Source organism: Haemaphysalis longicornis, unplaced genomic scaffold, assembly GCF_048455015.1.
Source record: "Haemaphysalis longicornis isolate Haplotype H1 unplaced genomic scaffold, Haemaphysalis longicornis Haplotype H1 scaffold_1, whole genome shotgun sequence".
Taxonomy (NCBI): domain Eukaryota; kingdom Metazoa; phylum Arthropoda; class Arachnida; order Ixodida; family Ixodidae; genus Haemaphysalis; species Haemaphysalis longicornis.
In genome coordinates this window covers 239,575,396-239,719,574 of record NW_027526203.1, presented here as the reverse complement: position 1 = coordinate 239,719,574, position 144,179 = coordinate 239,575,396, and the positions used below count along the sequence as shown (strand labels likewise).

The window sequence follows — 144,179 nt, the reverse complement described above, 5'->3', positions numbered from 1 at the left end:
GTTGAGTTCATGCCGCCTTGGCAACTACGCCCTGTCACCTGTGACATGTCGTTCAAGGAAATTTACAAAAAACATTCACCCGCACAACTCATCCGACAACACTTCCTGCACTTGCAAAACAAATTCCCGTACACTGCCTTTTACACAGATGCCTCCAAAACTGCCACTGCTGTGGCATGTGCTGCACACGGTCCCAACTTTGCCAGCACAAGGACACTAAACAGAAACACAAGTATATTTACGGCTGAGGCACATGCTATATTAATTACGCTAGAACACATAATACAAACAAAGACACAACAATCCATTATATACACAGACTCATTGAGTGTTGTGACAGCACTGCATTATGGAAAACCAAGTAGGAACATTGTGCTGAACAGGTTAGTTAAAGAGATAATGGCAGCCTACGCTTTAAAACAGGTCATAGTCGTGTGTTGGGTGCCTGGACACAGTGGCATTCCTGGTAATGAACTCGCAGACCAGAGCGCCGCTGCGGCAGCACTTTGCTGCAGCGTCGACGTTCAGCAGCTTCCCTATCTTGACTGGAAACCATTCATTCGAAAGGCAATCCGACAACGCTGGCAGCAACACTGGGACACTCAGACAGATAACAAACTCCACACTATAAAACCCCAATTAGGCAGCTACTACACAGAAAAACACAACAGAACAACGGAAGTATACATGTGCAGATTACGAATAGGTCATACATACGCTACTCACTCGCACCTTCTGCAGGGCAAACCACCGCCACAATACGACAGGTGCGGACATCGCCTATCCGTCAGCCATGTCTTAGTTGAGTGTGGGTACTTCCACAAGGCAAGGAAAAAGCACTTCCGGGAACTCTACACTCACATGATTCCTCTTCATCCCTCGATGTTTTTAGCTGATCAACCCTTAATTCCAAGTAAACGCCTTTTTGCTTACCTGGGAGACATTGGCTTTTTAAACCGCATATCATACCATGTGTAACCTCGGGGCCCCTCAGAGTGGGAGGACGCTATGAGTGTCTATTTATTTTTTACATTCTTACCCTGCCATTCCCATTTCCCCAATTTTATTGCTGTTTTAAATGAGGGGCTGTATACACCCCCCACACTAACCTCTCTTAAAATCGTCACATTTACAGCACCATTTTATTAAAACATCATTCAAAATGATCAACCATTGCATTGGCGCTCTTTGGCCATCGTTGCCCTTGCGCCATAAAACAAACAGATACTACTACTGAGATCTCTATGCTCCTAGTGGCGTCGCTACTATTTCTACCCGTTCTTTGTCATGGGGAAACAAGTTACTGTGGGGACTAAGATCAGGGAGCTAGCACTGTGTGCTCCTAGTGGCGTCGCGACTGTTTCTACCCGTTCTTTGTCATGGGGAAACAAGTTACTGTGGGGTCTAGGATCAGGGAGCTAGCACTCTATGCTCCTAGTGGCGTCGCGACTGTTTCTACCCGTTCTTTGTCATGGGGAAAAAGTTACTGTGGGGACTAAGACCAGGGAGCTAGCACTCTATGCTCCTAGTGGCGTCGCGACTGTTTCTACCCGTTCTTTGTCATGGGGAAACAAGTTACTGTGAGGTCTAGGATCAGGGAGCTAACACTCTATGCTCCTAGTGGCGTCGCGACTGTTTCTACCCGTTCTTTGTCATGGGGAAAAAGTTACTGTGGGGACTAAGACCAGGGAGCTAGCACTCTATGCTCCTAGTGGCGTCGCAACTGTTTCTACCCGTTCTTTGTCATGGGGAAACAAGTTACTGTGGGGACTAAGATCAGGGAGCTAGCACTCTGTGCTCCTAGTGGCGTCGCGACTGTTTCTACCCGTTCTTTGTCATGGGGAAACAAGTTACTGTGGGGTCTAGGATCAGGGAGCTAGCACTCTATGCTCCTAGTGGCGTCGCGACTGTTTCTACCCGTTCTTTGTCATGGGGAAAAAGTTACTGTGGGGACTAAGACCAGGGAGCTAGCACTCTATGCTCCTAGTGGCGTCGCGACTGTTTCTACCCGTTCTTTGTCATGGGGAAACAAGTTACTGTGAGGTCTAGGATCAGGGAGCTAACACTCTATGCTCCTAGTGGCGTCGCGACTGTTTCTACCCGTTCTTTGTCATGGGGAAAAAGTTACTGTGGGGACTAAGACCAGGGAGCTAGCACTCTATGCTCCTAGTGGCGTCGCAACTGTTTCTACCCGTTCTTTGTCATGGGGAAACAAGTTACTGTGGGGACTAAGATCAGGGAGCTAGCACTCTATGCTCCTAGTGGCGTCGCTACTATTTCTACCCGTTCTTTGTCATGGGGAAACAAGTTACTGTGGGGAATAAGATCAGGGAGCTAGCATTCTATGCTCCTAGTGGCGTCGCGACTGTTTCTACTCGTTCTTTGTTATGGGGAAACAAGTTACTGTGGGGACTAAGATCAGGGAGCTAACACTCTATGCTCCTAGTGGCGTCGCGACTGTTTCTACCCGTTCTTTGTCATGGGGAAACAAGTTACTGTGGGGAATAAGATCAGGGAGCTAGCATTTTATGCTCCTAGTGGCGTCGCGACTGTTTCTACTCGTTCTTTGTCATGGGGAAACAAGTTACTGTGGGGACTAAGATCAGGGAGCTAACACTCTATGCTCCTAGTGGCGTCGCGACTGTTTCTACCCGTTCTTTGTCATGGGGAAACAAGTTACTGTGGGGAATAAGATCAGGGAGCTAGCATTTTATGCTCCTAGTGGCGTCGCGACTGTTTCTACTCGTTCTTTGTCATGGGGAAACAAGTTACTGTGGGGACTAAGATCAGGGAGCTAACACTCTATGCTCCTAGTGGCGTCGCGACTGTTTCTACCCGTTCTTTGTCATGGGGAAACAAGTTACTGTGGGGACTAAGACCAGGGAGCTAGCACTCTATGCTCCTAGTGGCGTCGCGACTGTTTCTACCCGTTCTTTGTCATGGGGAAACAAGTTACTGTGGGGACTAAGATCAGGGAGCTAGCACTCTATGCTCCTAGTGGCGTCGCTACTATTTCTACCCGTTCTTTGTCATGGGGAAACAAGTTACTGTGGGGAATAAGATCAGGGAGCAAGCATTCTATGCTCCTAGTGGCGTCGCGACTGTTTCTACTCGTTCTTTGTCATGGGGAAACAAGTTACTGTGGGGACTAAGATCAGGGAGCTAACACTCTATGCTCCTAGTGGCGTCGCGACTGTTTCTACCCGTTCTTTGTCATGGGGAAACAAGTTACTGTGGGGACTAAGATCAGGGAGCTAACACTCTATGTTCCTAGTGGCGTCGCGACTGTTTCTACCCGTTCTTTGTCATGGGGAAACAAGGGACTGTGGGGACTAAGATCAGGGAGCTAGCACTCTATGCTCCTAGTGGCGTCGCGACTGTTTCTACCCGTTCTTCGTCATGGGGAAGCAAGTTACTGTGGAGACTAGGATCAGGGAGCTAGCACTCTATGCTCCCAGTGGCGTCGCGACTATTTCTACCCGTTCTTTGTCATGGGGAAACAAGTTACTGTGGGGACTAAGATCAAGGAGCTAGCACTCTATGCTCCTAGTGGTGTCGCGACTGTTTCTACCCGTTCTTTGTCATGGGGAAACAAGTTCTGTGGGGAATAAGATCAGGGAGCTAGCAGCTCACGAGACAGAATTCTTTGCTCAATCCTGCGCTTCATGTGCGTAGTAGCATAATAAAGTTGTTCCGCATGTGTATCGAATAGCGCCCAGCGAGCATAGTTGACACTAGGTCAGGTCGGCCGACAGCTGCGGCACTTCGCCTTCGGTAGGTTCGTGAAGCGATCGCATGTTCCGAGGCGTGTTAGTGGCTGCGCTTGCGTTTTGTGTGCCATATGTGGTTGGAAGTAACGATGGACGAGTGATCCTGTAAGCCAGCGTCAATGGAAGAATGCTGAGGCTATGCGACGAAGACGTGCAACTGAAACTGCAGAAAAGAGAGCGGTCGTTGGGCGATTGCTTGCACAGAGTTCCGTTTTAAACCCTTGTGTTTCCGGTCGATCATATCGCGGAAGAGGGGAGAACGGCGGAAAACAAGTATTAACCCATCATTGTGCAGGAATCCCGTTAATCCCTCTCCGAAATTGTCTATCCTGGGCTGAAGCTCAATTTCTTTTGAATCGTTTTTTTTCTAATCTATTGTTTTGTTAATGCTGTCTGCACAGAACTGGTGCTGCCTGCACCAACGTCTTGCTGTGTGGGCTCCGCCCTCTGCGGGACATTCCTGAATCTCCCTCCTCCCTTTCCACAGGACGGGCTGGCGGACTTCTTCTTCCCGCGCTCCTTCTCCTGGTCGTGCAACTCCTTCAGCCACTCCATCTGGTTCTCCTCCTCCTTCTACAAGCAGAAGCCACCTTCACTAACGTGACGCGCGCCAGCGGGGTGTGCACGCGAGGATGGACGCCGGATTACAGTGTATACATTCCAGGTTCCGGTACTGTTCCGGAACGTTGTACATATGTAGCATACTTTTGAGGTTTTGCGTTAATGACAATTTTAATAAATAAAATTGGCTTTGTTGAGAGTTTTAAGTACTCTAGTACACAGCCGCGTTTATAGGAATTGTGTACCTGTGCAAGTATTTTTGGAGCTGCTTTACACATGCTGCAACATTCGAATAAAGCGTTTATTTCTTTTTTCTAGTATTTGTACTCCTAGCGGTGCTTACCGGAATCGTCACGCTGCAGTGAAGTTTGCAGCGCCGGGGCAGCAGCGCCATTTACACGTCATCATGGGGGTGTGGTGTGAGCGTAATTTTTTTCAGGAGAGATCGCGTGCTGGTCGCTGCCCCTGTTCATCTCATTCAATCTACTTAAGCGCAACCACGCTGATCGAGTGTTTAACCACCCCCCTTTTATGACGCGTCAAACCACCGACCCCAACAGCGTCCAGGGTAATAAAAGCAGCGGGAAAATAATGGTTGAAGTGAAGATCACAAGACACCTGTGGCGGGTTTGGCGACCAACAGATAAGGTGGTAGATAAGGAAAAAGGGAAGCGCCGATGCGCCCTTTACAATTATTTTTCTCCTCCTCTTGTCCTATGACACGACACGTTTGTGCGGCCTGCCAAACGTTGGCGCGGTGAGTCGGGTACATAACTGGTCAGGAAATGGTAGCCTATAGCACGCGCAGTAGTCGGACTAATTAGGAAAAGTAGTGTGCTGCCTCCGTAGGCTCAGCTCGGGGTGCCTATTGACTCGGGGTGCCTATTGACCACGGAGCTGAAAGTGGACAGTTTATTGGAGAGGAGTTGTGCTAGATTAACGACGGGACAATATCGGCAGCAAAACGAAGCGATGTGCATGCAGTCCGCCATACAGTCCATGAATCGAATGTCGCGGCGCTTGGACAGACGCCTTTTATCAAATTTAGATGCTATGTTTTCTATACAGACTGTTAAACAGCGGTTTCGGTTGACGATAATGTCGATCACTCGAGTGTCTTCTGTGCGAGTGGCGTGGAAATCTGCATGCTGGCTTCAAACAAGAGGTAACCATGCACAGCATGTAGCCGGTGCAAAACAAAACATGCTTTCGTGAAAATATCTTCATTAATTAAAAAAAAACTACCTGGAATTAGATGTCGCAGCACAATGGTGGAAACTATACCCAAGAGTGAATGCGTCGCAGGTTAGCACGAGAGAGAGAGAGAGAGAGAGAAAGAAATACTTTCTCTCTTCAAAGAATCTCTTTTCTCTTACTTTCTCTCTTACTTTCTCTCTCTCTTTCTCTTACTTTCTCTCAACAATCTCTTACTTTCTCTCTTCAAACTGGCACGCAGCTCGAGCTGCTTGCCAGTGGTGGATCAGGGGTGGGGGCCAATGTACGTACGTTCTGAGCCAGCACTGCTCAGTCCTATAGTGCGGGCCACCACCGTCCACCTTTCCAGGCAATATATCGCCATTACGGGGCTAGTAGACAACGGGGTTAGTTGGTAATGGAGCTTTAACATCTTGAAGTAGCACTCTCTCGACACGGACAAAAGAAGGAAAAAGACAAACCACGGCGCTGTGGCTTGTCTTTTTCCTTCTTTCGCCTTCCCAGCAAGCAGCCCTGCTTAACTTGAACTTAACTACACAACTTGTATATCAAACGGTTACTCATAAGAACATTAGCGCAAATTTCATGATAATCAGGTCACAAAATGGTCCAGTCCATGTTGCACCAAAGGGAAGCACGGCCCTACCAAAATTCAGAAATGGTTAACATGACCGTTAGAATGCAGCTTCGGTATGAAATCATTCCTCATCTATAGGGGCTAACGTAATCGTATGGTCATCGCGACAGAAAATGCGTCCCTTACTACTTTGGTATTCTCAGGTGAGGTTTGGTTTTGGGGCTTTCCGTCTTCGAACCTTGGCGTAATCAAATGCGGCTTATTTATTATATATTGAAATCCCTCACAGGCTCAGAGAGATCATTGAGTAGGCGGGCTACAAGGAAGGAACGAATAAAGGTAAAGAAAAGGCACGAATTTCAACCAGGCTGTGGCCTAGTTTGTTATCCTACACGTGGAGAAGGGGAACAATAAGAAAAAAGACGAAAACAGTAAATGAAGTGAAAGGTAAGGACAGAGCGTAAAGAGGTGTGGCCAGCGTTACGACACTATAGACGATAGAGTTCATTGACTTCATAGAAAGTAGTCTTTTGTGCTACAGTCTTCTGTGCAAGTTAGTTGTTTTTAGGAAGCACAGGAGCGCTTGTGTCGCCTTGTGCGTAGATGATGGAGAAGGCCAGTGGCCCAGGATTTTCTCCTCGGAGAACGGCCGCCGAGAATCGAGCGTCCGTAAAGTGGACGAGAGTTGCCTTCTTGCCGATGAAAAACGCGGACATCCGCATAGAAGATGGCGTATGGTCTCCGGTGTGTCGCAGACTTCACACGACTCACTGTCTGCCATTCCAATTAAATGGGAGTAAGCATTTGTGAAGGCGACTCCAAGCCAGAGACGGCAAAGGACGGTTGCATCAGTCCGTGGGTGGCCTAATGGGAGATGACGCTGAAGATGCGGGTCCAGGGCATGAATACGAAAGCTCGTAAACTCTTGGGTAGTCCATTTGGCTATCGTGTTCTCCCGGCAAGTTTGCGGAGAGTCCTAGCGGCGTCCGTCCTGGATATGGAATAGATATGGTCTCCATTTTTTGCTGTGCCAAGCGGGCGGCAACGTCCGCATTTTCATTGCCGACAATGCCGCAGTGACTGGGAAGCCACTGGAAGGCAATGTCATGACCCGCTTGAGCAGCATGGTCATACAAGTCTTAGCTCGGCCAGCAGTTGTCCATGAGGTCCACGGCGTAGGGCTGACTGGAGCGGTTGGAGCGCAGGCTTGTAGTCACAGAAGATCGCCCATCTTCGGCATGAGGCTTGCTCAGTGGTGTGAAGGGCGCAACGGGTGGCGGTAAGTTCTGTAGCCGTGGAAGTGGAGGGATGGGCTATCTTGAATTCTGCAGTGTGGTCATCGACAATCGTGGTATAACCATGGCGCCGGCAGAACCAGAAGTTGTTATTGAGCCATCGGTGTAAATATGGGTGCGGTTACTGTATCGCTCGTGCAGATAAATGAGAGTTAGCTGCAGTAGTGCTAGCGTTGGACAATCTCATTTCTTCGTTAAGCCTGGAATAGTAAGGCATGTTCGTGGCTGCATCGCACACCAAAGTGGGAGCAGCGGCCTCGTCGCAGGCGTATAGTTGGATGGCATGCACGTGATGTTGGCAGCTACAACCTTTGCGAAAGATGCATGGGGGCGTTCCGATGGCATACCCGCAAGGTGATGATCAGGCAGTCTCGTTAAGTGCCTAAAATGCGCACTGAGTGTATCAATTGTCACGTAGGTGGACAAAGAGTGATCACGGGCCGCAGCAATGGTTGCAGCTGTTGACGTGCACCGTGGTAGGCCAAGGAAAGTTCGGAGGGCCTGCGCTTGTATTCCTTGCAGTTGCTGAATATTTGTGCAGCATGTACCTGAGAGTACAAGCAGGCTGTACCGTAAGGAGCCCAAGAATAGTGCTTTATATAGCTGCAACATTGATTTCATGGGCGTTCCCCATGTCTTGCCGGCAACGAACTGAATAATATGGGTCACTGCAGACAGCCGCTTCTTCATACAACGTACGTCGGGGCTCCAAGAAAGGTGTCTATCGATAATCACGCCGAGAAACTTGTGACATTTCACACAAGAGACCCTTTCGCTATTAATTGACAAAGGGTATGCATGCATGGGCTTCCGTGGAAACGCAACCACTGCGCATTTGCTGGTAGAAGCTTCCAACCCCTTTGTGTGCAGATAGGAAGTGGTCAAGTCTGCAGCCTTTTGCAGGACCGCGCACGTGCAGTCGTGTCACTCATCTGCCCATACGCAAATATCATCCACGTGAATCGATAGATGAACCGTTCTTGGAAGCGAAGTTGCCAGGCCGATGAGTGTTAGGTTAAACAACGTGGGGCTCAAGACTCCTCCTTGGGGGACACCTCGGCGGGTATAGTGTACTGACGTAGGGCCATCTTGAGTCATTACAAAGAATGACCTCCCCGAGAGGTAACTACGCACCCACTGGTAGACACAGCCGCCAAGCCCCACTGCCTGTAGTGCTTTAAGAATGGCATCGTGCTCCACGTTGTCATATGTTCCTTTAACGTCCAGGAAATTCAATTAATAACAGGGTGGTCATCATCAACAAGAAAAAACATTGAAAGTAATATAAATGACAACGGAAATAGAAGCGAGAAAACAGGTTTAGCAACTTTAACTCAGAACAAATGGAATAACGAAAATGCTCGCTGATATGCACAAAAACTGAATAGAAAAAAAAAACAAGGTACATCGAGACGAAAAAAAGAAGAATCCAAAGGCCTAGGTGTACAACATACGCACGAATACACTAAAAACCTATCATCAGGTATACAAAGGCTAATGCCAATTTCTTCCGGAAGAAATGAAAGTGCTAAACAAAAATAACACAGCTTGCCGTATACAGCAATTGTGAGTTCGGCAGTCTCTACTGCTTCACATGTCATCTCACTCTTCCCAGTGAGGCTCTGCTTTCTTCGCATCCGGGTTGATGCCAAGTGATTTAAGAGCCCACACCTACTCTGAGTACATTTTTGCCCGCAGCAACCCGACCTAGAGATGGGTGGGCACATGACTCCATGACGCGTGTGGTTCAAAACTTCCTTCCAATCTGTGAAGAATGATGACTAGCGCAGACAAAGCGCACGAAACAGACACGTCGTAGAAACTCGATGTCATGGTAGAGTCGTCCTAGCGTGTAATTTCAGTATTTTTTCAAGATTTGTATTAAATGAGATTAGATTGAGATGCACAGAGCATTTACCAGAAAGCTGGCTTTGCCGCAAGCTTCAATTTTGTCAAAGCGACTTCCGTCGATGCGACTCAATTTTCACGCTTGGCTTCGGCTTTCCGCTCTCGAAACTCGGGATTTGCGCGTCGTCGGCGCTGCCGTTCTCCGGCGATCTCGCGCCGTGCGGAGTGCACTGTGCATGGGGCGAAAGGACGCGCACCAGCGATATATTCTCTCCTGCCCCGGTGCGCGCTCTGGATGGTCCGGGCGCTTCTCGGGAAGGCACGTGCTGACGCGTTCCACTTTGGGAAAGCTTCGCATGCGCTCCGTCATTTTTCACTGATTTCACTGGTTAATTGACCCGCAGCTTTATGAAAGGGCATCGACTAGATGTATGAAGTTGCATGGAGCACCGGAAACCCGAATTCCGAGGTAGGGGGACCATTTTTTCGGAAATTTGAGGACTTTTTTGTGGCCGCGAGCCGCTAGGCCTAACGACAACTTCGGCCCCGGCCGAGGGAAGCGGTAGGCCTAGGCCGAGCACCGGCGACGCCGAAAGCCGATCACCGATTCATCGGTTGCTACGCAAGCGCGCAACGACCCAAGATGTCTACCGCTATGCGAGTAGAAGTGGATGGCGTAGAAATTTCGCCGGATCAGTTCACTAGAGCGCAGGGGTGGAAAACCGCTGGCGAAAAAGTGAAGCAAGGCGGCGTAGGATTGCTAAGCCTAACGCCCGTACTCCAAGTGAGCCAAGATGGCGCCAAGGCCCCGACTGACGTCAACGGTCGGGGCAACGACCTCGGTGGCGCCACCGGCAACGATCTACGTCAGCAGTGGACGAAGAAACGAATAAACAAGGGCAAGCTGCTGAAGGGCGCGCGCATGCCAGACCTGCCGCGCGCAGATATGAAGATTGTCATGCGGCCACGAGGCGGGCTCCGCGTAAGCGAGGTGGCCCGCGTGGAAATAAGCCGAGCTGTAACGGCGGCGGCGCAAGTCGACGCAATTGCTGCTAGAGAAGATGTGATATGCCTAAACCACCAACAGAACATCATAGTCGTGAGTACCTCGAAGAGGGACCACGCCGACAGATACGCCATGGTGGAGCGAATCGACATTTGAGGAACGTCCCACGGAGTCAGCGCGTACGAGTCGGCCCCTTACGGAGCAGTGAAAGGAGTAATACGGGGCATCCCACTGGAGGACACCGCCCAAGAAATACAAGATTTAGTCGTGCACAAGCACAATCCCACGGCGTTGCAGGCGAACCGCATCGGCAAGACCAGGTCGGTGGTGATCGCCTTCGAGGGACACAAAGTGCCCAACTACGTCCGGTATGGGAACCTGCTAATTGAGTGCACCCTGCACAGGAAGCAGATTGACGTGTGCTACGCATGCGGCCGAGTGGGGCACAGGATGGACGTGTGCCCAAATCCTCAAGACAAGATTTGCCGGGGCTGCGGTGTCGCCAACCCCGGAGAAGACCACAAGTGCGTACCCAAGTGTGGCCTGCGCGGGGGGAAACATCTCACCGCCGACAAGGCTTGCAAGGAAAGATTCAAAACGCCTTACGTCGTCCGTCGACGGCGCTGGGAACGGCGCCGGGCGGAAGAAGACAACGAGGACAAAAAGCAAGGCAAAAGAGGTCCTACAGGGCGACCCCAACGTAGCGCCTCTTCGCAACGGGGCCGGTCCCAGACGCCGGTCCGCAACAGCAACGGCGGCGGCCGCCAGAGCCGCTCTCGATCGAAGTCACGATCCGGGGGCGGCGGCGGCGGCGGCAACCGCCGCCGGGAAACGGCGGGTCGAGGTTCGAGCGGAAGATCCAGGTCTCGGAACAAGTCCCGTTCGAGATCCAGGGCCGGTTCGAGATCCAGGGCCGGATCGAGACTCCGGGCCGAGTCTACCGGACGACGAGGGACAACCGCCGAGAAAAAGGTGGGCTGGACCGGCAGGTCTTCTGTTGCTCGGGTTAGCGAAACCGAATTCCCGCCCCTCACCCCCTCCCAACCCCTTAACCTAAGAGCTAGCCCGCAACGGGATTGCAATGAAGTAAAAGAGCTCAAGAAAATCATAGAGCGGCAGAACGCTCAGATACAAGAGCAGAACGCCCAAATTAGGGCCTTAATGGGCAAAATCGATGCGCTAGCTAGCGGCAGCTCAGCAAACGCGAGACCCCAGGGCGATAACAACACGGTGGAGAACGCCGGAGGAATGCGCAAGGCGCCGCGGAGGGACCCCCCGTCGCCCCGCTTAGGGCGGGATGCGGGGGTGGCACGGCCGGCGCAACAAGCGCCGAGCAACCAAGAAGCAATGGACTCCGAAGAAAGCACCGTCAACCGCGAGACGGCGACAGCGGCGGAGCAGATTCCAAAGGGAGGAGAGCTTGCAGCGATCCTAACGGCCATCACCCAAATCAACGAGAAACCGAGCGCGATAGACGCCAGATTCGAGGCCCTCGAAGGCAAAGTGCGGACGCTGTCGATCAAACACGAACGGCTAGCGACCAAAGTAGCAACCCTTGCCGCAAGGAACCGCTTCGCGTCCCTGAAGAAAGAACGGGCGGAAAAAATCAAGGCATCGATCGCGTGTAGGCGCGGCCGCCTAGAAACATCCGAAGAAGATGAAGCAGGGACCAAATAAGAAAAAGAAGACCGACGGGGGGGACGTTACAGTAATTTATCAATGGAACTGCCGGGGGATCCGCAACAAGGAGGCGGAACTGTTACTCCACATTGACGGGCTCGAACACAAGCCCGATGTAATAGCACTACAAGAAACGAACAGCAAGCCCAGACTCCCGGGATACGTGACGTACACGGACCCGACGGAGGAAGGGACAGCGGTGCTCGTCCGCAGCAACGTGGCGGCTACTCAACACGTCACGGCGCAGGGCGGATGCGAGCACACGCTCGTCGAGATTCACGCAAGAACAATTGGCAACACGGGAAATCTATACGTCATGAGCGCGTACTGCCGCCCGTCACAGAGGCAGTACGACTTTGATCGAGTAGTGAGCCAGGCGAAAAGGTTGGCGGGGAGCAGGCCGCTCCTGATCCTCGGCGACTTCAACGCCCCTCACACAACGTGGGGGTACAAGTACCAATCGAAGAGGGGAAAAGCTCTAGCTCTAGCCAACACCATGGATGACCATGAGATGGCCCTGTTAAACGAGCCAGACGTGGCCACCAGAAGGGGCAACAGTGCCAATAGGGACACAACTCCGGATCTGTCATGGCTATCGGGGGCACTGGACGTGTCCTGGAGAAACGAAGACGTGGACCTGGGCTCCGACCACAGCGTAATCGGCATTACCATCAAAGGACCCCAATACCGCGCCATGCTGGGGACGGCACGCGTAACGGACTGGGACAAGATGCGGAAATACACTCACGAAATCGAAGAGGCTTCGGAGAACGATAAAAAAGGCGACCGAAAGCAAACGTACGCCGAATGGGCGAGGGATCAGAAAAAGGCCCTCGAGAAATTCACGTAAGAAATAACGACGACGGCGCAGACACCTTTCGTGGACGCCAGGCTGGCTCACATGTGGGCTGCCCGGCACTCGCTAACGCGAAGGTGGAAGCGCCAGCGTCACAACAAGAAGCTGGTCAAACGTATCGCGGTCCTTAACAAACAGATCGCCGAATACGCAGCCAAGCTATGCCAAGAGAACTGGCTGAGCACTTGCGATGGCTTGCAGGGTAAGCTATCGGCACGGAAGACGTGGTGCTTACTCAGGCACCTAATCGACCCGATGAGCAGCAAGACCGCAACCAACCGCAACCTCACCAAGATCCTCAACACGTACAAGGGAGACGGCCGCAGGCTACTGGAAGACCTGAAGGCAAAATACCTCAAGACCGAGCGAGGCCAGTACCCGACGCCCGAGAGGTACGGAGGCCCTGAAAACGAAGAGATGGACAGACCGTTCACCATGACGGAACTCTGGTCGGCCATTGACGACAGCAACAGAAAGAGCGCCCCCGGCAGGGACGCGATCACGTACAAGTTGCTTGGAAACATGAGTGAAGCGGCGGCCCGCGGCCTCCTGGGGCACATCAACGAAACCTGGCAGAGCTCGCAGCTGCCGAAAGAATGGAAAGAGGCAGAGGTTCGATTCATCCCGAAACCCGGAAAAGCGCTGACGATTGACAACATGCGGCCCATCTCCCTTACGTCGTGCGTGGGGAAGGTGATGGAACGTATGGTCCTTCGCAGACTTCAAAAACACTTGGAAGAAACAAACCAAATGCCCGAGACCATGTATGGGTTCAGACAACACCTGGGCACCCAGGACGTCCTGATCCAACTGCAAGAACTCGTCGTCAAGAAGGCGACGGGGAACGCGGCGCGGGGGATACTCGCCCTAGACCTAAAAGGGGCCTTCGACAACGTGTCTCACGCGAGCGTGCTCCAAAATCTCAACGAAACGGGATGCGGTCGGAAGACCTTCGGCTACATCAAGGACTTCTTAACGAGAAGAACCGCGACCATCAGGATAGGGGAAGAGAAGTCGGAACCCGTCGAGCTCGGCGAGATAGGCACCCCTCAGGGGTCAGTCTTGTCGCCCCTGCTCTTTAATCTGGCCCTCCTGCCCCTGCCCAGTCTACTCAAACAAATCGAAGGCGTGGACCACGCGCTGTACGCCGACGATATTACGGTGTGGACGAACCGATCCGGGTCCGATGCCTGGGCGGAGGAAGTCTTGCAGAGGGCGGCAACTACCGTGCACGAATATGCAAAGACCTGCGGGCTGAGCTGCGCTTTCCAGAAATCGGAGCTGCTCATGGTTCAGCCGGGACGACCCAAGAAGGAACTGCCGCCGAACGTGACCATCACCATTGACGGCACAGCCATTAAACCGGCGCAACAGATCAGAATCCTGGGTCTGCTGCTGCAAAGCGACGGACGAGCGTCCGCGGCCGTCACAAAGATCAAGACCACCTCGGAGCAGATATTAAGCATGATCCGAAGGGTCTCTAACCGTAACAGAGGCCTGAAGGAAGACGATGCAATGCGCCTAGTGCGGGCATTCGTCGTTTCGAGGGTGACCTACTCTGCCCCGTACCTCCAGCTAACGAAGGCAGAGACACCCTGAACACGATGCTGCGTAAAGCAACCAAGCAGGCAATGGGCCTGCCGATCTACTCGTCCACGCAGAAACTATTGGACATGGGGGCCCACAACACGGTGGAGGAGCTGATCGAGGCTCACCTGTCCAACCAAAGGGTACGGCTAAGCCAAACGGAGCACGGCCAGGTCGTCCTGCGGAAAATAGGATGGCAGATAGAACCACTGCCAACCAAGGCAGCCCTTCGCGAGCAGTGGAAAGAGGCCATTCAAACCAAGCCACTCCCCAGGAACATGCAACCGGGGAAGAACGAAGGGAGGCGGACCGCGCGAGCCAAGGCCCTGGCTCGACAGCTGGAGGAGAACCCTAGGGTACTCTACGCGGACGCCTCGCTCAGAAAACACGACGACCGAGCAACGGCGGTAGCCACGTCCATCGACAAGCTGATCGTCAGCGCGTCGCTGAGGACGACAGACCCAGCCGTTGCGGAAGAAGCAGCCGTGGCACTCGCACTCGTGCAACCGAGCGTGGACACCGTGGTCACAGATTCAAAGTCAGCCTACGGAAGCTTCCGAAGGGGAGTGATCTCTACCACGGCGCGAGCCATTCTCTCCAAGCACAAGCCTCCGGGACGAGCCATCGAGCTCGTGTGGGTACCGGCTCACTCGAAGGTGGAAGGCAACGCCCTCGCCGACCACCACGCCCGAGAACTGTCCATCCGGGCCGAGGACGAGCCGGCTGAGCTACCGCATCCCGTGACCAGCTTTAAAGAGATTACTCAGATGTATAGAAACGCGAGGTGCAAACTTCCCGAACCGCACCCACAGTTAATCAGGCAACAGCAAACGATCCTGCGGCGCATGCAGGCGGGATCGCTAGCGCATCCCGTTCTGTTACATCACCACACCACCAGCAGCACCACACAGCACCACACACTCTGCCCTTTCTGCAAAACGGAAAGAGGCACTCTGGCACACATCATAGCCGAGTGCAAAGACCTCAAGAACCCCCCACCGCCCTTTCCCCCCAACACCCCCAATCCCCAACCCTTCGAGCGATGGGAGACCTTGTTGTCCAGCCCCGCCCTGCCAACTCAGCTAGCACTGACGGCCAGGGGCCAGGAGTTGCTGGATACATATGGGTCCCGTGAATAGGGAACCACCCCGTCTGGTGCCTGCGCGCACCATCGAATTTTCGAGCTCAGTAAAGTTGATTCTCTCTCTCTCTCTCTCTGGATGGTCCGCTTTCATCCTTGTGGGCCTTAATCCTAGTGAGACTGGGTCGCCCTCTAGCGGTGGTTTCGGGAACGTGCCCCTGCGGGACACCGCCGGACAGACGGCAAGGCTCGACTTAGAACAGCTCTGCTGTTAAAAGACGCGAGTACGCCTCCCGTTCCTGTGAGCACTTTTCCTGCTGAGCAGAAAACACCCACCGCACCTTGGAGTCCTACGCGGTCGTGGGTTCGGATCCCACCCGGCGGGCATTTTTTCTCCACTTTCTTTCTTTCTTTCCAAATTCTTTATCTGTTTCAATGACCTTTCACATCCTCCCCTTCGCTTTCCGAGGTTTTCTTGACTGTCAATCCTTATTTCTGTATTATTTCAACGATCCCCCTCATTTCCCATTCTTATTCGCCACATGCATAGCGAAGGTCTCTGTTATGGCAGTCTTGGTGCCATAGGTAGCTTAAGAGGGTTCAACGCTGGTCGACCACTCTCGACATGTCGTAGACGCTCGAGTCACGGCCCGGGGGTACAAAAGAAGGTCCCCTTCACACCGAGTAGTCCGAGTGGCGCTGGCTACCACCCCAAAGCGCAGGAAACAAAATACCTTCACATAAATACCCCAGAAAGTGGAGGGGAAAAACAGCCCCGCCGGTAGCGTAGTGGTCATCGCACCACACGCGTATTCTGCAGGTCGTGGGTTCGGATCCCACCCGGCGGGCATTTTTTCTCCACTTTCTTTATTTCTTCCAAAAATTCTTTATCTGTTTCAATGACCTACCGCATCTCCCCTTTGCTTTCCTAGGCATTCTTGACTGTCAATCCTTGTTTCTGTATATATATATATATATATATATATATATATATATATATATATATATATATATATATATATATATATATATATATATATATATATATATATATATATATATGTGTGTGTGTGCGTGTGTGTGTGTGTGTGTGTGTGTGTGGTAACTAGAGACAGACACACGAGAAGAACATTTAAAAAATAAAAGTTTACCGACGTTTCAAGAAGAGGACTTCCTAAGGGAAGCGGAGCATTTTACGCAATAATATTGCATTATATGCTCCCCTTCCCTTATGTCATGCTTATATGTTAAATAGGCTTGATACGCACTCAAGGGGAAAACAGGAATTTTGCCTAAAGTTTCGGTCTCTAGTTATGACTACCCGCGAAGCGTTAGCAGCATTTGATGCGCTGCTCTTGTCACTCCCTGACCTCGCGCCGCAGGACGCCATGAACCTTGAAAGCATCACGTCGACTATGGCCGCGGATTTAGTACGTCATAAAAATGTTGACGTTTTTTTCGCCTATTGCAGTTTAAACCTAATTATTGTTTACCTTGCTTACCTGCTTTATAGGGGGTCAGTGAAGTGCCTGACGCTATAACGATGTGACGTGTATAATTCGTGTATTCGGGCATATAACGAAGTTACGTGTATTTCGGATAACTGCGCGGTACTTACTAAATAGTTTGTAATTAACGACCGACCTTTCCCGCACACTGTGCACATATAGCAACACACACCTCTGTAAATTATTGCTTGAAGCAGGAAACATCATAAGTCAAACCACGTTACTTTTTTCAACTACATAAAAGGAATCGCCATTCATGATAACTTCAGTAAATCATGATATCTGTGTAAATGATACTTGAAGTAATTAATTCCTTCTGTATTTTATCTTTTGCATGCTGAAGGAACGCCTTTGGAGTCAGCTTCAAACGGAATCCCTCCCCTGTTTGGCCATACCTCGCTGCATTCACACCTCACTGTATCCCACAACACTGCCAGCACTGCAGAAAAGCGGCCAAGGTACATCATTACATGTGGGCCTGCAAATCCGCAGTGAAGGGCTCCGGATTAATATTGACCACCTGGGGATCTTTAACGTGCGCCGAAATCTCGTACACACGGGCGTTTTTGCTTTTCGCCTCCATCGGAAAAGCGGCCGCCGCTGCCGGGAATCGATCCCGCGACCTCGTGCTCAGCAGCACAACGCCTTAGCCACTGAGCCACCGCGGCGAGTAAGCTGCACTACTAATCCTTTGTTGAATAAAGTTATCTCTCTCTCTCTCTCTCTCTCTCTCTCTCTCTCTCTCTCTCTCTCTCTCTCTCTCTCTCTCTCTCTCTCTCTCTCTCAGCGAGATCAATGACCGCTTTGCAGAGATCTTTTAAGATGGCATCTGCATCGCAAGAAGTGTCCTGCATCCTCGGCAGAAGCTGCGCGGTTTCCACCCGTCTGTTGCTCCAAGCAAGACATGCACGTACGCGTCACCAGGAACGAGTTACTTTTACCTAGTTACTATTGTCAGTAACGAGTAACGCATTTAGTTACTTTTAGATGCGACGCTCAGAGCATCTCTTGTCGGCGGCCCTGTCCTTCCTGCGTGCGTCCGTTGTTGTCCGCGTGCGTCCGTTGTTGTCCGCAGCCACTCTCCCCCTCTCCTCTCCGATAGCGAACACTCTCTCGCGAGGGGCATTGGATTCGATTGGCTTGGCTTGGCTTGGCTTGGATTGGATTTGGATTGGATTAAAGTTGTGACGGTCACACATCGCCACTGACTGCCGCGTACAACCCATGCGCACGCAGAAACGTGTTCCCAGGTAGAAGCGGGCGGCAGACACTTCGCGTGGCACGAAGAAAGGCCAAGCACGCGCGGAATGTGCGGAAGCACGCGCGGAAGAATGTTAATCCCCGAGGGCTTGCGGGGTGACGCGCCCACGCGCAGAGCGATGACCGGCCGGTTCTCCAACGAGCTCGTCCTTACCCCCCCTGTGCGTAACCCAAGGAGGGTATAGGAAGGCTAGCGAACGAGGCCGGAGGGCTCTTTTCCCGACTGGACATCATCTTGCCGGGCCGAACGAGGAAGCCGCCCGTAGGAGTAATCCGATCGCGCGCTCCCCCCACTTCAACCCGGGACCAGCCAGCCAGCGGTCACATCTCGGGTCCGCGTCCACGATCTGCCAGGAGCACGGACCGCCTACGCCGACCGACACGAGAATTCCGGCACCCCCCCGAACGGCCCTGCTCGAGCACGTGCACACTGCAGCGCCGCGCCCGAACGACTTCTCGGCTCCACGACCCAGCGCCAGCCGCCCTACAGGGTCCCAGCCTCTCAACGGGTGAGCGCACCGGCACCAGCGCTAACTATTGTTAATTAAATTGTACCTTTGAGCCTGCGTTGTCTCTTTTCCCCTCAACTCTGCGTGGACCCACCTAGTTGGTAGAGTGACGCCATCTCCCCTCCGGGGAGCGTCACAAGTGGTGGCAGCGGTGGGATTCACTTAACTTAAATCGCAGAGTATAGGCGTGGGACTCCACCCCCACGCCTGAGGGGAAACGAGGCACCATGAACGAGGCCACTATGACCCAAGCGAATGTGTTAGGCGCGAGTGTCATGGCGTTAGGGGGGATGGTTCCATCATTTACAGGGGATGGTAACGGGATAACCATCCAGGACTTCCTACGTGTTCTCGAACAGGTGGGGGGTCTTGGTGGCTGGACAGAGGCGCAGATGACAGGTATTGCACGCTGCAAAATGGTCGGTGCGGCCTATGACTTTGCGTGGCACGAGGAGGCTGTTGCTGCAGCGGCGACTTTCGCCGAGTTTAAAGCTCTAGCCACGAAAAGGTTCGATACAGAGCCAGAGTACGTGAAGCTCCAAAGGTTTTTGTCCGCCGGACAAAAGGACGGGGAAGACGTCCAGTCGTTCGCGACTAGGCTCCGCGCGTTGGGCAACGCGGCCGTTGGAACGCAGGACGGCACCGAGACTGAAGTAAAGCGCGAGCTCCGCAAAGAGCTTCTGAATGAGCAGCTTCGCACTCAGTTCTTGAATGGGCTGCGAGACCCGGTCCGCAGGTTCACACTTTCTCGTGACCCCAAGAATTTCCAAGAGGCCATCGACGCGGCTGTGAGGGAGGAGAGAAATGAGCGAACAATAAATGGCGGTCGCACGCCGGTCAGAAGCGTGCAGGAAGGCGAGAGGGAAGCTGAAGAGCTCCACGCACGGCTCGAAAGGGTCGAACGCTTGTTGGAATCTAGCATCGCGCTACAAAATGAACAAATGCAGCAAAAAGACAGGCGTCGCGGCAACAAGACGGGACGGCCGACTTGCTATTCGTGCGGCGAGCGTGGACACTTTGCTAGGAACTGTAGGCAGCGCGCGCCCCCCCAGGGCCAACCGCGAGGGGACAACCAGATAAGCGCGGATAATCCCACGGGAAATTCCGCTTCTCGGTCGAACCAGGGAAACTAGTCGAGCCCCCTTTGGACACACGCGCGCTGGAGGGAAGCAAAGGGGGCATTCAAGAGTTCACAGTGAACATTTGCGGAGAGGCTAGCCCGATAATAGAGTGTGAAGTAGGGGGAGCAGCTATGAAATGCCTGATTGACACGGGATCAAAAGTAAGCCTCCTCAAAGAGAGCGCTCTAAACGACGTTTTGCCCGACTGGCGAACGAGATTCCGGTCGCTAGAACAGAGAACAAGCCTAGTGGGCATCACGGGCGACCGTTTGGAAATCGTAACATGCTGTGAAGTGCCCTTGAAATTAGGGGAACGCATTGTTACGGCGACGTTCTTCGTCTGCACAGAGAGAGCCAGGCTGCCGGTGGCTGGTCTAATCGGACAGAACATCCTTTCGGAAGAAAAGGTAGACTTGCTCCTAAGCAGAGGCGCCATCAACCTAGCAGGCATCGACATTCCCATTCTAAACTGGGCGGGGGGAAACAAGAAGGCAGGCGGACGCGACGACTGGCATTCTTGCGACGGCGCACCTATCCGCCTCACCAAGGAAAGCTTACTGCCCCCATTGAGCGAGTGCGTGCTGGTGGGGGAGGTAACTTGCGAGCTGGCTAGGGGACAGTTGGGTGTAGCGGAGAGCAGCCCCCTTGAGGTGTCTGGAGTTGCCGGCGCTTACGGTTTAGTTAGAGCTACCGAGACTGGCAAGGTCCCAGTGCGCGTCGTGAACACCACGCGTCAGGAGATTAAGTTGCCTCGCAACAAACTCATCGGTGTCCTCAGGCCAGCGGTGGTAGCCGAGAGGCCAGCAGAAGAGACTGTTTGCCGGCGTGTAGAAGAGGTCGACCTCTTTAGCCGTTTTGATCTCTCACACGTGGCCGAACCAGATAAATCTAGACTTCGGGAATTAATCTCCGAGTTCGGCCCCGCTTTTTCTACCAGCGGCACAGATATCGGCCACTGTGAGGTGATCAAACACAGAGTTTCGACTGGTGATGCGGCTCCGGTCTACCGCCGTGCGTATCGGATCCCCTACTCCAAAAGAGACGAGATGGAACGGCAGGTTAACGAGCTGCTCGACGCAGAGATAATCGAACACTCTACTTCTCCATGGGGTGCCCCGGCGCTATTGGTCGAAAAGCCAGATGGATCGTACCGCTTCGTCGTTGATTACCGCGACTTGAACCGTGTGACTCGCATCGACCCTTACCCACTCCCGAACATTTTGGAGACATTGTCAGAGCTCGGTTCTGCGAGATTTTTCACGGTAGTGGACATGGCCTCCGGGTATTGGCAGATTGAGATGCATGAGCACGACAAAGAAAAGACGGCGTTCAACACGCCTTCAGGGCATTACCAGTGGCGACGCATGCCTATGGGCCTCGTAAACAGCGCGGCGGTATGGCAGCGTACGGCAGACGTAATCCTCGCCGGTCTTTTGGGGAAAGTGTGCCATGTATATCTGGACGACATAATCGTGTACAGCAGCTCATTCGAGGACCATCTAAACGACCTGCGTAACGTTTTTCAGAGAGTGCGTGCAGCCGGTCTCAAACTGAAACCATCCAAATGTCAATTCCTGCGCCCCGAAGTTAGGTACCTAGGACACATCGTATCAGCGGAGGGAGTACGACCTGACCCGTCCAAAATACAATGCGTTCAGGAGTTTCCAGAGCCCAGAACAAAGACACAAGTCAGGCAATTTCTGGGTCTTCTGTCCTATTAACGGCGACACATTCCCCAGTTTGCTGAACAGGCGCGCCCTTTAACTCAGCTCACAACCAAGAAACCATTCAGCTGGGGTGAGGAGGAGCAAGCAGCTTTCTCGGCCATGAAGCGCAAGCTGACCGAGGCTCCCTTGCTGAAGTTTCCGGATTTCAGCAGGCCGTTCACACTTGCGACAGATGCCTCCAAGGTGGCGGTAGGGGCGGTGTTATCACAGGAGTTCGATGGGAAGGAACACCCCGTGGCGTACGCGAGTCGGCAGCTGAACCCCGCGGAGCAGAAATATGGTGCTACCGAGCAGGAGTGCCTTGCCGTAGTTTGGTCCGTGCGCCACTTCCGGTGTTTCCTATACGGACGGCACTTTAAAATTGTCACCGACTGCCAGCCGCTCAAGTGGCTCATGAACGCTCGTGACCCCAGCTCGAGGCTGGCAAGGTGGAACCTCCTTCTACAGGAGTACGACTATGAAGTCATCCACAGGGCGGGTAAAACGAATCAGAACGCTGACACTCTGAGCAGGATGCCAGTCCGGGCACTCGACATTTTCGTGCCATCGGTAGAGGAGGCCCGCATGAAACGGGAGCAGTTCGACGACCCCGGCGTTCAGAAAATTGTCAAATCACTTAAAGCAGGCGACGGTGAGGGACAATATTATGTGGACGACGGGGGTCTGCTGAGGTTCAGGGAAAAGGCGGGGGGAGGTACGGGGCGTTTAGTAGTGCCTGCCTCAATGAAAGGCGAGCTCCTACGTGTACATCACGATGCTCCGTACGCTGGCCACTCAGGGGCACGTAAAACCCGCCAGAGGATAGGCATGACGTACTTCTGGCCGGGGATGCGGAGGGACGTGCTGGATTATTGTCGGAAGTGCCCCTCTTGCGCTCTTCATAAAACGCCTAAGAACCGAAAGCGTGCTCCTTTGCAGGTGTTCGAGGAACTTAGCGCGCCTTTCCAGCGCACCGCGATGGATATAGTAGGGCCCCTACCAACTACGACTGCCGGAAACAAGTACATACTTGTTTTTGTAGACCATCTGAGCCGTTACGCCGAAGCCTTCCCGCTGGCTGACCAGAAGGCGGAAACCGTAGCACGCGTTTTCGTCGAAGGAGTGGTACTGAGACACGGCGTACCCGAGCAACTTCTAACCGATCAAGGCACTAACTTCGTCTCTCGGGTGATGAAAGAGGTGTACGACCTCTTGGGGATAAAGAAATTACAAACGACCGCGTATCACCCGGAGTGTAACGGTGCAGTAGAAAGGCTGAATCAAACCCTGGTGACCATGTTATCCCATTACGTAGCACACGACCAACGAGATTGGGATAGGTGGCTACCTTTCGCTGTGCATGCCTACAACACCGCAGTCCACGAGGGCACAAACGAAACCCCTTTCTTCCTCCTTCACGGACGCGATGCGGCAATCCCGGGCATTGTCGGTGAGACCCCCAGAATGCACTATAACACCATGGAGGACTACCGCGCGGAGCTGGCTCAACGCCTTTCAGTCTCGCACAAGCTAGCGTATGAAGCACTGAACAAAGCGGCGGAGAAGAGAAAGTCGCGTCTTGATAAAAGGAGCCAGGACGCCGGCTTTCAGATAGGCGACAGGGTCTACGTCAAAGTCGAAAGCCAGGCCCGCGGCCTGGCTAAAAAGCTCGCGCCGAAGTGGAAAGGTCCTTTCCGAGTTGTCGAAAAACTGTCCGACGTCACGTGCCGAATCAGAGGGATTCGAATGAAAGACGAGAAGATTGTAAACGTCAACAAGCTGAAAATTGCTTTGGGTGAGGTAGAGGACGAGCTGAGACTCCCCAGGGTGAGTGTTGGTACAGGCAGGCCCTGTCCTTCGTCCCCGGAACGTAGTAGCCAAGCTCCGAGCCCATTCACGGACGCTTTACATGGAGCCATGCTCGATGAAATCATTCAGAATTCCCAACCCCCCGCGGTGAACAGCCTCCCTCAGCCGACACACAGCTATGCACTGCGAAGTCGTGGGGCAGCACCGTATCATATTTGACGGGCGTTCGTCCTGTGTATCTGAGGGGCAAAATTCCCAATTTCAGTGTTCATGTTTTGCACCCGTAAACCTGTATGTTGACATTCGCTTGGCTCATGTATATAGAAATTGATAGGATGTTTATGACTCATGTTTACTGGTGCCGACGCGTCTCGCTTGTGTGACCTTGCTGACTGCATTCAGTGTGGTGTCGTGATAAGACGGTGCGGTGTGTTTTGCATCGAGCCTTGTGGCCCCACCATAAACCTTTTGTGCTTTTGTGAACAAGACTTTTGCAGTGACAAAAGTCTCCTCTGTGGATGGGCGGGTGTGACGGTCACACATCGCCACTGACTGCCGCGTACAACCAACACCACCTAGATCTAGGTGGTGTTGGTGCGGCCCAGCGCGCTTTCAGGCGCTGCGCGCGGTGCTGCGCATGTGCAGTACTCTCTCTCCGCGGTCTCCTGTCCTTCGGGCGCGCTGCGCATATAACCGGTGTGCCGCTCTCCGGCGGCCTTTCGGTCGCCGGTTGCTCTCCGCTTGCGCTTGAACCCCCCTCAGCGTCGCATCACCCCAGGGTTCCCGCGAGGGGAGGTGGGCGTAATTTTTTTGAAAAAGGAACGGGTAAAGTATTTAGTTACTTTTAAGGCCAAGTAACGAGTAACGGAATCTCGTTACTTCTGAGGGCTAAGGCTATACGTTCAGACTACCGACGCAAAAGCCATAGCGTGATCTATGGACGTAAAAAAACGGCGTGTCACGCAGCTCGGTTGGCTGAGACGTGAAATGACGCCATTCTTGAAAGTTATTACGACAGTTGCGGCAACAGTCTGAACCCGGCCTATAACGTTTTATTCTAACCTGTGCATGCGTCTATAGGCACGTCGCGCTGACGATTGCCTCGAGAGGAGCAGCACCGTGTTCCACGTTCTGGTGGTTCGGGGTGTCATCTCAATTGTGAATGATGTCACGCTTTTCACGGCATCTTGTCGTAGCATTCAATCTACGCAAGTGTCGGCGCACTGCCCGAGATACCAACAGCCGGGATTATTCTGGCGGCAACTATCATCCCATAAGCTATCGTGCATCGCAGATAGCTTACGACACTCCAAAAATAGAAGCATGGGGAAGGACGAACTCTCAAAGTTTCAAGGAAGCAAGGATCGGACCACGCTCACAGAGAAACCTGATCTAGCGGGCAACTTCTTTAGTCTTCCGCTGTCAACGACCCTCGATGACCCGGAGGAACGTTCTCGGTTTCTCCGTCCTTGTGTCGAATGGGTACCCGCTGACCTCAATGAATGCGCAGTTCCCGATTATTCGCCAGCTCTTCCTGAATCACAACACTGCCGCTCCTTCGAGCGTCTGGGTAGAACGACTCTTCAGCGTCGCCGGAGATGTATTTTCGAGGAAGCGGGGAAGCATAACCAATGAAAACTTCGAGAGGCCTTAAGTGCAACTACTACAAAAAGAAAACAATGAACCATGAAACAGAACAGTATGCGTTTGGTCAACAAAGTAACGTGAAAAGTAACTCTACTTTTTGGGTAACTTGCACGTTCCTTTTGGGAATCGGTAACGAGTAATGTATTTAGTTACTTTTGGAGCGAGTAACGGTATTTAGTTACTTTTTCTAGGTAACGTGTACATGTCTGCTGAGGAAGTCCTCAACGCCGTCAAAAGGCTGAAAGAGGTGTGGCCTTCTCCTCGACGCCGCCGGCTTGCGCGCGCGGAAGCTTTTCACGACAGTTGTCCACGTGCTGTGTAACAATAGACCTTGCGAGATAAAGAACAAACTGGTTTTCACCTTATTCTACAGAAATTATATTCGCAACATGACTTAGCTTACGGATGGGGAACACTCGTGCAGCGGGTTAAGGCTCCCCTCCCGGTGGGTATACTTTTGCCAAAGTCCGCCGGGGATGCGCGTGCGAAGGTGTTCAACCTACATTCTATCCTTTCTTTTCTCCCTCAAGGTATACCTGTACATTAAACCTTTTGCTCCCTCAAGGTAGGTCATTTAGGCGTGAACACTGTGGTGCAGCAGTCGTTCACGCTTCGTATACCGTCATGTCATCAAGTTCAGTCGTCGTATGCAGTCTAAAATACGCGACTGTAACGATCAGGATGATAATGAAGTTTTTTTGGGGGAAAAACTCATTTCGCCATCGGTTATTACAGGACTATTTTGTATTCCTCGGGTTGCATGAAGTGATCCGCAGTATAGCAGGGCCGGATTAACACTGCTGAGGGCCCGGTTCAAAAAACCACGAGAAGCCATATACCCCTCACCCACTCCCACCCCCTTCTTGCCTTATACTCTGTCATTCTTGAGACTTGACGATTTTTAGGATTCGCTACAAAGAACACGTGCCGTATTTACTCCAACAATCCCTGGAGTGTTTATGAACATTGCCTGGGCGTCTGCTTTCTCGCAGAGCACGTAAAGCGATTGTCATCGGCATTGAACTATATAGACAACATTAAGATTTTTCCGGTTAGTTGGTTTATACTGCAAGAAAGGTAAACTGCGCGATAAGTTAATAATAAAGGAAGAAACACATACGCCACTTGAAGTGCATTCCATTTGTCTTATCCTTTAGCGCAGTTTACTCTTGTTTCAATAGACATCTTCCCTCGAAAACCAGGAATTCGCGTATTCGTGAAAAATGGCTTCCTCTATCTGCTTCACTAATTCGGCAGTGCACGCTTTGGTTGCTTGCTTAAGAGCGCTGCCGAAGTAGACAGGTGGGCCTTTCCAGAAACTGTTCGCACATTCCTACAGTAGGCTAGAAATCGTCTTGCTATTTTGAGATTTCATTCAGCGACAGAAATTCAAGCCCTCCTAAGGCAGCGTTTCCATACAAACAGTGATGTATATTGTATATGCCGACTGAGCACAACAAATTACTTAAATGGCTTTCTGAAAAATTGTACCGTGCGGGAAGCTCAACATTTTATAATAGCTAGGTGGCGTTTATATAAAACGAGATCGATACCGAACTTTCCCAAAAATGTTTTTACTAACCCTCTGGAATAAACAAACATACATATTTTCATTTATTCACAGACTGTTCACTATTAAACAGGTAATATAACATGGTTTTTTAAGGCAATATCCACTTTTATAAGAACAGGAAACACATTCCTGTTGCAGACGCGTTTCCTGGTAAAATTGCGGAATAAATGTACATTTTTACAAAAATTTTCTACTTCAACGCAGTGTGGAAAATAGGTTATGCGTTTCGCAGAAACCCAACCTTGAAATTGGGCACCTGTATACGTATTACCATGTTTTCTCTTTTTATTCAGCTTTTCAGAAAAGAAACAATGGTATGTACGTTTCTACAAGCATTTTCGCTCGTTTTAACGAGACAGTTTATTTAAGAGATCTCTTTCTTAAACATTGACCCTTCAGAAAATCGCGCTCCGGCTGCTCTCTGTGTCGACCCGCTGAGTCAGTTCCGTTGCTCTACGTACGCGATGCAGAGTTTTGGACTAGTGCGACGTTTTTACCTCAGACTAAAGAAATGTGAGCTGGCTTCGGGATTATGCCCGTTATGCAACGAACAGCTGTTTCGAATCATTCATCATTGAAATAGATGATCTGTTTCAATCAGGCAAAATCAACAGGAGGCTTAAACTTTTTCGAACAAGAACCATGAACACTTTTTCCAGCCCTCGGTGCCCCTAAACTCCGAGGGCCCGGGCCCATTGAACCATGGATAATCCGCCCCTGCGCAGTAGGGAGAGCCACAGCCCGGTTTGGGCGAACTTCGACATGACGTGACCCCAAGATATATCCTACCTAGCGCGCCCAAGGCTTATGCCCTTTTGCAAAAGTCTGTGCCAGCCCACAGCTGCCCGCCGACTCACCTCAGCTTAAAAGTTACTTGGACGTTCCTCCAGTTACTTGGAAAAACCTTCCTTAATTCTTCTCGTTCTTTTCTCTACGGTATCCGATACTCCCCCGTACGCCTCAATTGTCCCGAACCCTACTCTGGATCTGGCCCAATAGATTTTCGACACTTAACAAAGTTTTTTTTTTTTTTTTTTTTTATTCTCCTTGGTGTATCAAGTACCCGAACCCTACTCTGGATCTGGCCCAATAGATTTTCGACTTAACAAAAGGTTTTTCTTTTTTTTATTCTCCTTGGTGTATCAAGTAAAGAGAAACGAAAGTATAAAAACAAGTCACCCACATCGGTAGATTACAGTGCCGTGAACATAACTATACCACTCGCGACAGCAGCAACGCAGAAAATGGCAAAAGAGTAACAACAAGAGTTTTCGTTGCCCCAGGCATTTTCCCGCACTACGGTTTGTGATGTGTCACAAATCCTGAATAGCGAAATGTGATTGGTGAAGCTTCTTCAACTCTTTCGCTACCGCGCCCAGTAGTATTAACTCTATGACCGCGCCTATCAAAATCGATCAATTTGATCGATACTTTTGGGAGCGCGTTTTCACAGCGTTCCAGGCATTGCTCGAACAAGTAAAGCTGTTTGGAGTTAGATAAGAAAATGGCCTTTCAAAATCAGTTTGTTTTCATTTTTGCAACGAAAACGTGATTTCTGACACGCGTTTGAATCACCTGGGTGTGGAAAAGGGGCGTGGTCATCGCGCGTCAGCAAACGATTTTGAATCGTCAGGTTCGCACTCTGACAGTAATAATCCCAGAAATCAGCTGAAAATGTCCAGCAGTGCCTGGTTGCTAAGCTACTTTATGATTTTAGGCAGTTTTATTGCCTTTGCGCACGTTGTTCTAAGTTCTGTGGTAGTTCTATTTACCCCAGGACCATTCGCGAACAGTTTCAACAGTTTCGGTTTCGTTTCTCCATCGCGAAATTTCTTATTTAGCACTACAATGCAGTTACCCAACTTCAAGGCTACCTGCCATGGCGCCTGGAGCGTCCGCGACTGATCCTCGAACAAAGCACGCCGCTCCTGATTTCCCCCCAACCTAACCCTATTTCTGCGATAATAACTTCAGATGCAAGTCAAAAGATCACACCCAGTCGCCAGATATCTGTTCCGCCGAGGACAGCGCTTCAAACCGGCCTTACACTGCCAGCTGTTCGCCTTCCAGTTTCGTTTTCATGCGAGGGTATATCCGGGTGTCTAATGTTGCTGCTTAGTTGAACTGTCTATTCAGACGGAGTCTCCGATAAGTTTTTGTACTGTTTCATTTGAAAACTGTTAGGTGACGCTGCAATAGAGAAGGCTCGTTGTGCTGATCTGCAACTGCTACTCGGCCAAAGATCGCAGGGCACGATTCTAGCTCATCGTACCTCATTTTTGCGAGCAAGGCTACAATTGCGAGTAAGAAGATGATAATAAAGTTCAGCTTTATGTTTTGAGAGATAACTGACCGTGAACGACAATAAGCATCAGCTACGGCGTTCAGTTTCCAACTTCATGCGTGTTTTTTTCCGCATCGCGTGCTTGTCCCAAATATTGTGCTCGCTGTAAATGCAAAGTCGGCCATTGACAAGATGTTCTTATGTTATGTGGGGGCAAATTGGTGCCTCTGATAATGAGAAACCGCCAGATTTATTCCAGGAAACCACCCGAAATTGCACATTTTGAATTGGAGGTTGGGCTTCACCGCATGACACGAGCACCGTGCATGCTAACATTTTTTTTTTTATATCTGACAAACTGTTCCGCGCAAGTCGACATTTTTTCTATGGCGTGTTTCTGAAATGTTTTCTTACAAAATGTATTTTCTAATTTTTTTCTACTACCGGTGGTTTGATATACACAACTCCTTCTTTATCATTTTTTTCGACAACTTGACAAAAATTTTGATATTGATATTTTTTTTACAACTATGATATATAAAAACCTTAAAAAAACTGGTGTTATTGGAAAGGCCGTTAAATAATCTGCATTTTGTGTTCGTGGAATTAGTGCCTAACCATTTTTTTAGCAGGAAAAAAAATGTTTTCTTGGACCCCTAACATTAGTCAATTTTCCGGCGGTAGCGAAAGAGCTAAGCATTTTTAGGAATAAAATACAGTATAACGGGTACTAACTCTGAAACATATCGTGCAAGAAATGGGCTTCAGAAAAGTTAAAATTTTAGAAACCGAAAAAAAAAGAAAAATTCTCCGCAGTCGACAGGATTCGAACCTGTGCGGGGAGACCCCAATGGATTTCTAGTCCATCGCCTTAACCACTCGGCCACGACTGCCACACAGTTCCGGACCTCTACGCGAGTGAATACCCACTGCGCATGACCAAAGCCATCGTTTCTTGTACAGGGTGTTGCAACGATAACTGGAACACTTTCAAAATTTTTCCTGAGCGATCCGCCGCTCTGTTCGCGCTCAAACTTCACACAAAGGTCGCATTTTGTGGTCTATTTTGTTTGACACCGGGAACAACAACGGTACTTACCTGTTTATTCTGAAAATAAATAAAAACGATTTTCGCCTATGGGAAAACGGCCGCTGATTTGGACGTGCGAGCCAGCGCAAGTTGATGTTGGAACGACGGAACCACCTGCAGAGTGAAACGCACGTTTGGGATTCACGTACGGAGCCAAATGGTGCAGCAGACGATCAGAAAATGCACCTAGAAATGAGCTAACAGACGATCAGAAAACCCGGTTTTCGGGCTCGCACGTCCAAATCGCCGCCATTTTCCCATAGGCGAAAATCGTTTTTATTTATTTTCAGAATAAACAGGTAAGCACCGTTGTTGTTCCCGGTGTCAAACAAAATAGACCACAAAATGCGACCTTTGTGTGAAGTTTGAGCGTGAACAGAGCGGCGGATCGCTCAGGAAAAATTTTGAAAGTGTTCCAGTTATTGTTGCAACACACTGTATTTACAATGCCAAACGCATCAGCCAGGACCTGCCAACCAAGCCCTCTCCTTCTACTCCGGCCACTCCCCCAACTCTATGGGCCGTATTCTGAGTCCCTCCCCCACTCCATTTGCTCCCTCCACTCGGCTGAGGGGAGGATTCCGCAATGCTAATGCATGGGGAAATCGAGTTCAAGGAGCTCCTCCACTGGAGGCTCGAGTGGAGGAAGGACTCGGAATACCAGGGATACTCCCCCACTCGCTAGCCTTCCCAGCGCTTTAATCACGTGGACGGTTAGTCTTGTGGCGACGCATGGTGGGAAGCGGCAACGTTGGCAAAACGTGCTCCGCCACGGGCTGATCTTTCTAACGCTGGCGAGAGCACTGTTATTTTAACAATCTCAAACATAGGTTGCCTTGGCAACCAGGCACAAGCGGCTCTCGAATTCAGCTACGGTTGGGTGATCCCGGTTAGGCTTTGGGCCCCTCCTTACGACGTGTGGGCACTCCAGGCGTACCACAGCGGACGATGCGTTTGGCCTGGTTTGGCATTGTAAAATAGAGGAGGCGATGACCAAAGCAACGTGTTGACCAGAGTTTTGGTATGAAATTTTATGGGTTCAACTGCTCACATTGAGTTCGCATACATAGCCATCGCCTCCTTTACTCACGCACACCACTTTTACGCATGGAAGACGGGAGGAAAGATCACATTCTTTAAACTAGGCTATAAGTTTCTCGTGACAAGAAAAGAATCCTTTTATGTCGGGTTGATAGAAGCTTTGTTCACTGGTCTCCACTACTCGCGCCTCGACGAAGGGAAATCTACGGCATTGCGACAGGGAGAGACAGTAAAAAGGTGCCCTTTGCGCATGAAGGAAACAGGCGCAGTGCGATTTGCATGAACTCTATGCCGGTGTGTGCTTCTGTCACGGCCATGTAAACAAGGCCATAGTCTCGATTTTTTAGCTAACCTTCAGCCAACGCCGCCTGTATAAACATTGCCTAACGCGTGAGCGAAAAATGGCCAAACAGCCACTCTCCTTGCTCTCTCCTACCCTTCCCCGCTCCGTAGCCTTCCAGCGTGCTTTCGTGTCCGCCAGCCAGCGCCGCTTCTCGGAAACTATGCAAAATAGTGGAAAGTTTGTTTAGCGTTCCCGAGGCGGCGCTCCTACGCCTTGTTTTTCACCATGCCTGTCTGTCTTGGTCAAGTCACTGATAAAACTTCCTTTGTCACGATGGAAAATCCCTTGCGCTGCCGCAGGCTGATGCCGGCTTTGCGCGCTTATCTACTCGGATCACAGGCCCTGAAATTTTCTGAGTGGGGCATCCCTCCTCTATCCCCTCCGCATTTAGGTATTGTTTTGACCCCGCTGTTCGCACTCCGCATCGGTACGCACTTCTAAAATTGAGGACTATACTGTAGAAGCGCCTGGACAGCGTGGCAAGATCCCAGCTGCTTATCCTTTTGTTTCCTATAATTTTCTGAAGTTTACAAGCACGTGATATTATTGGAAAGTAATCGTAGAAGTGAGCACCTGAACAAAAAACGTGCACGCAGTTTTTTCTTCTCTAAATACTCCAGAAAGAAAAATATCAGCAAAATAATGGCTGCCCCATCCGAAAATATCGTTTTTCTGTTAGCTATATGTCTACCCAACAATCAGTATGTTCTTACACTATTTCAGTCCGCCTCCGTCTTTATCTTTGGAAAAATGCAGCAAGTATGAAGCGAGAACGAGATCCCCAGTGCGCCACAGAACTAGCGCCCCGTCGCGGCTAAGATGTAAGCGAAACGGCCCTTGAAGCCCAACAGGCAAGCTGACAGACACACGTCGTAGAAGTGGGTGCAGCGTTCGCGACTCGCGAGCAGTGACGTAAGGCGAAATGTCCGCCGGCACGCGCCACATAGCGGATCAGCGCCTGAACTAAGCGTCCCTACCCTTCCCATTGAAAAGCGTGCGACGCGTCAGGCAATGTTAATACAGGCGGCGTTGCTTCAGCGCTTAGAGAGCGTGAATGGTGTGCACCAGCCATGGAGGAAAGAAAATTTTTCTTCCTCCATGGCACCAGCTCTTCAAAAACTCCCCCCCCAAAGACGGGCTACCGTCTCACGTGTTGTAGCATAGGCTCAAAGTAAGTGATTTCTTTGGAAACAAGAATAGAAGGTTACATCAACTTTTGTGTACCGTCCTTCCCCGTGTTTAATTAACAAAACTTGCCTAGGAAACAGAGTCGTAAAGGAGGCACAGTTCGAGAAGGTGCCGCCATCTATCACACAAACATCAAACCATGATCATTTTCAGCATTACAAATGAGCAGGGGAAAATAGGAAAATAAAATGGAGGAGATGGTTGCCGCCATGGAGGATTGCCTGCTTTCCTTTTCCTCCGTTCCCCTCACTGCTTTTCTCTCTGCTAAAACCCATCTGGAGCCAGCCCCACTCATTGCAGTCCCACTTACTGCACAAAAAGGCAACCACGTTATGTCCTGAGAATGTCTACAGGGCCATAAAAAAAGGGAGAAATACCAGAAAACAGATGTGGTACTTTGGAGGGATCGCGAGTCCTGACGGGCTGTTTTGTTGTTTCCGCCACACTGTCACCCTCACCCATAGCTGTTGTCCAAAGGTCCCTTCGATTTGGCCTGCACTTTCTGCATGGGTTCATTGGTTCAGCACAGGTGCCACCCCTGCAGAACCGGTCCTGCACTTCTGTTGTGTGCTTCTGAACCTCTCTCTGGGAAGGGCAGGGAAAGCTTTGAAGTCATCCTGCACTGTCGGCAAATCGAAGAGAAAAGTGCAGGCGCCTTGTGCTGCACTCAAAGATCAAAGAAGTGAGTGCTGCACTACTTGAATGAGTTCAGCGAGTGTGGCCAAACTGAAGACACCTCTAGTCTGTCACTCTCTGCAACACTGTAGAAAATTTGGAAAGACGTAGCAGTCCCAATGTCAACATCAAAAAACACATAGGGCAAATTAAAAGCAAGCCACTTGTTTGTGTTACTTCCCGTAAGAAGCTGAAACTACTGTACTACAAAGTTACAATCAGCAACGTTCATCGATTTAATAGCGCACTGAAACTAAATTCAATGGCATCCCATTCAGGAGTTGGCAGAAGTGCGCCGATGGTGCACGACATGACTGAGCTGTGTGGCGCAACTTTCTTATGTTCTGTCCTATGTGTCATGTAGTGGAAATGTTAATCTCCTCGACCTAAGACTTCTGATTTCCAAGTCTTGCGGGCTCCGTAACAATTTCTTTAACGTTGCTCGGCTCCTATAACTCTCGACTTCCCAGTCACAATGTGTGAAACCTGCAGTTTAAACCCAATTTCATGGCCATAGTTACGTGTGGATTGAGTAGTCAGAGTACTTGACAAGGGCAGTCTGTAAATATCTTGCGCTGTTCTCCCATGATTGTGCTAGCTGGTGGGTGACCATCAGTGCTTTGGCTTCGTAATGGGAGACTTCTCAACTAACAGGAAAGTCAAGATACCTTCAAAGGTCATAGTTTCCACTGCTATGTTTGTAAGGTATACGGTACAGTTGGAGCGTTCCCTGATTTAATTTGTCCATTTCCAAGCAAATTTACAATAATCAAGCTAAGATCGCTCTAACATTCGCATACAACAAACAGAAGCAGTTTTTCTGGTGAGATGAAAAACGAGAATGACCTTGTGTCGGCAGTTATGATGAAAAGGACATCTTAGGTGGTTTAAATAGGTTTCAAGCCCTCCACTACAACCCGGCTTTATGCAAGGTTTACGTTCGATGCGTAATGCCCCAAGTTCAGAAATTAATTTAGGAGCAAAATTCTCAGAACAGCAGAGCATTTGGTTTAGTTCGTGTGACCATAATATGTCGCCGGGATTCATGTGACGTAATGAGAGTACTGCCGACCAAAGTATCAAGAAACGTTGTTTCTGACAGCCCTATGCCAGGCACTATGGGAAGCTCTCTTTGTGTGTGCTGCAATACTAAAACCAATTTTTCTATTCTTCGTCTTTTTATTTTTTGCTTTGAGTACTGTTAATTTACTTTTAAAATATACCGAGTCTAATTGGTCTAAAATATTAAACGGGCATCATTTTAGTTTGCCAATTTTTACAAAAAATAATGACCTTCCTTGAATAGTTTCCCTTCAAAAAGTGCCCCCCCACCGACCCCCTCGAAAAATATTCCTTGCTACAGGCCTGATTGGGTTTCATTACTGCGGTGAACACGTTGAGGCAAGAAGTACTTGAAATCACAATCATAATTCAAAAACTTGCGCAGATCTTCAGGATTCCATTGAAATTGTCTGCAATGTACTTATAGGCTGTTGTAACCCAGTGACATTACATTGGTGCTCTTGCATGTACAGACGAGTAAAATGTTTATGACCGAGATGTAAAACACTACACACAGCATTTACACAGTCACAATTTTATTTCAGGAAAATTTATTCAACGCTTTGTGGAGGCAGTTCACATTTTACATAGAAAATTCGTATACATATGCACTGACTAGTGCGCATTAACTAATATAGGAAGGGGCTGAGGGGAGAAGCGTTTCAGCACCTGCACCATTGACAGTATAAACCCTTACCAGGTAGAGCATTCCAAGATTGCTCTTGTTAGCAGTCCATAAAATAATACGCCACCAGGCTTTCGCATCACTATGTGATAATTAGACTGATGTCATTGCTGTTTTCATGATGCTATCGACCCCGCAAAGCCTGTTGAGGTTTGTATTTCCAGCTAGCTTAGTTCCAATGAAAAATTTGTTTATTATGTATGTACGTCATGGAATCCCTCCATCACAACCTTATCCTGCTTGCTGTGCCCTCCACGGTGGTCAAAAAGCATCTCAGTTTGTTTATAGGAGATATGCCGCGTCAAAGCTCCTCATGAAAGTTGCTTATACTTGTTCTTGAGGAGGAGGACTTCATCAAGGCACATGATGTACGCCTTGCTGTAAGGAATGACCTCCCCACACCTATGAACCCAAGTCACATTGCATTGTCCCTGTTACCATCACGAGTGGCTCTCACTAGCACGAGAACATGGAATCACGATTGGGCTCAAGGTCCGGCTCATAACAGGCTTAATCAGGGTTAAAAGTGTGAAAAACAACACTGACAGAGACGACCCCTTCTCCAACTTGCACAAGTTCCATCATCGACTCATAAAAGGAAGTAGTGGCCCATCCCGCAGGAAAGCAGTGTCTAGAGGCGGATGACTATAGAACAATGACACAGCAGTGTCCCAAGCAGGATCGTGATTCTGCTCCTCACTCCCTCCTCACTCCTCTCCCTCTTCAGGAGAGCCACTCCTTGAATTTCCACTCCTCAGTTCACTCCTCGCGTTAGTGAGGAGAAGTCTGTTTTTGTCTGAATCTTGCTTCTGCCTCTACTACGCAGGTTTTTGAGGAACAGAACTTCATTGTGAAACATCATGCGTGCCTGCTGGCTCTGAAGGAAACGTTGTCCGTACAGGCATCACAATGCACTGCCACCTTCACCCCTATGAACTCCACATCCACAAAATGTGAGGGTGTGGATTGATAAGCGGGATCCTGGGAAGCAGTGGCGGGTCGTTTCTGCTCCTTTGAAAGAGAAACTAATCCTGAATTTATTTTGGCACGCACAAAAGGAACTGTTGTTTAATGCAACATTATCACAGGGGCTTGTCGCAGTGGTTTGAATGGCTATCACAGTTGCTCCCACAAGGTTGTTATCTGATGGGCGAAACTACCAAAAAAACACGATCTAACGCCAAAGGACAAGAGCTGTGGGCATCGTGGCCCATGTCAAAGCCACATGCCTGAACACTTGGCACGGTGAAATCAGCCCATCAGAAGTTTTTTTTGCAGCTGAATTGCTGGGGAAAATGATTGCCGGGGGAAACGATTACCGCAAATCACGTACAGTTTCATGCTGAACAGGGCAACAATGCTTTAAATACTAGATGCCTACGAAATGTTAGTGTAGCCCCAGAATTACATCAGATCGAGACAAGGATGGATCCATCAAACGCAGTGGGTGAGGTGTTGCAGTGCTCAGCACGAGGTTCCAGGTTTAATTCTTGACTGAGGTGGCAAAAAACAAAAATGGCTGAGTGTACAAGACTTTGGCTCCCATTAAAGGAGCCATGAAGACAAAATGCTAGTTTGGCTCACTAGGAAGGTTGCTTTGACCCCCCAAAAAATGCTACTAATTTTATTCCAAACTTCGAAGAAAAGATCGAGGTATTATTAAAGAAATAATATGAAGCAGTGGCGCCTCCCCGGTCACTTTCTGGCGATTTTTCTACGTCAAAGAATCTTGTTTGTGCAATTGGCAGCCGCTGGCCCAAACCACCATCGAAAAACCTGACTGGGCAATTGTAGTGGGGCCTCTAGTTTCGGTTGATCGTTTCACTTGAATGCTAACGTGCAGTTACACGCTGATAAAAATGTGCGCCCATGTTGCATCACTTTAGCACAAAATATGGAACTTCCTTCTTGTTTCTTGTGTTTTTTCAGTTAAAAAAACGTCCATCGTGATGGAGCCAAATCAGTTACCAAAGGCTAGTTCTCTCAAACTGAACAAAGTTGTTTTCTGTCTTCACGGCCCCTTTAACGGTGTCTAGGTGATGCAAACTAACACGTTCACTGTATTGTGGGTCACCGGTGGGTCACGGCCTGTGCTCCTCCTATGCGGCAGCGAAGTTACGAGCATGCATCTGCTTGCGGATGTGATAACTTCACCACGCTTGAACGTAGCGATAGCATTCTTGTTGCATGAGGTTTTAAATAGCCAGAAGAATACTTTTATGGTGTTAAACGCCATGAGCCACCGGTGACCCACGATGCACTCAATAAGAACGTTTTCATGCTGCGTGCAGTGTGACTCACCGGTGACCCACGCTCAAGAACGCTCCGTAATGTGCTGCCACCCGAGTTCGAAAATGCAAATGATGTATAATTGTATATTTATTGCATTGAACGTGGGGCAGCGCTATTGTTTGCAAGGAGCAGAGTGGCGGCCTATTTTTCTATTCTGTTGCTCGCCAACATTTTGCCACAGTTCTTGAAATACGCTTCACTCACATTTCCTGCTGCTCGCAAACATTTTAGCATTTTCAAATAAACGCGCCAAACTCCGGCAAGAAAGATTGCAGCACCATCTCTTTTGAAGCAAATGAAATAGGCATAGGCATGTGACACACCGGTGGGTCACTCCGCACCTGGAAGATATGCCGAATGGCCTGCTGGTGGGTCACTCCGCACGTAAAACAACCCCTCAAAAAGACATGCCACAGCAAACGTATTAATCCGCAGCCCTTCACTATGTAAGTGCAAAAGACCAGTTTGAGAGAGAGAAACAGAGAGATAAACGTTTATTCGAGCAAATGGTGGTGATATAGCCACCACTCGGTGGGGTGGGTTCGCCTCAGTCCAGGTACCCTTGGACCTTGGCTGCAGCCGTGGCATGGGTGACCAGAAGGATCTGGTCAACGTGATGGGAGCTGGTCATCAGGCCCTCCCACTGCTCTGGGGAAGGGTTGGGATTGGGAGAGAGCAATGGGGTGCTTTGTCAAGTTTGCACCATGTGGTAGGTAGCGTTAAGAGAGGGGAAGAAGTAACAGGTGAGGGGTATTGGGTAGGAGAAATAGCGTGGAGGATGGGTGCGCTGTAATAGGTGTTTGTCGATGATGCCAGCTGAATGGGTTCAGCTTTTTTTTTTACAGGCAGATGCATTTAAGGTACAGAGCGATCATCAGTGGAGGATTGCAGGTGAAACGAGTCCTTGCAGGAAAGATAAATGACGTTTAATTCTATGTATGGCGGGAAAGATATAACAAGGTCTGTAGAACGAGAATTATACTGCAGAAAAGGATCAGCAGAGGTTTATAAAGGAAACTATGCAAAGTGAGATCATAATTTCTCAAGACTGAAAGTACTGAGCACATTCATGAGGTTACAGGCTACTGCAGGGTGGATAAACGTTTTAAGACAAGGCGAAATTCCCTGTGAGCCAGTATCAGAAATGACAATGGTGATGCTGGTAGTGGCAAAAAAATATTTGATTACCATCAGGGTACCAATGCTTTGGGATTCTGAAAATGATCTGATTGGAGATTTAACGCAGAGAAGAAAAATTTAGATTATAAGCATGGAGTATTAAAGGGCTCCAGGTTATTTTGTCTGTGTAGGTTTACTTAAAGGGTAACCGCATGGAGTGATTTTTGTGAGCGACGCGACAAGCGGAACTCAAGTTTGCCGTGGACTAGTGGTGCCGGCGACAGCTGGTTTCTGTCGCCGACACTACAAAATACACTGCCACCGGGCCACCCTGTTGCTGTCACTTGTGTCTGGCTGTCCAGAAGCAGCCCACAAGCAAGCAACAGCGACGGAGTGGCCGAGTGGCAGTGTATTTTGTAGTGTCGGCGACAGCAACCAGCTGTCGCCGGCACCACTAGTCCACGGCAAACTTGAGTTCCGCTTGTCGCGTCGCTCACAAAAATCACTCCATGCGGTTACCTTTTTATGCACTACTAGCGGCCTGATGTAACTGGGGTGCAGCGTCAAGCGGGCTTACTGCAGTGTGCGGGAAGTTGATAGACGTTCATTTGAAAGGAATTTTCTGAAAGTGCAGCTGAGCTATGATTTTGTGGTGAAAATTGTAGGTGAATCATAAAAAGTAGAACAAGACCGAATTTGCAGTTTGCCTCAACATGACATGAGCTTTTAATCGTAGTCCAGACAGCCACATTGCAGGAAAAGCCACTTTGTGGTAACTGTCCAAACAACGTAGTACTTTTACCCACATTTCATTGCGAGCAGTATATGTTTGTTAGAAAATGTGTGAAAGTTTATTTATATATTTCTTTTAAGTAGCTTAGGTGAAAGCTTGCTAAACAAGCACTTGTTATTTTACATAGACCTGGAATCCTTCAACACATTCTTCATTGGTCTCCTGGCATAGCATTGCTTCAGTACGGCCATGCTTAACGTAAAGTATGTTACAAGCAAAAAGCAGGCATTCATTAATCACAGCTAACGCAGTAGTACAAAGTACAGTGGTAGTTTTTCTTTTTTCTGTCTACATAATTACATGCCAAGTTGAAGGCTGCAGAGGTGCAGAAAGACACAAAGTAGAAACTTGCAGTCTTATACCATGCAAAGCATGGCAGAGGGCCCGTCCTGGCAGAAGAAACAAGGTACATTCTAACTCAGCATGTAAATAGGGTTTCTCATTTTCGGGTTTTATATTTTTTAAAATCGGGGTGTAAAAATCAGTGGCTATTTTTCACTCATAATCGGGGATAAATCGGGGTTTTTGCAACACCACTCCGAAATTCAGGTTTTTTCGGCAGAAATCTACAGATGTAATAAGTAATGCACTCTATTTATTTTATCAGAAAGGACTACGAGCTTCTTAACTCTAACACGCTAAAATTGGTCTTGTTTCAAGTCGGAAATCGGGTGGACAGTGCCGGGGTCTTAAGCGACCAGGATGGTCGCCCAGGGTGCCAGTGAAAAGGGGGCGCCGACCTTCACTGAATGCCCGCACCACGTCCCCGCCCTCTCTCTTCTGCCCACCCAGCTCCGCCTTCCATCCATCAAAAGAAGAGACTACAGCGGTGCACTTTGAAGTGAGGGAGAAAACGCCTGTGTCCAAATAATCCCAAATTATCAGGATTATACCGAGAAAAATGGACACACGATTTCACAGCCAAAACGAGGGTGCGAAGGTGCAATTGGCCTTCTGAGAAACTGCCTGAACAGGCTTCAGGAGACCGCATTCACAAAACTAACTCAAGTGTAGCTTTTGCCTTCCGACACTTACGCTTAAACAAAATTTTGAAACAAGAACAAAACTTGTGCTGAAAGGGCGCCTTGTCACAAAGTTAACGGCCCGAAAAGAACGCTATACTTAAGCCAGAAAAAAAGTGACGCACAAAATTGAATTGACCTTATTTTTCAGTAAATAACGATTTTTGTTACTACGATTGTTACTGTGTGCATGGATATGGGAAAAAAATTCGTGCAATGGTTTGGCTACTTTGGAAAGAGAGGCTACATTTCCAGGTTCTGGCATTATTTTAAAGCCTGGGTTGGTTTTGTTTCACGAGAGAGAAAGAGAACAAACATTTATTGATCGAGCAGAGGCTGATGTTGTGGGCTTTGCCCCGTGGAAGGCATCCCTGAGATTCTTTGGATTCAATTGAAATCTCCGCCCTCCCGTGTTGCAAACAAACTGAAGAAAAACTGTATTACGGCAACCCATGGCTGCAGCTGTCTTCTCTTATGAACATTTCTAAGCAGGGATGTTTGTCAAAGAAAAGAAAGACAGAAATGCTAAAATTGCTGGCGTGTGCTGAACGTTTTAGAGTGAAGCAGAAGAGAATGAAGAATGCCCTTTAAGTACAAGAAAGCCTAATTTTGGTATTAGGCTAACTAACCTGATCTATCCTATAGCTGACAAACCTTGCACTGTGTACAACATTTCTTGAGGAGGTTGTCCTCATACTGACAACAATCATCTGGCCCCAAATTTTGCCCATGTGTGAGAGGAAAAGTGCTGCGCAAACCCCAGACCGCAGCCAAGGCACTTTTATACACCACTGAATAAATTCACGATTATCAAAATAATATATGTGCATTTTCTATGCCAAAGCCAAAACTCCCTCCACTGTCACCAAGTTTAACGCTGAAACTTTGTCCTTCTGTCAATATGTTACCTGAGCTGTTTAACTGGAGCTAGCGCACCCGCTGTTTTAGTTCTTTAGTACTAAGACCCCCGCTTCCGCATTTCGCTGATATTAGAGGTGTGCATGGGCTTGGGCTTTTTCGATGCTTTTTCGGTACTGCAAACAAACACTGTGTGGAGCAGGCGCCCGAAACCTCCGCCGGAAGCCGCGTTCCCATGCCGCACAGACATAATGTTTTCCCCCTTTAGAAGAGCGTTTGGTGGAGGTCAGGGTGCTGTCGCTGCCACATGAAACCCCATTTTTCGGGCGCTTCAGGGGCCAAAGCAGATGGGAGATGGTTATCGGCATGTGCAGCTGGAGGCGTCGCTTTCCCCGTCGGTGCTGGGGCAGTGCTTTGTGTTGTGAGATGCCAGGCTCTGTTGAAGGGTGGTGGTGATGCTTCGGAGTAGCCTGGTTTGTTTGAAGATAGCTTCAGCTGGTGGAGCTGCTGTCGGCCAGTTGTCCTGACAATTTCGACAGACCACGACCGCAGTCTGATTCGTTTTTTTCGCGGGCGTTGCAGGGCCCATTCTGGCTTTTGTTAAATCCAGCGGGGGAGAACGCCTTTTCCCTTTTGTATCCACTGACTGCATCCAGTGCCGCCTTTGAAGTGTGCTTTGGGAGAACAGCCGTGGGCTGTGTTCCATAGTGCACCCAAAAACATTAGCTTCGCTGGGGTCTGGTCTATGGTATTTTGCATGGTTCAGTTCTGCTTGAAAAGAAAGCAGGCTTTGCGTCGCGAAAGGGCATGCCTTCTCACAGGGACACTGATTGGCACAGTGTCCGGAAGGCCCCTTTGGAAGCCGCGTCCCTCCCAACATATCTCAGAAGGCCGGCTTTTTTTTTTTTTGTCATAGCCCGTCAGCAGTACGTTGCAGCCACAGGGATCTTTCCGTTAGCTCGTCTTTGTCGCTTTTAGATGCAGAATTTGCATATCTTGATGAGAGCGGTACATGAGAACGTGTGCCTGCGCAGTTGCTTTTAATGGGTTCATGTGTCAAGTTTTTATCTGTTTTATACCTTCAATGACTTTCTGTTTGTGTCTCTTCAATAAAAAATTTTAGTTTTGATTCACCGCTTGTCCAGTGTTATCCTCCCCTTTGTCCCATTATTTGTGCGCTGCGAAGATGAATACTATTGCACTCCATGATGGATGCACGATTGTATTATCCAGAACCGTTCCTTTTTCGCGATTTTAAACTGGCCGTTTTGACTGAATAGGAGCCCAGTTTCACGAATGTAGAGTGGGCCTGTAATTGGTTTCGGGATACTTTTGGTAACAAGAGTTAGAGCCCTTTTCTGTAATCACACTCCCTCCGTAGGTGGCCATGCTTCACTGCAGGACAGGCGATGTGGGGAAGCCAGCTTACAATGACCAAGCTTACACCATGATGATGATAATGATTCCTATTGGTTTCCCCTTTGAAGCGGGGTGATGACATGTCATCTTACCAAAAAGGACTAATATAACCATGTTTTACACTCTTGGTTTAATTCTAGCGCTGCTTATGGCAGGCCCTAAAGCTTATTAGGCCCGAAATACTTTCTTTTCCCTGTTACAGGTCGTAACTGTCCTAGGCAATATTCCCCTCTCTGCTTTTCGTCCACCAGCATTCTAATCTTCTTTTCATCCCCTCGACAGCCTTGAAGTTAACTTCCTCTCTGATACCCTTAAATCCTAGGGCTTCTGAAAGCCCAATATTCCCTTCATGTAGATTTGTATGGATACCCTCACATTCTAACACTATGTGCCGCATAGTTTCTGTTTCTTTTCCGCAGACCACACATACCCCATCATTTTGTGAATACTTCCCCACAAAACTCTTAGTTCGCAGGCAACCTGCTCTAGCCTCAAAAAGCAAAGCACTGCCCTGGGAATTATCGTAGAAATTTTCCTTTCTGATGTTCATCTTCTCAGCCCTGTACATCTCTAACGACGTTTTAGCTTCCATTTTTTCCCTCCATTTATTCGTTTCAATCTGCCTTGCCTCTTTTTTGGTTGCCTTGGCTGTTTTGGATTCCCCACTGTTCTTTCCGTATTTCATCGTTAGCCGTCTAGTCTTCCTTAACCACTGCGTGTCCACGCTTTTCAAGTATAGGTACCTAAAAACCTTAGCTGCCCACCTTCGTTGATCCATTGCCCTCAACCTCATCTCAAAGCATATTTTACTTTGAGCTTCTCTAACTTCAAACGACGCCCAGCCCATATCTCCCTGAACTGCTTCGTTAGTTGTTTTTCCATGCGCGCCTAAGGCCAAACGTCCTACCGTTCTCTGGTTTACTTCAAGGCCTGATAGAACGTCTGATTTTAAGCAGAGTACAGCATTCGCAAACGTGAGGCCCGGAACCATTACTACTTTCCACATTCCTCTTACTACTTCATATTTGTTATACCCCCACAGAGCTCTATGCTTCATTATAGCTGTATTTCGCTTTCCCTTAACCTTAAGTTGCCCCTCGTGAGTACTTAAGTAGTTATCCCCTTCGTTTATCCACACTCCCAAATATTTATATTCCTTCCCTCTAGGTAATTCGCCTTGCTGGATAGACATTACGTCGGTCTGATACCGATACATTGGAAGTCGGTTTCACCTGTAAACACAAAGGCATTGCTAGGAGGAGCAATTTAAGTGTCTTGTATCAAGATATGAAGGCCCTACGACCATTTCCTCATATTTTTATTAGGGCTTTTCGGTCGGCCAACCAGTCAATGGGGAAACGCATTAGTTTTTTTGCAGGACGCCATCGGTACCGCTAAGAAAGTTTTCGCTTTAAAAGAAATTCAGTGTCCTTCCGCTCTGTGAAGACGGATGGCCAGCGAAGCTGTGGTGCCGAGTCTCAACGTGAGCGACAATATGCTTTTACTGGGGCGCAGTCTAAGGAGTGCACAAAACAAAACGCGTTTGTTTGAAATTTGCGATTGGGCATACTTTTTGGTTAATTACATGAATGAAACTTGGACGGACTATAGTTTTATTCACCCGGACAAACATGGGCTGCCCATTTCCCTCCCATAATGAGCCCATGTATTGACAGCAGATGGAAATTCAACTTCATTGTGAAGTATATATGTAATTTTGAAACGTAAATAAAATTCCGCGTAACGGCAGAGCCCTCTTAGAAGCTAACTGTCATATAATTTGGGATAGTTTCATCGATTTTGGGATAGTTTCAATGAAAAAGGAGTTATAGCCGTTTTCTGTAGTCATACCCTCTCTGCAGACGGACATGCTTCACTGTGCAACACACAATGTGGAAAAGCGAGCTTACAATTAAATGCAAATAAAGTCGTCTTCACCTCTAAGCACAAATTTCTTGCTGAGAAGACATCTCTTCAGGGGCAATATAAGCTGTGTTACACCATAATATGAAGGCCCTGGGACGTCTTTATTATTTTTTTATTTTTTCCTTACGCGGAATGCAACGGCAACAGTTTTACGATTACACGGATTTGAGTGGGCACCAGAAAATGGCGCTATGCTTGCGTGGCATTATTATTGTCGACATCGCTCTGTAGTCGGAGACGGTCTGCTGGATTCTAGCCATAGACAGGTTTGCTGTAAAAATAGGTTTGACGAACAGGAGGGCGGGGGGGTCGCTTTGGAAGCATTTCGTCCAGGGCATCAAATGAGATGAGGGCCGGCCCAGCACATCAGGCTCTTCTAGCAAATGCTCACCGAAATTTGGCATTTTTCGGAAATTAATCAGCAGTGATGACAGTAACACGCATTGATAACCTCCAAGAAACAAAACACGTTTCTCACGAAAAGCTGGTCATCAATTTTTTACGCATATATCATTGTTTACATACATTATCATCTGCATGCGCAACATGTGGGTCTCCATTCAAGATCTGTACGATTGTTGAACATTTCGCAGCCAGGGAAATGTTCTCTCGACGTCACAGCTTCCATTAGCTAGGCACAACAGTATCAGTGCTACATGTTCCCGCCTGGGCTAGCGAGCGGTAGAGCCATGCCAATACTCAACAAGTTCGACAGCCATATTTGTGGGGCTTGCTTTCAGCAAGTACTGTTTGAGAACAGCGGACCATCAGCGCACAGTTGTACAGGTCGCTACTTTGAAAAGATTAATTCGGGGAGAAATCGGGCTTAACCCGATTCGTCTGAAGCACGTTCGACGTGTGAAAATAGGGTAAAATCGAGTTTTACCCGAAAACGAGCAACCCTACATGTTAAGTGCTCTTCAACTTTGTAATTCCATCTGTAGTTGGAGTTTCAGGTTTTGAAACTAACACAGGTACCATTAGACTACTGCATTCTAAAACTAGCTGTATGCTGGTTGAGGACAGGAGAGTGAACATGCTGTTGAAAGACAATTCTTGTTAATCTCCTGCGCATCATTTTCAGTGAGGCTGGCAACAGAAAGACAACACTGGAGTATACGAGAACAGTGAAAGGGACCAATGTAGTGTACGCTAGAATGTAGACTGTGGCTAGGACACTCACAGCAGTGTTTAAGGAGGTAGCTCTGCCTGTTCAAAAGAGAAAAGCCTTCAATCCATATCTCGTGGTTGGCCCTAAAAATTTGGTTACGTTCAATAGGACCGCAGGATGGGCATCACTCCCCAGCTGCTCCCCAATTCTGCCTTTGTGACATCCGTTAGTAATACCCCTGCCAAACGTGCCTATTTAAATGCACTTACGCCGAGTGCACTCGGGCTTCTCAAGTGACACTTCGGCTGCGCGCTGCTAAGCGACGAAATAAAGTGCTTTTCGCCGTGATGCCAGTGACGATAGCCGGCGTAAATATTACGCAAAATTACTTGAAATTTATCACGTGATAAATATTGTAAACATTTCGTTATGTTTGCACTGTTCGAAATCGCAATCCGTGCCTCGCACAAGTCCACAAAAAAAGGAGTCGGGACGGCGACTGAACACCGGCGCTGATATCTTTCCTGTTATACACTGCGCAGCGAATAACAGCAGTATTATCGTTTGGGGGAAATTATCTGAAAGCCTGGAATATAACAGAGGAGGCTGAAGCGGGATTACAATCACAGGGTCACAAGAAACCACCTACGAGAACCACTGCCATGGAGAAAAATCCCACCAGGCGGGGCTGGCACAGTGTTGAGAGAGAGGTTATTTTCTTGTTTTTCGTCGCTGCTTCTCTTTTTGTAAAAGTAAATAAGCAATATATCTATAATTAACCTTTCACGTTACTTATTATCATCCAAACGCTCGCGGTTTTAGGTTATTTTTCCGTTCGGACTTCTGCTCACGAGATTACTCACTCGGCGAGCTGGCCTCGGTAACGTGTTTTTGGGGAACACACTCAGCTTAAAGTGCGTTCCCTGTAAAGTGTCATTCGCGTTTAGCTGCTCCCGAATGACATTTTAGCCAAGTGCACTCTGGAAGTGCACTTAATAGGCCCGTTTGACAGGGGTATAAGAAAAGGCACCATGTCCATGAAGCCACAAGCCAGAACGACACAACACAAATATGGCGAGTGTTGTTTTTCAAGACCTGAACGTGTGATGCAATTGTTTCATCACACCATCCAACAGCGCGTCAACGTACGAGGCATCATTTAGATCGGGTCGGCAGCCAGACTCCAGAGTGAGCTCGTAGCCCGGTCCGTACATCATAAGGAAGTGGTGCTCCGGGATATCTTCATCCAGCTCCTGGCCCAACAACGCCGCGGTGACCGCAGTCCAGCAGCGCGCCGCGTTAGCAGACGAGTAGCCGCCACCACCGAGCAGGAGCAGCGGGAGTCCCCAGCTTTTGACAAGGCGGACGCACTGCACGAACGCGACTGGGGTCAGATTCCACGCACCGAGGGGATCGCCAGACAGGCCGTCCGCACCGCACTGGCACACAATGGCGTCCGGCCGGTACAGCACCCTGATTTCGCTTATTACAGACGACACCACGCGCACGAAAGTGGAGTCATTCGCGCCACTCCGAAGTGGCAAGTTGACCGAGTAACCACGACCTAATCCAAACCCGATGTCACTGGCAGCCCCCGTACCAGGGTAGAACCCGGGTTCGTACTGGTGAACCGACACGGTCATCACCTTGTCGGTGCCGGCGAACGCTCCCTGCACGCCGTCACCGTGATGAACGTCAAGGTCGATGTACAGGACCCGACCGAACTTTTTACGAAGCCGCAGTATCCCGAGGACGACGTCATTCACGTAGCAGAAGCCAGCAGCCTCGCTTCTGTGAGCGTGGTGCCAGCCGCCTTCCCAGTGGATGGCAACACCACAGGTGCGCTTCACTAGAGCACGCGCAGCCGCTAACGTACCACCAGCAATGTGTTTCACTAGCGTGAGCAGCCGCTGCGGTGGAGCGCAATCATCCACCAGGTTGTACTCCTTAGCTTGACTTGCGATGTCTTCCGAGTCTAAATCCGGCGCTGCTTCGCAAGTTTCGAGAAAATCGACGTAGTCTTCAGAATGGAAGGTGCACAGATCCTCGCGACTGGCCGGGCACGGCTGAATAGGCTGCATCAAGTTGACGAGGTTATACGCCTTTAGGAGTCCATGAACGAGAAGACATCGACGTCGAACTCGGGGAAGCTTGTCACATTCTAACAGATGAGCTGGACTATGCACATAGCCGATCCGACAGGTCGCATTGTTCGAGCTAACTTCAGTAATCGGCGAGGTTAGCACAGATGACGCATTACGCAAGACACTTGCCTCACTGGTTTGCGATTCGTCGCAACCGATATTGAAGGGGATGGAATACGTACTTTTATACATTTTGAAGGTGGAGGTCGCTCGCATAAATCTGTGAGCTACGTACAGTTTCTCATTCCCCCCGCGCGCCAAAACAAACTTTACTACGGCTGGCTTGGCTAGTGACTTATCTCGTCTTTGTTTCTTGTCTATGCTAGTTTCGGTTTTTGTTTTCCCTCTGCATACAGTCAAACCCGGCTATAACGAACCCGGGTAGAGCGAATTATGCTATATATCGAACAAAAATAATTCAGTTACGGAAATACATGGGAAACATATTCCTTATAACGAAGTTCACATCCGATATATCGAACTCTGCGCGCCTAGAATGGCCACCGAAATGCATGGTCTCGGGGCGGCGATTGAGATGTGGATTGCCCGCGATCACGGAGCAAGAGCCGCGACTGAGGCATTGCGCCTTGCACGGAGCGACGTGACGCCCGACACTTCCCGTAACTGTTTCCAACGCGCGGGACTCACGACGGAATCCGCCCACTCAACGAATCCGGACCAAAACACTACCATCGGTGAACTGTGGGGAAAAAAAGAGAAAAAAAGTAATGTTCTGGGAAGAACTCGCCAACGTTCCCGATGATGTCGCGAGTGAAAGCCGTCCGACGCTTATAATGAAGCGCTTTCGGCAGTCGATGTGCTCCGCCAATGCTTCTTGGACTTTGGAGGACGCGGACTCGAACTGGTGCAAACAATGTTTCGTGTAGAGAATGTTATGCTAGTTGAAGGCGCCAAAAAAAAAGTGATGATGATGATGATGGTTGGATGTTTATGGCGCAAGGCCAACTGGGGCAAAGAGCGCCAAAACAAAAAAAAGAAAGTGAAAACAAAAATCACCGCTTTTTTTTGCAAAGTAGTCAGTTAAGGCGGAAAGCAGCTTTATTACATGCAACAAATGGATGATGTTGGGTATGGTAATGGCTACTTTACTGTGTTCGTTTCTGCAGGCGGAGATGGCGGAGTTGAGGTGGGGGGAGTGGGGGGGCTCCCGCGGATCGCGAGCTCGTAACAATAGGCGGGTTCGGCTATATCGAACTATTGGATATATCGAACTTATCGCGGTGCATATTGCAGTTCGCTATAAACGGGTTTGACTGTACACCTTCCTGAGCACCGAATTCACGCGTAATTTTAAAGGCACTCAGCAACGCTTCCACTCTGTCCTTCGAGTCCGGAAGCACTGTGAAATCTATAGTTATCGCCAGCACGGAGCGTGATTTGCTCGTCGCAACAGATACGCCTTCCATTTAGGCTTTGCTTTTGTGACTTTTTTTTGCTTTTTTTGTGACTTTTTTTGCTTTTGTGACCGTCGTCTCAGGTAGTCGCGGTACTAAAACACCGGGACACTCGTTTACACCTTGCGCTAGAACGTAACGCGTACTAAAAAAAAATAAAAACACCGGGACACTGGTTTACGACTCACTTTGCGCTTCAAAGAAACGAGACTTTTACAGCAACGCTGTACACCTCTACCCCCAATGGTTTCATCTCCGTTGGCAAAAACGCCAAGGCGCTATGAATACGCTCATATACTGCATGCTTCAGCCCTCCCCAGCTTTCACGTTAGTGGAGATTGCCCGGGATTTTTTCATTGCTGCAACTGAAGGAAATCCGGCCAATAGCCGCTACACCGCTGTAATGACGTAGTTACAGTGGTCGAAGAGCGCCAACACCGGGAAAGAGCGAAAAAAAAATTCCGGGCCATCTCCACTAATTCGTGAAACCTGAGGGGGGGGGGGGGGGGCGAAGCATTCAGCGTATGAGTGTATTCTTGGTGCCTTGGCGTTTTTGCCCACGGAGATGAAACCGTTGGTGGCAGAGGTATAAAGCTTTGCTGTAAAAGTCTCGTGTCTTTGAAGCCCGAAGCGTTCTAGCGTAAGGCGCTGGAAAACGAGTTCGGACTTCTGTTCACGAAAAATGTGTCCCGTACCGTGTCACTGCATGAAATGACGCACGACAGCTGAGACGTCGACAGCCTGAGCCTATCAGGGGCTTCGCCCCTAAAAATCGTGCACCCCTCCGTTTAACGACGACGATGACTGAACGCGGAGCTTGCTCGGGGCGGATTCTTTGGTTGTCGTCTGAGTTTGGACTGAATTTCGACCATGCATGCATCGAAATGGAGCAATCGGATGAACGCGGGGTTCATAATGAGAAGGGCCCAAGTTCGATTCCGGCCACTGAGAGCTTCACTTTACCCACGATCATTCATTCTCGTCAGAGAAAGTTGGCTTTCCTGCAGGTCGTTCTCGAGTTACAGACGCCATCGGTGAGAACACTAAAGCTTCACTTTAAAATATTTTGAGCAAGTTTCTAAGTTATCTGATGGGCATAGAGAAGTGATTTTCGGCTTAGGTACTGTGCTGGTTGACTATACGTTCTGCAAGCATTGAAGAGACCGAAAAAAGTTGCAAGAAGTGTTGCAGGGCCCCTTTAAAGCTTAACGAAGTAGCTGTTTTAATTAATACAATGCACTTTTATAGGAAGTGATAAACCAATCTGAACACAATTAGGGTGTACAGGACACGGGAAATGCGTGAACGCACGCAGCAGGTACAGCTTAGAGGGTTGAAACAGGAATGACATATGAACGCACTAGTGTCCATGGTTTACAAGGCAAGGAAGAAAGTCAATTAGGGTTCAAGGTACCGCATAGCCTGCAAGATAAACGAGCAAAACATCGTAATCCGAGAATGCTGTATGTACATAGAATACGTTGTTATCTCGGCTGATAACCAGAAATATATACAACTAACTGCTCACAATATTTATGGCCAACAGCCGCAAACATTGGGTTAAAGTTTAGCACAGAGAAGGCTGGAGTAATGGTATTTAAGGACAGCAGCGTGGAAGAAACTGGCGCAAACGTTGATGGACGCAGTGACGAAATACCCAGAGTCGAGGAATTCAACTATTTGGGAGCGTGGATAAATGACAGCAACTACCTAACAATTAACGAAGAACAACTTAAATTTAAAGGAAAACAAAACACGGCCCTAAAGGAACGTTAACACTTGGCGTGTAACAAATACGAAGCAATGTGATGAATTTGGAATGAAGCATTGGTTCCGGGGCACACTTTTGCGAACGCAGTGCTGAGCTTGAGGTCCGGCACTCTACCAGGTGTCTACAAGCGCACCAAAAAACGGTGTGCGCCGTATGGCTTTATGTGCACATAGTGGGGATATATGAGCTGGGCATTGATTGAAGTTTTAAAAGCTAAAAGTAAAACATCCTTGGAGGAGGGGTTCATAAGTACGAATCCATGTAAGTTGGCAGCGGTTTAGGTACCTCTACACGAACAGCGCAGTGGCGAAAAAAAAATTAATAACGGTAGTTAGAAGCGACAGCCAAGATGACAAAATAAAACGAGGCGAAGCAGGCAGGAACAAATAAACGGAACGAGAAACGAAAACGTCATTACAGATGCACAGCTAGGGCAGGGAAGTGTGGTATAAGAAATGAATATCTCAACGATAAGGAAGCAAGTAGTGTTTTGAGAACGCGGGCTGCTTGAGAGCGAATAGCATTGTATGGGAGCATACATAAAATAACGGGGCATGTCTGTTACGTAGATAGGGAAGAAATAGATGTAAGACATTTTTTGGAATGCCACGGTATCCATTCAAGTACACGTAAAATATTCGCCTTCCCGTAGCGGAAGTATTCAAAGGAAATGAAGAGGAAGTAACCTGCAGGGCTGCGAAGGTGACTAGAAGACTGGAATTGTGGTGGAGGAAAAGCAGACGTGAGAATATAGCATTGAATAGCTACCACCTGTGGCGAATAAAATCCGCTAATAGCAGCGCTAAATTAGCTTCTAGGGTGAGATGACACGTTTCATCAACCCCATACAGAGGGAATGCCGCAATCAATCAATCAATCAATCAATCAATCAATCAATCAATCAATCAATCAATCAATCAATCAATCAATCAATCAATCAATCAATCAATCAATCAATCAATCAATCAATAAATAAATAAATAAATAAATCAATCAATCAAAATTTATGACTTTTATTGAGAACACGAGTGAGGAGCCTCAAGTCAACGTTTTTAGATGGCGCCAGGGCCCAGTTTGATGCAAAAAGCTTCTACTCTGCATCCCGTTAATTCGCCCAGTTTGGTTATGGACCACTGCTTTTTCTTATATGCAATCCACAACGTACCACGCTCATATGTACGAGTTCACGATATTTACTTGAGCTTGCTGATAGATCGATCGGTACTGTACTTTTATCACCATCGTTGTTGTCCACCCCCCCCCACCCCCTTTTTTTTTTAATTTTTTTACAGTGGGGCTTTTCTTTCGCGGCCCTCTTACCTTCCAGGGTGTGCAACGTCTTTAATAGTCCCCGAGCAACAGACGCGTACGCTTGTTTGAACGAATTCAAGGTGGCGGGGATGAGACCGCCAGGACGGGTAGAGAATATATCAGAAGCAGCCTTCGAAAATTTAGATAAGTTGAAGAGTTTCCGAAATCAAGATCGCTATTGAGGATCTTCAATCATTTCGAGATTTTTTTTTTTTTCTTTTTTCCCGATCCGTGGAATCCGAATAGTTCGATGCCGAAGATGCTAACCACGATATTCCGAACGTCGCACGAGCACACGCTCCCTTTTGGTTGCCCTTCACTGGACAACGTGATAGAGCAAGATAATCATTTCCTTCAGTCGAGTATCGTATGTCTCGCAGCTTTCGTCGTTCGTTTTATGTTTCTGCTTCGTTCACCGGCCGCCCTCCGCCTACACCCGCCGATTGCCATCTGCCGCAGCGCCGCCCCGGCTGAACCACCCGTGCTAAGTTTCACTCGGAGCTGCGATAACCCAATAGAGAGAGGCAGAGGGTCAGGAGCGTTACTTGGGAGCCCGAAGGGAATGAAGATCAGAGGGACGAAGGAGGGGATCAAAGAAGAGATGCTGAGCCGCCGTGTCTGGCAACGTCAGCGGTCCGGTCCGCACTTCAACCAATGAGAGAGCAGGGTGTCTCCTGAGATGCGGTCCGCCCCGTTTGCCCCACTCTTTCAACTGCCGGAGCAGGATCTCGGCTTCACTTCGTTTCGTTGGCTTGGTGCGGGAAGTTCGCCGAAGCCTCCGGCATCAGTGTCCGGTAAGTTCATCCAGCACATCACGCATAAGCTACCTTTTCATTTCCTTGGCCAAACTATCGAGTGACATAGTACGAAGTATGTAGAGTAATTTCATACGGCAGACCAGAGTGTGAACAAGTCTGGCAGTGCTGTTAACAATGCTCTTTTGTGACGGCTAGGTTAGTTCGGTGAACTCCACTCGAAGTTGCAGTTTTAGAGCTGGCTGTATAGAAGCGTATGATAGATAGATCTGTGACGCTGCTTGGACGCGCGAAATTTCTTCGAAATGGACTTGGGTGGGTGAACTGTCGTTTGTATTGCATACTCCTTCGGAACTACCACGCTCTGGTTTGTGGCTCTTTTAATGCGTGACAGCCAGTTGTTGCGGATCGTCCAATTTTGAGCGTTCGGGAGGTGTATAAGTATGGCTCATTTGCGTTTTTAGTTCGAATGAATACATACAATGTACGCAATCAAGCACTGCGACCTCAATTTGAAACATTCGCTGATCGGGAGCGTTCAGGGTTCGCGCTAAAAGTTTTACGGAAGTTGTTTCGAGAGAGGGCGCCAAAATTCAAGCTCACAGTCTCGCAGTTCACGCGCCGCTACATCCAGCTGCGGAAAATTAAACACCACGCATAACAACACATTGGCAGTACCCGCACCGTCTGATTGTATTGTTTTTTTTTTTTTTTGCAATAACTTTCTCCTGCTCGTATTGTGCGCAAGCTGTGCACATTCCTGCTTGTCCGCAGCTTGTGCATATAAAAAGGCCGATCCACACGACGGACCGAGCGCCCGGAGACGAGCACCATGCTCTGAGAAAGCTGCGCGCTGTTTTCTCGCCGCCTGTCTGGCTTCCATCAAAACCATCAGAAACGCCGTGGCAAGGGAGTGCGCGGGCCCGCCCGGAAGGAGCCCCACCGCCAGGCCAAATAATGGGCGACGAAAGACTGCCGCCTGGCCATGCGCGCCTTTCAGGCACCGAAGCCAGCGGCGTGCTTGGAGGAATTTTTTTTTTTTTTTCTAGAGTCGACATGCTTCTGGATGATTTTTTCCTTTTCTACCTAGATACTTCAACAGAACGTAAACACGATAACTCGGGGTGGGTTCAAGAACAAACTGGACTCGCATATCGGGAATAACAAATTGCGCATATTTAATCAAAAGCATGGCTCTGAATTTGAGTGGTAGCACCGACCAACTAACTTACTGGGGAAAAGATTACAGGAGGGTGGCTGGCGTTCACCACACTGCCGCAGGGCGCGGAGTCTTTCTTGTGTGACCGCTCTTTGAGACATCCGCTCTTGTTTTGCGCCCCAGAAAAGAGATAAAAACGGCAGTCATAAAGACAAATGAACAGCGTTGCTTCTGAAGCACAAGTTGGAGAGAAAAAGAAGTGGACAGTTACGCTCTATATATTCGGCGCGCTTCGTCTGTCGCTTTTGCCACGCCCGGCTCGCAATTACGCCAGTCAGAGAGAAGGCGACGATGAATGACTACAATACGTCCCGCCCTTTAAAAGACATCGCGATTGTGTGCACTTTTATTTTTTGATCGGCATGGCTGAGCGTGCGTACGCGCTTTCCTAAAGTATACGGGAAGTCAGGCACGTACGCAGGATTTTTTTTCGGGGGGGCGGGGGGGAGGGGGAGGCATCCAACGTAACTTCTCTATGCAAATTAGGGCGGGGGGCGAGGGTACCGACCGTTACTAGTACAAATACGATGAACACCCAGCGTTCGCCATAAAGGCGCGTAAGACTGCAAAGAGAAATGAAATTAGGTGTATCCGCTCTTGCGATGGGGGCGAGAACGCCGGTGTGTTCGAGATTTCGGCGCACGTTAAAGATCCCCAGGTGGTCAAATTAATCAGGAGCCCTCCACGACGGCGCGCCTCATCGCGCGAGTAGCGTCGACCCGTAAAACCCCACAATCAATCAATCAAATTAAGTGTATCTAAAAGATACGCCTGTAAGATACACCTACCCTTGCTTGGCAAACAATGAACCAGATCGAATAGACTCGCCACAGGAAGAAACGCAGGAACGACACTGCCGAAAAAAAGTTAGCCTCAAGTGAAAATGTAAAATAAAGATATCTATTAGCGGTTTGTTGAAGTAGTTCTGGAAGAGTTTAGTTCTGTAAAGAAAGAAAGAAGTTTTTTCCCCCCACCAAAGCATATGCGACGCGAGCCGCTGAAACCGCCACCCTGGCGAAACAAGAGAAAAGTTGCTCCTGTCCCAGATGACCCAAGCAGCGAAGTGGCAGGCCGGCAGCAGAGCACAAAGCCACCGTACAGCGGTATTGGCTTGCGTGTAAATGGAGCAAATAAACCTCGCGTGTATTTTTTAAAAATCCAACGTTGACCGCCAAATGAGGCGTTTTCTTTTTCGAAATGAGCTAAAATCCGGAAACCAAAACTGAGGCAGATCAAACTGCACTGCCAAAAAAATCCCGGCAACTTTCCCCTAGCAAAAATATGGCAAGAAAATATTTGAGATAATGCCCTGCAAACGTGCACGCAGATCGCAGTTCGTATTGAAAATAAGCCAGATCCTGTTGTGGCACGGATGAAAATGAACCAAATTCATTTGACCAATTGGATTTCGCTCTTGGCGTGACTGTTCCGGCTGTTTTGTGGGTGTTTCATAAGATTTTTTTTTCGCTTTTGGGAGCTGGCTTATTATGAGTTCAGGCAGCAATTAAGAGATCGGCGAAATATCTGCCGCCAGACGTCCACGACAAAGTGAACCGAAGTGAACGAAATGAAACAGATGTGAAACTATGATTTCCTCTCGTCTCTCTCGTTCTTACGGAGTAAATCTGGTTATTGTAATTATTATTACTCCCATAATTACCATTTAGGTACCTAACAAATTAGCCGCCGCTTACAAGCCATGGCGAATCCCCCCTCTCTGTGGGTACGAGCCACTTCTTTAAGGTGAAGAAGACGATATGAGCAGGCTTCTTGTGAACCGTTTTAGAAATTTATGGCAAGGCAATGAAGAGCTTCGTGAGTGTCTTCAGGCGTGCCCAAAAAAGTGCCCTACAGGACAATTCGAAAAAAGCTGCTAATGCTGCCAAGAGAACTCACCGGTTCTTCATGTATACCTAGTTTACTGTTCTTGAAGCCCTGTTGCATATGTTTATCGCCTTTTATGCTTAAAACTCCGTCGTACCATTCTTGGAAGTCCATTGCAATAAAGTTTTTATGAGAATGCCACACCAACTTGACTGTTTCAGTTCAGTACGAGCCAAATCCGAACTTATCCTAATATTGCTCAAATTCTCCGCATAATTCTTAATTTCTTGTCGCCATAAATTTCCCTAGATGACATGTAAAACATGTCATTTAATAGTTTTGACAGCACTGCATTTAGGTCCGGTACCGAACTTTCGTTTTTTTTTTTTTTTTTCTAAAATTCTCCTTAGGTGGATTTGGCTCATATCGAAAAAAACGCTTCAAATGGCTATCAAGCCCACGATTGATATGGCGGTGCTTTAGAATGTGTGCGAGGATAGAAGAGAGGTGGCGCGGGGAAGGGGGGGCTATGATGCAAAAAATTTCGGGAAGGGGGAGGGGGGGGGGCCCGGGCCACGCCCCTGGGTACGTCCCTGCGGGAAGTGCTCTCACTGTCTGTCTGTCTCACTGAAGGGCACGTGGCGTTGGAAAATAAATATGCAGGTTTTCAAGGCACCGGCATGCATCAGCGGTAGCACCAAGAAAGCGCTTTGCTAGCCAAAGCCATTCTGTCGGAGTGTGACGCCTCTCAATCAAGGTCATAGAGGGGGAAAGAGTGGCGCGCGAGCAACAAAACGCGTTGCTAGGCAACACCCAGGATGGTCGGTGTGGGGCGGTGCAGGCGAGATGCTTTCGAAGCGCGTCGTCTGCTACCAAGCTCGAGCTCTACACCACTCGTATGAACCTTAGTGAAATGATTTCCAGTTTTACGTGTTAGGGTGTAAGCCCCAACAAGGAAGGTTCGTGTCGCGGGGGTTTGAAGCTCGGCAGTGAAAGTTGGCACAGCGCAAAGAATAAGGTCAGCGGCGCAGCTTTTACGGCGGAATGAGGTTTCCGTAATGCTGTCTTGAAGGGGGCTAAAATATTAAGATAAATAGCTCGACAAACATTTAGCTGAGCAATAAGAGAATAATTAGACAGTGCCAGAAGAAATGAAAGTACGCATCCCTCGTGAAATAAGGACTATCCCTTCGTGGAGCGACCCCCTGCTTTTTGTTGACAGTTAAGTTACAACACTCTTTTTTGTTTTGTTTATGGAGCCCAATCATCCCATCCCGTCTTTTCCTGCGCTTACCTGCCTCTGCGGCCGTCAAAAGACAAAAAATTCCCACGGCAATTTGCACAATAAATCGTGTTTCACTAACGTAGTAAAAGAACTACTTTTGCACACTAGTAGCAATAAAACAATGCAGCCCCTTTCAAAAATATACCAAGGCCGTATAGGTCGCTCTGAAAGTGGAAAGTTAGTTCTACATACTTCCAACAAGACCGCGTAAAAATCTGAGCCCACTGGTCACAGAAACACGAAATGGAACGCCTCGAGCACGCCCGCCACACCCACCCATGCGGCTACGTATACCAGCCTAAGGAACGGCGATTGTAGCTTCGAAGAGGGATAGCACGGAAGAAAAAAAAAATAGAGCGAAACGTTATCAAATTCCTGTTGGAGTGTGGGTGGCGCAGCGCTCGTCCCAGCGTCCAGAATTCCCAGAATTCCCGGAGCCAATGGAGGAAACCCTTGGAATGGTCACCAGTCACCACTCTTTCAGTTAGCGAGACCCCGTTACACGTAGCCTAGTGTACTCGCTTATGAAAGCTTTTTGAGTACAAAAATGCCAAACAAAAAGAAGCATAGAAGTGCGCACCCAGAAAAATTACGCCCATCTTCCCGCGAGGGAACCCTGGTGTGATGCGACGCATCGGGGGGTTCAATTGGTGTTTCCGTTGGGTTGATTCTCTAAAACGCGTGAAACGTGTTGTGAACGCGTATGATGCATTTCCATCACATGCGGGTGTTCCTATACGCGGGACGATGGGCGTAATTGTTGTGTCACACCACTCACTCAAGGGACCGTCGCTTCCATCACGTCTTCATCGGAAGAATCAAGTCAAGCACGAAGAAGTCAAGCAAAGTCACGTCAAGTGCGAGAGCGAGCGCTTGACTGAACCGCCGCAGCGCGATACCCGCTTTATATTCACAGCGCTTGAAGGAGAGGAGACAATGGAGGAGAGTCGCGCATGCGCGCACTTGCGCGCGCCGGAGCAGTTGTTAATGCAGCGTTACGCAGCGAAGCGCGCCCAAACAAGCGCGCCAGCTGTGGTATGCTAATGAGCCGGAGTGAGAGTTGCACACAGCTGTGGGAGAGAAGAACGGAGGAGGGATGCGGACGGACGCCGCGACGCCGACGACGCAGGAGGGACATGCCTCACAGCAAGAGATGCGTCGCATCTAAAAAAAAGTTAGCTGTGACCTGTGACCTAACGAAGATTTCCCACAATGTATTGCTTTTATATTTACGAGTATTGATTTAAGTATCCGAATTTCTTCAGCGCTCAAGTTCTCATACATCTTTCTAAAGCACAGTGGTGCTATTCTCAAAAATAACGAAAACGTCTTGTCGGGTGTCTGGCGGCGCATCGCAGCTAATCATGGAATATCCTTTTATTGTTTTTAAAATATGCAAAATCCCGACTTTAGGTAATGCCGAGAATAACGGCGCAGGCAGATTGTCACAAACGGGCAACGAGACCGAGATCGATCGGAAGCAGGTAAATTGAATCAGTCCGGGACATCCTGTGGTCGCTCCCATCGTGCACGGTTTCGAGACATGCAGAGGGCTGCGTATACGTATACGCCGTGTACGTGGTAGGCCAGAGCGCAGCGACATACGGGTATAGCTACTTTGGAATATACACGATTACGTGGGCTTGCGTTGAGAAACTGTGTGTACAGCCTCCTAACATGCAGTAAACGTGCCGGGACCGGGCAGACAGTTTACTGTATGTCAGGAGTCTCGCTGTACCCGCCAGAAAATCTGGAACGATGCCTCCCGGTGCGCCAGTCTGACTTGAGTGAGCCCACCACTGGTGTACACTGATAACGGTTGTGACTACGATAGTAACAGCGTAAGCGGGATTTTACATTTCAGCTTAACACAGAGGGCTGTGCTAGACACCGCAGTGGAGCATTTTCAGTGAATTTAACCTGCATTTAGGATCAGTCGATACCATCGATACTAAACAATTCTATCAACCGAGAGAACAAGCTTGGTTAAAGGTCACCCGACGACAGATCACATCCATGTCACTAATAGAAAAATCCGCGGGCTAGAACAAAGCTCTTTACAAGGCGTATATATATATATATATATATATATATATATATATATATATATATATATGGTAGAACAGAGACGTACGGGACGAGGGATTCCGTAAGGACACATATCAAAGTTGCAGTCCTTATTGCCAGTGCTGTTTGGCGTTTTAACAGTGTTTTATAGTGCCGAATGAGGTATGATTGCCTTTTTTATGCAGGAATAAATAATAGAAAATTCAAGTCGAGAAAAAATGCGCCGTTTTTTCCGGAAGCGGGAATCGAACCCACAACCTCCGCATAACGCGTGCGGTGCTCTACCATTGAGCTAGTTCCGCGGCGACTCCCCTCTCGACTATACCACGGGGTTTTGTATTTACGACTGCTCAGAGCCCGGTCAACTAGCGCCGCCCCTCGACCACCGCGGGAAGACGTAGAACGTCTTTTCCCGTAAGACGTGGTCGGAAGTCGGGGATTATTTATTCCTGCATAAAAAAAAGGCAATCATACCTCATTCGGCACTATAAAACACTGTTAAAACGCCAAACAGCACTGGCAATAAGGACTGCAACTTTGATATATATATATATATATATCAGGGTGTCGAACCGGAACCGAACCGAACCGAAAACCGGAACCGAACCGGTATTTTTTCCGGAACTGAACCCGCACCTGAACCGTTATTTTTTGAGCACGCTGAACCCGAACCGGAACTGAACCGGAAAAAGAAATAACGGTTACCGGTTCATGCCGAAACGGTTCGACCCTCTGTTGTTGATATTGCACAGTCAATGCAATTCAGGCCTTTTTTTCTTTCCCGTACCATCAACTTCGTACTTGCTCGCGCACTTTCCCCTCCAGACAATTGAACACTATCACGCTTATGTAACAACAGGGGAAATGAATGAGCACCAATGTAGCATTGGTCTGTTGCTGCTGGAGGCGCGAGCGTAGTGCAAGCTGACCAAACGAAATGTCATTCTCGGCAGCTTGCAGGTGATATAAAACGACTTTGCCCTTCCCTAGCTGCGACTTCATTGGAGAAATCAGGCTGCAGGAGTGCTCCACTGCGCAACAGCGAAAGCTCACACCCGATGTGTGCAAACTTTTTGCATTTCATAATTTGTTGAAAAGGTCCGACACCTGCAAATTATTAATACTTGACAAGTGTGACCGCAGGAGCTGCTCAGTGGCTAAGCTGTTTGCTAAGCCGTTTGCCCAACTCGCTACATTGCTTCTACTGCTACTCGTTCCGGAGGGGAGTACTGCTGTGGACGAATTAAAGAGCGTCTACCCAAAAAGTCCCATCTCATGCTCCACGTGTCAAATTTCCCTTTCATTTTGTAACCGCATTACCTGTTATAAGATTCCGCAATGTAGCACACGGAACGATGGTAGGGGTTCAGGCGGTACGATGACATACTGATTGTAATGCACACTTTCGGTATCGCAAAAGGAATTGCAGTGGTCAGAGCAATAATGCAGTGACTGAGCGTAACTAAAGCTTACTTTTAACAAAAGTGTGGCTAACACATTCGATAAGGTGACAGCTAACAAATTATTCAGGGTTACCAAATAATATAATTCATTGGTAGTATTTATGTGCCTGTTGTAGAATTTTTCTGTTTTGTTACAAATATAAAAAATGTGCGCCATTGTTATTAAGCGCTGGTATTTGAACACGCCCGTACGCAGGACTAAATTTAAGGCCTCAAGGTTAGCGTGATGGGCGATTGCATAGCGACAATTGCGATTTCAACAAAAAAGGAAAGGACAGAAAATATATCCCACCATCATATCTCTTGGCGTTGGCTTTATGAATAGTTGCTAGGACAACAGAAAGTCTGAGCGATAAAGAAGGTGGTAAATCGTCGCCACTTCATGTGTTTTTCTAATATCTCCTAATTGTTTAAAGTTTCCTTTGCAATTGCGCCACTGCCCTTGGGGAGCAGCACCATTTTGAATGTCAGTTTGTGTTTTGATTTGACGGTCGTTTTAAACTAGTAAATGTTTTTTTTCTAATTTTAGTGATAATTCAACTAATCGAACCGGTTCGCGAACCGGTTCAAGCTCCCGAACCGGTTCGCGAACCGGTTCGGTACGTGATTTTGTCGAACCGGAACTGAACCGGAACGAAATTATTTCACCCGAACCCGAACCGTAACCGAACCGGTATTTTTTTCGGTTCGACACCCTGATATATATGTATATATATATATATATATATATATATATATATATATATATATATATATATATATATATATATATATATATATATCATCATCACCAGCCTATCTACGCCCACTGCAGGGCAAAGGCCTCTCCCATTATTCTCCAATTATCTTGGTCCTGTGCCAACTGTGACCAATTTATCCCCGCAAACTTCTTGATCTCATCTGCCCATCTAACTTTCTGCCGCCCCCTGCAACGCTTGCCTTCTCTAGGGATCCACTCTGTTACCCTTAATGACCAGCGGTTATCTTGCCTTCGCATTACATGCCCTGCCCACGTCCATTTCTTTTTCTTAATTTCTACTAATATGTCTTTAACACCAGTTTGCTCCCTGACCCACTCCGCTCTCTTCTTGTCCCTTAATGTTACACCTATCATTTTCCGCTCCATTGCCCGCTGAGTCGTTCTCAATTATATATATATATATATATATATATAAAACAGAATAAGGGTTGGCAGTCAAGAAAACCTCGGAAAGCAAACGGGGAAAAATGCGTTAGGTCATAGAAACAGATGAACTTTTTGAGTCAGAAAATTCTTCATCTGTTTCTATGACCTATATATATATATATATATATATATATATATATATATATATATATATATAGTAACGAAATGAGGGGCTCGTTGTTGAAATACAGAAAGATAGGTCGGCAGTCTACTACGCCAAAGGAGGCATACCACCCTCAAGCGTCAGATACACTCCTAGTAAATATAAATAGTCCAGAAAGTGAAGGAGAACACAGTCGCCCAGATAGCCGAATTGGTAAGGCATTCGAGATCTAATCGAAAGGCGTGGGTTCGGTCCCCACTCTGGGCGCGTGTTTTCTTTCTTTCTTTCTTTCTTTCTTTCTTTCTTTCTTTCTTTCTTTCTTCCGTATATTTAAAAAAAATGTTAACTTCATTAACCGTAGTAAAAAAAAAAAAAAAACAGCCTAACCACACCCCTATGACTCCTTTGGCGTTGTAGACTGCCGACCTATATTTCTGTGTATATATATATGAAAACGCGTTTCGCTTAGTTGAAGTTGCAACCGCCACAGTGACGGAAGAACTGTGCGGCTAGGAATTCGAGAAAAAACATGCACTTTCACAAGAAGGGTTGAAATTCCCTGCTTACAGCCTGCCTAGGAGCCTTCATGAGGAGTCAGGTGTACGGGTAAAGGGGAAAATTTGAGCCACTTGTGATTTGCGGTCGACAGTGTGTTGTTAAGCGAGCCCGGAGACGGTTCGGGAACAATGGTTGACGAACTGTATTCAGAAAGCTCTGTTTAAAGATGAATATGAATGAACGAAACGTCAAACGGCCGACCAATGAACCTGCCCTGTAGCTTAGGTGATGAAGTGCTGGAAGAGGTTGATTAATGTCATTATCTTATGCAAGTTGTCAGTGCAGTTAGAAATGGCGAGAAAGAAATGGGGCCTCTGGGGTGCACTCGCGACGCACTCTCAAGTAATTAACGGTATAGGCTACCTGTGCCCCTAACTAAAGAACGCTATTTACGGTGCTAGCTCATGAAGTACGAACTGGGTATCTTACTAAGCATCTTGAAAGAAAACTTGGCGAGGTTCACAGAACTGTGATAGTGTTGGGAAACGAGCGTCGTGGACTGGTGAACAAGCTAGTGTCTAGAAAAGCAAACTTCCTTCTTTATAGGCGATGGTTCGCTACAAGCGGAGATAATGTGCCCCAAGTGCGGTGCTGCAGGGGGAATCGTGAAACACTTCGAATAATGCGGCTTCCTTATAGCGAGGCTTTTCTGAAATTGAATGAAATTCGGGACTTGGTTTCGGATGACGCACGTAGGATATAAGTCTACGCACAGGAGAGGCCTCCGTCCTGCAGCGGGCATACACCGGTTGATAATGATGATTTTGACGATGGTGAATGTAAACACGTCGTCTGTTTTTCAGAATTTTTGAGGGTTGCGGCTCATCGCGTTGTCTGAAAAAAAAAAAAAAAAACTTACCCCCATTGATTGTTCTGTCAGCCCTGAAGAAAAATAAGAAAAAATCCCCCTCAGGGCTCCTCAAGGGATTCACAGACTGAGTAGCGCGAGAATTTCTCCCGAGTGATCGTTTCTTTGTCACGTTTTGAGTAAAGGTAGTCTGTGTGTATGACTGGTTTGTTACCGCGCACCCTTCCTTGTGATCTTGCCGTGCTTAATTAAGAAGAACACTATCCGCGCATACCACGCAGTTAATTGTTCAGGAGAACAATGTTCTTTGGACTGCGACTAAAATATTTTTTTTACGCGTCCAGCCTAATGAAATGTAGATTAAATAGAGGGCTCAAACGCGACGTAATTTTTTCAGAGTATAGGTTTATTGGAACGAGAGTTCGGGCTCTTTTCCACAACTGTGACACATTCCGGAAGGTGGTGAGGAACGCCGCTTTCGGACTGCGCTTTCAACATTTTCACCAAACACAACTAACTGAAAAGATATTTTGTGGGGCTAGAAATTGTTCTGCGGCCAAGCGTAACGCTATTTTTTTTTTACTATACGTGCATTAAAACAACATTTAACGGCTGTTACCCTCAACCATACGCTCGTTATAGCGAAATTGGCTGAAACGAAGTTAACGTTGTAGCACAGTAATCGTGAGTGATAACGGCTATAACGAAGTAAGGGTTGTTATAACGAAGTAATCGTTATAACGGTGTTAAGCTAATTAGAAAGCTCATGTGCGTCCGCATTGCGGTACGAGACGAATGCCGTTTAGAAACGGCGCTTATGGGCTCAACGAAATTTGAACGATTATAGAATAGTTTTGACGGTCAAACCCGCTGTATTTTGTTTCCAAGTATACGGCTCTGTTATGCATCTATGCGCGGACGTATTTAGTGAATCGTTTGAAAATGGGATCGCTTTTCTGTAACGTAATTAGAGTAACGAAACCTCAATAAAAAGTACCGTATAAACCGGATTATAGGTCGACCCGGTATATAGGTCGACCCCCTACCTTGAGGTGGGAAAAGTTGACAAAAAAAATAATTTGGCAGAGAAGCGCACTCACAATGTCTATATTTATTTTCGACGCCCGTCTGTCACTGCCACTCACTATGCCTGCCGAAGTCACTCGTCCGAGCTCTCAAAGTCGTCCGAAGATGACTGCTTCGCACTGTCATCTTCCGTGCCATCAGGCGCGTTGCTGATGGAGCACTTCCTGAATGCTCGTGTAACCATGTCGTCGGGCAGCGACTGCCCAGAGAAGGACACCCAGCTTGACACGGTCGCAACCGGCCCGTATAGGTCTTTTTGTTGTCGCCGGCTATCCACACATTGTACAGTTCGCGGAGCCGGTCCGCGCATGGCCTCCGGAGCCATCGTGAGCGAAGTTCCCGGACGAAGTCCGCCACTTTGTTCTCCAACTCGGGGTGCACCGCTTGACGTCCACAGAACGATCGGTTTCGGGGGTTGCACGCTCACAGCTTAGCTTTCTGGCTCCGCCAGTACCGCACACTTTTCTCTGAAACGCCTAACTGGCGTTACGCCGCCATATTCCCATTCTGCTCGGTGACCCAATCGCCGTCAGCTTAAACGCCGCGGTGAACTGGCGTCGACTGCCGCCACGCATCTCGGAACAGAGACGTACAGAAATGTACACACGCACGCGTAATAAACGAGTAAAAGACGAAAAACTAGAGAAAAGCGAAATCAAATAAAGGCCTGATAGAGCGAGAGAGCAGTCCGACACGAATGGCGATTGGCGACGGACTACGCTTGCACATTGTTGCCAGACAACGATTTACATTCTGCCAATGACCGCTATATAAGACGAGGGGTGACTTTTGTGCGGATTTTTTTGGAAAAAAACTCGACCTATATTCCGGTTTATACGGTATTGCTCGGCGAGTTATTCATGACTATAGATGAAGGTTTAACGCAGCGGCGACAAGGACAGGGGCAAGCGGGACGGACGGACGTCTCGACTGTTTTCCCGTTGCACTCAACCTTCATTTGGAGTCACATTGAAACTGCGTGGTTACAGATTCGTCCCCAGCCAGCAAAGGGGGTCCGATTCGTGTGTTGGCCTGCAATGGAGCGAGAGCGGCTTTCGGCCCCCACATACGCGCACGCACGAGCGTAATAGGGCTTCACAAACGGACGCCAAAATTGAATTAAAAACACACACACACACACCCTGCTGTGTTCGCCAGTATATATTCCTCGCGAATAGAATTAAAGGCGCGTCCTTGCGTCTCGCCTTCGCCGAAACTGGGCCACAGGGGATTGATTCCTCGACCCCGGGCCGAGCCGTGCGGACTGCCTCGTCGGCAACTGCTGCGACGGCGGCCGTGATGGGTGTGGGGGCTCCAGATATGGGCAGCGTGCGTACACGTACAAAAGGCGCCCCAGGGGCGGCGAGGCCCACGCGTTGGCGCGCGGAGCCTTGGGGGCCACGGCTGCCGCCGCGCAAGGCTGTCCCATCTGGCGCGCTCCCAGAGAGCTTCCGCACCCGGAAGTGCGCGGCCCGAAATTGGGGCCCTCGCGGCCCGGCGCGCCCACAAGGCGCTCCGGCACCCGATCATAGCCGCGCGAAGAGAGGGGGCCTCGGCTCTCGCGAAATGGCCCTCTCGCGCGCCAATTCTGCAGCTTCGAAAGCTTCCAATCTGACCGGGCTTCTTATAAACACCAATTGTATTGGTCTTCATAAGCCCTGTCAGATTTGCTCAGCGGATACGGCGCCCTACGCACGAGGAAAGGGTGTATGTACCACTGTACCCCCAGCCCTCTTGGATGGATGGCTTGGTGCCGGTCCATCACACGTGGGGCTTCGCAGTAGGGCACTTCAGGGGTGGCTGGCTGACCTGCATGCCGACCCCGAGCCTCTGAGGACCAGCAACAGCCGTATGCGAGAATTCCGTTGCCGTGACAGCGCGCTTGCGTCTTTACGACGCTCCTGATGATCCGCATCGATGCATGTATATAAAGCTGATGAATGAACCACGTCGCGTGAGCCTTGCAAGCGTCGCGCGTGCCAGTGCCCAGCGGAAACAATGGCTCCGGAGAAACCGGTCTTTCTCCGCTGCGGACGTACGCGGCGACATTTCGGCTGCTACCGGGGGTGCCTCCCTCCGAATTCCAAGTCCTTCGGGCCCAGGCCTCCCCGGAAGGAAACGCGTCGAGCTCTGCGTTTCTTCTTTTTTCTGTAGCATTGGTAGAATTTACGGGCTTGTGTCAGTCCGTTCGCTACTGCAGAGGGCACCAAGTGAGAATTTAGCAAGGAGCCGAATTTTTTCAGCAGGGCCCTTCGTCTCTCCTCTGCACACCGCGGGTGCTCTCACATGTCCCTTTTACGAATGTCGTATGTGGCAGCCAGTTTTTCTGCCCTGCATATTGTTTTCACCATTTAGGCGCGCGGTGCATGGTTACCCGCCCACGCTACTCACAGCGCTCCAAGCAGAAAGAAAAAAAAGGAAGGAAATAAAAATAGATAGGATTTTTGTCTTTTAAACTCCGAAGTCGTTTTACGTTCGAGTGCATTTGTGGGCACAGGGAAAGGTGCGTGTACAGGTCTTAGACGAGAGCTCCCACTTTATAGTCTGGCTTCAAAAGTACACATGGCACACAAGCGCCCCGGATAGGGTCCAAACCCACAACTTTCGAATAGCGCACACGGTGCTCTTACTAATTGAGCTACGGGGGCGGCTGTACACCCGTACGTTTTCTCGCGCATTCGTTCAAGTGTAGTGAGCTTAGGCTGGTACCCAGTGCCTCACCGAGTCACCGCCGCGTCAAGTACAAAGAACGTCCCCGTCACCCCAGTTGTCGGAGCGGCGCTGGCTTCCACCCTTAGAAGCGAGATACATTTCGTAATCATCGTCATCAAAGACAGGAGCACTGATCACTCGTCTTTGACATTTATTTTAGGGGTTTTGCGTGTGGTAAAGATACACTCACATGCATATGCGTACGCCAGAAATTGTTTGGGAGTGCAATTGGCCTCCTAGCTCAATTGGTAGAGTATTCGACACGTTATCCAAAACTTTGTGGGTTCGGATGCCACTCGAAGGTCATCTTCCCCTGTTTTCTTCCTTTTTTACCTTTTAGAAAATCCCATTTTCGCCCCCACCAGAAAGGCAAACTACCTGCCCTGTGCCTTCCTTGGCGTTCTTGAGGGATGGCTTTCCTTCCAGCGTTCATTGGAACGACCCCTGATTCCAGCAAGCTATGTCCGCGTATCCGTATAATTAAATGGGAGGGGTAACGTCAGCGTCTGATTAAACGCCAGCGTCTAGTTTCTGATTAAAAGCTTCATATTTTGGACATACATAAATAGTGAACGAAGTAGGGTAACCAAATGAACGACGTTTCAATAAAAAAAGACACGAGAAACGCAATCTTTAATGGAATCAAGAAACAGTATTCGGGTGTATCAAGTCCATTTGGCTTTTACTATAGACTGCTCAACGATGCAAGATCAAAACAGGAACCCGCTGGGGTAACACAGGATATTGCGTCACGACATAGCAGTTCCGCTCGCCTGCGTGTTAAGGAGGTACAATTGTCATGAGACGATGTTCCTGTAGTGAATCTCGTGCGAAGACGCTCAAGTCGTCCGACGGAAGCTCATACTTTATCGAAAGGCTTCTTGGTTAATTATAAAGGCATACCACATTTATGGCGCCAAAAGCTGCTCCCTGCAGGTGTCCGGAGGGCGTGACTAGTCTCCAAAAACCGCGGTCCCAGACTGGCACGGCCGATTTTTAAAATTATTATAGCATCACAGACTTGCCTTCATCATTCGGCTAATTAGGTGTTCTGTGTCGCTGTAATTTTTGGCACAGCGAACTCCGGGCTCGTTTTCGATCCCTTCCGTGGTCATGACCATCGGCTTTATGTCTGCTGAGAACAAGTTGATAGCACTGCGAGGCGTCAACTTTCTTCGGAGTGTATACCTGAATTGCACCCTTTTTGCTGAAAACGAGCATCCAGGAATGAAAGCAAAGCTGACGTCCGGTCCGCGATATGACTCGGACCGTGTTCAGCTTCCCGGGAGCCTGAGGGCCGTATTCCAAGTCCCTTTTCCACTCCATTTGCTCCCTCCTCTCGGCTGAAGGGGAGGATTCCGCAATGCTTTTGCACGGGGAAAGGATTTCAAGGATGTCCTCCACTGGAGATTTGAGTGGAGGAAGGATTCAGAATACCAGGGTGAGCTTTCAGGCTCACCTTCGTCCTTTGCGCACGAAGTCGGAGGCAGCGTGACAACGTCATTTCTCGAAGAAAAAGAAAATAAAAGGGGATGCTTCAGCGAACGCGTGCTTCAGGTTGAGATGCTTGGCTTTGGTGCGAGACAGACGACCTCTGTGGTGCAGTGCTACGTCTCGCAGCTACCCCAAGCCACGTGACCAGACCCAAAGCGTAGATGTCATTCAAGCTGTCCGTACACAATGCATGCGCAGAGGCGCTGCTGGCGTGCGGCCAGTCTTGAAGGGGTTTAGTGCGCGGCGTCATGAATTATGGTCGCGGATGACAGGCGACTCGCGGAGCAGGAACTGTTTGTGACAACGACCGTCCGCTCGGCTCGGGTGTGGCAGCCGTCCGTCCGGCGGTCGGCGCATCTGGTCCCCATCCGACCGTACGGCCTCCCTCGCCTGGCGGTGGACACGGTGGCTGGCGAGAGCGCACCCGGCCGCTGCCCGGGCGGCTGTTGCTGCGGGCGGGCGCGCTGTACATATCTTACCGTTTTATTGCTCTTCGATTGCCCGCGGCCGTCGGCTGATAGTGGGGTCGAAGCAGTGCCAGCGCGCCAGTTGCAGCCGGGCACTTGCGCGCCACCCTCGGAAGGGTTGTATTTCACGTATCTTGTAACGTGACACTAACGAAATGATATTTGTTGGTTCGCCGCTTGCTCTCCAACGCTGCCCGAGAGACTCGGTACTTTCCAACGCCGCCCGGAACGAGAGATCCTGGTATACGACCGCATCCGTGCGCAGTGCCGCTACGTAGGTGTGGGAGCTCCGATGCGATATGAGGATGAGCCGACGTTGATCGAGCCCTGCGAAGAAGGACGCGATCGGCGTTGCAAATTACACTTGATCAACGATCAACAACCGGATGCGCAGTGCGTTGGACAGTGCGCATCTCAACTGGATGACGCATATGCGAGAAAGAACTCCTCATTAGAAAAAAAAAATCTTCAATTACGGTGAGATCCGAACCAGTAATTCGCAAGTTATGCTTTCGGGTTCTGCCGAGGGCATGTATGTTTTTGTTTTCTGTTTTAGTGACGTTTCTAAACATGATTTCACGTAAAATACAAAACATCGAAAAAATATGCGCGCCAATCCACCCTGTGAAGGTGGTTGGAAAGCGAAGCTGTAAAGGACACCCACAACGATTACCCATCGACGTCACTTGAATTCACACACGTGGCTCTACAAAGAGTGAAACCAGATACAAGTGAACTGCACTTCACCACACCCTTTATTACTTCACGGAGATATTCTTTGCTAAGGTTAAATCAATGCACAATTCATGAATGATGGTTGGTTTAGTTGTATTGCGAAGCACATGAGTGGAAACTTTTTTTATATAAAATTAAAGGAAGCTCATGTTTGACGGTCTCACTTCTCCTCGGTCTCTGCCGCCGCCGACGGAGGCGACGAGATCGGCGGCGGATACGGAGAAGTGAGATGCCATGCGTTGGAGTGATTTTCCTTCAATTTTTACTAACCCCTAGCGCGTGCGCAAGGCGCGCACAGTGGCGCAAGAGGTACCGTGACGCTATCATGTGGCATTCAGCGAGAACGCAGGGGGTAGACCCGCAGATGTGCTCGGTGAGTGCACCGTCTGTCTCCCCCATCTCCGCGTGGGCTCGTAGCTCAGGCGGTAAGACAACGGGCTCTCGCTCCGTTTCTCTTCGTTCCAGGTTCGATTCCTGGAGATGCCAGTAACTTCCTTTATTTGTTCGCGGGAGTTTTCTGTTGACACCAACGGTTCTGATAGAACCCTTGGGGGGGGGGGTAGAGGTACAAAGATTCGCTTTAAAATTGTTTTCGGCAACCGAGTGTCACCATAACCACGCGGCGTTCGCGACAGCGCCAGCAGATGGCTATACCGCTAATCGATGCTGCTCAGACAGCTGCCGAACTTCGGCCCGTCACGGGTGGACGAGTCCGGAAACCGTCCAGTGGCTCTCATTTAAAGTCGCCGCACGGTAACAGAGCGGGTCGGGTTCGCGTGGTGTAGCAAGATGGTCCGGGGCGGGGCTCACGTTCACGGGGCGTTGGAGCGTTACGTTGGTGCGGGCGTCGCGGAATCGCGAGGGCTGCTCTCTATTTCATAACATGCAGCGGAACACCGCTATGGTAATCGATGGAAGGTTCGCGAGGAACAGACGCGGACCGACTCCAATAGCGTATGTGCGGGCGACAAAAAGAAAAAGAGAACAATTTCGTAGGGATATTGGGTTAAAAAGGATGCGAAAGCCATTTTTGGGTGCGAAACTCTCTTTTCAGGACCGGGATGGAGCCGTCATTAGGCTGACGATGCGTCATACGTGACATATGGGCGTGCGCACGGAAAACTTTAGTTGGAGTCAATTCTTCCCATTCTTATTCCATGCCCTCCCTAACCTCCAAGAAATAAATAAACTGGGGAACAACACCCGCTCCAGCGAAGCTATGGAAGGTTTAAAGCCGATTAATGATAAACAGGGGCATTAGCGCTTCCGGTATTTTTTTCTGGGGGGAGGGGGGGTTTGAAATTTTCACAACAAATATAAAATATAATAATATATAAATAGAAATTATAAAAGAATTAATATAAACGTAAAGAAGTATTAAAAATAAATATAAAGAATAAAATATATAAATAATATAAAAGAGTAGTCAATATTTTTTTTATTTTTAACACAAAACAAAATTAAGTGTCATAGCATCCGATATAACATAAAATTCGCCTGCAGGATGAATACAATAGTGGGAACACCTTTATATAACAAAAAAAAAAAAGGAGTACACGGGAAGCCTTTTTGCCATTGCCCGAAGACTGGACCCGAGGTTGGAAGTAGAATGGGAAGGAAGGGATGATGGGGGGTCAGGGTGGTAAGGAAATACAACTAAAGCATTCCTTAATGCCTCCTTTTCTGATGAAGTCAAGCAAAGCGTAAAGCACGTGTAGACTCCTCGTGACCCTCATTTTTGCGAAAATGCTGAAAAAAAAAAAGCAGTTTAGTTTACTATTATTCGCCGCTATACCAGCTTTAAAAAAAATAAGAAGGTCTACGAACTGTAAAATATGGTCTGCACGGCGAAGTAGCTGACGGCGCTCGCAATCCAGTTCCGAAGAACAAAGATAGAGCCGAAACTTGAAATACGTCTGGATGCGAAAGTTTACTCAAATTCGACCTACCTGCAAGTGAACGAAATCTGTTGTATACGTTGGCACAATTTGCGTTTAGTAGTCACATTAACCGATATTTCTGGAAGCCTTTTCAATAAACACGACATCACTGTTATCCGTGTTCACTGGTTTTCCTTACTGCGCACGAAACGTTGCCGCTCTCCTCACTAGGACGTTATAAACTCAAACGCAGTAGCGGTCCCAGAGATTGTTTTTTTTTTTTTGGGGTGGGGGTGTTTGAGGGGGGGGGGGGGGCGAATAAAGAACCGCTCCACTCCTTGCACCAGTTCTGCGTAGGTGATAACCACACCGGCGTGTGCGTGTATGCGGTGTAATTCTCTTGCGTACAAATCACTTAGCGACACATCATTGGTTTTGGTGCAACGGCTGGCTCGAGCCCGCATTTCTGACGGTCGCAACACGTTTGCGACCTCGCACAAGTGGGATGCTTAAAAAACAACAACAAAAGAAGCTGCGGACCTCTTTGGGGGGGAGGGGGGGGGGGGCGATCGCACCCTTCGCTCCCCCCCCCCCCCCCCCACCGCCACTACTCAGACGGTATATATGACGAAAAAAAAAACGGGAAAGGAAGGGTTATTTCAGCTCGTACAGTGCTTAGCATTAAAAAAAAAAAAACTTCTTGCTTTCAAATAATACTGAAAAAATTCTATCTGGTTTTATCAAATTTAATTTGAGGTCAGAAGGCAAGCCCGACAGTACCGAGTCCCAATCTTTCTGTTTTTTTTTTTTTTAAAGTCGACGAATGATTCAAATCTCGTGACTGCAGTTGCTCACAAATGTTCGATCGATCTCGATTGTAGGGTTTAACGCGCCGACGCAACGCAGGTGATGAGGCGCGCCGTAGTGGAGGTCTCCGGATTGATTTTGACCACCTGGGGATCTTCAACGTGCGCCGAAATCTCGTGCACACGGGCGTTTTCGCTTTTCGCTTCCATAAGAAAAGCGGCCGCCGCGGCCGGGATTCGAACCCGCGTCCTCGTGCTCACCAGCACAACGTCTTAGCCACTGAGCCACCGCGGCGGGTGCTCACAAATGTTCATAAAGTGGTATAATGTGGCCCTAAAAAATTGTAATTGCAGTTTAACGTGGGCTTTGAGGCGCATTGTAGTGGGGGGGGGGGGGGGGTGCGCTACGGGTTAATTTCACCGCCCCAAAGATTCTTACGCATTCAGAAATTTTCTACCCAGAGACACTTTTTCTGTCACTAAGAAATGTTCTCGTTCTTTTTTTTAACGTCGTCTCGGTTGGTGTCGCCTCTACTTCAAGACCAGGGCGACAAGCCGTCTGCAGGCACTATCAATAAAGTTGTCGTACCGTACCGTACCGTTCTTTTTCTTAAACTACTTCAAGTGATATGCAAGTTGGTCCGCACATGGTCTTAGAAGCACATCGTCTTAAAAGCTTGTGCTCTTCTTTCTTTGTCTTATTTTTAATACCAGTAAAACAATTTTCTTTTTCGAGATTTAGCTACGAATGTCCAACAATAGAAGCTTCCGAAACTATAAACTTCGCTCGGTCAACTTAGGTTTTCGTTTCGGTGGTAGAGGTGGGAGGGGGTTGGGTCGACGGACCTCGGAGGGGGGGGGGGGGGATTCCCCAACCCCCCTCCCCGTAGGTGCGCCACTGAACAGGGATAAACGACCAAACTGTAGTTTTTTTGAAAGCCAGTCAGTAAATTACAATAAAATAACACGGAATACCACGGTCTTGGGCCGCACTCTCACAGAGCATGAAGGCCCACAACTATTTTAGGAAAGGAGAATGAAAAAAAGAAGAGAAGAAAGCGCCTCAAGCATGGCGGACACAGAGAGAGAGGAGGGAGGGAGGGAGGGAGGGAGGGAGGGAGGGAGGGAGCTTATTCCATCCGAAGAGGACATTTTGAATCCTTAGTTGAAGTGAATTTGTGAGACTGTAGTTTGCGGCCTCAGTTTCTGCGTTGTTCAACTCGTGTAATTTCGCTTGTGGTTGCCTGCTACTTCGTCCACGTTTTTCGCGCTGTTTTCCAAGCAGTAATGAGTAATGTGTACCCAACTAGCCCAACGCCAAGCGCATTATATTTCTAGTACACAGCGCTTGTGGTTGTCTGCTGCTTATAGTCCAATTTTTTCCCGCTGTTTTTCAAGCAGTTTCGTATTCCACTATTTAGCCCGAGTATAGAGCCTTTCCTAAGGTTTCAATGGAGGGGTGAACTCAGGAAATTCGGGGTGCAACGCGGACTCGGCAGACTCGTGATACGGGCGGCTGGGAGAGGCCTTCGTCCCGCACTGGAAGCAAGCAGACTGGTGGTGGTGACGACAGAGCCTTAGTTCGCTCGTAATGCTCGAGTGGGGTGAAAACGCCACGTCCCCTTTCGGTGGCCACATGCGCGTCCTCAGAGGGAAAGGGACGTCGGGGGAAACTGGTTGCTCGCACTGGATGTGAGGTAGACAGTTCACACCGTACGCAGCAGTGGTTCCCGAATGGTGTCCGTGAGGGCACTTGAGGGGGTAAGCGGACCCCTGTGCGACACGCCACTTTTTCTAGTTTTCGCCAGACCCTGCTGCTGACGCAAAATGGATGGCTTTGCTGCAAGGCACGTGTACTTCTGACTTCTGGGCGTAGCGCGTGTTTTAAAGTCGGCTTTGTGAACAACACTGCAGTTGTGCGCGGAAGCCAAACGCACGAAATACCGGGCGTTGAAATGGGTGCATGGGCGACTTAGCTGCAAAAGTAAAATATTTGTCAGTACAATAGGTATCAACATATACCATCGTGGGGACTTCCATCACCTTTTCGAGAAAGCCCGCAAGGGCTCATGACACGCTCATGGGTGAGAACCACTGGTGTAGAGGATAAACTATTTTTTTTTGTTCCTGCTGTTTATAAATGGCTTAAAGTTCTGCGGAATCTCTTTCTCACTGTCTTTTGCACTTTTCAACTCGCCCTCCTCCTCCCTTTTTTTTTTTTTTTTCAGAATTACCACGGATGCCCGTGGTCGGCCATCATTCTTGCTATAAAAGATGAATGGGGGTTTTCCCGAAAGGTTTAAGCGAGAAAGGCCATTCCCCCAGTACCCTCGGCGTGTATAGGAATTAGTGGGTGCAAATAGGGGAGGAGTGATCAACGAACTGGAATTGTGAGTGGTCCAAAATGTCTGTAGCGCTTCCCTTCCAAGATATGGCAAAAAATCTAACAGTAAACTGTTTGATACTTTTGCAAATAAAAATTAACTGATAAGAATGCGTGAGCACAGCGTCCACCTCCCCCGTGAACTCAAGGCTGGGCCCGTTGCGCACGCCTTGCTCGGGCTTCATGTTTCGCCCGCCCTGTCCAGAGGCATTCAGGGCACCGCGCGGCGCGCTTCGACTTGGCGTCTCCTTGGCAACGTCGGTCCCGGCGCGAAGGCAGTTCTCTCCTTTCTCGAAGGCAGCTGCTACCTCGGCTCGCTCCTTCCACTCCCTCGTCCTGTGTTCTCTTCTATCGTCCGCTCTGTTGACAGATCGACGCGGCTCTGCGGAGCGACGCGAAAATTTTGCCGACATCCTGCGTCTCTCGCTCACATATCAACATATTCTTGGTTAGTTCATGAACGGACCGACAAAGACCATTGGCGGATGCAGCGTGCATACATCAAGGCCGATACGCACATTCTGAAAGGGAGTAACGACGTGGCAGTACTACACAGTTCTCCGAGTTATAACCAACCCAGTAGGGAAGGACCTTGAAAAGTGAAAAAGCTACCAGCGCGATTAAAGCCAGCGACGCGCGGCAAATTCCGCGCAAGGCCGCTCGTGGTACTGTCCAAGCTGACGGCTGAGAAACGATGTCAGCGCGAAAGCATCGCGCTGCACTGGCGTGGGCGTTTTGTGCTGACGAGAGAAAAGACGAGCGGGCCACTTCAAGGACTCGACGTCGCGCCTCTCGGTTCCGCGTGTCCTTGGGCAGTCGTTAAGAGGGGTGGCGAATATGAGGCCCGGTTACATCACCAGTGCGGGACGACGAATCTGCCGGGGAGATTGCGAAAGACCTCACACCCTCGGCGACGGCCGCCTGCTCCGTTTTCCGGCCGGCACACGTCAACGGACTATACACATATATATCTGCGTGGTGAGGTTTACGATTTCTGCTTGGTTGCGTGGTGACGCTGCCTCAAATGATAAAGCGAAGAGAATGTGGGGCACGCACCGACTAGATACCATGTCCTGATGCGTGAACAGGCGAGCTCAAAAAGGATAACAAAATCATGAGGGATACTTAGAAGTGTCGAAGAATGTGAAGGCGAACTGTTGTTCTGCTCTCAAGGCGGTTTGTATTGCACGTGCGGCAGCGGCCGGCACTGCTGTTGTCCTTTCCCAGCGCGCGCTTCGTCACCCTTCTTCGTCAACTTACGGCATTGCCGCTTCCATTTCTCGGCGCGCGTTCTATTTTAACGCCTCTCTTCCGAACTTTCGCGACATTTTTCGGCAATGATATGGGCAGCTCCGCGACGCTGTGGGGCATATGCGAAAATTCGGCGTTCTCATTGCCCGCACCGCCAGTGCTCCACCTTTGATTCGAGCGTCGCCGTAAACCATCGGTCGGCCGTGGACTTTGGTGTACGATTGCTGCAGACAGTGACGAAGCCAGAAATATTTCTGAAGGGGGGGGGGGGGGGGTGTTATACGCCGAAGGTGAAAACTAAAAAGCCTGCGGCCAAACCATTATCTTATAGTCCTTTTTATGCTTTAATCAAACCGAATGTGCACTGTAATATGCATACATAAAATGCGAGTCCACACAGGACTGCACAGTTGATTTGTAAAGAGCATACATATATGTTTTCACAAAAAACACTCGTGCGAAAAATAACTATCTGGTTTTCAGCAGGGGTCTCCAATGGAGTCCTGGACTGAGGACCCCACCTCACAGAACGATGCTCGTAATAAAATTTATTCTGTCTCTCTCTACAGAAAAAATTATCTTAGCCGAAATACGTCAGTCTTATTATTTATGTTCAACATGGTATAAGCCATCGTAGTGTTCTGATGGTGATGATCGTTGTGGCCAGAAACCCTTTGTATCGGGCAACAACCGAAATGTCCAAACCAGGTGAAAAGTTAACAAAAGACGTATAAAAAAAGAAAAAAGAAACGAAAAAAGAAGAGAAAAAAAAACGAAAAAAAAAAAAAAAAACGGCTGAATGCCTAAAGTCATTGCACCGTCCCCACCAGCGAGAAAACTAAAGGTAGCAGTTTTCCTGCAGTCTTGTGCATATGGTACACTGCATGCGTATGTACGTCCACTGCACTGTCACCATTCACTGCAGTTCACTCGTGCGTTCACTGCACCGTCACCAGAGCCGCACCCAGCCGAACCGATCGCTGCCAGAGTTGCAGTCGTTCTTTCGTCGTGTGTACGTCCATGGCATTGTCGACGCCGTCCTCGAACCCTAGCGCCTGTTGTACAGTGGCGTTGACTCTGGCGGGTGGGCGCAGCTTGTGGCAGTGCAGCACCAGGTGCTGCATGCTTTCCTCATGGTCGCCGCATGCCCTGCACTTTGCTGCTTGAACCTCTGGTGTGCTGTCGTAGCGCCGGCAGTACAGCAGCGTGCGCAGTGCCCCCGCACGGGCCTCGAAGAGGAGTGTGCTGCCGCTGCTGTTGTCCTAGACACGCATCCGGCCTATATCTTGCCTGTGGCTGCGGTATATAGTTCCAGGGTAGACTTTTGGTGCATTGCGGTCCGCCAGTGAGCGTGTTCCTCCTCTTTCACTCTGGAGCGCACCTTCTCCGTGATCTTGTGCGGCGGGCCCACCTCGATCGGGTTGGTAGTGAAGCCGAATTTTCGACGGAGGTTGTAGAGGCGGTTGCACCACTGTGTGCGTACACCCTTGAATGCCATGTAGCGGAACAGTCGCCGCGCCCAGTGTTCATCGTTCATGACTCGGAGTCGCTCTTCGAATACAATCTTGCTGGTGGCCTCGCGAGCCTCAAATGTTGACCATTCCAAGTCACCTTGTATGGCCTCCACAGCCACTCGGCCATGGCAGCCCAAGGCAAGGCGGCCCACCTCTCTCTGACCACGCTCGAGCCACCCCCGTGTTGGCGCCGACACACACACACCACATGTAGCGTTCGCGAAGGTGAGACACGGGACGTGCACCGACTTCCACAGGTCACGGACCAACAGGTATCGGTTGCACCCCCATAAGCACCATCTGCGCAGGATACAGCTGGCGCGTCTCGACTTTTCTTTCAGTAGTGCCTCGTGTGTAGCATACCAATTGTCGCCAGTGGTGCTGAAAGTGATGCCAAGGTAACAATAGCTGTGCATCGATGGAACCTCTTCACCGCCAGGCAGCAGCACAATGCGAGCTTTGTCCTCTGGGTCGGAGAAGCACAGAACCGCTGACTTGCGCGTGTTGAAGGCCAGTCCCAGTGTTGACAGATGCTCAGCCGAGGCGGTGACAAATCCCTGTAGCTCAGCCGCACTTCCAGTGAGCAGGACAAGGTCATCGGCGAAGACCAGCCCCGGAAGTGTCCACATTTGCGGGATTCCATCTTCAGAATAGGGCAGCGTGAAACCAAGTCCCTACGCAATAAGGGCTTTCTCTAGCCCTGCTACGTACATCATGGATAGCAGCGGGAAGAGCGGGCACCCCTGCTTCAGTCCCCGGTGTATTGTCACTGGCTCCGTGCGGACCTCTCCGAAGCATGCCACTGCCTTGTTGCCGGTGTATAAGCGCCGCAGAAGGTCAATCCATTTGGATGGCATAGCCAGCTCGCTCATGTGTTGCAGCATAAGGGCGTGTGGGACATTGTCATATGCCTTAGTGACGTCGAGAAAGCATGTCACCAGGCCGCGGGATTCTTTCCGTGCAATGTCTATTGTCTATGCACTGGGAGGGTGCAAACAGGTTGTCCTCCATCCGACGACCCCGTCTAAATCCATTTTGCAGCTCCGTCAAGTGACCACTTTGCTCCGCCCACGCGCTCATCCAGGCCTTAAGCACTTGGGCAAAAAGCCTATACAGTACGCTGGTGACTGTGAGTGGCCTTGTGATCCCTGAGAAGGCTGCTGTCACCGCCTTTCTTTGGTATTAATGACACTTTTCCCAGTAGCCATGCCTCTGGAATGGGGTCGCCGTGGATTATGCCGGTGAGGATTGCTTCAAGGTGTGCTTGCGCCACTTCCCCCAGACACTTGACCAGGGCCGCAGGGATGCCATCGAGTCCGCTTGCCGTGTGAACCCCAATGCGGGCAAGAGCACATTTGAGAGCCAGCGGTGTCACTTCCCATTGGCAGTCAGCCATGTACGAGTCCTGTTCGCTTGGCGGCTCTCCTACCGGGCTGTCTTTGTGTTGGACGTCACCTTGGTTGGGTGTATGTTCAAAGATTCTCTCAAGATGCGATGTGAGGTGCCGACGTATATCAAGCACTGTGTCACCCGTCATTTCATCTCGGAGCGTTGGCAGTGGCGATTTGCGGTCGAGTGAGGAAACATAGGTCCAAAACTTCCGGGTGCTGCTGCGGCCTGATGTAGTGATCTCCTCCAGTTGCCTTTGGTCGTTTTCTGCGATTTTGCATTGGACCAGCTGTTGCACTGCTCGTTTGCAGCGCAGATACTCTTCCCAGGCTAGGAGGCATTCACTGGCTGCTTTTTACCAACAGTAGCGCCCTCTTTTTGCCAAAGTCGCACTCGGAAGATAACGCGTCTCAAGATGCAGAGACGCTCGCCTAGTTTCGCCAATGAGGGGCGCATTCAGCTCCTTGGCACCAGGGATTTATACACACCCCCCTAACACGTACCCCCCCAGAAGGACTTCGACACCCCCCAAAAAAGATTCCACAACCACAAGCACCCTGCCTAGGGATTTATACAACACCCCCCCAAACATCCCACCGACACCCCCCCAAAATCGAAATTCTGCATAAACCCCTGCTTGGCACATCCCCGGCGAGAGCAACAGTGATGATGATTGTTTTACCGCCAAGGACAGGCACATGCAGCCTCTTGGCCAGCCACTCCCGCGTCACTTCTACGTTCGCACGCTCCGCCTAGTTTCCGTACGCGTCTGTCGTCGCTGTGGGAATGGGTGTCCGCACTGAAACGAGATCTTTGACGACAGAACCACAGCCGGCGGTTGGCGATACCGGCGATATCCGGTATGCACGATGCCCAAATCTGAATCTGCGCCCGCTCAGCGTTTGGCGGCATATCGTGTTTCGCGACGGAGAGATGCCCTTGCAGCCAGCCAGCCAACCGGATGCGCCGGCAATGGAAGATGCCGCGCCAGGGAGGCGCGATATGGCGGCGGGACAGAGGGTCGCTGCGCATCGAACCGCGAGCTGCCGCCGCTCCAGCTTCCTCTAAATATAGAGGCCCAGGGCGGCTCAGCTGCGCTCTGAACTCTGACGGCCGACCGAAATTTCTTCCGCTCCCATCCGCGTCTGGGACAGGCCGGAGGCGGGCGTTTTCGGAAGTCAGTTTGTTTTCCCTCAACGAACGTAAACGCTCGCAGGGCGCCTTCTGCTGCCAGACCGAGGAAAAATTTCCGACTTGCGAGAGAGAGAGGAGGGGGAGAGAGAAAAACCCAGGGGGAAAACAAAACGGTCGAAACTTCTATTGCGTGATGAATGCAGCTTCTATCGGAAGGCCCTTTCGTACCAACCACACTAGAAGTTGGGAGCTCTCTCTCCCATGTTTTAATAAAGCTGTCGGCTCAAACTGGGGCTTATTTGTTCTCCGACGGCTTGGTCAGCGAAACTGCCAGTTCGTGCTATTCGTAGTTTGTTCAGAGTGCAGAAGTCCAGACACCTCCGACACCGCATTCGGAGGTTGGCTTCTCCCTTCCCTACCTCATTCCGCAGCCGCGTCACTCGCCAGTGGGTGCCCAGCTGGCCAAATGTTTCTCGACTGCGCGGCGGGGGTGGTTGGTTTGTGGCCGCGTAGAGGGTTTCGAAATAATGAACGGTACTGCCAACAAGTCCTGGGAGCAACTGTTAACAGCCGCCATGCTGGTCCCAACTGCAGCCTTGTTGGTCCCAACTGCAGCCCAGCTGGGACCAGCAGAAACCAGCAGCGGCCCAGCTGAGACCAGCTAACAGTGATCAAATATTTTTTCTTGGGTCGTCAGGATCACATTTATTTTTAAATGCAGAGCATTTCAGTAACTCACGATGTCACCCGCGTTGCCCCGTCGTAGTCCGCACCGTCGCTGTCCGCACCCCTCCGAGGCCCTACACTATATAAAAGAAAATACTATCCGGCGCCAGGTTTCGATCCCTCGACGCTGCGGGCGGAACGCAATGTACATGGTACTCAACCCACTACGCCACAGAGCCGACTCAGAATGGGACGCTACGGACGTGCCTTATATCGTCGACTCATTCAAATTACTGCTGACGAGCGCTCTCTCGTCAGCAGTTGCCACAAGTGCAACAACATTAACGTAACGCAAACTACTTAACGTCGTGCGCCCCCGGAAATGCTCTGCATTTGATCGTGCCCCTCGCGAGGGGGATGTTTATACAGGAACTCCTACTTCTAGCGGACTCCTGGCGCCCTCTTTCTGCCATTGTAGATACTATGAGGCGGTCTTCGAAGGGCGCCAAATTTGAATTCTACAAAATTTTTTCGAGCAACAATTCTAACTCGGGCTTCACTTCTTCCTGCTCGAGTTGAATTTCATGCTCTAGGTTCTTGTTCTCCCGTTGGAGTCTCTCATTTTCGAGCTTCTTTCTTTCCCTTCGGATTCGCTCGATATCGAGGGCGTACCATCGCATCTTTTCCTCGTGTTTGAGTTCCAGATCGCGTATTTATTTATTTATTTATTCATAATACCCCTAAGGGCCCTCGTGAGAGGGTATTACGTAGGGGGGGGGGGGGGTTACATGAGCAAAGGTACAAACAATGAACGTTAAAAACGAAAAAAAAAACCGAACAATTATAAAATTTCAAATTAAATACAGACTAAGGTTGAAGTATATATTATAACAAGTAATTGGTAATCACAGCATTATAGAGCAAATAATAGGCAACAAATCGTTCGAATACAGACAAGTACACAGTCAACAACCTATGAAAATGCAAGGAAAAATAATCAATACACTTAATAATAAAAAGAAAACAAATAAAGCATACACCCAAAAACGAATAAAAATATACTCACTCATCACACCGGAAATAAGCTGAATCAAGGTAAAAAAATAGTAAAAAAGCTGAATCAAGGTAAACAATCACCATCATCCGCATAGTTCCTCGTAAACAGTAATGGGCGGGACCACTTACGTGAATCCCTGTAGATTCAGTTCCTGGTCGAGTTATTAATGGGTCTCATCGATTGCTGAACCAGTTGCCCGTTCTTGTGGTAACAAGCAGCGCGGCCTGTGGCAAGAGACGAGAAAGCAAATACGTAATTAGATCGTTTTAGCATAGCGGGTAGCGTCCGCTAACGCTATGGCGGCGGGTACCGGGACTCGACTGGGCATTCGTTCCGGTAGGGTGGATTAGTTCCGCGAGACGGCCCTCGCCACGCTCGCGCGTTCGTTCCGCTGAGGGTCGCCCTCCTCGCCCTCCCCGCGCGCATGCGCAGTCGGTTCCCGGTAATTCGCTGTAGCGTGAGCCTACGCTAGCCGCTATGCTAAAACCATTTGCTCTGGCTGAGCTTCCCGTTGAACTTGGGATAAGCGCGAGGTGTGGCCACATTTGTCTATCAGTTCCACCCCTTTAAGAACGGGGTGTAACATTCTATGTGAAGCTAAAGTGTTTTTACAGCGAAGCTTTTAGTGGTATGTTGGTCGAAAATTTTCAGCTTTTTCTATAGAATACGCTTTGTGGCAAAGCCAACTTTCTTGTGAAATCTTGACCTGTAACTCTCAGTCTGTACGTATCTTGGAAAAAAAAAAGTCATTATACGACTCTCGATTTACTATTCTAATCAGTTCACTCTATTTCTAGCAGAGTTTTAGCATAGCGGCTAGCGAACGCTACGCTAAGGTCGGTGGTTACCGCAACACGATCGACTACGCATGCTCGGGGGGGGGGGGGGGGCACTTGCGAGGAGGGCCACCCCTCGCCGCAACGAATGCGCGGGCTCGGCTCGGCGGGCGCCGGTCCCCGCGGAACGAATGCTCACATGCGTAGTCAAGTCCTGGCACCTGCGACCGTAGCGTAGCGTTCGCTAGCCGCTATGCTAAATACCTCTGATCCCTTTACCGCCATTGTTGACGTTTCATAGAGCGAAATCTAAAATCAATATTATTTTTCCCTGAACACAATGCTTCCGGGGACGAACTGGAGTTGAATGAATTTAAGGCAGTTCTTTCAATGATGATGATGATTGATAGTGGTATCCCCTTTGTAGCGGGGTGATGATGCGTCATCTTACAAAAAAAAACTAAAAATAATATAATAGACCTATGTTTTACATTCCCCCTAGATTTGGATGGACACCCTTGCATTCTAACACTATGTGCCGCATATATAGTTTCTGTTTCTTTTCCGCAGACCACGCAGACCCCATCATTTTGTGTACACTTCCCCACAAAGTTCTTAGTTCGCAAGCAAACTGCTCTAGCCTCAAAAAGCAAAGCACTGCCTTTTTAAATTATCGTATATAAATTTTCCATTCTGATGTCTAATTTCTCAGCCCTCTACATCTCCAATGAAGTTTTAGCTTCCATTTTTTATCTCCATTTATTCGTTTCTATCTGCCTTGCCTCTTGTTTGGTTACCTTGGTTGTCTTGGATTCTCCACTGTTCTTTCCGTGAACACAAGGTCGTATTTTGTCTTCATGGTCAACGGTTAATTTGTTACTAGTATGTCTCACTGGGAAGGAGACTTGCCGATGGCAAAGTGGTTCGAGGGAAAGGGTCAAAAGAGGGGAGGGAGAAGAGGGAGAGGTGAAGGGAAGAGCGCGAGGGGTAGAGGGGGAGAGGGGAGGCAGCGTCATTCGCAGCAAGCATGCAGATACGCGGCTAATTTTTTGGAGCGTTTTTACTCTCTGCGCTGTCGGCCATTTTTAGTAGCTTCCACTTTCGTAAGTCGACAAAGACGGTGGGTTTTTTTGCTCGTTAAGAATATAATGCCTTTGCATTAAAACCAGGAGGAAGATTGTAATGACAGCTGATCACATTGTCTGCATCGCGGCACATTGCGGTGAAGCTCCATCTCGGAGCAAAATTTGAGTATTACGTGCACCCGAACTTATCTCTTACCATTTGTCAATTATCGGTGAGGATTATACCTGCGAAAATATGGCAGGTCTTCAGGGGTACCCGGGTTAAAAAAAAAAAGACTGCTACAGACCGCTGCCAACATGCCCATGCCCACTCGTAGCATGGGCATGTTGGTATATTAGAGAATTGACCAAGTAGGAGCTGTGCTTGCCGTTCTATGAATGCCTACTTGTTTGCCTGCTTTCTCGATTCGTGGCTAGCTCGCTCGAAAGGCTCATTTTTGCATTTCATGCACTCAACGACTTTCTCAGGCGGTGGTCGAATGACCCCTCCCCCTCTGTTCGCGTGTTCGTGGGTACAATCGGTAACTTCATTACATTTGCCTTTTATTGCAAAAAGCAATTATGTTGCATTAAACCCCAAACTCGGAGAATGTGCTGATTGTGCACTGCCTGCCTTTACCGTTGCTGGTGCATTTATTTTTTGGTTATTCAGTAGGAGCAATTGGATGTCGCTCTTTTCAGGACCCTGCAACATGAGGGCCTTCGTTATCCTGCTGCTCGTGGGACTGGTGCTGGCAGTGGAGGCAAAGAAGGTACTACTTGCACCTGTTTTCGCAAAAGTGCATGTCAAGTGTACGGACGATGAGCCGGTGCTCTGCAGTAGTGGCTAGAGATGCATTAAAGTGATCACTACAACCTTCCATTATATTTTGCATGATTATATATCTCTGAGAAGCACACACTGTTGCAGAATGTGCTTGCATGCCATAACAATGCATCAGTGGACTCGGGGAGACATTTGTACGCTGTTATCAGCACGCATGCTAATAATGTGCCTTGGTGGGCTAAGCTGTGGTCTTCCATGGTCTGGCATTCGCTTTTGCGTCCGCCCGTTGCATGAAAGCTTCCGCAACCTTGGTTAATCTTGTGAAACTTCTTATGGTTAAAAAGCTAAGCTATCTGTCCTCTTTCTACCCAGCTGAAAAATAAATGCGCAGCCAGTTTTGAATGCTTGTCAGGTGGTTGTGAAGATGCCAAGGCAGCTACAAGTGAATGATGCATAGAGGCCATCAAGCAGTGTGTAAAAAAACTACTCCTTGCCTCTTACAGCACCACGCATCAAAGCATGTGAAGAAACACTTTACAAAGAAGCCGAAAGACGCTGTCGACATTGTCGCCGAAGATGAAAAAGCCAGCATTCTGAACGACAAGAGCGCAGAACTGGATGCTGAGCGTAAGTGTAGTTCTGTTTATGGACGATGTGCACATTTACCTTGGAGATTATTGAGTCGAAATGTGTTGTTCTTGGCAGCTAAGGTGTTGGACCTTTGAAAATGATCTAATTTTTCTATCTCAAACAGCACCACTTCAGCCGGGAACTTTGAGGGTGACTGACCACGTTTATATTTCTTAATGCTAGTTGGGATTGCATTTAGAAAGAGGGACTATGATATAGCTTTTGATTACAGTCAAACAGTAATAGGGAGTCTTATTTAGTTATTTTCACACATCATGTTTGATGAAGATGTGGCAGTTAATAATAAGGAATAACCTACTAGAGTGAGAAAAATAAAAGCAATACATGGGGGCACGTGACGACAATGAAGTCTTGTCATACCTGCGGTTTCTGTTCAAGCACATTAATTTTGGTAGCATATTTTTTAAGGATTTAGCTATTAAACTGTCCTCAGGCACACACTTGATTACTGGTTGTACTTAATGGGCAAGCGTTGCTCAGTGTAATGGGTAAAATACAAAAACAAAGCTACTCAAGGAGCTTTCGGTGCATGTTGAGGAGCAGCAGGCTAGAATTCATTCAACGTTACCCAGAACGAACACATAACATAGTAAGATGTGTTGCTGGGCGAGTTGGTGCATGTTACAGAAATAAGATTTAGCGCAGCGAAAGACACGGACGGTGAAAAGGACGGGACGGGCGCCCGTCCCGTCCTTATTTCTGTAACATAACACAGCTTTGTGTCAGTACCTAATTTTGACTATAAAACTAAATACAAACTGAACTCCAATAATCAGAAGTGATTGCAGACTGATCACTTTTGCAGCCAAATGGTGCTTCAAAGCCAGTGTGGGCAGTATGCCAATCGCATACCCACGGTCGCAGCCAACGGGATTCTTCGTACCATTGATTTTTGGTACCATACTGTGGTCATGCCACCGGCGCATTTTTGCAGAATGTTGCTGTTGTACAGAGTACAGAGCACAGTTGCACAGTGTTGCTGTTTTGTACAGCTTCAGTGTTGTTCGTAAGAGAAAGTCAGCTGAAGGCCGCAATCTGTGCAGCCAGCAGTGTGTGTGTGCATAATAGCATTGTCGCGAAGTATCATAGCGCGTTTGCACATTACCCAGATAGTACTGTACGCTCATTCTTGGTCTTTTGCCGTTCTTGCTGCAAAGGACCCCACCCCCGTTGAAACATCCGTGTGGCAGCACACGATGTACGCATGGTCTTGCCAGTGTCTGCACAGACTTGTGCTTTGGCTCTGAGCTCAGCCGTGCCCTGTGCACGTGGTCGCAGGCGTGCTGAAGGACCCATGCAGCAAGGTTCGGTGCGACCCGGGCCGGGAGTGTGTCATCAACGAGGACGCGACAGCCACTTGTGAGTGCGTCACAAAGTGCCAGCCCGAGACTGATCCCAGGAGGAAGGTAATTCCACACTGCTGAGGCAAGCGCTACTCGGAAGCGAGCGTTTGTGACAGCATTGAAATGATTTTTTTTACACGTGGGTGCATGCGTGCGTGTATTTTGTATAGCTTGCCTTCCCTTGCCGTGTATTTTTTTCATGTCTCCCCTTAAGTATTCATTTTATGCCCTCAACTCTGATGCAGAAATGGCAATGCAGATAAACAGATAAATAACAAGTAAATAAATAAATACACCACACGCAAGATGCTCACTAACAGTGCCTATGATATGCGGTTTAAATGTAGCTGACCTTTGAATTTTTGCTGCATTGTTATGGGCATTGCTTCGAGTGTGCGCCGCGATTTATAGCATCTTTGCTGTTCTCGTATGCACACGTGCTGTTTCACATTCCCCCATTGACCTACCTGGGTTAGAACAGATTTGAATGTGGAACTGGCCCCGGTAATGCGACTAACTGAAGCCAGTGCTGTAATCTCATCTGCTCTAACCCGAATACCAGCTATACTACGACTGACAAGAATAGCTCAGTCACTAAGGAATGGAAATATGGGGCCAATTCCAGTGCCCAACTGCATTGCTGAATGTGGTGCTAAGCAATAATGGGGAAGAGAGAGCCAATCAAATGGAGCAGTTATAAAAGGCGGAAAAAAAAGCAGCAGGATGCCTTTGGTGGAGCAAGGGAGGCTCTTGAGGGAGTGCGAATCTCATGCCCTTAAAGCAAGAAATGCGTAACATTTCAAGTTTTTTATCATCTCGGAGCAATGTGCAGCATACTTTGTGTTGCCACTGCTTTTGTGACTAAATAGTACCGGTAGTAGAGGGAGGCAGAAATTTGCTCTGAAAAAAAAAAAAATATTGATGAACACAGAAGACTTCGTGGGCCTCTATTGGAAAAGCACTGGTCAATCTCAAATGAGTTCTGAATGGGAACCAAACTTAAAATACTGACGCCTTTGTGCCTGTCCACTACAGTTCACCTAAGCAAGCTTAAATTAGAAACCCCCGAAACTGTTGCTTAAACGGAGCAGCTTTGTCTACAGGACTTGCCCCCAAATCAATCAAACTCCTAAACATGACAGTGTTTGTGGTCATCCCTCAAGGTATCAGTCATTTAACATGATTCCCTGGCTCCTGTGTTTATGGACAATGGTGGACCTTCCCCATGGTAAAGGGCGAATAATGTCCCTGTGCGGTCTTCCAGGTGTGCAGCAACCACAACCAGACGTGGGAGAGCGACTGCGAGCTCTACCGAATGCGCTGCCTGTGCAAAGACGAAAAGGACGGCTGCAAGGGCGAGAAGTTCGAGCACGTGCACATCGATTATTATGGAGCCTGCCGAGGTAGGCACTCTGCCCCGCTCTCACTCAAACTGTGCAAAAGCTGTGGACAGCGCGCCACAGTTTCTTGGAAGCAAGGTTACCGGGCTGATGTTGCACGTTCATGGGTTGCACATCACTGTAGCACTACATAATCTTCTTTGTAACAGAAGTGTGCAACTACAAAGTGCCTGGCTGTAGAATAGGCAGGAAAAAACGCGGCGGTGATTTAGGCAGACACAACGTAGTTCAGGGAATAGTACTGGTCGGCTTTTGATCACATGTATGAACACTAAGCAGTGCTTGCGGAAGGGCTGAACCTTGTGCACGCTATGCAAGTCCTAGCTGATACAGATTTGCTTTGTTCTTCCTACAGTTAAGGCCAAAGACTTTTTTTTCCCCCTTCCTTTGGCTATTTGCACTCATTGAAGTGAATAAATTTATGGTCAAAAGGGCTGAACCTTGTGCACGCTATGCAAGTCCTAGCTGATACAGATTTGCTTTGTTCTTCCTACAGTTAAGGCCAAAGACTTTTTTTTCCCCCTTCCTTTGGCTATTTGCACTCATTGAAGTGAATAAATTTATGGTAAAAAAATAACAGCTCAATGAACTTCTTTGTCTGACCTGTGTACTTGGCCAGTGAATGTGAAACTGCAAAAGAGTGATGTTCGATATGCAGCGAATTGACCCATTTTCAGGGAGTTTGCAGCCTTCACCTTGGCCAAAAGGCAGTCCTTGTCAGTTCGCAAGGAATTTTCATGTCAACATCCTTGTCAAAAACATTCGCACATTTTGTCATTTATTTACCTCAGAGATTTATTCAGTTGAAATGTGTTGTTTCAGGCAGCTAAGCTGTCGGACCTTTAAACACAAACAAAGCCACATATTTATTTGGAACTAAGAAATAAGCAACCATTTTTGTTTTAGAAGTAAGAGGTAAGCGAACACTTTTGTGTATGTGCAGCTAGAATTGTGGGCGTGTCGTCCAGTCTTGTTACCGTCTGACCTCTTTTAAGCTCAAGAGCGCAGGGACTTAAAACTTTTTATGCATGTGCTATCTAAAAGAGACATGGGCGTCCAAAATTTTTCTGAGGGGGGGAGAGATTGCACCTAAAGTATCCAGAGGGGGGGGTCTGTGAAAAATATGCATAAATTGAAGGTGTTTTAAATGCAGAGCATTTCAGTAACTCACGATGTCACCCGCGTTGACGTCCGTAGTCCGCACCGCCGTTCTCCCTACTATATAAAAAAAAAAATACTATCCGGCGCCCGGTTTCGATCCCTCGACCCTGCGGGCGGAACGCAATGTACATGGTGCTCTACCCACTGCGCCACAAAGCCGACACAGAATGGGACGCTACGAACGCGCCTTATATCGTTAACTCATTCAAATTACTGCTGACGAGCGCTTTCTCGTCAGCAGTTGCCACAAGTGCAACAACATTAACGTAATGCAAACTACTTAACGTCGTGCGCCCCCGGAAATTCTCTGCATTTGATCGTGCCCCTCGCGAGGGGGATGTTTCACTGCGTCTTCTCTCGGTCGCGGGACCCGTGGCGCCATCTGGCGGAGGCGCGGCACAACTCGTAGCACTTTGAAAAGATGCGGCGCCAGCCAGATGTGTGTGTGCGTGCCGCACTTGTACAATTTAACCTCCTTGGACGCAGCACCGTGACGTCTCTACCTATATGTGCGCGACTTCATGCGAGGTGGATTTCTTCTTTTTTATCTTTAAACAATACAAAGAAATAGTTATTCTCTCCACAGATCTTACAATTGAAACTAAGGTTGCTTACAAGCTTCTGCTTTAATTACAGGGGGACGGGGCAGGTTGTTTTACCCCCGTTTATTAATTTATTATGTTTAAGATGTTTTGACTGCTGAGCCTTAGCCGTTACTGAAAGATCTTGGATAAAGGCTGCTCCACAATACTGAAATAAACGCTACATTCATTATGCTTTTCTGATGACTGTTGCTACACATGTATCATTGAAGAAGCGTTTTGCAGTGAGCTAGCGCAGCAGCGCAATAACGTGTCCAGTGCTGCTGATGCTGTGACTTCGCTGAGACTTTTGAGCGCATCATGCCGTCTATATGATGCCATGACAGCACCTGCGTCTGCTGTGCTTCTATTGCAGCCATGTACACGTGGCCATTGTAGCATACATCCCTTTTACTGGCACAAGAAGATAGCATCAATCGTGAGTACGGATGTACATATATTGTGCTAGCTGTGCATCATATGGTATATGTTATCCACAACTAAAAGAAAAAAAAAATCACAGGTCGTTTAAATTGACCTGTAGTTGTTCATTACGGTGTGTTCTATAAGCCAGGTGTTCTGCTCAGTTTTCTTATTTTTTCTTATTTATAACCTAAAAGAGACATCAAATCTGATGGGATGAACGTAAGGAAAGGCATGGCCCAAATCTTTCTCTAGTAGCCCCTTTTCAAGCATTGAAAAGCGTGCGCAGTTGCAGTTGCCGCGGGATATACCGTTGTCCGACCAGCGCAGAGCATCTTCACCAAAGGGGGATCGAGACGCCGCTTGTTGTTGCCCCACCGTGCAGAGCTTCCCCAGTGCGAGGAGGAGGAGATGGAGGACTTCCCACGCCGCATGCGCGAGTGGCTCTTCAACGTGATGCAAGACCTGGCCCGCAGGCACGAGCTGAACGAGCCTTACAAGCAGCTCGAGGAAGAGGCCGAGACCATGCAGAGCCGCCAGTGGGTCAACGCTGTCATCTGGAAGTTCTGCGAGCTGGACAGCCACCCACACGACCGGTGAGGCCCTCTTCTCCATTCGCTTTGGAGGAGAGAGATCGGGGAACCCTCAACGCTGGTCGGCTGCGGCGTGCAGGGCCGTTTCGAGGCACGAGCTGTTCCCACTGCGGGCCCCGCTGCTGTCCATGGAGCACTGCATCGCGCCGTTCCTGAACAGCTGCGACAAGGACGACGACCACACCATTACGCTCAAGGAGTGGGGGCAGTGCCTGGGCCTGGACAGCGGTGAGCGGCAGTTTGCAAGGGGTGTTGGAAGCACATGCATGGGGCAAGGAAAGTGATGTCATATTGGAAGGGAAAAGTGCACATTTCCACGGTGTGAGACAAAGCAGCCAATCACCATTTCTTTCTTTTCTTTTTCTTCCAGCTGAAATCCAAGACAGGTGTGCTCAGATCAGTGGCCAGTAGTGTTTTTGTCACGCCTGAACCGCAGATGCTGCATCAGTGCCTTCTACAAGATCACAGCAATGCATTTCACAAATTTACACTGCCATTTTATATATTCCTCTATGGATGCACCGCTGCCAGTGTGAAGCAATCACCCTGCACCAACCCTGGCTGGCAAATCACTCTTTTCTATTGTTGTTGTTGTTGCCTCTGGCTGCCTGTAGCAAAACTCATGTAGTGCTATTTGCAGAAAATAAAGGTACTTAAAAAAGCACCACTACTGGCTCTCAGGAATTTACAGGCACAAAACAAGGTGGTCTACATACACCGAAAAATTATCGCGTGCGTGTTAAAGGAGCACCACATTCCGAGGCAACAGCCTTTCGACTTCCCAGAAAGTGGTCGAAATGTTGTCCAGAAAGGTGTCACCATAGCCCTGGAAACGATTTCCAAACTAGAATATGCAAAACCGCAAGTTGCACGAGGGCAGATTGGCGATATTGGTTGGCAAATTGCCCCAGTTTCTGTGCAGTTAGACAAACTTTATAGAAGAGAGGCATGTTGCTCAGTTTTGGTCAAAGTGAAATTTTTTTCTCAGTAGACATATTGTCTAGATTTTTTAAGATGTGAGCAGAAGTAGGGTGTCCCCCCCCCAATTTCCATCTCACCTGAGACTCACTACAAAAACAAATAAAAAGTAGGCACAGCTAAAACAAAGCCTATACAGTGTTGTTTTCTTTTCTTCATGGCACACAGTATTAATGAAAACTCGGTTCAGCGCAGATGTACCTAAGAAAACAAAACCAACACGGGTGCCACTCTCGTCGCTATCTCATGTTGGCTTGCATCATCGCTTTGTGCCCAAAACGTGCATATGCAATCCATGCACCAAAGGAGTCAATTTCTTCTGGGAGAGCATCACAGAAGGCATACTTGTACAACTGTCATTCAGGTTTTAGACTTCAGTTGATACAGTTACTTCTCTACTTAGTCTTGTTCTTGCTAGAACCTTTGCCTCTGGAAAGATTGGCAAGCAGCCACGATGCCCACAGTGTAGCCCTAGGTGGCCTTTAACCACTTCGTGGATTAAAGGTCCAACACCTTTAACCACAAGCACACCCACGGGACACTTTTCCAGAAGGAAATGTACTACTTCCGACCATTGGGTAGTATACATGGTATTCACGAAAAAGTTTAGTCACGGACATGGCGCAGCTTGTGCCACTGTCAACAGAGACGTTATTAATGGCACTCACAATTGAGTTGATCGAGGCATTACATACTTGGTGTTCGATGGGGTAGAGTTTGGAACGTCCAACACACATCATGTACTTAGCACGGACAAGTACCGCCATCCTGCGGAGCCCAACGTAACCAGTAACGGCGCACTCACATGGTTGCCTGCATGCGTGCCTCGCCAGTGAATACATGGCAGTGAACCTATACATGGATTTGTGGAACAAATTGAAGGTGACAAAGAGCAGCAATGCGATTGTCACTTGTTTTCCTGGTTGCTTTTTTGCTGTGAACATAGATGTGTGTGAACACACTGAAAAATAAATCAGTGTAAAGTCAGGGATGTGCCTCATCAAATAGTCACTGTACCTCTTTTGTAATTTGTGTTCTGAACCTCGCTACGGAAAAAGACACACATCTCCACAATCCCTGCAAGGTTTTGAAAATATCCACATTTACTAGTGAGCCTTTAGCCGGCATGTGCTTGAAAATATCCTGGAAATAAACTTAAAAATTTGCAAACTCAAAAACGTGCAAGTACACGAGGCACTTGCACCGCAAAAAGATCACAAGTGCGGTTTTTCTTACAAAGCATGTTCTTTATTGTGGTGAAAATATACCTGTTATGCATTCAACATATCAGAAATGATGACGTCGAGGACTCTCTTACAAAACATGACTAGATATACAGCAATACAGCATGAACAACGAACACAGCCTGTCCATACCAAACCTGCTCAGTAGCCACAGCACACCAAAGGTTGTACTCATTACTGCAAACGGAATACAATTAGTTCGAGTACCCCACATTTCTTTGCCAGACCGTGCCAGTTTTTGTCGCTACTGTTAATGCCTGGCCCGCATTCATGGCCGCCCAGGAATGGGTAGTCGCAAGGGAGTCTGTGAGCTCTTCTTTCGGCTGAAGACATGATATGTACACACAATCTCGGATGGGAGGGTACATGCCAAATACACTAGCAAGACAGTTTAATACAGGCAGCTCATGCTTGGTTTGCTTGCAGCTTCTACAACAAAAAGCGGGGCTTCTAGAATGCATTAGCTCAGGAAAGATGGTAGGAAATTGACCACTCATTGCGTTTCTACCGGGAAAGTAGTTTCTGAGGTGGCGATGTGGGCGCTGTGGTGACAATTTATGCTTTAGGTCTTGGAAAGAAAGACTGGTGGCTACACTTGGATTTCCTGGCACAAAGTGGTTGACTACAAGGGAACAGCAAACACTATCCTGGAAGGGCGCCACAGGGCCACTTCGTTGTTTTCAGCATTGCTAATTGCTGCCTAGAGAGAAGTAGGTAATGATTGGGCCCCCATTCAGCACCCCCACAGCACTTTTTGCTTCACTGTTGTGCTCTTTCCCTGTCGACTCGTTCTTTTTTCCATACCATTTCTTCGAACGACAGAGCTTAGTTGTTAGCACGGAGGCATAATGGTTCCACTTCAAAGCTTGAATATCAATTGCAGAACTACGTGTTCCAAGCACTAACTGCAATTCCAAATCAGGTACTTCCCCTATGCTGTATACACAAGCTGCAGTTGCTCTTGAGACCCTTTCGTACAATTTGTGTCGCTACTCTGTCTTGATCACATGTGAGAGATGATAGTCATATTGATAGTCCGTTTCATTTCTGCTGCAGCTTTGTGAAACTGAAATCTCGTGGCAATGTGCTCAGTCAAAAAACAGCACTCAAAACACACTAAAAACGTAAAAAAAAAGAGAAAAAAGAAAAAAAGAAAAAAAAAAAAACTTGTGGCTGCAGGTGAATTGCCATAATTACATCACATAGTAAAGCTACACCTGAGTGAGCTTAGAAAGATTGACTCTGCCTCAACACAACGCGATGCCGCCACTCATAACTCGGTCACATCAGGCTGGACAAGTAAAAAAAACTTGCATAATGCCACACATGTTCCGTGCACATTTTTATGGTGTGTTTCTGTGTCTACCATCCCTGGGACATTCCTGGTAGTGTAAAATACCCCACATGACAGCAATAGATACGCATCAAAATTGTATTAACTCTGCTTTAAAAAAAACAAAACTACACGAAACTTTCCTGCTGTATCTATTGTTGCTACTCTCAAAACACATAATAAATCCAGTCAGGTTCTAAACAGCATAATGTTCGATGCAGCCAGTAAGATTCTCCACAAGGGGTCGGCTGAGATCACTCTAGTAGTGCTTCACCAGGCAAATACTGCATGAAGGCAGATGCAGGAGCAACAGAAGAAAAAGCACATTTGCATTTACTTCTTCTCGCAAGCATTTCGCTTTGGTCCCTTCTGTGCTTCATTACAGTGACCTCAAATACTTTGTTTGTGCACACATGTTGGCATGCATCGTACATGGCAGAAGACTGGCATGCATTTCGGTTAGCATCCACTTTGTAATCCAGCATCCAGCATCCTTTGTAATCCAGCACACACTTTGTAATGTTCTGGTTCGACACTGTTTGCGCTGCCATCTTTGAACATTCGTGGGAAGCCCACCCTTGCCAAGGCACGTGCCACCTTGCGAAAGCCCGTTGGCTGTTAACCAATACATGTATATGCCACAAGCAAATTCAGGCGGGTACACACACAGCGGTCGGCCTAGCACAACACAGGACAAAGAGGGCTCAAAGGAGGTTCAAGCATACATGGACCTGGTTTAGCTGCGGCTAGGTCCCCGTACCAGGTTTGGCTGCCCCTTCCCCAACATTCCCAGTCCTGGGAACGTTTAAGGCAACGTCGCTGCAGCTGCCCCACCAAGTCTACCGTCAACACTGGACACGAGCCTAGTATCCCTCACACATGGAAGGCGCACACCTTTAGATATCCTGCTGACCTCACATCGATCAAAACCCCGGCACGAGGGCCTCTGACATCTACAGGTTGGCTAAATACAGACAGTGCCTAGGATACACAGGAAGTACACACACTTTGCTGCATGACAAAAACCACGACACGACATGGTTGCACAAGTATGCACTGCACTAGTGCTGCACTCCCTGGACGTAAGGTGCACACAAGACAAGGTCACCTGGTATGTCTATACCACCTTTGCTGCTCCAGACTGAAAGCTACACCGTTACCACCTGCAACCCAGTACCACAGAGTACCAACCGGGGACACACAGACACCCCTGCAGAGCTACGCAACGTGTTGGGGCTAGCACCCAGTACACAGAACCACTGTCGCCCATAGCGGTGCACGCTGAGGGAAACAAAGGTGCGCAGCACAATTCAAGCCAGCAGAGCATGCTGACGGCTGCTTTAGGCTAACCGCCATTCTAGGGAGTGCAGAAACGTGAAAGTTGATGGCCTAGTTAGTTCGGTAAGTGGGCAAATGAAGCCATAAAGCCAATCGTGCCAAAAAGAAATCGCTCCGTTGAGTGCAGCAGGAGCAGCGCCACTAACCCGACAATTCCAGTAAGCTACCAGGCCAGGTATAATACAAACTATTGCTATCAAACTACAAGACCCAGCTTCGTTCTGACAACACCCCTACAATGACGATGCCTCAAAGCTGGCTCTCAGCTCAGAACAACTCTTGGATTTTCCTTCCTAGTGCAGGCTCAACACAAGTGCAAAACGGTCAGATGTTGAGCACTTGCCCTTTTTACCTAATCGCACTTGGCAAGCTTGTGCTGTTAAAAAATTGCAACGTGTCACGCGAGAGAGTCTAAAGAGGAAGCATCTGCAAAGCGGGAGAGACTTCAGTACAATTGAGGCTTGCCAATCGTCTTAGTTTACCCACTCCACAACTGTCAATAACAACATGCAAATGTGACAGTCGACACTTTAAAATGTGCAACCTGACGACAGTTGCTGCAGTTAATCAGCATAATTACACGAATTCGTGCAGTGATATGCTCAATCCTGCTTTTAATGCAGCTGGCAACTACATATAGGCAAGTAGCACTGTGTACATGCCAAACATTATGCGCTTGCACGCTGCTGTTAGCAGCTGTGATGTTAGTCATAGATTTTGTAGCAGGCTGCTGTCGACACCATCAATTAAACCTTTAGCATTGCTATATAGAGAAAAAATCGCTCTGGTGTTAGTGTTAACAACCCTCAAATGTGCTGCCACAGCATCGTTTACTAAGCATTTTTATATGCACAACACATAACAAATTCCAGTAAAAATGTGTTTAAAAATTTAATGCCACAGGACGAAAAGAAAAAACCAACCACACTGAGAAATTCGTTCTGCCACCCGGTGCACTGGTTTCCAAAGGAAGCTCCTTGGTTGCCAGAAATGGCCTGGCATATAAAATGCGCCCTCAACCATGTTATATGCAGCCATATCACAGGGGCTGTTTAATAGATAAGAGATCAATTTCTCACACGGGAATGTAATATCAGGCAAGTTCCTTCAATGTGAACAACCTAACCAGAAAACTCGGAAAGCCCAAGATGGCCACAGAATGTGCAAAATCAGTTATCACAGCACTGAATGAGACCTAAAAATGCAGACTAGAGCATCTGGGAAAGTGAACATACTCTGTGGTGCCACAAACAGCCAGTGGCAATTAATACACACTCGAGCACTAATGAGTTGCACAACAGAGAGCCATTGCTGTGGCAAACACAGCTGGAAGAAAGCAGAGGCCACACTTACTGGATACAGTAAAAGCTTGCTCAAGTTACCTTAATACTACAGCGAAGCAAGGAACAAGGACTAAAGGTGAGGCACACGGGACGAGCACTGTCCTCCAGCAGCGCTCGTCCCGTGTGCCTCACCTTCAGTCTTTGTTTCTTGCTGCACTGTAGTATTAACATGGATCACCAACTCGCCTGATCCTGCACCCTGCCAAAGGGGCCATAAAGACCAAGTACAAGTTTGGTTCGTTAGAAAGACTGCTTTGTTCCAATAACGATGTCAATTTCAACGCAAACTTCAAATAAATAGCAGTGACGACTCACCAACCACTTCCTTGCCGATGTTAAGATGTCACATCAACTCTTCTATGTGATCAACAGCTGCCATCCAAAGCCACCGCCAAGAAACATAATTGCGTGATTGAAGTGGTGTCTCTAGTTTCATTTGATCGCGTCACTTGGATGCTGATGTGCAGGTAATACACTGGTAACTCTACTGTTAGTATTCCCTAGATTATGTAGCTGCTTGCGTCGTGCGGCGTGAAATTTGAAAGTGTTTCAATATTTCAGCTTTTTTTTGTTATATTTTTTGGTACTGAAATAGGTTTCAGAAAGTTACCAGAGGATGTCAGTCATGTTTATCACGTTGTTTATCATGTTAGTTTATTTTGAACTGGTTTTATCCATTATGTACTTGTGTTTTGACCACTGTTTGACAACTTGACGACAGGAGATGTCGGCGTCTCCTGTTGCTTGATGACGGGAGACGCCGACAGCCTGACCCCCTAAGGTGCTTTGCCTCAAAAAAACTCCATTTAACCCTTTTGCTCTCGTTGATAAGAATAGTCGTTCTGAGATTGTGTACAAAAATGACTGATGACAAGTATAAATGACGACTATACTCGTCATCAGTCATTTTGGAGCCCTGACGCCACTTTTTTGCAAGACACTGCAGCCATGCGGTGAAACCATCTTCAAGCAATCTTTTTTACACAATTAAAAAAATACAGGAACGTTATTTCATCAAAATAACAGTGCTGTGTGAAGCTATCTTAGAGCAATCTTTTTTACACAATTAGAGAAATAAGGGAATGTTATTTCATCAAAATAATGCTCTACAAATTGAGCAAAAAACATTTTTCGGTAAATTTGGTACATTTTTCTTTCTGTTTTCACGGTACGGAAAGGGTTAAGGACAGAGGCAAGTTCATTACAAGTAGGCTCCACTGTATATCTACTGGCACCTTCATGTGGGCTGCATGGTAGAGTCCGATCCCACGATGCAATGTACAACCGCTAAGAAACTATTCCGATAATGCTCACTGGTATTGACCCTTTTATACCGGTGGACAGTGGAAACGAAGCAAAACAATTGCATTTTGCAGTTTAGTACTATTTTTTATCATTTATCTATACACAAAGAGAAAATGTACAAGCAAATTAATTTTCGACAAAATCAAATGGAGTGCACGAAATCAAATTTGTGACATCTGTACGAAGCCAACAAATATATTGCGTGGGTGATTTCAGAGCACAGTGCTCTTTTATAAGGTCAAACTTGCATGCTTCCCGTCGGTAAAGCGGGATTCACACGACGGAGAAACCCTCTCCGTCTTTAGGCTCCGCCCCTGTTTTAGGCTCCGCCCCTCGGTGGGGATAGCCCGCGGAGGCTCCGCGAAAGAAAATGCCTCCGCATGTTTTCGCTTGACGGCGGTGGCCCTCGGCGGGGAATGGAACCCGTTCCTCGGCGCTGTCGTCTGCTAGTCACTCCGCGTAGCTCCGCATGCACCGCCAGGCCGGATAATCCGGTCACGTGCTGTTGACGTCACATTCCGTTCGCCTCCGCGCGCCTGTTCCTCCGTCGTGTGAATCCCGCTTAAACACGTAAAAAGCTAAAATAGGCTTATACAGCCACACTAATCCTCTGCTACGACCACATGACCAACAGAGGTAGCAATCAAGTGATCGTGCTGGTGCAAGTTGCTCGAAATGAGTAGTGCAGAAAGTTAAGAATACACAACAGCTGTGGCACTTTCCCTTGGCCAGAGCTTGTTAGGGCGCTTGCTGGCTGCTGCAATTCGGTACAACGCATGTAACCAGCTTCAACGAGGTAAACTGCACCAAACATTGGCAAGCTGCCGCACAGCCACTCAAAACAATGATTTCATTAAAATCAGGAGGAACATGCTACAGTGGAAATAAAAAAAGCAAGCAGCAGGCCAACACCCCACTTGCAACCAATGCCCTTGAGTTGCTGTAGCTCACATAAGATTCCTTTAATTAGTCTATGTAAATTGGAGAGGGGGGAAAAAGAAAAAAAAGTAGAAAAAGGAGGAGGTGTGTTACTGTTTGGAAGTTTCCAAATGCCTACAGTGTTTACGGAAGGAACGTGGCCTTGTGGACCGGTTGCATGCGCCACCAATTAGTAGTAGTGATGATGGCACTGCAATACACCAGACACAAAAGCACCGACATCGCACCACCGCATTTCTTCCAGAGATCACGTGACCCCAGAGGGTGTTGCTACTTCGAACGCACAGTCAATGCCGGCTAGGAATGCAGTTTCAGGCACTACTGCACTCGCTGAGCGTGCTTGCCTCGTACTCCCTGTGCTCTTGTACACCTTCCAGCAACACTTCAGGAATTGTACATATTGCATGCTCATTGTCAGTGCCTACCCAATTGCGTAATACTTACTGCGACGGCAACCGCTGACGCCCTCATTGCCTGTCCCAACTCGATAAAAGGCGCCACATTTTGTTTCTTGTAATCTGCCTAGTTTGCATTTCCTATGCTGCAAACTACGAGTTTTCCCTCAATGCCCCATCTGTTTTCTGCAGCCTTCCATTGCAGCTTGCTCGAGCCGTAGCGCTCGCAGAGGAGAACTTCTTGCATGTGGCAGATTGCGCAGGAGCCGCTAAGCTGATATGGGGCCGACTGCAGCTTGTGAACGATGCAATGCACGCAACTTGCGGTGTGGTGTGCAGGTGGGCCATGGGCTCGCCCGCACTCTTCCGTGCAGCCGTGCCCGAATGCACCAAGGGCCCGGCTGAGATCTGCAGGAGAGGAGAGAAAATTCGATGATGACATTTTTCAGAAAATATGGCATCGGTTCACAAGAAGCACGAACCAATTGCCCATTTGGTTCAAAGCTAGTCACAATGTAGGATGTAGCGACTGACAAAATCCTCCTCCTTACGCGCGTGTACACTAGCAGTGTAAGCGAGACTTGGACACGACCGGCCTGCTATGCATTTTAGCAGCATCATCTGCGTTAGCAAGAAGGATACCGTTTTTTTTTAGCAAAATTTTAATGCGCCTTTATTTTACTGCGAAATGATATGCAATGACCAGAAATGGGAAAAATAACATGGCTCCAATTCTGTCATGCACGTGAATACAGTCTAGTCCACTTATAACAATATCCAAATGCCAAAAAAATCCAATCGTTATAACCGATAATTTTATAAGCGGGTCGTGAAATCAAAAGACGAAACAGAGCTCAAAACATTTTATTCACATGCAAGCAAGGTCGTACTACTACTTATTTGCAGAAAACAAGCCATAGTTAGTCAGCTTTGTTTGCTGCATGCAAGCTGGCGCACATCTTTTTCAAGAACATCTACAAGTGCTTCACTAAGCTGAGCGAAGGGTCCTTGGCGGAAACAAAGACCGTGAGGGACTGTATCATGCATTGGGCCTCCTGCAAAGACGCTAATCGAGTAGGCTCGCAACCACGCCATCAGAGTCGTCACTTTTCCCGCTGCCCGCAGTACGTATCCGCGCAACAATCGCCCCTTCAGTGAGGCACTCGGACGTTTCCAAAACATCGCCCCTGACGCCCTTTCTGCGGAAAAACGGAGGCAGTTGAAGCGGCAACCAGTCAAATTCAAAGCCATGCACACGTGACACAACAAGCGAACGTGCAAGCGCAAGCGAGCAAGCAGGCGTGGGGTTGAGGCCAAAGATTAAAAAAAAAAAAAAAAAAACTTAACTGCTTTTTTTTTTTTTTTTTTTTCTTGCGAGGTGCAAAGCGCATCGCGGCACAGGCGGCGCGGAGAGCCGGTGGCATTTTCACTGGCTCACATTTTCGCTGAACACTGTAACTGAATTAAATTGTTATATCTGATATTGCGGCACTGGAGCATTGTAATAGGTGGTTCATTTTACCACAGAAAGCATTAAAAAGTGGATGGTGCTGTAGCTACTTATCGTTATATCTGATATATTGTTATAAACGCTATCGTTATAAGTGGACTCGACTGTAATAGTAAAAAGTTAGGCATGTGAAAAAGCACTCCACAGATGGCAAACCAGTACACACAAGCAGACGTACGAGGCATGGAGTTCGTACGATACTCTGCCTCAGGCAAGCACCCGCAATACCTAGTCAGCTGCGGGAGGGGCTGGCAATGATCGCCGAGCTTCTGTCGCTTCAGGCGGCTGGCCCGCTTGTGAGAAAGTCTGCTGCATTGCACGTCGCGCACGCACAGTCTTTCATGGATTTGTTCGGACACACGTCAAATACATATGTCATACAACCATGCATTATCATGCTGTGACAAGCCCTTTGGTGAAACCTTGCAAGCAAAAATTCCTGTGCTTCCTCATTTAGTGCAAGCACGTCGCAAGAACATCCAACACATGCGCTGCTGCCGAGTTCTCTGGACTTATTATTTTCCACCTTGAAACTGCAGAGGAAACCAAAGGGCATTTCGCTGTGCATGGAAACGCACACAAGTGGGATCAACGTAGTGGGAAACATGGAGACCTGCAATACCGACTCTGTGTTTGCTACCGGGAAGAGACGACGCGAGTTGGCTTCAGGTTTGGAGTAGCTAGCAGACGATGTGCCTGGCATGTGCCACCTGACAGTGCTCCTGCACTACGGCACAGCTCTTTCCATGACAAGGTTCGAACAAGGCCCGTGAGATGGCACCACTGCTCCATGAATGCGTGCGCTGAGAAGAGAGGGACTCGAGATGGCAGCAAGAGTGGCAGGCATATCTCGGGTGGGAGCTACTCTGCTGCGGCTTTGTCTCCTGTTCCAATCATGGGCAATTGCCGTGAATTGTGAACGGCCTCGCGCCTTGTGCTTGCATGCTTTGTTTGGGAGGTCGCACATAAATGGCTGTGCTTCTGCACTACTGTCTATTGCGCTCCCGTACTGATGAACCTTGTTGATGTGCCGTAGATATGGTGGGCACGTGGCAACACACCGGAGCTAGTGTGGTGATTGATGCCAGACAGCCAGGATAGGTCGCCCGCCTTAAGGTTCCTTAACTCTCAACTTGCAAATGGAGGGAGAACACAGGACATGCAATGCGCACAAACCCCGTCACATGATGGAAGCTTTGATGCCGTCAGTGGCGATGTGGCTTTTGACCCTGTACAGAGGTTTTGGGTTGGTTTCAGGTTTTGAGTTTGATTTTTGCACACATGAAAATCTTAACTCATATTTTGTATAAAAAAAAAAAAAAAAAAAAAAAAAAAAAAGGAGAAGGGGAGGGGGGGGGGGGGGGGGGGGTGGTTGACTGTTTTTTCACAACGTAATAGGATGAAAAAAATATCTATGAAATAATCAGTTTGTCCAGAAAAATTTTCACAGTGATGCAGGTAATTAGGGCCGGTTTTTAACAGATTAAAACATGGGAGCGAAATACTTCTTCTAGTTGAACCTGAGTCAGCAATTTGCAGTCAAATGTTTCTAAAGAGCATACTAGCTTTAACCAACCCAAACATGGCCCAACAGCTCCTACCCTTTTTGGGTTTACCTCACAGCGTCACTCCACTGATATCTCCAGTGACTCTCTTTTCAAGGAAATGTATTCCCGAAGAATTCAAGGTACTTTTCTGAGTATCCAACCTCAAAACATATATCACTGGAGCGAAATAAAGTCTTTCACCTGCTACGGAAATAGCATGTAGCTACACAGAACACCCTCATTGAAAAAAACATACAAAAACCAAAATGATTACCGCTTTAAGATTTCTACCAAGCATCAGAGCCCACTCGAAACAAGCACACGTGCAGTCTGCATCATTTTTCTGTTGTTTTTCACTAGCTTTTCCACTGAACTTTTCTTGATCTAGGCACACAGATAAAGGCTGGGCTGCGTCTTATGACCGACACCACTCTCGATTGCAGAGCATGTTACCCTGAGCTCAAGCGCTTTGTTTCAATATCACTTCTACAGGGGTGGAACAGGGCCCATGGGTTTGGGAGCAGTCCTGGGAGCAGGCAAAAGTGCCTTTTGTAGCAGGCTTGGAGCAGTAACCAGAAAGACCTTTTGGAGCCGATGCAACACCATTTCACAACATTATCCAGGTGCCTCCGTAATCTCCCTACATGCCACCGTGCAAGTTCCCTGCCAAGTATACATTTTATAGGTGTCTTCGATTTTGCTGCACTCGCTGCACTCATTCAGGTAGTGCAGCACTCGCCTCTTCGATTTTCGAGCGCAGCGCGCACCGCCTGCACTTTTCTCTTCGATTTACCGACGGTGCAGAGAGTGCAGAATGAGTTCACGGCTTTCCCTGCACTTCCCCGAGAGGAGGTGCAGAAGCAGACGACAAAAGTGCAGGACCGGTTCTGCAGTGGCGGCGCCTCCGCTGAACTGGCTGAACTCATTCGGAACTCGTGCAGAAAGTGCAGGCCAAATCGAAGAGACCTTATATGTCTACTATCTCAGGCGTTCTACCATGCACCAGAACCTACTCTGTACTAGGAACGCAGTTCTGATACTATATCTAGAGGTTTACAAAATGCGGAGTAATCAACCTTCGGCCCCAGCGAGCGCGCCGCGTTATTACTGCTCCAAGGTCAAACATCACACGCAGAGTTGAAAGAGATCAGATAAGTGGCCTTACTTCGCGTCCGGTAAACGGCAGTGTTTATGCGAACCCACGGCAGCATTCAGTAAAACAAGGTGTTTGCTTGCATTTTTTTCTATCGAACAGCGGTTTCAGTGCGTGCGAAGCTCAACATAGGTTTTCCTTCGGAGAGTCGACAAACTCACGCCGTAGACAACGTAACTAGAGCGTGTTAGAAGGCCCAATTATGTTGGACCATTCTCCACTAAGCAAAGCAAACCCCAAAGTTGAATTGAATTGAACTGAAGTTTATTTGTTATTTTCCGAACACAGAAACACGGAGGGAAGCAAAAGGCTACGAGCCGTCCCTCTGGTTCACAGGCAGTTCATTTCAGTTTCAAATTCATTTTCGTTTCAAGTTCACAGGTGAAAATGACCAATTACCTCAATACAAAAGCGCACCGAATTAGCAAGCGAGGGCAAAGCATGCAAGACCCTTTTAGATCAACACATGCAGCAACGGAAAGTTGCGGGCAGCACAGCTAGGATCGCCAGAAATAGGCGACTAAATTATGTTCACCACCAATAAATTACAACCTTTCATGCAGATATTATTCTTTCTGTTCGCAATGAGACACGAAAACATTTTACTTTTGGTAATTTTCCATTGATTGTGGCGCAGCGGCCGAAACCGGCTTACACAACCGTGCAAATGCTACACACAAATTCAAACAGATGGTAAGTACTGCCTGCGGCCTTATGGCTAAGCCAAAGCCAAATTCTACCGCCACTCATAGCCTTGATAAAACCGAAATCATAAACACCTTGACGAAACCGAAAACACTATGTTTCAGCAAGTTTTCGGGTGCTTGGCTTCACGGCGGTGGTATCTAGCGGCTCTATTCATGCACTGCGGCGCAGGACGGCGCTGATAAACGAGTTAGGCGCAACAGCGTGGTTCGGCGCAGGATGGCGCAGGTAAACGGGTTTGGCACTCAATGGCGCAAATGGCGCAGCTGTTCCGCCCCTGCTTCTATTAATCACACAAACATGAAGGATTGGCCCAGGGTTAGCACAGATTACCTAAAATCTAGCAGGATTTAGCACAATTTGAACCTCTCAGTCCATTTTAGTGCAACTTGTACATCCATCAGATCCCTGAGGTGTTTATTGTGCGTGTTTTTGCTCTTTGTTTGGTTTTAGTGTCCAGCTCCAAATGCACCCCCCTCCCTCCCCCTTCCACCATCCCCTTCCCAGTGGAAGAAATATAAAGTTTGCCCACATAAACAAAAGATGAAGTAACGCATAACAATCGCCCCAACTGACATCCTACAGATGCAGACTTTGCGTGATCTCTTGTTGATGGTTTGCCCTGAAGTTGTAGGTACAAAAGAATGGTTTAGGCAATGCCCAGTTTTCAAAGCTGCTGGATGGTGCCTCCACAATGTGGTGGAGGAAACAATATCAATGTCACAGCACCAACCTTTGCTACTCCTTTGAGCTTTTTTGTCCCCACGCTTCGTCAAGGACTTTCGGCATCCACTCCTGCTGCACAACCACCAATTTTCCTAGCAGCGTAACAATGCAGTGATAGCAGACAGCTAAAGGAGGCTCAACAGCCGTAACTGCGCCACTGAGCTTGTAGCACACCCAGCAAAATGGTCAGAAAAGAAGACTCGAGTGAGTTTACCTTTCTAGACAGTGAAAAGACGGTCATCTGGAAGCCCCTGAAGGCTCTTTCAGGGCATCTGCAGTCATCTGTTCAATCTCCGAGATGAGCTGTTCTGTCTCCATGTCGAAGCCCCCAATCTGGACACTGCACAGTGTGCCACAAGTGAGGACAATGGCTGCTGGCCGGCCATTCAAACCGCCCACCCCTCTTCCTGCAGGCATCTTGGCATAACAGGGCCAAGAACACAGATGACCATTCACCGTACAACAAAAACTTTTGGCCCAAATATCAGCAACTCCACAATGAATTGGAAGTAAATCCAACTGCACCAGTTGAAAACACATTCAACCGACATTGTACTACAGGTACTGCTTGTCCGAAATAACCCTTATCTCAACGAAAACTTCGTCCCAGGCTTCAGCAATTGCAGGCAGATGTTCAAAGAAAACCTTGTGTGATTGTTTTGTCCCAGTGAGCAGGTTGACTTTTTGTGGCTGGCCCCTGTGGTTTATTGAAAAGCTTTACATCCCACCGTGATGCTATACCAGGCCTACCTGAAGACAATCCAGCCACTTCTGTTAGCCCAACAGCCTCATTTCAATCTTGATATCCACTGCCTCACCCACCAGAGCTACTTTACTTGCATGCACTCATGGTTGCTCTCTATTTCATCAGTTGAATCAACAGTGATGGCATGGTGAATGATGTGACATGCTGCATCAGTAAAATTGACCTTGAACAGGTGAGCGGGTTAGCAAATTTGCCTCAAATACTGTTTCAAGTGGAAACATTCCTTCGTGGAAAGTATTCGAGTCATTAGTGGTTGCTACAATCACGACCCACAGCTCGTACGAAGCCAGCTAACGCCAAGGACGATGCAACTGATGCCGAGAAAAGTACATTGTAATTTCATTATGAAATACTTGTGGCGTGACATGTACGAAACTGTGTGTGCAAGGAAACACCTTGTAACAGCAATGGAAACGCGTGGCTCACTTGTGATCTCACCGCGCGTACTGCTCGCATTGCCTGGTAAACGAATGACTGCGCGAGAACAATGATCGGATTGCTTCACCGCACATGTTTTTTTAGAAGTGCTGCTATGATCTTCAATTTGGCTTAAGCGGTGCCTATTTCCCCCACAATGTTTTTATAGTTATGCCCAGATTTGATTAACGATCACTGCCGTAGCCTGTACTCTGCGCGGCTGATATGTTTACTTTTCACGACAACTTGTCCGCAATGTATGAATGGTATGAACGTGAGTTTTCACCGCCTTTGAGCGGGTTTGGACATTGCTATATTTATTTTCATTATGACCTCCGCGTGGGAATTTATAATTGCAACGTGGGCTTTTGTCTGTTTATACAGTGAGCCTGCCTTTCTCTAGCATCAATTTCGAAACTCACAACTGCTCACAGAAGCCGAGGCTGGGTACGAGATGAAACCTGCTTTAATAATTAGGAGACCCGACCGTTGGGGGCCCCCCAAGACGTTAGGAAAACCCAAACGCAACACGCGTGCGTGCGACGAGAGGGTCTTCTCTAACAGCTCGCAGCTGGCTTTGGATGCACGTAATCGAATGTCGGGAACTTTAGGTTTAGCGTTGCAGCAGATATTTCAGTGCTACTATCGTTGCAGTTGCGAATGACAGTCCCTAACACAACTTTTCACCACACTGTCACCCTCTTTCTCGTATGTGGAACTTTATATCCGCGGTTCGAACCTGCGTCGGTTCGAGCCGCTCCATCGGCCGTGTGGGCAGGGACGGTGGGTGTGTGTGTGGAGCGTTTCTGCGAGCAGTAAACACTTCATGATTGCCTGCTTTATACATTTCTTGCAAACAAGGAAAATTTAGAAACTTAGCTCGGCAATCGTCATAGTCTACATTGTTGATCGGGGAAACGAGCTGCAGCTTACGCTTCGGTCGCACACATCATACACCACCATGCTCAAGTTGTTTGCGGAGTGTGTACCACAGTTGATACGGTTATAAAGTCCCCATGAGGTCAAACTGCGCTTGACGCACTGAGAATCAACTTCAAACGACTGAAATTAACACGAAAATAGGTTTAGAACGCGCGTCCTAAGCGAAGTGTCACACGCTGCAAGCCAACTACGCAGCAAGATAGAAACGGTGATCCTACAAGTGACGTCAAAACAATTGCAGCACTGGCCTCTCTGGTGGTGGGCCTCGCGGCCCATATATTAGTATGAAACTCTATGGTCGGTGGCAATGGTGCCTTTGCAGTTTGGATGAGCTCAATGGGCTGCCCGGTTGCCAGATGACAACTAACATTATGCCAGTGACTGCTATATAAGTCAAGGGCTGACTTTTCGGCAAATTTTTCAGTAAAAAATCTTGACCTTTATTTCGTCTTATATGGTAGTTTAATATTAAATTAGTTAAAACATATAGGCCCAATGAAAATTTTGCACCATCAACATGATTACTACAATAACTGCCCTAACTACACCGCATGTAATAGAAAATTAAATTAAATTTACACCTCAAGAGCTCTACTAGACCACGACTATCTACTTGATACCGTTCATGTTACTGCCTGTTATACCCACTAGTAAAACAGGTTAAATGCTTTTTTTTTGGCTCACCCTGATTCACCCAACATTCGTAGGATAAAAAAATGGCAGGGAAAAAAAAAAGAAGAAATGAAGATGTGCATTTAGAATGCATTTAGACTATGACCTCATGGGGCACTTGCACATTTCTTGCTTGTCACCCAGGCTATTTAAGAATGAACCAGATTTCAAACAATGGCCGCAAAGCCAGGGACCGAGCACGACTACTTTGATTAAAGTGGCTCTACGACTTGAGCAGATACATTAAAGGGACACTGAAGCGATTTGTAAACACTGCGGGATTACAGCGCAAATTGTAGTCTGGAGTCTGTAGGGCATGTTTTGACCGCTCTCGCGGCGTTTACGCGACTTTATTCACCAGAAAAATCAATTAGAAAATTCTGTCCTCCTGTTCGCATCCTCGCCCATTTTCGCTGACGTTTTGTATGACATCAGAAAAACATGGCTTGTCTTGACTGCGCTACTGCACGGCTCGCCGACCTTCAGACAGTCAGTCGGCCCAGCGTTTAGTCCGCCGGCCGCCGACGGGTCGTCGCAATTTGTTCGCTCAGTTGAAACCAAGCCACGACATGTTTGTGAATGGAAGAATGTGCCTTTCTTTACTTTGTTAGTTTGTACATTGTATCAAGCTCCAAATCCAGGTCGCTCCACACAAGCGCTGCACAAACGCACATGCGACGCTTCGCTGACTCATACGCTAGTAGGAAAATCTGAGGCCAATTGAAGGTGGGAGAAGAGTCAGCGAAGTTAAGGGGGCAGTTGGGTCCTTGGGGCCAAAAAATGGTAAAAAAAAGCGTTTTCTGAAAAATGGCATTTTTGGCCTTCACGGCCATATTTCTATCAGTCTGTAAATTTCCTCATCAAAAGGAACCATATTTTGTTGTTATTATATTATAATAGCATTTTAAAGTGCACTCTATAGCTCAGTTAGCGCAAAATTTGATAGTGAAATGGCACTTTTCTTGCAATGCGAAGCTAGCATTTCGTCCTCAGATATCTCTGCACCCACAGCAGGTACAACTGTAATTCTTTTTGGTTCTGATACCGAAATGTGTGGAGAATACAATGTTGGAAACAAATTTTTCAAATGGAGGCTTTGGGAAATTATTATGGTCTTCAATTGGCACCACCCGCGAGCCATTTCTGGCAGAGCGCAGGAGAAGCGAAGTTCACTGTGTTGTAAAACGACCAAAAATAGCTAAATCAAAAAAGTTCTTTTACGTTGTATTCTTTAGTCATTTGTCTGCCTAGCCACGTGGTAGTTGCCATTCTGTATGGAGTGGTTATTTTGTAATTGTGACCCAAATTAATGGGAATTAGTCATTAATTAACTCAAAATTTAATCAACTTACAAAAAATCTAATGGCAGATTTGAAATCAGCACGAAAAGGTCTATAATGCAGTGCAGTTTCATTAAAATTGGTTGCTAAAGAAAAAAAATAGCTCTAAGACCAGTCTGCCCCCTTAAGTAGGTGCTAAGGAAATAAATTCAACCGAAACTTTTACTGTACAGCATAAAACTAGAGTGCAGGAAGCACTTTTGTACGCTGGGTGAACAAGCACAGCTGTCAACAACACGACCACACATCTGCGAACACTTTTTTGCCTAAGAAATGCAATTGATAGACATGAGATATTGTGGAAATTTGGGGGACACTTACTACCCGAGTGCTATACAACAAATGGTCATCTAAGCTGCTTGAAATGCTAAAACTAAATAAAAATGTAAACTGGTCATACATTATATACTTTATATTTCCAACACCGGCAGCACTGGCTCGTGGCTGAGTGGTCTGGAGTGCTAGGTATGTTATTTTGCAAGTCGCAAGTTCGAATCCCCAAGAGTACATTCTTTTTTTTTTTTGTAAGTTGATTTATTCGTTTTCGGCTGATGTTTTGTATACTGAATTCACCATTTTTGCGCTGTAACGTTCCCTGCTCCACGAGTGAGTTCGCAGAACGTACGCAGACTGACCCTGACGCACTAGCGAGTTCTCGTTGGCGTGCTGTTGCCATAAGCACCAATTGAATGCGCGCAGTGGGCCCTGTCTCGAATCAGCAGACCCTTGGACTGGTTACGTTGCAGGCATGAGCCAAGCATGCTCCAAACATGAAGGAATAGTGCATTGCATGTGAACATCTGCGGTGACGCGGAGGGCATTCATCCACTGTGTACGCCTCGGCTAGTGATTACTGTATTTTCTGGTCTATAAGTCGCACCCCCCTCGAAATGACAATTTTTTCAAAAAAAAAAAAAAACGTATATAAGTAGCATTGGTGTATAAGACGCACCAGTATAGGGAGGCGAAGCTAAAGTTTGCCGGGCGAGGGAAGCGCGCCCTCTCCCCTCCGGGGGAGTACGCCGGGCCGGCGGCCTATTCGGCACGTGCTTTTTTCGCTGCGCGCGTGCTGCATTTCTCGCGCTAGAAAGAGGGCTGGGTAAAATTTTCTTTCGACTTATGAAAGCATACACATTAGCACGTGTCCAGCAAGTTCGGTTTACACGTAGAGTAGTTACTGAGTTCATTTTTGTCGACGTTTGTCTTGTCGTCTGCTACAGACGCGCCGCCTGCTTCCCGCCGCTCGACCGGCAGAATACGCTGTGACCAGCTGAACAGCTGTCGCCTTGCAGAAGAAAAGAGCAACCGACGACGCGTTGTTCCGCGGTCGTCGGTTGCTCTTTTCTTCTGCAAGGCGACAGCTGTTCAGCTGGTCACAGCGTACTTTTCTCTCTTGTTTGTTACTCCCTTCGCGTGCTCGCGCTTCTGACATCCGGACTTTCTGGACTGCAGAAACACTGACGCTTGCAAGAAATGTAAGATAAACTTGATTGATTATGGTTAATAGGTTATTTCTTACTCTTGAAACAATCAGCTGCATCTTATAAAAACGCATTAGAAAGGCACACGCTAATAAGGGGTGCGCTGACAGCGCCGCATTTCCATTTTACTTGTCCTTGAAGAAATTTTTGTTTGCCATGTTTGTCACCCGCTTGGAGTACAAGTATGGGTTAGCATGACAGTTCGCGGAAACAACAGAACAGCTTGTGGCGTATAACTTTTAATTACTATAATATACAGAATTTGATGTATACCTCTTCTAATTACCAGTATTGCTAAAGCTAACAACGCAGCAATCCCGTCCAGAACACAAGTCACAATGACAAGACGGACCAGAGCTACTACACCCAGGTAAATCGCTAGAAACTATTTTTTTTTTACCCAAGCAAAATGTCAACCTATTGTGTTATATATGGACGATATCGAACGGCACCAGCTAAACAACGCCGAAGTTCATTTATTATAGCGGAAAACAATCATTGGCAGCATGCAAGCATGCATTAAAAAAAGTGTAGAGGGGAGGACTCGTTAGAACACTAGTTTGCATTTTCAAAGCCGGGTAATCTAAACTGAAAGCACACAGATACAAACAAAAATGTGTCAACTTATTTCACCTTTCGAATCGCAGTGATCCATGCTTACCGTCTATCCTTTTGGTGCGCTTTCGCGGGGAATATGCAGAATTTAACGAATGGATCCTCTTCTTTCGCCTTGTTACTGTCGTGGCAGCTGACCATGCAACAATATGGGGGTTTGCTTCACTTTCAGTTAATCTTTTCCTTTCTGGCGAGTGAGAAGTGTTCCCGCCGCCCTTTGTACGTGCTGGCTTAAGTGGCTCGCGCAGCAGGCGGTCGCTTTCTTCGCATTCGTGAGTAGGGGGCTGGATGCCTCAGGCGGTGCAGGAGACAGCGCGAGCTGCGCGAGCACTTGCCAGACGTGGAGGAGCGGGCCGGGAGGCGTCTGCTTCACAAGAGCACGGGCGCTCGGCCGTTCGAGCAGCGCGTAGCAGACGACGCGTCTCTAGCAGACGACAAGACATGCACCGGCAAAAATGGACCCAGTAGCTACTCTACGTGTAAACCGAACTTGCTGGACACGTGCTAATGTGTATGCTTTCATAAGTCGAAAGAAAATTTTACCCAGCCCTCATCCTAGCGCGAGAAATGCAGCACGCGCGCAGCGAAAAAAGCACGTGCCGAAGCGGCGCCCGCCTCGGCGTACTCCCCCGGAGGGGAGAGTGCAGCGCCACCCGGCGATCGTTCCGGAGCCTATATAAGACGCACTTGTTAATTAGGTAAACTGATAGTGAATCAGATCGCTAGAAAGTGCGGCGAAAGTACATGGTTGCGGCGGCCGCCGCCTATTAAAGGAGCCATGAAGAGAAAACACAAGTTTGGTTCATTCAAAAGATTGTCTCGTTAGAATCATACTGACACCACTTTTAACGTAAACTTCGCTCAAATAAGCTACATAATTAGGAAAAACGGGAATGGTCATGCGACCCACCAGCTCTTTTCCCGCAACAGAACCTATGATGTCACATGAGCTAAGCTCTGCGATTGGCGGAGGCTGGCAGAAGCAGACGCAAATTAGGTAGAGCTTACAAACTAGACGAACGAGCGATTTGCGCTTAAATTTAGGGCACATTCTTTACAAAGCAATAAGAATGATGGGACAAACAGTGGAAGTTACGAAAGCACATGTAAACATAGAAGTACTGATGCGTTCTGCTGTTCGTACTGCGCACAGCATGCTTGGTTTAGCTGCACAGCACTACGGGGCTTGGGGTTGTCTCAGACGACACTGGCCGATTGACGGAAGCGACGGTGTCTTACGTGACCCCATTTGTCGAGCGAGCACTGTTTCAGGGAACGAATATTTTCTCCCAGAACAAAAACAAGCCAGGTTTAAATGCGGGCAAAAACAAACCAAACGCTTGCCACGGTATGGTGGCGCCATCTAGGTTACGGAACGTAAAGAAACGCGGGAACAAACCAATACCGCTGTAGAGGGTGGAGACAACCTTTGAACGGTCCCGTGCTGCCACAATTGGGCCAACGGGCTCAACGCGTTATTCTTTTCGTTTCCCACGAGACCTAGCAACGCGAAACAGACAATATGATTCAAACTTCTTCAGTAAACCGCGTTGCGGTGATAATTTTAGCGCGGTTTTGACACAATGACTTGCTTCGGCGGCGAGCGAGCAACCGAAAATGGCGGCGCCAGCGTATACGTGTCTCTGCCCTGTATGGCGGATGCGTGAATGAAGGTACTCTAGGCTGCAGAGCGGTCGGTTCCTGTGATGTCACTTGGGACCACGAAAACGCACGATTGAGCGGGAAAATCAAAATTTTAACCTAATTGTTTAATTTCTCAGTGAATAAAGCACCGTTTGTATCCGGACAAGCGCTGGGGGCACTATAAAACACGAAATCTTTCGAATAAAACCAACTTGCATTTTCTCTTCATGGCTCCTTTAACGCATCCCCCTGTAAGGAGGGCTAGATACGGGCATATAACATCCAAAGTCTAGACAGAACTAACTTCTCAAAAATGGTTTATTACGGACGGCGTTTAGGCAAAACCATCTAAGTCTTTTTCCTCAGACTCGCTAACAAATAATTCAGTATCTTCGGTGGGAGTTCCACCGGCACATCACTGTCGTTCTCCGACTCTTTGATGTCTTCTTCGCCAACATCGTTACCACTCGCGGACCGGATTACTCTGGCCTTTATCAACCCGGCTACAACTGTTTTTGTAGAAATGGAGTCCCAAGAGTCGGAGACCCATTTGGCCACCTCTCCAAACGTCGCGTGTCTCTTGTGTGCTGTCGTAAATCAGCACAATAAAGGTGTCATGGCGGATGGAAGTGACGCGACCGGAAGCGGCCCGAAAATCAAAACTTATCCGCAAGCTGTCATTTTAAAAATTAGCAGCATGTTTACCTCCTTCAGAGTAACTCTCTGTAATAATTCATAAGCTGCATTTTGTTTTTGCAACCTAGTTTGACGTTACTTCGAATTTATTCTGAACTGTAGTTGCTGCGCTTGGCGTAAAGTGGCGCGCGGTTGTCGCAGGCCATTATCATTGTTTTTGACTATAAAAAGCTGCAAATTCTTTGGTGTAATGTCCCGAAGCGACATATGGGCTATGAGAAACGCTGTACCGGTGGGCTTAGGATTGATTTACACCATAGAGCTGTGCCTCAACGTGCCCTGGCCACGCGCGGCCGCCGTGAACTGGATTTATTCCTTACATAAGTCGCACCGGTGGATAAGACGCACCAACGAAAATTTCAGAAAAAAACCACGACTTTTACACCGGAAAATACGGTACTGTGATTAGTAGACGTCCTAGTAGGCTTATCTGAGGCATTTTACAGCCGACAACATGGTAGAAGCACGGTATGGCGATTACTGAGATATCGAGAATACCCATCCAACGATGTCGTCAAATGCCAAGCATATGGTTTCACAGAACCGAAACCGAAACTGGTTTGAATGCTAATCTTGGACATCGTCCAATCACGCAGCAGCTTTAGCTGATGTCACTGCGGTTAGTTGGTGCAGCCACCACAAACTGCGCATGGTAGTTTTTCTTCTTTCAGGCTTTATAAAATAAATACAGTGGAACCCCAATAATACGACTTTCAAGGGACCACGAGAAAGGGTCGTATGACCGGGCTGTCGTACAACCGGGGTGTGGGTAAATGCAGGCCTAGTAGACGGTCTCCCGTGACAGGTGGGCCAAGAACTTACTTAAACTACTATATTTAGTACGTTCTTGCGTGATTTGCGAACCTTTAGCTTAAATCCCAAGTTTACAAAAAGCAGCGCCTATGTTGTGCCCGCCGCCCCTTTATAGCGTCCAGCTAGCCCGCCCTCCAAGCGCCGCATGCTACGCGATACAAGGCCGATGTGGTCGAGCAAATTGGGAGGTGAAAGGGCGAGTGTGAAACTGAAAAGGCCAAGCCTAGCGAACGATGGTACAAGGCGGAGATGAACAAAAAACGGCATTGGCGTACATGGAGTAGACACCCTTTGAACGGTCTCGTGCCGTTGCCATTGGGTAATAGTGCTCAACACATAGCTGTTTTTGTTTCCCAAAAGACCCAGCAATGTGAACTAGATAAGATAATTCAACCTTCGTGAATAAACCGTGTAGCGGCGAAAATTATTGCGCGATCTTGCTACAGTGACTTGCTGCGGTGCCGATGGGTACGCGACTCCACACATCGCCTCATGTATCTTGCTCAACCCTTGCGGCGAACGTGCGTGAATTTGAGACACTCTAGCAAAAAAGAAAAAGAAATCCAGAAGACACTGACAAGCAGGGAGCAGAGATATAGGGAGAAAGAGCATCGTGAAAGGAAGAAACTTGGATTGAGTGGGCGGGGAAAGCGGCTGTTTGGTCATTGCCGTGTGGATGCGTCGTATGTGTTTTTGCGTTCGTCGGCGGCTGAGCGGGAGCTTCAAATTCACGGTCCACCTGCCACCTAAACTTCAACTTCTCGCGCTTGGCGCGTTGGTGTACTGCTGCTGCGTGGGGCCGTTGCACGTTAACTCCCGCTGACGAGTACCCGCCTGCTTGCTTGTGTCTGTTCAGTAAATAGCCTGGCCCACCTGAGGCCCTTTGCACATCAAGCAGCGTCAAACGGGGGTTAAGAATAAAGAAGGCCAGGACGAGGCGGCGAAGTGGTGTAAAATACGGGAAAAGCGCAGTTCATCCGCACCTGTGCCCGTCGTATGAAGCGGACCACATGCACCCGAGCGTCATATCGTCGAGGTTTTTAATGCATTGTTTCTATGGGGAGCCTGACGCAACCGCGGTGATCTGTCATAAGAAGCGGGTCGTCGTAAGTCCGGGGGACGTATCAGCGGGGTTCCACTGTACCGCCTTATCACCCAGATAAACGCTGAGAAGTGTGTTCATTTGAGCCAGTCTATGCAGCGCAAGGAAAAACTGGAGCTTGACAAATTCACTTCAGTGTCCCTGTAAGTTAAGAGTGTTTGTACTGACAAAAAAAAAAAAAAAAAAGAATGATCACACTTTTCTCTCTACACCCTGGATTTGGCATGAAAGGACAGAAGTGTGGAATGGACATATACTTTGTCACCCAAAACTGCCACGGCTGAACACAAGACTTCCAACCTATGCGTACAGTGGTGGCCACTGCAACTCAACGCACCTTGAAAGGTCGCCGTCCCATTCGAGGTCATTTTCATTGGAGATTGGAGTGGAGTGGTTGCTACATGTGTCTGCACCCGGAACATACACGAAGTCTTCATCCGCAGCAGATGTGCACTGCTGTGGTGGTGTCAAACCTTCAATGGGGGAAAACAAACAACAAAAGAATGAAAAAAAAAAAAAAAATAAAATAAAATAAATAAAAATAAAAGAAGAAAAGAAAGAAAATAAAAAAATAAAAATAAAATAAAAATAAATGAAGTAAAAGTGCATCCTGCGCTGCCTGGGTTACGGACCTCCCTGTTTAATCAAGGGCAGTTTTGGACAAAGCAAGCGAGCATCAACAGGCAAAATACAACAGCTACAAAAGAAAAATGAATATTTTTTAAAACATTAGCTAACCTTTTTGCTTTTTACAGGGGTGAGACCGCTGAAACAGATTTGGGGGCAGTTTTTGGAGCAGCGAAAACTTGATTCTGGAGCAGAAGAACCTCAATTTGAAGCAATTAATGGCATTTAATACATCACCTGAGGAGCCTAAAAAATCAAATTTGTAGCAAATGATGAAAAAACACTTTTTAATCAGCTTGGAATACAAACACGACTGAAATAGCGTTTGGAGAGAGTGTTTTTAGTAGAGTATCATAGGGTATGAACTGAACTACCCTCTTGCAAACTTAAATTTTATTGAAGCTGTATGCATACACAGCATAGCGGGTCGTTAAAAATATCAAATTAAGACACACTGCAATCATAAAGTGATTATATGAACATTTGAACGCCAAAATTATTATTTCTGTAATCCCACACTGCATTGTACGAACGAGTGTAGAGCCACAGCAAAACTTGCAAAGTGAGGTGACTGTCGTTGCACCTAACCATGATCGTAAATTGCTATGTTTACCCACCTTTTCTTTGGCATTAAATTTCACTTCACACACATAATTATTATTAACCATGTACAACAGTAACCAGTCCTGCTATCAGGCGCTGCCCGAACACATTGCGGCGATGCAGCGCAGGCCGCAACTTGCGTTCAACCATTCTATTCCCGAGGCTTGCGAGCTCGCTGTTAAACACAGCCATAACAACTCAGCATTTTATAAAATCGCAATGACTCCAGAAGTCCACTTCCCGAACCCTGATAGCAGACGCAGTCACCGCATATCACACTCAAGGACAAACCACGGCGAAGTCGTGGGCACCATGTTGTTTTTAAAGAACTCGGTCTTTTGAGCCGTGCAACTTCCCGTAATATAGCACACGTTCTCAGGCCTTATCCCTGCGTTAATGTCACTGTTCAGTACCACAACAGATAACATGACCAAACGGGAACCCAGCTCACCGCGTAACCTAAACAAGGCAAAAGATCGGCTAAGCGCAATGAGCGCCTGAACAGTACTGACCTTATGTCTCGAACTAGGCAGCAGCCGCTTTGCACGGTGGCCATGCTTTTCGTTGCCATAGCGATGCCCAATTAGGAAGACTGTTTTAGCGAACCCAGCTGGGGAGTCTATCGCGCTTTAGAAGCTATCAATGGCTTTGTTTCACAGTTTCTTTTTCTGCCGTTTGTGGATTTGCGAGTGAGCGAAAATAAAAGAGGAGATTGGAAGGCAGAAGACGAGGGCTCAACTGAACTAACAATACCAAGATCATATCACCCCGTCTCCGCTAAGAACAGTGCCACCTAAAGAAACTCATGTTGTCACCGCCGCCTTTCTTGCCTTTGAAATTGAAGCGAGGGTCAAAATCGTTGCTTTTCAGGGTGTCTTGGAGCAGTTTGGCACATTTTTTGCAATTTTAATGCTTTTTAGAGCAGCCTGGTGCCGGGAAAACGGAATTGTATCAAAACTGCGCAATATGCGCAGCTGTCTCCCCCCTGCTTTTAATGTGCGAAAAAGTAACAGTGAGGGCTTCCCGTTGCACCCACATAACTTCGGCCATTGTGGCCAAGTTAGGCGAAGATGAAGATGTAGACTGCTTTCTTTTTTTGGTCGGTGGGTACACTACTGTGACAATGGTGTGAGCTGTTTTCCTCCACTACGGCGCGCCTCATCAGAAACCTCCACTACGGTGCGCCTCATCGCCTGTGTAGCGTCGAAGCATTAAAACCTCACAATCAATCAGTTTCTGTTAAACGTCACACATCTGTTCACATACTCCCAACATAACCACTACGTAACTATTACAGGGGTGGAACAGGGTACATGGGTTTGGGAGCAGTCCTGGGAGCAGGCAAAAGTGCCTTTTGTATCAGGCTCGGAGCAGCCAGAAAGGCCTTTTGGAGCAGGTTTGGAGCAGCGAGAAATGCAATTTGAATCAGATGTAAAACCATTTCACAGAATTATGGTGCCTTCCTAACGTCCCTGCTGGCCACTGTGCCAGCCCCATCCAAGTTACGTTTTATCTATCCACTATTCAGGCATTCTACTGTGCACTAGAACCTACTCCGACCAGGGAACGCAGTTCTTGTGCTATATCTGGAGGTTTACAACATGCGGAGTTATCTACCTTCGGCCCCAGCGAGCAAGCCTCATCATCCCTGTTAAAGGTCAAACCTCACGCGCAGAGCCAAAGGGGATCAGATAACAGGCCTTTCTCCGCGTCCGGTAAACGGCAGTGTTTAGGCGAACTCATGGTGGCATTCCATAAAACAAAGCATCTGCTTGCATTTTTTCTATCGAACAGCGGTTTGAGTGCGTGCGATGCTGAACATAGCTCTTGTCTTTGCCCGTCAAAGGGTTGTGAAAGTCCATGAACATGCGGCGTAGACAACGTAACTAGAGCGAGGCATGATTAAATTTGGACCCCCCCCCCCCCCCCCCCTAAGCAAAGCTAACCCCAATGTTCACAGGCGAAAATGAGTAATTACCTCCCAACAAAATTGAACCAAATTAAAAACTGCGGGCAAAGCGTCCAAGAACCTGTTTTTTCAATACATGCCACTACGAAAAGTTGTGGGCAGCAAAGCCAGGATCGTCAAAAATGGGCGACTAAATTTACCTCTAATAAACTACATCTTTTTCATGCGAATATTATTTTATCTGTTTGCGATAAGCCACAAAATTATTTTACTTTAGGTCATTTTTCATTGATTGTGGTGCAACTGCCGACACCAGTAAACGAATTTGTGCGAATGCGAAACAAAGAAATGCAAATAGATGGAGGAGAAGGCGCTCACAGCCTGCGGCCTTACGGCTGAGCCAAAGCCAACTTTCATAGCTGCTCATACCCTTGATGAAACTGAAACCATAACCGCCTTGATGAGACCAAAACACAATGTTTCAGCCAAGTTTTCAGACATGGGGCATCATAGCGGTCGTATCTCGCGGCTCAATTCAGGCACTGCAGTGCAGGATGGCGCTGATAAACTAGTTTGGTGCAACAGGGGCGGTTTGGCGCTCAATGGCGCAGTTGTTCCACCCCTGTATTACTGTTTTTTTTTTTTTTTTCACGGCAGTGTAATCCTTGTGATATGATGCAGAGGGAAATAATAATAGCCCTCTTGTAAGCATTTTATGCAGCGTAAAAAGCTGCGACATTTTGGGACACACACACAGCCTTACCAACTTCATTCTCCCATTCCAGGTCAAGCGACGAGTGGGGGCTGCTGTTGAGGCGCTCACGTTCCTTCTCCCATGTCTTGGTAAGGAACTGGGGGCCTGCGAGTTTGCGGTTGTGAGCTGACGATAGGCCACTGCCTGCTTCCGGTTTCCCTTACATTCATGCAACTTCTCACCAAAACAACACCGAATTTTTCCGGTTTAGAGAAATACAAGGAAAAGAAAAATGAGCAATTCAATGCAAAAAACCAACACAAAGGCGAACAAGCCAAGTTGCTTCTCCCCTTGAAAAATGAACGTAAACTGAATGGAAACACCGCGTAAAAGGCATTGTATACTGGTTACTGCAACAGAGGGGAAAAAACTTGAGGTCAAGAGAGTATGACGTAAGATGAGGGGGGAGAGAAAAAGGGGAAAAATAAAAGGCAACTAACAGTGGTATGACTAGTGCCACATCAGATAAGTGTAATTAAAAATACCATGTGCAACCTAGATGCTAGCCCAACCTTTACGGTCTCTATTCCAATGAATTGCCAACAAGGGAAAGTAGGCAGTAGTTTTGAAGCCCCCGCTTAGCTCTCCAAGGCTGGAGGCAGATGCAAGATGGGCACTACAGCCCCTAACGTGCACCTAACACTGTGTACTTAGGCACTGTGATTTCACCTTCGTTGCAAACAAAACATCGTGCCAAATCTTGGCTTTGAAATCACAAATTTACACATAGCAGGAGACTGTCTTGGCCTCCACTAGAGCCTACTGAATAAGAGCAGCTTACATATGCTCAGGGACAACTTGTTGTGGCAATGCAGCTAAGGCTACAGAGCCGAACCATGCCATTTTGCTGCGTAGCTGGAAGTAGTTCAACAAAAATAATTGGCTGGCTGTAACCTAAGCAATTAAAAAATATATAGTTCTTATGTTTTAGCCTTGAATTGATAATGCCACTAAATTACTAGCCAAAATATATGTAACAAAGAGCACTATTTTTTAGATTTTCGGATGTTTTTGGTTGCGGCCATCGCCACCGGTGTCGCATAGGCTCTCTTTCGAAAAAAATATGGGGTCCTCATCAACGGCCTTCAGCACTCACGACTTCATTCTCTGCATAGGATTTTTGGAAGCTTGAGATGCAAAAGCTGTCAAAACAAATGAAGCAAGGGGTTTTCAGAGTGTACGCCCAAATGAGACTGGTGCAACTGGGACTCACCGCCGTTTCAGCAATTCGTTCGGTGAGTCAGTTTGCCGGAATAAGCGAGTGTGTGCGTAAACGTGTGCGTGCGTGCTACTCTTTCAGTATACTGCACCCGTGCTGTGTAAGCACGCTACACATGTCGGTGGTGCTGCTCAGTTTTCAGCTCCAGAAGAGAGTAGAAATCAGTGCATGCCCTCAAAAGTGCAGTGCTGACAAAATCAATTCATTTCTGTATAATAGAGAGTTGGACGGCATAGTCCACGGTCAGTCTGAGCTCTCCAGTCAAAGCGCTGGCTTGTGTTTACAAACAAATGAAGCCTGGGGAAGAAGACGCCAATATGCCTGCATGCTTGGTGATCGTGTTTCAGTGCACTCAACCATGGAGCTCATCCGAAGAAATGAACAGTACCAAATGCGTACCTACCATGCCGAAACTGGAACCGAGACCAGTTTATTGGGAACTACTTTGGCGCAGTAACACAGAGCAGTTAGCTTTCCCCTCCCCCTATAGCGTTCTCTCCATTGCCACAGAAAGTTGCCCCGAGTATAGTGGGCTCCAGATGCCACAAATGGGTACATGCTTTCTTGGGAGGAGCAGTGCACTCTCGCAAGCCCTGCCATTTCCAACCCTGCGTCATGTGTGTGTGCCTGATATAGGTGTCGTTCTTACCAGCTATGCACGAGATTTGTTTTTCTTTTCGAATCCTTTTTGACCCACACAGATTTGTATTTGTAGCAATGCCTCTCACAGTCAGCACTCTCTTCAGCGTACTTACTAGAACGATTCACTCGCTTTACGAGGCACATAATTCCACTGCAACGTTTAGTGCACTTTTGAATCGATAAGGCACGTGCGCATCCCCCCCCCCCCCCTGACACACACACACGCATACACAGAACGGGCACTGAGAGCACTCACAGCTTGGTAGGTGGCTGCGAAGCTTGGTCACATTCAGGATTTCCTCCTCCCCTGCCCTGCAGGGTTGTGAGGGAAGGGTGTAAACATGGCTTCGTCAACCCCCCCTCCCTTGTGGCTCCCGCGCACAATGGACTCACAGGGCCCACGCGTTGTGGTCGGCCCCCGTCCAGTTGTCCTCCTTGGCGAGCCTGGAGCGCACCACAACCCTCTGGCCCCCGACCAGGGGCGGGGTCTCGGCGGCGGCGGCACTGGGCGGCTGCACTTTGGCCTCCTCTTCCAGCTCCAGGGCATCCTCTTGGTGGAAGGCCAACTGTGCAACACAATGCAGGGTGGCGGCAGGGGCGGCCTGCTACAGTTATCAGACCTCGTAACTAACGAAACTGAAGGGGGAGCACCTGTTACATTCATTACTTCATTAGAGCCAATTTCGTTAAAACAAGGTTTAACTGTAGATTGGAAGGAGCAACCCCACACAGCCTAGTGATCCGTGGTTCGGAGAACTAAACAAGGTCGTAAGGCATAAGTACCTTAAGCTGCCTCTTAAAAGATAAAACAAATAAACATAAAACAAAACAAACACCTCCAGCAACTTCAGTCACAAAGAGGCCAGTACACAGCTTTGTTATACCTGTTTAATAACGATGCAGTCATCATCATCGTCAGTCAAGCTCAAAAGGTCGTCGTCAGATGTAAGAGGCTCCTCAAAGTTCAAGTGATAAAGCCTTGATTGCGAGTCGTAGCTTCCATCACAATAAGTTGTAACTTCTGCATGGCCCTCGGTCTCAGGAAGTTCGAGGCTTTGCAAACTGAACACAAATAAAACGGGAACAGAAAGAAAAAGAAGAATGGAAATGAGCAGAACTTAAAGGGAAGCATTGAAAAGTTTAAGTATAACTGAACAAATAAAAAGACACCAGGCACTGACCAACACACAAAAATCCACCTCGTTCAATGTTTTCGCTTCCCCCGAATGCCCAGATGCTGAAGCGTTATATTCTCTCCGGTTTTCAAAGCTGAAACTCAATTTTCGTACTGCCTCAACTGGAATGCGAATCAGTCTGGAAAACCAAGCTTTTAGAGCAGCAATGTAGCCACTGAAAATAAATTTACAGTATATCAAAAAAGAAAGAAGAAAAGCTGCAATTTACTGCCCTTGCACGTGTGTGAAAATTGTGTTTTACGCCCATTACTTTGCCCAAATCCACACTAAACATGCCTGCTCTGCAGTTTACAGTTGATAAGTGCACCTGATATACTTCAGTGCATAGACTTTCCCCCTAGACTTGTGTGTTAAAATATGTTCAGTATGCATCACCAACAAGCCCAAACTGCACCTTTGGTTTTAAGTAGTCATGCCGAGTCACCAAGCCAGCATTCCGAGCGTGGATTTTGACTAGTTTAGCCGCACTACACCTTCCTTCGCATGCAGCAGTTTTGCCTCCCTGCCACGCAAAGCTTAACAACGAAGTCCCCCTCTCACACGTGCCCCACACAAACTTTCCTTCACTACTAGCCTGCCGGCTCTGACAATGATGGCCTTGAAGAACGTCCGGGTAACTGCTTACATGTGATAGAATTAGCAGGCCTCCTAGGTTGTGCACTGCATACGCACCCCAGTGAGCGACAATGGCCACGTTCACCAATTAGGCAAGGCTGTGGAGACACCTTGAGGATGAAAGTGGGTCAGCATTATGTGCGAAAAGGCTCTTGTTTGACAAGTGCTTATTCTCTGACAACCACTATACCCATATTTGAATAAAGAAGAAAATGTGGCGCAAACTAGACGAGGGCAATGAAGAGAAGATACGACGGAAACAGGAGCCATTTTCTGTCACATCTTCTCTTCTTTGTTCTTGTCTAGTTTGCGCCACATTTTCTTGTTTATACAAGTATGTACCAACTAGCTCAGTGACAAGCTCAGTGACAACACACTCGAATGGAACAGCAACAAAAGCTCTTGCCCCTGCTTGTGAAATTTCATGGCAAGGCTAGTTTCAGCTCTGGCTTCAAGGCAAAACATGAATGAAACAGCATAGCATCGCGGCTGCAGCATGTAACATACAAACCCGTTTAGAGCGAACTGCAATATGCACCGCGATTAGTTCGATATATCCAATAGTTCGATATAACCGAACCCGCCTATAACGAGCTTATTGTTACGAGTTCGCAATCCGCGGGAGCCCCCTGCCACCTCCACAACTCCGCCATCCACTTATGCAGAAGTGAACACACTACAGTAGCCATTACCAGACCAAAATAATTCATTTATTGCAAGTATCAAAGCTACTTTCCGCCTTAACTGCCCACGTTGCAAAAAAAATGGTGATTTTTGTTTTCACTTTCGTTTTGGCGGCTTCAACTAGCATAGCATTCTCTACACGAAACATTGTTTGCACCAGTTCGAGTCTGCGTCCTCAAAAATCTAAGAAGCGTTGGCGGAGCACATCGACTGCCGAAAGCGCTTCATTATAAGCGTCGGACGGATTTCACTGGCGACATCATCGGGAACGTTGGCGAGCTCTTCCCACAGTTCACAGATGCTGCTGTCTTGGTCCGCACTCACTGACTGGGCGGGTTCCGTCGCGAGTCCCGCCATCGGAAACAGTTCCGGAAAGTATTGGGCGTCCCGTCGCTCCGTGCAAGGCGCAATGTCTCAGTCGCGGCTCTTGCTTCGTGGTCACGGCCAATCCACATCTCAATCGCCGCTCCGAGATCATGCTTTTCGGTGGCCATTCTAGGCGCCCAGAGTTCGATAAATGGGATGTGAACTTCGTTATAAGGAATATGTTTCCCACGTATTTCCGTAACTGAAATATTTTTGTTCGATATATAGCATAATTCGCTCTATCCGGGTTTGACTGTACAATAGCTTCTTATAGGTTGTATTCACTGGCGCGGCACGCATGCAAGCAACCATGCGACTGCACCGTCACTGGTTACGTCGGGCTCCGCGGGATGGTGGTACTTGTCCGTGATAAGCACAGAATGTGTGTTGGACGCTCCAAACTCTACGCCACTGAACGCAAAGTAATGCCTCAAGCCCAATGTGAGTGCGATAAATAGCATCTCTGTTGACACCACCGTTGAGAATCGGGTTGAAACGGAGCAGACGACGCACGCCGGTGATTTTTTTCTGCGGCGCGCGCGCGGTGGCACAAGCCGTGCCATGTCCGTGGCCGTTTTCAGGGTTGCCAAGCGAAGAAACTAACAGCTAAACTCTTCAGGGAATACCATCTATACCTAGAATCCTTCATCACTTAGATAACCCTCATGCACTGAACATAACAGAGGGTTATCTGACTGATTCCCCCACCAGCTGTATTAATCAACCAGGCAGGCAATCACTGTGCGAATTGAACTTGATGCCTTCCTGATGATGGCTTCATTACAAGCAAGGCAGCCGTGCAACTGTCAAAATGTCAGACTTCACTGACTGAAACAGTCAGTGACTTGTGTTTCTTTCATCTAAGCTGTTTCAGTTATGTGTGGTGTCTTTCATCAATCCTTTTCTTTGACCCCCCCCCCAAAAAAAAAAAAGACGCAGAAGAAGAAGAGCTGACAGTTGCCTTGTGGAGATCTGGTGGGCAAAGGCACAGCCTGCCAAGTTAGAAGCTGACCCACGGCTGCAAGCAAGCAATGTTGAGCCAGGCTTGAGCTCAACATGGACCACACGTGTGCGAAAATTGGCCACAAACGCAGTCAGATCCACACAATGCATAAAGAAAATTTCATCATTAATACCTTTGTGGCTGAAAAAGAATTTCCAGGACATCTTGCTCTGCTCAAAAATTTCTTATATTTAGTTTGTGTACAACTACATGGCAGAATTGCCACAAAATAGTAAAAAATGCAAAGCAGGAGCTTCATATATATTTATAACTTACAATGATGACATTTGTGGCTTAAGCACTACTGCATTATTCAGTAAACATAACATTGTAGTAGTTGTAAATCATAAGTAACACAATACAGTTGAAGACCGATTTTTCGGGCGCCTAATTTTTCAGACATGCTTGATCCTTCAGACTTTTTCCTGGCACCAGGACATTGAGCATATGAGGGGAACATTTGCTTTTTCAGACTGCTCGATTTTTCGGACATTTTCGCGGCTTCTAAGGGTCTGATTAATCGGTCATCGACTGTATTTAAACCAGATGGGAACGTATAGAATAATGTCAAAGTATATAAATCATAGATAGTTTGAATCAAAGAGCACTTTACAAAGGAATCCAAACTGAAGAACAACCTATGAAAAATAAGTGCTCCACTATACTCGATAAGCCTGCAAAAATTAGAAATTCCTCTGATTCGTCAGGTAAAGCAAAAAGAATATAAACAATAGTTGAAAACTACAAGATTAGCTAAATGACAAATATCAGTTTACCTTGCCAAATTCTGAAAAGGGTCCACAAACCTCAAACCAAATGTAATTGCTGTGCGTGCAATTCATTCCATTCTGTACAACTCCTGTCGTCATTTATTTTCCCAGCAATGACCATTTTGACTGGTCACCATCATTGTAAAATGACTACAAGAGAGGTGTGCGAAGCCCCGACGCTACAGGGGCATCGGCGCTTCCTCCCCGCTTCCGGACCGGCTGGGAAACAAAGCCACACACACGGAGACCATGCCTGGAGAAGACTGTACACCCTTTGGCGCCTGTATATGTCTTACCTCGTTTCTTTCGTCTACGTCTAGTTTGCGCCACGTTTTCTTCTTCCTTAAAATATGTACCAACTAGCTCAGCAACAAGTACTGTACACCTACACACGGCCATGAACTCGGCTGCCAACGCATGCCGAGCATCGCTACCTTCCGGCATGACGGCCAGGGCCAGTACAGATAACAGCTGACCAGCATTTAACAAAGACAATTTCTGCCACCCAGTTAAAGCTTCCGCTAATACAGTTGAACCTCGTTATAAGAGGCATGGATGTAAGAGAAAATCGAGTATAAGAGACACTATTCACTCACGTGGTTGACCGCACCATCTTTCCCATTACTTTGACCTCTTTTATAACAGACATCAGATGTAGAAGACAGTTTCGGTCGACAATCTCGCCCGCAACAGACATTTTAACTTCAGATGCAGTGCTACCAGTCACTAACTGCAGTTGGTTTTATTGTGGAAATACAGGGAGACGACAGACGCCCGCAGTCGCTATTTATTATAACTTCAACAAACACATGGTGGTTCAGTCAGCTATAAAACAACGACGAGAAGCCCTGCCAATGGAAATTGATTGATTGATTGATAGAGGGGTTTAACGCGCCGACGCAACGAAGGCGATGAGGTGCGCCGTAGTGGAGGGCTCCGGATTAGTTTTGACCACCTGGGGATCTTTAATGTGCGCGGAAATCTCGTACACACGGGCATTTTTGCTTTCGCCTAAACCAGAAAAGCGGCCGCGGCGGCCGGGAATCGAACCCGCGACCTCGTGCTCAGCAGCGTAACGCCTTAGCCACTGAGCCACCGCGGCGGGTCCAATGGAAATTCAATGTACAGAAGTGGTTAAAGCTTACTGCCGTGCGTACGAGCGCGACCGCGCATGCGGGCTTCTGCGCAAGCCAAGAATACCAGGAGTGTGCAGTGGGCTCTTCCAATCGCGTAGCTCCCGATCAGGAAGAATCGAAGATGTCGAATCCTGCAAGCGTGATGAATAGCCAGAGCCCACAGCGGAAGAAGCTGTGTGCTCTGGATGAATAGCCAGAGCCCACAGCGGAAGAAGCTGTGTGCTCTGGCTATTCATCAGGCTTGTGAACTCAATATCTAAGATTCATCTTCCGCAAACAGTGAAAGGAGAGAAAGCTTGTAGAATCTGTTGGGATAACAGTATAAATACAGTCATGAAGCAAACAAAGATTCAGAACTATTTCATAAATTCTGGTGGCCAAACATAAATTAGAATGAATCTTTTGCAACATGCTGTAGCGTTCTTTTGAGCGTATTTTACTCATAGGGTGGCCCACATTAAACTAGGGGTTGATCAGGTAGTGAAAACACTGTTCCCTGCTTATAAGAGACATCTCGTATAAGAGACAGAAACTGTTCCCTGGTACGTGTCTCTTATGAAGGGGTTCAACTGTAGCGGCCCACAAGTGAACCTATATGCTACAGCCCTCTGGTATGCCCCCGACTGTCCAGTTTTTTTTTAAACCACAGTTTTATGGCAGATATTTGGGCTTGATCCCAACAACCTTAGCACCTGACAACCATTACGGCCACATTTATATATACGTGCAAATTGCGGCCTTTCACAGCTGCAAGGTTCATTTTCTGTGAATAGTAGAGAGAACAAGGCTTTTAGAATGATAACCTCAGAGAACTTGTGTTCTGGATGTCGAGTTGTGCTCGACAATGGCTTCAACTGCACACAGCAAGCAAAGAGCACAGACAGCTTACCCGATATAACGCTGCAAAAGCAAGATGCGCCGGCATGCAAGCTTGGTCAGGCACAGAACAACAGTGCAGAAAGAACAAAGCATAGAAAGCGTCACGTACCTTGCCCTTTTTAAAGTTTAGCCATGATGATATACTGACAGAAAGGAGAGAGGTAGAAACTGCATGAGACAACAGAAGTGAGGCAAGCCACTTTCAAAGCAATAAGCAGCCTGCCAGCATCGCAAAGAGACTGCAAATAAAACGTCGTTGCTGTCCAGGCACGCTGGTGAATAAAAATGAATGAATAAAATGGAGAAAGATCACAGAAACAAATGCACTGGATTTCAATGCCGAACTGATCGTGCAACATACTCCTTTTCCCTGCAGCATGGTGTAAAGGTTAGGAGATGACATTTCCTTAGTGATATGAAGGGAGGGTTTGTATCCTGTTCCCACTCGGATTTGTATCACAAGAGAGAGCCATGCCCTGGACACATCTTCTCTGAGGGTGACTTTGGTGGGCAATGCAGTTACCCAGTGGCACTGTCAACCATCGTGCGAGAGAATTGCAGTTCGTTTTGTTTTAGACATTTTATCGAGCCCAGTGTCACCACCTAAATTCTTTTGGGTGCACTCTGCAAGACCACCTCGCTGAAAAGTATTCTTCCTGGATGCAATATGAACCACTTGAATTAATGCATATGTGAGAGCTGACGCGGCTTTGATCATTTTTTTTTCCTTACCATTTGGCACCACCATTATAGTGCACATTAAAGAAGTACTGACACGAAATTTTGGTGTTACGTTTTTTTCGCTGCTATGCGTGCCTACCAGCCCACTAATCATAGAATGACAGATTAGACGGTCGAGCGCAGTGTAAACATTCATTTACGGCGTCGTTTATTCGTGTCAGTTTCGGTTTCGACAAAACAAACGCCGAGCAGCCGCCATGACAGGAGGTATCACGTGACGTCCCCATTTTTGCCGTATCGCTGCCGCTATGGAAGCGCACGCGAGCGAGCGCACGTGCGCACCCAGACCGGCCGAGGTCTTCGCCGTCCCCACAGACCCGGGCAGCATGACGTCAGTCCCAAAACCATGACGTGTACACACGCCCGAGCAGCGTGCGCCAACCACAGCCAGCACGTCGACTTCGTCACAGGAGCCCCAACGTCGGCAGTTTGGGGCAAGTAGCAGATGATGTCATGTCGGTCCGCTCTGGGCTTTCTCGTGCGGGTGAAGATTAAAATGGATTTTAAATATGTTTTGCTGAACGGTTGCTGTTGAAACTTGCTGGGACATATCTCCTGATAAAAAGGAAGCGTTCTACATAATTACCTCAGCTTTGAAATTTCGTGTCAGTACTCCTTTAAGGTGCAAACACCCCATTAATTACACCAGCTGCAATGGACCTTTTTTCCAGTAGCAGTCCTCCTAGTGGCCGCCACGGCAAACTAAAAATGGCAGTAAGGCATGCCCCCAAAAATGTCTGGCTTTCAGAGAACTCGTGCGCAAAATATTCTCATCCTGCAGTCCCTCCCACACCCACCCGTCACCGATGCCTTTCACATGAATGTCACGGTAGCAGGCGCACGTTCCTGTGACTAATCCACAGTGTTCGAAGCACCCCTTTTTCTTCACTTTTTTTCATTTTCGTAACTCCCTCAATGGCAGCCATGCACTCGCAGCGTGGTCAGCCTCAAACATTTTCGCCCTTTTCCTTCTAGCCCTTTTTTGTGTGCACGTACGGACCCACCACGAACTGTCAACAAAAAAAAAGGAGATAAAAACGTGCAGTACTAGAAAGCATAGCCGCTCCCCTAGCAACAAGATGAGGGGGTGCCCTTTTTCTTTATTTTGCTCAAGGCTATTGCCAAGAATGGTAGACCGACAGCCTGCGCATGCGCAAATCACTGCTGGGAAAAGGTCCATTCCAGGCCCACCTAACGTGCCTGCTATTGCCGCAACAAATGCATCTTCACAGTGCAATGTCATCTGAAATGCTGATCAAACATGAGGGCTGAAAAATTTTGCTTGAGAGATGCATGGATTCCACCAGTTTAAAAGATGATTATAGGGAACTTTCTTGCAGTCCAGGCAGCTAAAACCTGGTCGGACTCTTTTTCTCCATACAGCGAAAGTGATCACACAGGCCCAAAGGTGGTGGGGAGGCAATGTGAGAGATGGAAGTTCATGGTAAGAAGAAACACAGTAGTATTGGGGAGCATGCGGCCAACGCTTGCAGAATGCTCCCTACGGGCACTCCGAGGCAAATCTGCCGGTGCATTATTGTGCATTATTGCCTCTAGCTGCAACTGTTTGTTGGCATTACACGTACGCGAGAGGCGAAGTAGACCATGTGAGCTCTTGGATGGTGTGGCTATTTTTACGCTGAATGCATTTAGCCGACGGGTTCGCTTCATTTTAAAGCAACCTGTCCAATGTGCGTCAATCCAAACATGTGACCTCCCGTTTGTTTTTTATCACTTGCTTTAGCTAGCAAGGTAAAGGGATGCAACGGAGATTCAGATCGTTCCCCTGCAGTGGTCTCTCATAGTTAGCATATGCGTTCAGAAACATATTCTATGCACGCGACGTTCGCCCGATAAGCATAAAGTGAATATATCTACAATGGTTAAAGATGTGTCCTCACCTTTTAGGCTCGCTGGACGATTGCTGAAAGATCAGTGCAAATATGGATATAGGACACATCGTGTAACTGATTTTACACTTCTGTATATATTTTTAACCAGGTTGGTGAAATAAACGAAGGAGTGCTACTTACCTCGTCAATAAGAGTTTCGAACTGGAAAAGAAAAAAAGAATAATAATACACCTGTTTCAAGACCACAGCAGATCTAGCACGGAATTTAGCCCGGAAAAAGAGAGAATGAGAAACAGAATTCATGCGCTCTTGGAGGCAAAGAGTGCCAGCAAATTTTGCTTTGCCTGAAAGGAGAACGCCCCTTTGGATCAAAAGGCTACTCACCTCGATGAGGCTTGACGTATCGAAGTAACCGGCCGGTTTGACATGTCTAGCGGAAAAAAAAAAAAAAAAAATCGGCAACCGGCAGAAAAATGAGTATGAGTAATGCTGAGCGTCAAGTCGGTTAGAACCAAGTACGGAACAATTCTTGCTCGAAAACGAAGACACTTTCTCTTGTTACAACAATGCAGGAGAAACCTGATCGCCACCAATGTGAAACGTCAAGAGAAGCACTTTCACAAAAGACTAGCGTTACTCCCAAGACTGCTAAACATAGTTGATAGGCTAGTCTCATCCTGAATTACACCAGGACCTCACTACGCTCTACAAGAAGAAATAAGAAGAAACACTTATGTGAACAAGAGTAGTAGCAGTACGCTATTTGTAAATCTCGCTTACCTCGCTCGCTTGCTCCGCTCTTTGCAGCAATAGCTGAGACAAGAGCCCATTCCTATTAAATTATAAATGACCATCTAACTTCCCTCCTTGCAACTATCAGCACGACGTTTCGGTATATAACACCTATGTGAACAACGAGCCCCAAGCTGTAACATCCGAAGCATAGTCTCCAAGCGCGGAGACAGGCCGCGAACTCTGCACCCCGGATTGGCGGCTTTCCCGCAACAACTAATGGAGTATTTGCGGCTTCCTGTAATAGCGTCGACTTCCGTTCACATAACAACTCTGCCAGCGGCCACTTCTCTACTAAGGCGCTGCCATCGCTAATACCGTGGCAAGCTGTCTTCTTTGGGCAACGCTGCTTTGGTAGACAGCAACCGCGTATCGTTCTTGCAACAGGTTGTTTTACGATTACTCAAAAGGAAGTGCGGTGCTTTTCGAGCATGTTTTGAGTCCCGAAGGTAAAAACAATACTGAATACCAAAGACCAAGGCGACCAAGGTACTCATCCAGTGCTTTACCCAACGTTACTAGATAGGTCTAGTAACGTTGGCTTTACCGGGCTTTACCCTGCTTTACCCGCCTGAGTCGCCTGAGTCCGAAATGGAGGGAAAGTCTACTTCTATGAAACTGGGCTTCACACCACACGAAAAAACAGTCTTTGTGGAAAAAAGCAGGACAGGGCGTTTACAAGGCCAGCTGATAATCGCAAAGAAAATGCGACTCAGTTGAAAAAAGAAAAGTTACTTGCGAAGGAGAGATACAAACGCTAGGCTACAAATCAGTAAAGAACAGGAATAAGCAAACGTAATCGCGCATGTACCTTTTTTTATTTTTGGTATAAATGCCATTTAGTTGAAGCCCTCGTCAGGTGATGATGATCAAATGATGATTAAAGGTCTCCCCTTTGAAGGCTGCGTCTGCTGCAACCCGGGGCTTCCGAGCCGATTCCCGCCGAACTGGCTGCTGCGCCCCACGGAAGTGACGTACGTCAACAAAAAATGTGCGCAATTGCATTACACTGCAATTATTTCAATAGTATTGCATATATTTTTGGCAGTGACACACTAATATTATAATATAAATATTTATTTTTAGCCTGAGTTTATTGTATTTTAATATGACGTCACCTAGTTACCGGCACGTCATAAACATGCTTTGTAGATGTTTGCATTATACTTTTCTCTGCGAAACTTGAGTTTGTTACTGGTTTCGACACTCGCGTAGAAGAAGTTGTGTGAACAAAGCACTTTTTATAAATTCACAACGTGTTTTACGGATGACCTGCGGACGAGCGGCATGGAGAAGAGGCCGAATTCGATCGAAGAGCGAATTTTGGCCCCGTGCTGGCATACGTACTGGTAGAGTTCACTCTAGTACGGGCTTGTCTGTTCCGTGGTACGTCTGTTCCGAGTTTGTTCCGTTGGCCTGTTTCAAATATTCGGATTCGCGCAGTGCCGAGGCAAGCAAGAACGTACGAGCGTCAGCGTTGTGTGGAGTCGCTCACGAGTGGTGCGGTGCTGCGCTGTGTTTTCGTTTCATATGAGGTGTTCAGCTCCAAGCCTGTGTCTCGCGCTTGTATCGTCTGCACTAATTCACAGTCCTCAAAGTCCGATGACTATTCGTGGCAGCAACGCGAAGTGCTGGTCAGCGCTTGCGCAGAGCGCCATGTTTTCATGTCAAATACGTACGTATCAGAACCAAATGTTGCCCCAAAATGTGCAGTAAGGTACGAAGCACTGTGTTGCCTTCAAAACGTGACCGATGTGTGGTGCGTCGTAGTTTTCCTGAGGTTTATTGTTTGTGTGAGGCTGCTGGCGCCGCAATCATCGATGCTATCATCACAGTTGTCGTTATACACGGTGTTGTGTCGGTATCACAACGCGAGGCAAATATTTTGATACTGCTCCGCACTCGACTTGCAAGTGTCCAGATTCGTGTCGCAGCAGGAATGTATATGTGAATAATCTACAGCCCCATCAGTTAGCAATGGTGCGTCGCAGTGACAGCGAGTTCTCGTTCGTGCGCTTCAACTTGCCGTGATCCCTGTCGTTACAAGCGTGGCCAAAAAATGCGTCGGATATCTGTCGTGAGTTTCTGTGGCATTTTCCGTGTGTGTTGTGTTCGTGTGCTCCAAAATTTACGATGTCGCCCAACGTACGTGATCGTGCCCATTTATAACAGGCTAGGTGATGCGTCAGTGGCTTCAGCAATAACAGGTGCTACGTGCTGTGTTGAACTGTTATATCTACATTCTAAGCATACCATCTAGGTGACTCTGCGTAGCTGCTGTTTCTATTTGCTCTAACCTCATTTGCCTTGTTCATCTTTTTCGCAGGGTATTTTTATTTACGTGTGCATGCAGCATATTAGCACTAAATCAACCTTACACACTTACCTGTACATGGCATAACCCTCTTTGCAATCACGTGTGCATGTGCTACTGTTACCCTGCAGTATTTCGTCAACTACTGTGCATGCTAGCAAATATTGTTTACATGTAGTTATGAACCATTGCTAATAGCCGGAATTTCCTTTAGTATTACTAACATACCTCTTTCTTTCTCACCTGCTGGCTTCGTGTTGCTTTTAGAAGGAATTGATGATTTAACGCTGCGTCTAAAGATATGTTGGACAAACTTGCAAAAAACGTAATACACGGGATATACCTGCTAAATTTCTCAGTGGCACAAAGCACGTACACTGATCGCACAGGCTAAAAGTATGTCTGACGTGCTCCACACTCTTCGTCTGCCCCTCAACGCAGTCTGCTTGATTTTTATCCAACCGGCAAAACCACTTCTGCTCACTGACGAGCCAGGGTCACTGTCACGCCCACTTCACAACATATGGTGAAAGCAGTCTGTTCTGATTTTTACCAAACAAACCAAACCACTTCCACTCACTGACTAGCCGTGAAGAGTCACTGCTAATAATTAATCGTTACTAATAATTTCAAAAATCCAGATGTAACTCTAGTGATGGTGAAGGCTGTAGTGGAAGTCTGAGGTGGGCGACTTTGACGGCGCTTGTGGGTTTCAGTGCACTTGGACTAAGAACGGCTCTCACGGGGTGGAAGCTCTAGCATCCTTCTGCTCGCAAATCCATAAAATATTTCTCTGTCTATTTGTTTAGTGCAATGCATAGTTGACGCCATTGAAAAGCACCATCAGAGAAACATGAGAAAGCATTGCTTTTGCCTCTGTGGAATGAACCAAGGCGGACCTGCTAGGTATCTGCATCTAAGCATACACTGGGTGCTACTGCGCAGCCGACTGGTACCCGTTGGCAAACCTGCTTCCCACACAACAACGCAAACACATGCCTGTTGCATGCGGCCTTCGCGTATTTTGTTTGTCTGCGTGGAATGGAATGGCTGTGCCAGCAGGAAGCAGCAGAAAACAGTCGCCAGAAAAAATTTCCATCGGCAGACTCGCATACTTGAATGGCAACTGGCAGGCTCCATGGTTCGACACAGTGGTAATTCCAGTGTGCCACCGATGCAACAAGTCTCTCCATAGTATCAGGAGATTCGAATATAGGTTAACAAGGGCGATGCGACAACTGTCGTTGTGCTGAAAAATGCCGCAACAGAGGCTGTACTGTCCACAGATTTTTTGTTGCCACTCCCATCCCACTGAGTTTTGCCAGCTTCTACGTTTACCCCGTATCATTTCAATTTAACTGATGTTTGCTGGTGTTTGACAGATATGCACCAGTAAAGTGTATGCACCATGCACCAGTAAAGTGTGTCTGCCGTCTTTAGCGCTAAATTCATGTTCTCAAGGGGAAACTGAGTTTAACGAGGTTGCGGACCTGAAAGCTGGCAGTGCTCATGTGGGTCGTAGCAGAAAAGTTGCAGCATGGTGTTGTGCTGTTTTTGCTATGTTGATGTTATAAAGCGCATGTGGTATTTATATGGGTCATAGGTCTCAAACAAGGCACTAGTTGGAAGTCGTTTCTGTCTCTTCCCTTTGTTACACTTGGTAGTCGTGCTCTTTGTTTGCGAGAATTGTTCAAAACTAGCTAGTGTAATTACAATTATAGAACTAATTTTCTGGGAAGGAAATGCTGCCTTGTGCCTGCTAAAGGATATACCCTCTTTTGGCTACACCCATCGTAAGACAAGATAGCAACGCAGTACTCTACAGAGCCCGTGCACAAGCTGCTGCCTTGCATTGGTCTGACCCACAAAATTGACAGGAACAGCTCCCCAGGACTGATCCCAAGCAAAGGTTCTGGCTTGCTCATGCCCCTCAACTGCACAGAAGTCAATGAAACCTTGCTACACAGGCTGCGGCTTGAAGTAGCATTGACCTGAAAGTATCAGAACACAATCAGACGCGAGGACAGCCCAGACTGCCTTCTGTGTAAGGCTGTACAGAGACAATTGATCATTTGCATAGTGTTTGACCAAGGTATACTAGTGGGTGAAAAGACCTTGAAGCAGCCTTACTACGCTTGAATGCTTACCCTCTGTCTGAACGAAAGATTTTGGGCATGTGGGCTGACACGAAGAAGCAAGATCGAGCTGTCAAATCGCTGCTTGTCCTGTCTGGACTTTTGGGTCTAGGTGGTGAAATTTCACGAACTGCGAAACTTTTTTTTTATGGTCGGTAAATATGTTATGCGAATTATACAGTGATGTAGTCTGTTTCTGCGCCCCATTGCATGTTATACATGCTTTAAGTGTACAAAGTTCATTGGTTGATTTCACTGTTATTTCTCATACCCTCAGTATTCACTACCTTCCTTGCCCCAGCGGGATTTAAGTAGCAGGCCCAAGTTCAGTTTCTCAGGCTGGCCTCTTCTCCTTTCAAAAATCTTTTACTCTCTCTACCTCTCTCTTGCCAGCATGCCAGGTGCTTGTAACGGTTTACTAGGATTCGCAATGATCAACATACGATAAAAATTACTTATGACTACTTTCATTGCTGAAGTTCACTGCGCTCAGTGTACTAGGGTGTTTGGCGCAGAATAGTAATTATGACTGCAGACAGCCTATAGACAACCTACAGTTCTTAAAGCCCACATTGAAATCTTGCCACACACTCGTACTTGCCTTCACTTCGATAAGGCTGTCACAAATTGGTTGATCAGCTGAACATGCTGGAAGGAATGTTTTTCTACACTCTGAATTAATGTTTGATCAACGTGCATACATTAAAGCATTTGGCATGGTTCTTCCTTTTTATCCCTTGACACCCAGTGCAACCAATGGGCTGGTCAAAGCTGTGGCTTGTCATATGTGTTTCGAGTACATAATGGTGCATTTTGCTTGTTGCCAAAGCAAACTGCAGAAGAGTTCTTAAGCCCTAATGCAGTGCTGGCAATGGTCTTTTGTGGGCTATAAAAGCAAAATGTACCGGTTGTCGATCAAATAAAGTGAGTCAATTTTAAATGTTTCTTCCCAATGCCTGATGTGTTTTCTTTTATGTTGTGTGTTTGCTTAGTCCTGTTGGGAACAGAAGGGCATGTATGGCTCATGTGTTGGCCATGAGACTAATCAGCATTTGAAGGTTCATGGGACAGGTACAACTTGTACAGCTGTTGAGCGAACAGATATAACTATTACATTTTCGATTTTCTTGCAACATGTTACTAGCATACAACAATTACGATTTATAATTTAGCTGCAGTTTTTTTTACGACAATACTGCTATTGTGCTCATTATAAAATTAATAATTATTCAAGAACAGTTATACAATGTCAAAGGTGTTTCATTTAAATGTTGCTGGTGTTAAGACCCAAAAGATAAGTTTGTAGTATAGTGTTCTGAAGCAGCACCATGAATATGAGGCATGCCATGGTGGAGGGCAATGAATAAACTTATACCACCTGGAAGTGTTCAATCAACAACAAGATCACTTGCTCACGGACAGCTGTGTTTTCCGCCTCCTTCACAAAAACTGGTATGCCCGGGAAACCTGCTGCCTCGTGTTCAGTAGTGCAACACCTCAGCCCATGGGCTGCTACTTTGGATTGGTGTTTGTGTTGACATTAAATACATTTAATGCTCTTAAATTCCGCATAAATTTTTACGAGTGCCCTTCCGTGCGCATAGATTGACGGCCAGCAACAACAGCAGAGCTGTTGTTGCTGGCCGTAATGAGTGAAGTGAAGTGAAAGAGACTTTAATGATCGCCGTAATGTGTGCGGCGTCATCAGAAAACATCGTGTCATAGTTACTCGCGCCGTTTACCGCGCACGCGTTTTGCGATGAGCGTCCGGCATCGTCCTGGCTTGCGCGTGGCACTCGCAAAAATACCAAGGAAACAGTCACGTGCGTCCGCGGCACAAGGAAGAGCACAAGACAGCTCGCAGACGCCCAGCTCGCGAAGCCGGTTCTAGCGCGTGCCGACGCGTTCCACTCTTGGAGGAATGGGAAAGCCTGCGGACAAAACGATCCGGGTCAGCCAGTCATGCATGCGGAAGATAGATGGATATGACGATGACTACTACTGCCACAGTGAGAAGCGACGACGGAACACATAAATAAACTGGTGTGTCATTCAGTGCTTACATAAAAAGAAATCCTCCAGCTTCGCCTCGTGTCACTTGTGCAAGTTTCACCAATTTTAAAGACGAAGCTTGTGTAACATCAAACGCGAAAAGGGACCGTATATATACGTGGCCGTCGGCGGGGCCACCGCTGTATGGACTATAATGTACGACTTGAACTCATTTCGCCAGAGCAGCAGCCAAATCCTCTCACCACGTCGCTAAACCGGCACCTTGGCAGAATTGAACCTTGCTGCCATGTGCATGTGGCAGCACGTATACGCGTAAACGGATGCGCACACATAGCTTTACTGCGGGGGAACTTCAGCGTGATGAGCATCCAGTCTACTTGTCAGAAAACGAAGGCCTGAGTGCTTCTTTCTTTTTGGACCACTAACGTCACATGGTTGGCCGGTTCTTCAGCACTTGCAGTGGTGGGCTGTTGGACAGCTGCTGCTATATGACCCGAAGCTACACACTTACATGACGTTTGTATACGTAATTATGTGCAACAACGCTGTTATCAATTTGGTGTTGACAGGAGCTGTGGGCACAGTTTATGTGAAAGACCATTGTTGGCGCTACATTTGCTGCCCTTACCAGCGTGTGGTACAGAGCTGTGCTCTCGCTGTTTATTGATTACGAGCACAATTTTTACAACGGTGTGTGAAGTTGGTGAAATGAAGTACAGTGTATCTCCTGGATTGGTCGGTGCTTCCTGCTTTGGCGTGGTTCTTCCCAGGCCATCACTAACAAGGGTGACAATGGGAAGCCAAAAGCCAAATTTTTGGACACTTTATGATCAGCACTTGTAGCACTGCAGTGTATCCCTTGCAACTTTGGAAGCTCGTAAAAGTTGGTACAACACGACCAAATATACAGAGTTGTAGGCATGACGAAAAGAGGCATTAACAGTGTTTACTCCAGACATCTTTTTGTCACATCCAATAAACTTTAATTCAGGCCTCTTTTGTACCAGCTGTGCTGATTTCACCCCCCAAAATAAGGCACCTGCTGGTCTTTCTATGCACAGAAAGATATGGTGAGGTTGCAAAACATTTCAGGCTGCTGCGCCAGAACTATACGGACAAAAACGCTGGTGTTCATCGGCGCGTACTAGAGTGCACAAGAGCCACTAAATAAGCTTATTTAGTGGAAGATCCAGTGGGCACCAGTAATCTAGGCCCTAGAGAACTCTTGTCAAATGAGGGCCTTTAAAGGTGTATTCCTTCCGCCTATTCTTCTCCCCACAAAAGCCACAGACTCTATGATCTAAATGGGAGCGCAAGCAGCCTTCGTGCAACACTATTTAGACCTTTGCCGGCAACCTCTTCAGCCAGTGCCCACGTTTGAGGACACAGACCCATTCTTCCCTATTGAGCCACAGCAGATCAAACCTAATGGCGTGAAATGGCGCGCGCACACACCTTTCAAAATAAATATAAAGAAAGAAGTGCGGACAATCCTCCGAATCATCCACTCGGAGTGGTTTTGCCTTGCCCGCAGGTGCGCCGTAGATAACACAACACCGAACGACAGCCGATGTACCAAGGAGGAGAGTTATCAGCCTGCGCTTACGGCGCGTAAACAATGAAAAGCACACCCGACCTAAACATGAGTGCCGGCACGGCCACTTGGCACGGCCGGCGTGGTATTTGGTACTAGCACAGAACAGGACGAGAGCTTCGCCGCTGCGACATTCCACAATAAAACACAATAAAAACAACGTACTCTACTCTCGCTACCAGACCACTGCTCGGTGGTGATCTCTGCGCCCTCAAGCGTACTTTTTTTCTTTCTTTCTTTTTTTTTTTTTTTGTCTTTTCGGCATGGCGGGTTCTTGTAGCGTATGTGCGGTCCTCGCTTTCCAGCAGCGCCGGGTAAACCAACGGATCGCCAGCGATGCGACATGGTGAGTGTGGTGAGTACATACGACCAGTTTGTTACGATTCAATGCTTTTAATACCTCTACGCTTCCTTCTTTGCTGTCCCGCCCCGAGACTGTTGTCGCGAGGTTTCACACTCGATCCGCGAGGACAAATTAAACGGACGAACATTGTAAATTTACCGCAGCATCTAGTGACTGTTAGAATCCGTTGACATTAGCTGTTAATAGTACCAGTCTTTGGTGTTTCGCAGACAAGCCGGTTGCTCAACCTGAATGCAAACGAATGAAAACGCAGCACACATTAGGTAGGGAGGGAGCCAGCGACGCGGATGAGACAACTGGCTGCCTTGGCATTTAATTACAGCAAAATGTTTGCACCAAGAAAATTGATGAGATATAGCGATCGCCATTCATCACGTTAAAACCACATTCTCGCAATCTGTGTTCCTTAACTGAAAGGTACAAACGTTGCTTTGTACATTGTTCGCGACCCTGTTTCGTCTCACTTTCTCTCGCAGCTTTTTTCAGTCTCTCGCAGGGCATATTGTCGCGGCATTAGTTTAGTATGCACTCGTACGGCTAAAGTCAAGCCTAGGGATTGTCACGCGATGAAAGACTTCGCAACCCCTTTGGCTCTTACTCGGAAATAATGTTGGGGCGTTGCTGTAAAGGCCCGTTCACACTTGCGACAAGAGCGACGTCGCGCAGCGACGCGACTGGAGCGACCGCCACTCTCGGTGTTCACACTTGCCAGCGACACGGGCGACGACGACGACCGTATTTTTGCTTTTCTTGTTATTGTTTCTCGCTTAGAACGAGACTTCACGGGAGTTTCGGTTTCAAGGTCTTTGGTCGGTCTTTGTACTGGGTATTTTTATATTGTAGGTGCCCTTTATCGAACAGAATTGGGTGCTCTTTGATCATATCAATCATCATTTCAGTCGAGAACGACATCTCGCCTTCGGGCAGAACTGCAACGCGCGGTGGAATAGTGCGGTGTTCCCACAGAACAGGGAGGATGTTCCGATGTATGCGATGTCGATTTGCCCGCCGTTTTTTTTTTTCGTCCTCTTCACGCCGTTCGCGGAGGAGGGAGAAGGGTGCTTTGGCAGGATATGACGTCAGGAAATGTAGCCTTCTTCTTCCGTCGCAGCAGCGACGGCGGCGACAAAATTTGGTCGAGACCGATCGCTCTCGTCGCCGCGACAAGCACGATGCCGAGCGACTGGAGCGACAGAAATCACGTCGCTCTTGTCGCTTTTGTCGCTCCTGTCGCAAGTGTGAACGGGCCTTAAGAGAGTACAGTGCACGTGCCACACACTTGTCTGTAACAGCGAGCCTCTGAAAACGGCGGAAACAATCTTTTACAAAAACTGTGAGGCCAAAAGTGGTCGGTAAGATTTAAGAACGCCACGCCATAGTAGTTTTCTTTATATTCTTTTCGGGCGAGGAAGGATGAGGCTAGAAGTATGACAGTTGTGTTATAGATAAGTGTTGCTCTCTGTACACACTATATCACCGGTGGTTAAGGAGCTAGGGATAAAGGAGTGACAAAGAGGGAAAGGAAAACTGTTCAAGTTGGCTATCATTTTTGACAAGTGACTTTAAGGTACCCGCAACATTTTTTAAAGTACAAGGGCAGTCTCACCGAAACTGAGAACCCTACAGGATTTAGTAACTTGACGGGTTGGCCTAGTTGATATTCCATTGCTCGAACAGTGGAGGGCAATAAAATGGACAGGGGCTGTGAAAGGACAACACAAGTGTGCTACTACAACTGCAGTTTATTATACGGAAACTCTTTTTAAAAACAAGCTAAGGACAAATAAAACTGTGCAGAAAGAAAAAAAACAAATAAAGGGGTAATCACGTGTGATTAATTCTGCACGCTCAGACACCCGTCAACCCATGCGCCATCTACAAAATTGAATTTCAATTCAATTTCTCTGCCTGATGGTGCAAGTGATACACACCGATACACCTGTCTTATGCAGTCTTGAGTATTTGCTGCTTCTACTTTTTATTTTTTAATTGTTGTAGTTTGCTAATCGGCATAAAAACTACCTCCCTACTGTGCCGATCGCTCGATCGACTGCAGCGGGTGGAGCTGAGATTGGGTAAACTATTCAGGCATCATGGGACCCACTGCAGTGGCTATGGTGTTGTGCTGCTGAGCCCAAGGACGCGGGTTCGATTCCCGGCCATGGCGGCTGCATTTCTGATGGAGGCGGAAAGCAAAAACGCCCGTATGGTCGAGATTCGGTGCACGCTAAAGATCCCCAGGTGGTCAAAATTAATCTCGAGCCCTCCACTACAGTGTGCCTTTAGCGAAGGTGTAGCTTCGGCACAAACCCCACAAACAATTATTCAAGCATTGTACCAGGTGAAGAAAAAATAACGTAAAAAGGTAAATAAGTTTGCATTGTTTTCCTTTCATGCAAATAAATTAAACATGCTGCTGGTCATAGCAGAAATTTTAGGGTTCAGTTTTTTAGTATGAAGGCCTCTGGTACTAGTGCTCCCTTTAGTACGTCTGATCAAATGCTGTTTGCTGGCCACTAGACCCACCCGCAGCTTGGAGAACATCTTGTACAGCCTTCTGCTCAGTTATTGTTGGCTTGGCCATTTTTCCGGTGCAGCATGATTAGGCTTCCGTTTAGTAGAAACAAATCTGAGCTTTTTTTGTTGCTTGGAGTATTCGCCACCGGATGCTGGTATGCACTTGCAGCTACGCTGAGCTTATCAAGAATTTGTCCCAAAGCTGGCTCCAGCCACGGTGCAACTTTGTCTTCAAGGTCTGGGTTCTGGAGGTACTGAGAAATGGCCTGCATCACTGATGTTTTGTTCCCTTCTCCTTGACAGAGTTCAGGGCAACTAACGAGGCCATGGCATCTTTCACTTCCCTTTCGCTGTTGCAGTCCTGCAGAATAATTAGGGGACAAAGAAATATAGCCGTGAATTGCTGGTCACTGCATCAGTAATGTATACCTGTCAAGCGTGACAACCAGCTTGTCTTAAACATAAAGGACTTTGGCAAAATGACTCAAGCCTTTATGTGGCGAAGGCATTTTATCAATTTTGCTTCCCTGAACAAAGTTTAGAATGCTGAGAGTTGAAGCCAGTTTGGTTATTGATGTAGAAGAGAAGGTATGATCTACGTGAATTGCAGAAATTGTGGTGGGACAGCACTGAAAAACCAGAGACTAGAGGAGACCTAAATAGGGCTCCTAGATGAGATATGAGATGAGATACGATAATCCTTCACAATCAAAGCGACAAATTCCCAATCTGTAAGGGAGTGCGACAGGGTGATAACATCTTGCCAAAACTGTTCACAGCGTGCATGTCTGGAGGGGGTATTCAGGAAGGTTGCCTGGGAAAACATAGGATTAGGGTAAACATGAAATACTTGAGCCAATTGAGCTTTGCAGGCGACATAGTCTTGTTAAGCGAGTCTGCAGAACACCTGCAAAAAAATGCTTGAGGAATGTCGATTTAGTTGTACATATCAGTAAATTTGAAGACATGATAAGCACGCTAAATGTGCCCTTTTGAGCATAGGTGATGAACTGCTAGAACAAGTAGAATAATATTACTACTAGCACCAGCTGTGAGTGCTGATCTCAATTACGAGAAAACAGTGGGGAACCGGGTATGGGCTGGGGTGCAATCTGCATGCACCCCAAATGATAAAAAATATGCAACCTGTATCACTAAAGAGAATACCATACAACCAATCCATGCAGCAGGTGGTGGCATATAGAGCGGAAATTTGGTGCGTTGCTAAACAAGTGGAAAGGAAACTTAAGTCAGCCAAATGGTTCATGGAACAAACTTGAGTAGGTGATATCGTAGTTCAAATTAAAAAAAAAAGGGAACTTCGACTGATCGTGTAACATGATCTGACAGCAGGTGAACCACCAGAGCAACACAGCGGCTACTGAGAGATGGGTTTAGAAAAAGGGAAGGCCAATAACTCTGTGGAGGAATGAAAATGGGGGCAAAGAGTGGACTCTGGCAGTGCAAGATAGGAGCAGGTGGAGGTCAGTGGGAGAGCCTTCATTTTCTATCACACTTGTTCTTAGTCAGATGTGCAGAATTTCTAAATTTTTTACATTTTTTTGCTGTCGCTTGACATCAAATTTACGTTGCTTTTGTTGCATATGCATGTAGCCTGGAACAAGCCCACATCATTGCTGTACTCAGGAAGAAGTTAAAAACGGCAATAG

General features: G+C 47.9%; 4 protein-coding genes and 1 non-coding gene across 7 annotated transcripts in view; 2 read left to right on the top strand and 3 right to left on the bottom strand.

Moving 5' to 3' along the window:
- The window catches only part of LOC144143039 (sterol O-acyltransferase 1), a 130,473-nt gene extending 125,825 nt beyond the window's left edge, over positions 1 to 4,648 (top strand). For both annotated transcript variants that reach the window (XM_077674869.1, XM_077674862.1), the window contains exon 14: positions 4,258 to 4,648. In XM_077674869.1, the coding sequence (XP_077530995.1) occupies positions 4,258 to 4,374 (117 nt within the window). In that variant the 3' untranslated portion in view covers positions 4,375 to 4,648. The remainder of the gene's footprint in view (positions 1 to 4,257) is intronic.
- Positions 4,649 to 29,704: 25,056 nt separating this feature from the next.
- Positions 29,705 to 29,786, bottom strand: Trnas-aga (transfer RNA serine (anticodon AGA)). Its single transcript has one exon. It is a non-coding gene; the product is annotated as a tRNA-Ser (tRNA).
- A 13,901-nt stretch (positions 29,787 to 43,687) lies between these two features.
- On the bottom strand, positions 43,688 to 47,950 carry LOC144143019 (histone deacetylase 8-like). The gene has a single exon (XM_077674843.1). The coding sequence runs from the start codon at positions 47,875 to 47,877 to the stop codon at positions 46,606 to 46,608; it is 1,272 nt and encodes a 423-aa protein (XP_077530969.1). The 5' UTR covers positions 47,878 to 47,950; the 3' UTR covers positions 43,688 to 46,605.
- A 4,853-nt stretch (positions 47,951 to 52,803) lies between these two features.
- LOC144142985 (SPARC-like) lies at positions 52,804 to 91,446 on the top strand. Its single transcript, XM_077674814.1, has 8 exons — positions 52,804 to 52,952; positions 84,543 to 84,613; positions 85,131 to 85,254; positions 86,557 to 86,684; positions 87,886 to 88,024; positions 90,572 to 90,782; positions 90,859 to 91,007; positions 91,150 to 91,446. The coding sequence occupies exons 1-8, from the start codon at positions 52,838 to 52,840 to the stop codon at positions 91,188 to 91,190; spliced, it is 978 nt and encodes a 325-aa protein (XP_077530940.1). The 5' UTR covers positions 52,804 to 52,837; the 3' UTR covers positions 91,191 to 91,446.
- A 1,519-nt stretch (positions 91,447 to 92,965) lies between these two features.
- On the bottom strand, positions 92,966 to 132,061 carry LOC144142995 (uncharacterized). 2 transcript variants are annotated; one of them, XM_077674828.1, is made up of 11 exons: positions 131,561 to 132,061; positions 131,165 to 131,210; positions 130,961 to 130,981; positions 130,829 to 130,851; positions 128,296 to 128,329; positions 121,931 to 122,103; positions 121,794 to 121,849; positions 119,686 to 119,781; positions 116,121 to 116,256; positions 105,510 to 105,635; positions 92,966 to 100,062 (listed from the first exon to the last, which is right to left on the bottom strand). In XM_077674828.1, exons 1-10 carry the CDS (start codon positions 131,632 to 131,634, stop codon positions 105,533 to 105,535), a joined length of 762 nt encoding a protein of 253 aa, XP_077530954.1. In that variant the 5' UTR covers positions 131,635 to 132,061; the 3' UTR covers positions 92,966 to 100,062; positions 105,510 to 105,532. The 2 variants fall into 2 exon arrangements, with proteins under 2 accessions (XP_077530954.1, XP_077530949.1); XM_077674823.1 differs by lacking the exon at positions 128,296 to 128,329 and adding an exon at positions 122,422 to 122,599.
- Between the last annotated feature and the right edge of the window lie 12,118 nt (positions 132,062 to 144,179).

Coding starts and splice junctions, on each gene's coding strand:
- LOC144142985 (XM_077674814.1), top strand. CDS start 52,838: ATGCGGTCCGCCCCGTTTGCCCCACTCTTTCAACTGCCGGAGCAGGAT. Junction 90,783..90,858: donor GACAGCCACCCACACGACCG/GTGAGGCCCTCT, acceptor TGCGGCGTGCAG/GGCCGTTTCGAGGCACGAGC. Junction 91,008..91,149: donor GTGCCTGGGCCTGGACAGCG/GTGAGCGGCAGT, acceptor TTTTTCTTCCAG/CTGAAATCCAAGACAGGTGT.
- LOC144142995 (XM_077674823.1), bottom strand. CDS start 131,634: ATGGTCATTTATAATTTAATAGGAATGGGCTCTTGTCTCAGCTATTGC. Junction 130,982..131,164: donor ATACGTCAAGCCTCATCGAG/GTGAGTAGCCTT, acceptor TTTCTTTTCCAG/TTCGAAACTCTTATTGACGA. Junction 122,600..130,828: donor TCGTCCAGCGAGCCTAAAAG/GTGAGGACACAT, acceptor ATTTGTGTTCAG/TTTGCAAAGCCTCGAACTTC.
- LOC144143019 (XM_077674843.1), bottom strand. CDS start 47,877: ATGCGAGCGACCTCCACCTTCAAAATGTATAAAAGTACGTATTCCATC.